Source organism: Microtus oregoni, unplaced genomic scaffold (genome assembly GCF_018167655.1).
Source record: "Microtus oregoni isolate MIOR12 unplaced genomic scaffold, Mior012 000043F_ref0000047, whole genome shotgun sequence".
Taxonomy (NCBI): Eukaryota; Metazoa; Chordata; class Mammalia; order Rodentia; family Cricetidae; genus Microtus; species Microtus oregoni.
In genome coordinates this window covers 16,717,126-16,861,304 of record NW_024543210.1, presented here as the reverse complement: position 1 = coordinate 16,861,304, position 144,179 = coordinate 16,717,126, and the positions used below count along the sequence as shown (strand labels likewise).

The window sequence follows — 144,179 nt, the reverse complement described above, 5'->3', positions numbered from 1 at the left end:
AGAAGTCGGGTGTGTTTTTTTGAGGACGCCCACAAATAAAACTACACAGAATCCCAGTTCAATAACTAAGTGCTTAGGTCAACCACAGACAACAGTATTTTGCTGAATGACAGTTTATTAAGTAAGTATGTCAAATGTATTAATTGTAAATGGTTCTGTCTGTGTTTAAGAAAAACAGGGAAGCTCAGAAGTACAAACCATATTTTAAACTAAACTTAAAACATCAACCCCAGTGACCTTGTGATCTGTCACTTTGTCCTGAATTTTCAGATGCATTATGTTAAATATCCACCGCAGTTAGGGAAGAGAGAAAACAACCCTTTGTAAGGGGATGGGGTACATTTTGCTTGGTGATGCCGATTCTGTGGCATCTATTGTGTGAAGGTGACAGAAAAAAATGATGCAAAGACATTAATCACACAAAATCTGTCAAGATGGAGGGATACAGCCAACAATTTTACCATCAAACAGGAATCCACAATCAGGAGAAAAGGGGAGATGCTTTACTCCATGATTCCATCCCTGATAACCAATTTAATTAGATGCAAACTGCTAAATACTGGAGTCAAGGAAGACAAAGGGTCTATTTTCTCTCTTTGTAACAAAGACATTTACAAATGGACTATGTTCATTTTTTCAAATTTTTATTTTGTCAGATTAATATTTGAAATGAATGATTTAAAAGTATGGTTATTAAAATACCTAAAAGTTTAAAAATTAAAATGGAAAGAAAAATGAATATTATCAATAATATTTATGCCATTTTTCTTAGAAACAGCATGGTATGCCCCTTAGGAGTTTTAGAACATGTATTGTTACTGTGTATTAAAATTTAAATAAATATCAAACTAACAGGGACAAGTTTTATGTAAATGTCAAAATGGCATAGGTTTTTTGTGTACACATGTTTTAAATTTCCTGTTGAGAGTTTTGAAAGGAAGTATGGAAAAGAATGGAATGAAAAAGCTGTCCTTGGCTTTCAGATTTTAAATCTATCCAAAGATAGGTCTTAGGGCAGTGGGTAGTGTTTATAGGAATTGTTTTCCTTTTCCTTTTCTTTTCTTCCTATTCCAGTTATTAACCAAATTAGAGTTATTACCCAAGAATAGAGGTCCTAGAATCAGGCCCTGGGGGAAGTTAAGGGCAAAGGCTTTTGTGTATGAATTTGTGCTGTTCTGTTCAAACAAAGCCATTCACACTTTCAAAAACTTCCTTTGTCCCCATCAGTGTTTTAGGAGAACAAAAGGGGGGTTAATATAGTACATACATGAAGGTAGATTAGAGATGGAGTGTGAGTGGTTCAAAAGGGGGGGCAGCTGGGGGACTTTCTGCTCACGCTTTTCAAGTGTTCAACCTAGTGACAATTGTTAGCAGGCATTAGAATCAGTGTAAGTTATCACTTTCTTACAAGCTCCCTGACTCCCACTAAGAAGCAAGACCTGTGTGTTTTCTGGATCTCAGGACAAAGTAAGTCCTTTCAATTAAAATATTAGTCATTTCTCACTGGGCAAAAATCATTTCATTCTTCTGTGGCATAAGCGACTGTGTTTTTATTGTATACTCATCCTGGGAGCTTAATCAGTGTGGAGCCTTCTGGTGGATCCAATATTGTTAAGACTCACTTCCTGCCTGCAGGACCTTGTCTTCAGTAAACAACAGGTATAATACACAAGAAATAAACTTGAGGGAGAAAGGGTGAGAACTGGACACATTGTGATGTTTACATAAAAGGTAAAATTCCTTCTGCTAATCTCTCAATTCAGGGACTCGTTTATGACTAAATGTGGGGCATGATAAAAGTGAAAGAGAAGTGAATTCTATCGACCATTTCGATACTCATAGAAAATCGAAGGATGTTTAGAATCTTTAAATTTGAAAAAGAGAGGTTTTATTTTATACTTAGTTGATGTTGGTGGTAGCTAGTTTTCCTTTGGTAACTAGCTCCAACACTGCCTGGTATTTAATGGCATGGTTATGTTAAAGGTAAATAGACTACATCATAGAATCCTTTACTAACATTTATCAGGTCATAAGTTGCCCCAGCTGCAAAAATTACAAGTGAAGTCTTTTCTTTGTTTTAGAGCGTTCCATTAGCGCTTCTTCACAGTGTGATGCACGATGATGTATTCCAAGAGCTTTCATAAGATGACCTCGGTCACATAACCTTTACTTGTCAGAAAAGAACAACTTTATCTTTATGGTGTTTTATCCAAACTTGGGTCTTTAAACATCATTTCTTTTATAAAATGTATAAAGGCTACAGTGGGCATACCATGTCTGATTTCTTGGGAATATTATGGAATTTATGTCATTGATCTTAATAGGTTCTTTAAAATATCATATAATAACACCTTCTCAAGATTTTTCCCATCCATGTGTTTGCTTTCATAGAACATTATAAGGAGAGTTCTTTCCAGAGAGCAGATCTAAATTTACCATGCTATGACACCAAACTGTTTTCTGAACTTCAACAAATCACATAAAATCTGAAGTTTTCTTTAATCATGGCGATAATAGAAAATATAGCATAAATTGAGACCTAGAACTAGATCAGTTGCTCAGAAAATATGCTATGAAATTCTGCATGTCCAGAAACAAATGCACAGACCTAGAGGAGGCAACGCATTGGGGGAAATGAGAAGTGGGAAAATATGGATATTACCATCCCACTTATGCAGATTTAACACTTGCATGCACACTTGCATGCACACATGCATACATATATACATATACAACACAGCAGTACCACTTTCACTCTTCTTCACCTGAAAACATGTATGCTCAAATACATACATGTGTGTGGTGATAAATGACCAGAGCATGGAAATAACGACAATGCAGTTCTGACGAAGAGAAAACCTGAGTTTATTTTAAAGTAGCTCACAATACTAATTTTACAGAAATAGTAAACACTTTTTATCAATTCCCTGCACCTGATAATCATAAAGAGAAAAAAAATGTGTAGCTGAATTTAAGTGGTGATGTCTTGCTTTGTGTTCTAAAAGAAGACCCCTAAATGCGGCTTTGGGAACTCATGGTCATCTCAGAAAGGGGCTGGAAAATGACAGGGGCAGTTGTTTATTTAATGTGGCTGTAGTCTGCACTGTTCTCTCCTTTTGATGAGGTACTAGGTTGAGCAGAAACCACTTTCTTATTTAGCACTATAGAAACTGAATGAAGAGAATCCTGAAAACATTGTGAAAATGTGTCAAGGACAGCTTCTTTGGCTCAGAGAAAAACTGTGCTCAGTTTTTATGGGCTCCGGGACTTTCAGGAGGCTATTTATTTCTGTTTTATAAGTCTTGGTTTCCTTATCTGTTAGTGGAGATAACAGTGCTTTGTAGGATAGTTACAATGAGATACTTTATTCATTCAATACAATAAATATTTATTGGGTTTCATATCTTCCCATTCCTTAGGGTTGAGATATGGCAGTGAAGAAATTGAATTAAAACATATTTTTTTTACTAAAGTGTCTAGTTTTTATGGCTAAAGGAAATGTATGGAATCTTAGGTGATGAGAATTTGATATAGACAAAAGGAATCTGGGAAACATAGAAAGAAAGTCCCCAGGTGCCGGAGAATTTCACTTTAAGTAGAGTTGTTTAGAAAAAGCCTTGCTAGGAGTTTTAAACAAAGACTTAGAAACAGTAAATGGTAATCAGGACAGATAAAGTTATACAGATAATTAGAAGTAAAGCTTGGAACCTTGGCAGCCAGAGGTAGAAGCTTGTGTGCCATGTGGAAGAAGAACAAGGGAGCAGTGGATTGCAGAGCCATGAGAAAGGGGAATCACTCATGGTTCGCATCACAAGGACTGAGTGGGGCATTGCAATGACTTTGACCTCCACTCTAAGCAAGAAGCTACCAAAAGGATTTGAGCAAAGGAGGGTTAGGACTGCACTTACTTAAAACACCTTTCTGTACTGATATAGACCAAACTATAACAAGCAGAGAAAGAAGAAAGGACTAAGAAGCCGTGACCCTGGCAAAAGGCAGTGGTGGCTTAACCATGCTTGTACAGCAGAAACTTTTTTGGGTGACAGATTTTGAAGATATTGCTAGACTAAACTGCATAGCATAACCACTTGGGGAAACACTTAGAATCTCAGAATCACTTTAAAGGCAGTTTCCTCAAATGTGACATTACACCAGAGCCCCCTAAAAGGCACCCACTAAGTACATAGCACTGGCATCTATGTGAATATAACTTCATTCACTAACTATGAAATGGGCACTTAAAGGAACTGGTTTCTCTTGATAGGTTGCTTGATAATTCTGGTTGTCCTGTGCAACTGTTTCTACCAAAAACAGTAATAGAAGTTCTATGTGCTCACTTTCAAAAATCTGGGCACTTGGGGGGAAGAAATACAATTAAACTATGGAAAGCGGGTTTATGACAATCTCTAGATGAAGAATTCATTTCAATATTAAGGCAGGAAATTGACATCTGATACTATGATGTTTAAAGGTGACAGATGTGGAGCTACAGGGGGAATGAACTTAGGCAAGTATTCTTTCAGTGAAAGTAAACCCAGGCATGACTGAGTATTTGATTGTTTGATTACATGGAATTAATATAAAACATAATAATTGTAAAAAGAAGCAAAAATTAAGTTGTGGAGGATACCAGATCTATGCCAATTTATTTTTCACTATTTTGTGCTTAGGTTAACACACACACACACAAAATATTTCTAAAAATAAGATAAAAAGTGTTTGCCACTGATTGTCTCTCAACTTGATTTAAAAGCTCAGTCTGACCTTGAAGAGTCAAACAAGGAGAAAAGATATTACTGACACTTTTTCTTTGTATGTTGACTATGTACTTTCTTTTCAAGTAGCAAATTTGAGCAGGATTTCAAAAGTTGTTGATTGAATGGACCCTAGATTGAGTTCAAGATATGTTTTACTAAATAATGATAATTAAGAACATTCCTATTGTAATTTTAATTAATTATTAGTGGCTAACATGTACTCAGATCCTACATTAGAAATTCCTCCAAAATTAACTACTTTTCATAAAATCAAGGAGCTGGAGGGAGAAAGGTATTTCTCAGTGTTTGGGACATGAAATTTAAAACACTGGATGTTCAGATAAGGTTTGGGTGAAAATCCCAACATTTTGTTTCTTTTAAATTCATCCTGTTGCTCTAAAGTGGGAGATAGATACTGTGAATCAACCATAGTGATCATTGTTATAGACAAAGTTCTTGGGTATATATGAAGACTAATAGAAAATTAAATATTTCATTAATTTTTAAAGAAAAAGATATAAAATAATGTTCATTTCATACTATAAAATATTGCATTGCAGAAACAAATGCATAGACCTAAAGGATGCAATGCATTGGGAGAAATGAGAAGTGGGAAAATATGGATATTACCATCCCGTGTATGCAAATTTAATACTTGAATACTTGCATGCACACATGTATACATACATCAGCTATTTAATTATTAACTACCCTGTTATGTATCCAGAAAAATTAAAGAGTGCCAAATGTGCCCCTAGTCTGTAAGAAATCCTTAGATAGGCAAGAAATAAATAAATTCAATTCAGATACTTAGAGTTGTCAGAAAGTTTGATGAGGATAAAGAAATGTAATTATAATTTTGTTGAGACTTCATCCACAAAACATCATTTTTAAAGAAAAATATGAGTTTCTCTTCTTTCTGAATATATGAAAAGAAAACGTCTCTGGAGACAAATTGCTAAGTATCATTAATGAAAGAGAAACAAAGCAAAAAGACAAACCACTGCAGTTAGCAAGTCTTAATGGCTCAATTGTGTGTTCAGTTCAGCAAACCCTGAGCATCTGAGAAAGCCAAAAGGAGAAGATGACTTTTGAATGCATAATCCAATAGTAAAAGCCTTGGAAGCTCTGCCCAGTGTTTGCATGGGGAGGATTTGTCCTGGATTTTCTCAAACTTGGCTTTGATACATCTGAAAGCAGAAAATGGAGCTCACAACGTGTGCCAGATTAAAGTAATTTAAAGTATGTCATTTTTTCTCTCTCCCTCTCTCTCTTATCTTGTCAACTGCAATCAAACATTTAAGAGGGTAAATAAGAACAATTCACAGATGTGCAATTCAGAGAATATTTAGTAGCCATAATATATAGACCAAGAAGAAGAACCTCCTCCATCACCACAAAAAAAAAAAAAGGCTCAAAGCCAACAAGTCCGTAGGACTATCTAGAGACTTTTCAGAATTATTGTCACAACTGGTAGAAGTATAAACGATATCTTTTGAGTAGAAACTAGATGTACTTCTAGTCTCTAAGAAATCCTTAGATAGGTAAGAAATAGACAAATTCAATTCAAATACTTAGAGTTGTCAGAAAGCTCTATGAGGATAAAAGAAATGTAATTATGTTTTTATTGAGACATCATCCACAGACATCACTTTTAAAGAAAAAATATAAGCTTCTCTTTTTTTCTGAATAGATGAGTCTACAACGTTCTGGGGCAGTTTCTCTATTGTAGTCATCTCATTTCAAATTTCAGAGGAAATGAGGCTGACAAAACTCCAAAAAAAAAAAAGCTATTCAGCTATGAAAAAGTAGTGTTCAAGTAGAGAGGTCTAGTCAAAGGATAGTGGGAGTGTATCTGAAGGGATTTGTGCCTTTAAGGATTTGGAGGCACTAATAGACATGTTTTTGAAACTATAATCATCTTTGAGTTCACTTAGATGAATTTTTTGGTTCATATAAGTAGAGCTAGCAATTCAAAATATTAAGACATACATGTGAATAGGGAGCTCAAGAGATGGACCAGTGAATAGGAACACTTGCTGTAATGGTAGAGGATCTAGATTTGGTTCTCAGTACCAGTGTGGCAGCCTTGACCACCTATAACTCTACTTCCCAGGAATACATTGCTCTCTTTGGGCCTCCTCAGTCTCTTGCACATAAACTCCACAAGCTTATAAATATACACATACTTTTAAAATTAATCAATTAAATTGGACTTGGTAATGCACACCTTTAATCCCAGCACTTAGAAGCCAGAGGCAGGCAGAACTTAGTGAGTACAAAAACAGTATGATCTCTAAAGAGAGTTCCAAGAAAGCCAGAGGAGCTACACAGAGAATCTTCATTTTGAAAAACCAAAAATTTAATAATCAATCAATAAATAAACATTTAAACATAAAGTTAAGCGAAAGTGAAAAAAATTTAGAAAAGTAACTGGAGCATTTTCAAAACAACTTTGAGATACCATCTTACACTTGTCAGAATGGCTAAAATCGAAAACACCAATGATAGCCTTTGCTGGAGAGGATGTGGAGTAAGGGGAACACTCATCCATTGCTGGTGGAAATGCAAACTTGTGCAACCACTTTGGAAATCAGTGTGTTGGTTTCTCAGGAAATTCGGGATCAACCTACCCCAAGATCCTGCAATACCACTCTTGGGAATATACCCAAGAGATGCCTTATCATACTACAAAAGCATTTGCTCAACTATGTTCATAGCAGCATTATTTATAATAGCCTGAACCTGGAAACAACCTAGATGCCCCTCAATGGAAGAATGGATAAAGAAAGTGTGGAATATATACGCATTGGAGTACTACTCAGCGCTAAAAAACAATGACATCTTGAATTTTGCATGCAAATGGATGGAAATAGAAAACACTATCCTGAGTGAGGTAACCCAGACCCCAAAAGATGAATATGGTATGTACTCACTCATTTGTGGACTCTAGCCATAAACCAAGATCATTAAGCCTATAGTTCACAAGCCCAGAGAAGCCAAATAACAAGGTGAACCCAAAGAAAAATATTTATAGATCCTCCTGGAAATTGGAAGCAAACAAGATTGCAGGGCAAAAGTTGTGATCATGGGGGGGGGCAAGGGTGGGGGTGAGGTTGGGGGAAAAGGGGGAGGGGGAGTGGGAAGGGAGAAGGGAGAAGGGAAGGACTGGCAACAGCTTGGGGGAGTGGGAGGGTGGAGATGGAGGAAGGGCAGATATAGGAGCAGAGAAGATGATACCTAAATTAAGGGATCCATTTTAGGGTTGGCTAGAGACTTGGCTCTAGAGGGGATACTAGGTGTCCACGGGGATGTCCCCAGCTAGGTCCTTGGACAGCAGAGGAGAGGGTACCTGAATGGTCCTTGCCCCACTATCACACTGATGATTATCTTGAATATCACCATAGAATCTTCGTCCTGCAACCGCGACAGATGGAGATAGAAACAGAGACAGAGACCCTCATCAGAGCAATGGACTGAGCTCCTGAGGTCCAGTTGAAGGGCAGAAGGAGGGAGAAGATGAGCAAAGAAGTCAGGACAGTGAGGGTTTGGTCCACCAACTGAGGCAGTGTACCTGTTCTAATGGGAGCTCACCAAATACAGCTGGACCAGGTCTGAATGAGCATGTGATCAAACCGGACTCTCTGTGACTGACGATGGGGGCTGACTGAGAAGCCATTGATAAAGGCACTGGGACTTGTTTTTATGGCATGTTCTGGCTTTTGGGGACCCTAGTCTGTATGGATGCCCAGCTCCCTAGGCCTGGATATAGGGGGGAGGGCCTCGGATTTCCCACAGGACAGGGTTCCCTGCCCTCTCTCAAGCAGGGAGGGAGAGAGAGGAGGATGAGTGGGGGAGCAGGAGGAGATTGGGAGGAGGAAAGGAAGTGTAAACAATTGAATGGAAAAATAAAATAAACAAACAAACAAACAAAACACAAAAGCAAACAAATAAAAAACACAAATACACACACACACACAAACTGAGAAACCAAAATATACAAACAAAAGACCAATGAAACAGGAAAGTCCCCACATAAAGCTTTATGGGACAGAATGTGTCTAGAATCTTAGCATTGAGGTTTTTGTTTTGTTTTGCTTTGCTCTGTTTTTGTTGTTGTTGTTGTTGGTGGTGGTGGTGGTGGTGGTGGTGGTGGTGGTGATGGGTTTTATGTGTGTGTTGGCCATCTACTCTTGAACATGAGACCAATCCTGAATTTTGATGAGTAAAGGCGTAAATCACAAACAATCCCACACCAGTTTGGAATTATGATTAATAGAATGGTTATTTATTTAAAGGGGAAAAAACTTACAGATCACCGTCCCAGACAACAGTCCTCTGCGCAATCAGGAAGGGAGTCTAGTCGCCAGAAGTGGAGCAGAAGCAAGAGAGAGAGAGAGGAGAGGGAAGTAGCCACTTTTTTAAAGGAGAGAGACCACACCCCAATGGGCTGGTATCTCAGAGGCTATTGGCTGAAGGAGCGGAAGGAGCTCCTGCAACAGATGGGCATATCCAGTGAGGCTCCACTGGGGAAGAGTATTTTTCCTTTGCAGGTAAGTACCTACTGCACATAGCTTCTTGGTTAGGGATGGGAACCCATGTCCGTCTCTCGTTTTCAGTACTGGAAGCCTTTCTGGCTTGAATTGGGGAAGGATCTGTGTGTACTGCCACAGTCTCTGTCAGTTTATATGTATACAGTCCTGTTGTGTCTAGAGGACACAATTGAAGTCATCCATTACCTCTGACTTTTACAATCTGATTTCTTCTATGGGCTGCAAGACATAGCATTTTCCAAATATATTCTCCTAAGGAAAAATTTCAAAACTTATTCAACAGGGATAAAAAATATATTTGAAAAAAAATGATGACAGCAGATTAATCTAAGTTCTTTTATTAAAATTAATTGCTTGCTTATTCTGTCCCTCTCTCCCATCGACCATATCCATTCTACTTCGACTTGCACCTGATAAGCTGAGCATAGGCTTGTGACTAAGGAATCCAACAGGCACAGAGATGTTTCTGTGCCCAGCTAAGGATGTTGTACACATACTTCCAAGAAGAAATAGTAAAAAAAAAAAAAAAAAAAAAAAAAAAAAACCTCTAAGAAAATACCAGAAGTAGGATAATAAAACTTGTATCCCAATATTCCTTGGGATTGAACTTGTATAAAAGCATTTTTTTCTTATGGATTATGGTAATATATTGAGGAACAGTAAGTAATTACTTGAATCTAGGAATAGCTTTCATGGAAGCAAGGAAAACATTAAGTAGTGTCCATGTCATGTATTTGTCCCACACATACTAGAAGGACATAGATCAAGAGAGCTTATTTAGTGGCTTCAAATTTTCTTTCTTCAAAGGATATATTATAACCTATTAATATGTAAGCATGCACAGCAAATAGAAGGAAAAAAAAACTCTAAAAATCAACTAACCCAGAATCCAAACCCATATTACTATTCTGCCATATCTCCTTTCCCACTGACATTACTTCTTATGATAGGGTCTGGAGTTAATTAGCTAATTGAAAAAGATAAAACTCAAGGATGCAAAACAGAATCTAGATTTGATGAATACCAACATTTCTACTTTGTCGAATAAAATGCATTTCTCTTTTGTTATCTACATTTGGTTCTCATTTATTCTTTATTAGTAGTCAGTAAATATTTGGGGAATTTCCAGCCAAAATGAGTTTTATCAGTAGGCTATCAAGTTGGTAAATTTTGATTCATATAAATGCATTGATATAAAATATTAATGTTTGGCTCGAGTGATGGCGTAGTGGTTAAGATCACTGGTTGCTCTTTCAGCAAAGCCTGGTTCAATTCCTGGTACCCACATGATAATTCTAACTACCTGTATGTATCTCTAATTCTAACTACCTGTATCTCCTGCCAGGGCATTCCAAGTCCTTTACTAACCTCTGTGTACACAGGGAGTGCATGTGGAACACAGAGATATAAAACAAATAACCATATTCATAAAGTAAAAATAAATCAAAAATTTAAAAAGTGTTGTTTAAAATGTGGTTTACCCCTTTAGGCAGTCACTGAATGCTTGAAGATAGGCAGGCTGAAGTCAGTGGAAGTGAAAAAAAACATATATATATATATATATATATATATATATATATATGATAAAAATCACTCGTATTTTCTCTTATTGGCTATTGACCTTTTTGAGTCTTGCTTCTATAATTTATTAAATTACTCAGTCAAGAATTCTTCACATCTTCAGTGGTTAGCTAAACAAAGTAACAATATTCTTTAAATTTTCAGTACCCATTAGAAAGTTCTACAAGAATTATTTGTCATTCTGCCAAACTTCAGGTTGCTAATAAAATTTGGAAGTCCTTTTCTAGACATGTTCTAGAACAAAAGAAAACTGGCTATTTATAGTTCATAATAATTGATGACCTTATCAAATATATGTAGGTAATGATAGCCAACTTAAGCAACTTAATATTCTATCTGCTTGTTTCAAAAGAAGAAATGCTAATGGAGCATGGCTAAACGTGCTTCCTAGTCAAATTTCTGCTCTTACTAACTGGCCTGGTTGTTCAGAATTTGTATAGAAATTTCTCAATATCTGTAGAAGTCACTATTTCCCAAGTTGGCCAAGTGCAACAGCAACAGTTATTGCTTCTGAGAAACTTGGAAAGAAAGGAGGTTGGAAAATGACATTCTTTTGGGGGATAGCTCCTATAGCACTTTAGCAAGATAAAATTGAAGGTTGGGTAGAGCATAAACAAAATATATGTTCTGACAGGTTTTTGACTTGGTTTTGCTTTTGATTTCAGTTTGTTGTTTTTTCTTTAGTTTTTTTTTCTTTTTAATGTTTTAAATTTATTTTTTATATATAAGAATAAATTTTAAAACATATGTAATTTATTTTGATATTTGCCCCATTACCTTCTCTTTTTCTTTTTCACATTCTGTTTGTTTATATTGTTTTGGTTTTGTATGTATGCATGTGTGTGTATGTGTGTGTAAAAGGGTTGGCTGGCATAAAAATCACAATGTACACAAAGTTGTTCTTGAATCTTTATTCTCCTTTCTTTACCTGGAATTACATGTGTGCTAACACCATGTCCTTTGTAAGAGGGCTCTAACTGTAATGTTAGAGTCACTAGAAACACATGGCTATCCATTGGTTGATGTAATTTGTAAAACTGATATGGATAAGATGATTTGGTCTGTATCAAAGCATCACCTTGGAATAATACGGACTAAATAAGCATATCCTAAAAAGTGGATCTCTGAGTGTTCTCCAGATGACTCGAGTAATTATTGGACAGGGTAAGACTTTGTAAAGCAATGCCTGATTTTGTGTTTTATATTGTCTGAAATGCATTTGATGTTCTGCAGTTATAAAATTTTAAATTACAATCTTATTTACTCTGGATCTGTTTCAGACAAAACAATGATATTTTACAACTATTTGTAAATATTGCCTTTCAGTAGTTTTAATGAAGCTAACAAAAGATTTGGAAAATTATCCACTTTGTGTAGCAACGGGGTGAATTAAGTTAGAGACAATAATATATCATAAATATGAATGTTTAAAATATTATAAATGAATGCTCAGTATTGTTTGCATTTATATTTGACTGATGACATTTCTTACATTACAAATGTGTGTTGTGTGAGTATGTATGTGTATGGTATATATGCACATGTGTGTGGAAGCTATGGGACAGTATCAAGTTAACTATGTCTTCAAAATACTTAATAAATAGTTGCTATGTCTGTGTGTTTGCTATCATTTGATAGACAGTAAAGCTGGAAGAGCTTTTGAAGTTCATGTAAAATAGTAATAATAACAATAACATGATCTGGGATCTATGGTTAGAAATGAAAAATAACTGAATTTTACTTTTCTATTCTACCCTTTTTCTTTGAAAGTATAGATAATAGACATACATATACATACACACATGTACACAGATGCATAGTCTCTGAATACATAATCATCCTCTGTGTGCCTGCACATTCATTTTGGCAAACTCCATGAAACCTTGCCCACATACATCTGGACGTACTCAGGGCTCGTCATGTTGGAGCTGAGAGCTGCGGGGGGAATCTGCTCTGCTGTCACTGGCTTTTGACATTTGTATCTGTGCCATTGCTTTAGAATGTGAGCATTTGAAAACAGTTTGTGGAGTGGTGCTTGAGATCTAACGCACACTGACACAGCTCGGTGTACATGAAAAGGAAATGTTTCATTGTTTGCTGATGGTTTACATGCCAAAAGTTTCAGACTTTAAAGGTAATGATGCCAAGTGTTCAGAGAACAAAGATTGCTGGAGTCAGAGCAAACTTGGGTATGAGAGGGTATTTGGACTTCAGCTGCTAAAAACAATGAAAGCTCGAAGTTCGAAGTTATATTCTTTGAGAATTATAAAACAACATCTCTCATTGATTGTCTGTGATGACCCAAGAACGAAGCTTGCCAGAAAGGAGATGTACAGAGATCTCAGTTACTCATAGTGGAGAAGAGCATCTGCCAGTTTCTTGAAGAAACAGTAATTAGGAGTTGCCACACGTTTTAACATTAATTGCAACAATACCACCCTGTCTCTACATTTGTCTGTAAAGAATAAATGAAGGGAGCCAAAAGTGGAGGGGGAGAGAGATGGAGGGAGAGAGAGAGAGAGAAAGAGAGGAAGAGAGAGAGAGAGAAAGAGAGAGAGAGAGAGAGAGAGAGAGAGAGAGAGAGAGAGAATAGCCTGAGAAAACTCTGTTCCTGAGGTGATAGCAGCGATGTTATCTTCAAAGAAAGAAAAAAAAAAAAACGATGGATTTGAAATCTTGAAAAAAGACAGATTACCGGCAGAGGCATTCCTTAAAGAAAAGAACTAGAAATCACGTAACATTTTTAGGATACATGCTGCTCCTTCCCTCATCTTATCTCTTCAGATGAGATAGTACACCATCTGCTCTCCAAGCCGCTATTTCCTATCAAGTTGGATTTCTGCGTGGCCTCCTCCCTCCGTTTCTCTCAGTTTTCACATTGACTCTCTTCCGGTGAGTCACATCCTTTCTTTAAATGCTTCCATATTTCCCTTTCTGTACAGCTTATGTGCGACTCTTTGTTGAGCAGAGCATTTCAAAATATTACACATAACGTAATAGTTTCCCTGTACCTAACACCCTTTTGTATTTGGGGGATTTAGTATGTTCAAACAAGTACCATCTTCCTCAGTACAACATTAAAAATGTTTATTTGTTTAGCAGGTTGGAGAGTTGCCTCATAATGTACACAAGTGGTAGAATGGATGCTTCGGGCTTTGATGCTACAATTCTACAATTCTACTCCGGGTTTTGGCAGTATTATTTCAAGGTATCCTTCAATTGATAATTACATATTATTAATATATCTTATTTTTCAAAACACTCTGTATATTATTATGTGAACTTTAAGATTACTCATTGGTATTTATCATTGCATGCTGATTAGGTCAGATTCTGTACAAATCTCCCTCTTCCTTTCTTTTACCCATCTTTTCCCTTGCAATTTTATATTATAAGTAGTTTGCTAATTCTTGCAAACGTTGACCTGAGAATCAAATTCTGATAATTGCTTTTTGACAATGATGTTTTATTGGACTAGAGTCGTGCTCATCTACTTTCATACTGGCTATGGTAGAATGTGTAGCAACAGCACAAAATGGAACTCATTGTTAACCTTTTTGAAATACCCAGGGACTCCCTACGTAGCCTCAATTTGTATGGCTTGTTGTTACTTCTGTGCTATTTTTTTTTCTTCCCACACAATTGAGATTCTAGGCATCAACAACTTTGAATATGTTTCCATAGTATCCCTCAGCATATTAGAAAAGGCTGCTAATTCTGATAGAGTGTGTAAGGGGCCTCCCACTGTTATGCCATAAAACATTAAATTTCTAACACTTTCTGGAGTTTCTCTACTGCTTCAATCATTGTCCAAATTACTTCCCCATTCACGAGCAACAAATACCCTTCCAGGTATATAGGAAGATTTAAGAAATAAACATTATTGCAAATAATAATGTGCAATAGAATCTATATACTGTTCACATGCTCAAAAAGGAAAGGACAGGGGCTACAGAGGTAGTTCAGCAGTTGAGAGCACTTGCTACTCTTACAGATGTTCTAAGTTTGGCTCTCAGTACTCATATCTGGTGACTCACAATGACTTCCTCTTCTGGTTTCTATTGGTGTACTGCACTCATGGCCACACATATCTATACAATACACACACACACACACGAGAGAGAGAGAGAGAGAGAGAGAGAGAGAGAGAGAGAGAGAGAGAGAGAGCGCTTTATTATTTTAAAGAAAAACGAAAAATTCATTTTTATATGAAGATTTTTCTGAAACAATACAGGTGGAAAAAAGCTGAATGGAATCAGAAAACACCCCAGAGATGTTGAAAGGATACATAAGTTTATTGGACATGTGTTAAGTTTTAGAAAGAAATGTCATAAAGCTGTAAGAGATAACAGTGTAGTGAAAATACACATGTGTTGGTTCATCACATGGAGAACTTAGGGAACAAGTCCCTAGCTGTACCTTTTATGCTGATTATTAATATACCTAGTATATAGCTGTATATATATTAGCCTTTTCTATTTGTGTCATATTTATGATAATGATTGTGAATTACCCATTCTTATTGTTTAGATATATATTTTTATTAGTATTACTTTTATGACTGCTAACCTAGGCCCTGATTTGTAATAAATAAAAAGTATTAATTAGTATAAAAGTTACATAACTGAAGCATTTTTTTATTAGACCAATCTTTAAACTACTGTAGCTATAAGATCACCTAAAAAACAGCCAAGTAAGATGATCAATGAGATGAAATACTACCAGAACATCAGTGTTTAATCTTATTCAATATTACTTAATGATTGAAACTTCAAAAGCAATGTTGATATTGAAACTACTGGCATCATTAAATTATTAATACTGTAATAAATACTTATATATTCTACTCAAATTCTGTTCAAAGAATCATTTTAGTATTTTTGTTAGCATTAATTTTATTGAGATACTTTTTGCTACAGCTTTTTGAAAAATCGCTCGTTGCAGCTAGACATGTTTTCAGACATTTCCAAGAAGAAAAGTATTAGCAAGTATAAGAAAAAAATAAAACATTGGCAAAAGAGAGGGTTCTGAAGTACTGGATGAAGAGTCATACTGAATTTCAAATGTCATTTGACCAACAAGGGCGACCTGAACTCTTGGTTGTGTAACTAACCCGGCTCCTCCAGAAGCGGCTTTTACCAATGACTTCAGCAGTCAGGTAGAAATAATGCTTTCCTTTTACTCTGCCCCTGAATATTCACAGGAAGGGCTGCCAGCGCTCTTTTCCTAACTATAGCTTTAGATTATTAAGTATCTAAAAGCAAATAAATGTGGGATATTCTGTGATTCCCATAAACAACTTGACTGATCCTGAGAAAGGAAAGGCCTCCTACGGTTCTCAATGGTTATGTGGCAGGACAAACCTTGTTTGAACTGTTTGAATGCATATCCCCTTACTTCTGCCTGGTGGGATTCAGAGTCACCCACCAGGCAGGGTTAACTAATGATTGAAATGAAATCCAGTCATTTAAGGAAATCTCAAAGGCTTCCTGGGGTTAGGCTGGAAAGATGTTACTAAGAGTTGGGTGTACTTCATGCTTCTGCCGTGTTTACAGAACCTTTAACACAATGGAGCATGATTAATGAGGCTCTTCCAGCTCTAACCCCGGCATAAGACCGCACTTGTCATGAGTACAGATCAACCTTTATCACCCCAATAATGACAGAAATGTAACCAGAAGGGTAAGCCTGGCTTCCATCCTCCAGTAAGCAACAGGGTTAAAAAGGAAGCAGTCTCATTCTCTAAATGAGGTAGACACCTTTGCGTTGTAAGAGACTTTACCCTCAAACATCTATACATGCAGAGTGGTGTAAAGGGAGATTGCCAGAAATCACTGTCCTCTCATGACGGTTGAGGTATCTGAGGCACAGGTCATTAAGTGCCTATCCTGAATTATAACAGATTGGAACTTGTCTGATGCTAGAATTCAGTTTAGCTCAATTTCATTTTGCTTTTAGTTATTAGCAAAATCATAGGTTTTCTCATGGCAGTCCTGCCTCTATACTCTTGTATTTGTTCCCACTCACCCCTGGTGTGTCTTAAGTTTTTCCTTTCATTTCCACTCTTGTTTATTCCCTTCCTAATTCATAATAAGCATAAACATACATGCATAAATATTATTAAAATATGCTTACATATTCTTTCACCTAAGTACATCCTATAAGACACTGGCCAAAGAACCTGGCTAATAGTAAGTTTTCCTAACATCTTCAAACTGAGTTTCTACCTTCTTACCCATAGTAATATGAAACATAAAAGCAATATGATTTATATTTGAAAGAAAACATTTTACTGTTTAAATAAAAATAGGTATTCTCTAAATGTTCCTAATTGTGTTTCTGTCCAGCAAGGGATCACACCTCTGAAAATGTGCTGCCCTTCTCTCAGTGAGGCTGCTTCCTGCAGAACAACTGATAGGTGACTCACAGACCCAATAGATCTAGTCCTGACATCTTTCATCCTAGTAAGTTTTTTCAGGCTTGAAAATCAAAGTCTTCTTAGCTGTAAAAAGCCATTAAAGGGCATGCCAACTTGATTTTGCTGCATATTTGGTTGGAGAAAAATAGACAGACAAAAGCGACCAGGAGCTGTCCTCACTGATTGGCTCTGAGTCTGGTGTCTTGCTACTCCTGGTGTGACGAACCTGATCTGTGTTGTGAATCATTTTATATCATTGAAGGTAGATGGGGATTATTTTTCCTGCAGATTTTCTTCAACAGTGCCCCCCAAAGCATGATGACAGCTACCCAAATGTAACAGATATGACATACCCTTGTTGGATTTTCTTTCCTTTTTTTTTTTTTTTTGTAGTTAAGTTTGTCAGGTCATTTTCCTAGTAAAATAACAGATCTAACTTTTTTACTGAAAAACATGAAGAAGCAGTACCTTTGGTGGCTTTGGTTATTTATTTTATGGCTGCTCATAGCTCTGTAGCTGTCACCATTTGAGTAAAGAAAGGCCCTTGATCTGAGTTCCTTGATGGACAAGATGTTGTCCTTATTTTTCCCCCTTGGCAAAAGATACTATGTCTGATTTTCTTCTTAAACCATCTGTCTTTTGTTTCTTATTTTGCCAGAAGAGAAAAAGAAAATTTTGACATTCCCAGAAATTGAGAGTTACGTTTTCTGTAACTGGACAGGGGCAAAACTGATGCTCAGTGCTTGAATATATAGAAGAATTAAACTTCTTTGTGTGCAAGTAATTCATAATTAAATGATCAAAGATAGAATTTTCATAAGAAAAAACCATCCATTGCACTTTAAGCCTAGTAAACAGACATCCCTACAGTTGTCCTAGCAGAAGAAATCTTGCCATTGTATCTGGATGTTGCTGGCAACACAAAAACAGGAAATTTCCTTTGCATGTGGGTTCAGATGCCTTTTAAAAGATATTGTAGCTTTTAAAGAAAATACAGTGGGAAGGATAAGTCACTTTGAACTGTGCTCATGTTTCTTCTGATATTCACAAATCACATGGAAGGACTTAATAAAATTTCTGATTACCTGCTGCTCGAAAGAACTTGAGAATTAGCAGGGCAGCAATGGCACATGCCTTTAATAAGAGCACTTGGGAGGCAGAGGCAGGTGGATCTCTCTGAGTTCGAGACCAGCCTGGACTACAAGAGCTAGTTCCAGGACAGGCTCCAAAGCTACAGACAAAACCTGTCTCAAAAAACCAAAATCACCCCCCCCCAAAAAAAACAGACCTTGAGAATCACAGGCTGTATTACTTTTCTCATTAGTTTGCTATTTGTAGTATACACCCAAAATCTCATTTACTGCTCTTAAGATTCAATCTTATACATTGGTAGTGAAAGACAATTTAACAATCTTCCAAGATTAAATCATCATAGATACTTTCATTTTTTTGTTAGTGGTTTAGAAAATTATTACATTTAAGCATGTTTTGTATCATACAACTCACTGTTATTGAGTGTACAGCTCAATGATTTTCTAACAAGCTTAACAATTGATATATCTGTCTCCTTGAATCTTTTCAGAACATCATCACCATAATATTGTGACTCTACATATACTTTTCATACCACCTTCATTTATTCCTTGAGGAATAAAGGAATCATAGATGTGTACCATGTTTTTTGATCTTATCAACCCTCACTCTAGCCTACAGCTTAAAAAACTGCACGCTCAAACCTTTATCCATCCAATTTCTTGTCCTCTTATTTTTTGGTTGACTTAATACGGTTTGGTGTTCCAATGAGTTCAATTAGTGCTGTCCATATGTCTATGGGCATGGGGCCATCCAGTGGAACACACCCCCAAGGAAAAATGACTCTCTCTAAGGCAGTCATTACCTGTCATTAGCTTCTCATCTAAAGAAAGACCTACTGAGCTCTCCCCCATCCATTTATTAAGTTCTATTGTTTGGGTCTTATGCAGATTATGTGAAGATAGCCACGGTTATACAGTTTATGAGTGTAGCAGTCACATGATGTACACAAGAGAGCATTTAACAACAAATTCTTCCCATTCTTAGTTTCTTGTTCTCTTCTGCTCCTTCTCTTATGCTGTTTCATGACTCATGTTTGGCAGAGGAAGGCAATGGATGAAAATTAATGCAGGTGACCCATTTTGGTGTGAGCACTCAACAGTCATTTATTCTGAGCCCTTAGAACAGTTCTAAGTCTTGGCACTGACGGCTGCCTACTGTGAAATGAAGCTGCTCTGAAGAATTGAGAAAAGTCAGGCTCTATGTGTATAAGCATAAATATTAGAAGGTAATAGGAAAATCTGACCATTTGGCAAAGTAATAACAGGAAGTTCCTGATAAGTTCTATGATGTGCCCAGCCATGGGTTTTGAAGAGGTTTATAGTTTCAGTTATGAATTCCCACATAATTCTGAAGTTGTAGGCATAAGAAATGCAGAAATAAGTAGATTATGGAGGCTTGCTACAAGGTTTTCAGAAAGCCACTGAGGTCAGCCAATGTGTTGCAGTATTGGATTTTCTCTAAGGAAGTCTTGAAGGGCAAGGCCATGAAACTAGAGACAATGAATATCTCAGGATGATATATATGTTCTAACTGTGACATATTCACCATATACAATTTCAAGCATGGATTGGAGCCTTCCCAAGAAAGAGTATGTGTGTGCTGCATTCATTGGAGTTGGAGTACCAGGGCTGCTCAGAGATGCAATCCAAAGTTCCATATGCTATATATGAAGGTGCAAATTTTGGCATTTGATCCTTTTCTGTCTTTGGTTTAGTATTTCTTTGTTATTTGAGGAATGTTTATTCCATTATATATATGATGAATACAACTTAGTTCTTAGTGCCTTATAGTCTTGAGTCTCAAAAGACTTTGAGAATATTGAGCAATGTTGGAAACAGCAATGGATAAGGGACATTCAGAGACAATCTAAAAATACTTTACATTATCATATGAAAATGAAGCATCAGGAACCAGAGGCGGAATGCTTTATTATAAAATTGATGTGTTTGGGTGTCAGGTTGACAAGGTACGGAGGTGTGATGATTGCTCCTTGTCAACTTGGCAAGATTTAGAATCACCATGGAAATAGACTTCTAGGGCTCAGAATTTGTTTCCAGAAGGTTTAACTGAGGGTGGAAGACTTACACAGATTGTGACTTTAATGAAGCCGCGGGCTGGGGTTCTAGGCTGAAGTAGACATAGAGAATGAGTTGAGTGTTCTTTCTCTTTTTCCTGACTTTGGGTTATTGTGGCCAACTATTTCCTGCTCCTGAACTCCATGTCTTCTCTACCACGAAGAACTTTCCTTTCAGATTTTGAGCCCAAATAATGTGTGCATTTCTCTGGTATTTTGTTTCAGCAAAAAAATCAAGTGACAAAACTATTTCATAGTAAAATATTTTTGTCAACCTGAAAAAATAAGCTAGAAATTCAGAGTATGTCTCTCTCTCTCTCCCTCTCTCTCTCTCTCTCTCTCTCTCTCTGTTTTTTTTTTTGTTTTTTTTTTTTGTTTTGTTTTTTTTTTTTTTTTTGCTTTTTGAGACAGGGTTTCTCTGTAGCTTTTTTGGAACCTGTCCTGGAACTAGCTCTTGTAGACCAGGCTGGCCTCAATCTCACAGAGATCCACCTGCCTCTGCCTCCTGAGAGCTGGGATTAAAGGCATGTGCCACCACTGCCTGGCTCCAGAGTGGTTTTTTTAAGGCATAATGGGAAATTTCAAAATAAAGTTATGAAGATTGAGAAACACTATCTATGAGAAACTATTTAAGCTTTTTAGTACCAAGTTCTGGTGATAACTTTCATTTTCAAAATGTGTTTTAAGTAGAAAAAGGAGGAAACACAGAACCCACGTAGTTCCAGTTTGGTTAAGTAAAGAGAAAACTACATCTTGGGAACTCAGTCACTAAAATAATATAAGAACCTGAAAAAGATGACAAGTGGAAGATCTGTTTTAAAACCTTTACAATTACTTCTACCAGTAAGAGGAGGAATCATGAAATAACATTTCTTCAGCAAATAATATGAAGTTTTAGAATAACATGGTGACAGATTAATGTCTCTGAGGTCAGGTTCTTTATTTCAGGAGTGAGCTTTAATACCAAATGTAATACCTGAAGGCATTGTGGAAAGTAACTTTGCAAGAATGCCATGGTTGTATGCATGGAAAGTTTTATAGAGGTTGTGTGGAACTAAGTGGCCAGCAAAGAGAGAAACAACACACAAGTAAAATCCAGTGAAGAAACTTTGGATTATCTGTACTGAAATATATCAGATGTTGAGTCATGCTTTGAAGAATACATAATTACAATTTCTTCCTATGTTGAGGTTTGCGTTGCCTCGCTGGAGCTGATTTTTACACATGCATTCTGGATGGCAGACTGGCTTTAACTTTTCTTACTCGATAGGAAGTAGCTTGGGGCTGTAAGCCATTTAAAGATTCCCTGATAAATTGATGGAGACTTGAAAAAAGATCTTCTAAGTCCAAGTTTGGAATATCTGTAATCGAACAAGCCAGAGTGAAGATGTGTTAGTTTTCCTAATAAAATCAGCCTTGAATGCTGTCTCTGCCTTCCTAAGAAATTAAGTTTATTATTCTAGGATGTCAATACACAGAAACTGAGAAAATATATATCACTTTTAATTCAGAATCTTAGACAGACACATTCAATTAAATGTGCTTTCTTAGATTGTAAGTCGTTGCTTCTGCTCATAAGAATTACAGTTAGACATATGGAGCTTGGTTACATTTACTATAATGGCAACATCTAAGATTAAATAAGTCCCTTGGTAGATTTGCATTTCTTTTTATACCCCCTTTAAAAGAGGTGTGTCTCTCAGTTATTCCCACTAGAGCAGTTGGGGAATATACATCAAGTTTTTGCTAGCCTTCCTTTGGAACAGAGCAACTGCAGAACAAATGGCAGGTTTATGTAAGAGGAAATCTCCATGGTTTAATGTGCTTTTGTTTCCTGTCAGTGTGTACCTTCTGTTTTTGTTCACCCATAATCATCTTGTAGCTTACACAGAAATGAAAAAAAAAATCAGAGCTAGGAAAGGATGTTCAAGCAATTACTTATAGGTTGGCTTTCCAATTTTGGTCAACGGGGCTTTTCATGGGACCAGAGACTCCAGTAGCCAGGGTTGCAATGTGCAAAAGGGTAGATATAAAATAATGCCACAGAGGCTCCTATAAAATCAGTACACTGTCAAGAGAACTTCATCATCATTTCAATAAGGCCTTCTCTCTAGAGAAATGTCTTGCAAATCACTAAAGCACTTTGCACATACTAAAGTTGTTTTATTTCTATAATGAGCATACAATTATGTGTCTCTGGGTCTCCACTAGACTGAGAATTTGACAGGGTAGACACAAAATCTATTCATCAAAGGTCTGCTACATGTCGTATATTTTCTATAGATATTTGTGGGTATACTCTATATTTTATAGTGTGGCATTAATCAGAAAAGAATGTATCCTGTAGCTGAAGAGGGCAGGACAACAACCTCACTCACACAATAATTTCATAAATTAGTAGTATTTTCTGCTCCTGAAAGAGAAGAAAGGCAGTCTAATCACTGAGTTCTAGGCATCAATTTCCTTATAATGATACCTACCTTAGAAGAAGGGATGCATTTCTATGCATGTTAAAGAAGGCTTATTTGTGCAGGCAAACCATCTTTGAGCATCTGCCAGGGGAAGTGTGATGGTCTGGGTAATGACAGAAATAGAAAAGTGTAACCAATGTAGCTCTTCGAGATGCTAAGATCTAGTTGACAGACAGACATGAAGATAAACTCATTTTATGGAATCAGCATGGTGTTGGGAAAACATGAGAGGGAAAGATAGAGAACAGTGGGCATAAAGACTATCATCTCTGCATAAAGAATTTGAAATTTTGAAAAAATGAGGGATGTGATGTAGGAATACAGAAGAATATGCAGAATACTTAGAAAAGCACTAGCAAGATTGAAGAAACACTTTTTTTTTGGCACAGATTAGTTGAAAATTGCTTCAATGTGAGTACACAAAGGGGAGGTAGAATATTCTTCCAGATAAATACTGGACTCTCTCTTAGTATCAGAAGGTGCTATGCAATACCCACTATCAAGGGAGAGGATTGGTGTGGGAGAATTGTCTGTATTCTGTCAATCATGTTTTAAATAAACACTGATTGGCCAGGCAGAAAGTATAGGCGGGAAAACCAGACAGGAAGTAGAAATGATGCAATAAGAACAGGCAAATTCTGGGAAGGATGAAGCTGATTCCTCCCACTCCTGCCCAGACCACCAAAGCAGCAGGATGTGATCTGCCCCATTGAAAAAAGGTACTGAGCCACATGGCTAACATAGATCAGAAAAATGGGTTAATCAAGATGTGAGAGTTAGCCAGTGAGAGGCTAAAGCTAATGGGCCAATCGGCTTATAATTTATGGAGAACTATGTGTGATTTTCTTTGGGGCTAAACAGTTGTGGGGTGAAGGGCGGGACAGAAACCCCAACAACAAGCAGGCCCCCAATCATGTTACAGAGGATGACCAGATAGTCTTATCCATATATAATTCACATCAACCACAACAATGTCTGTACTTGTAAGATATCCCCAATTAATATGAGACTCTTCTCTGTATGCTATTAATATGTCTTATTGGGTTTCTCTGTAACTTTGGGGCCTGTCCTAAAATCTGCTGTACAGCCCAAACTGGCTTCAAACTTATTATTCTCCTGCCCCAACCTCCTTCAGCAAATTCTACTAGAATGCACCACCACAACCAGGTATGGGACGGCTAAGAAGGCCTGGTTAGTTCATTCAGTACAACATGAAACTCTTAATCTCAGGGTTGTGGTCTTGAGCCCCACATTAGTCACCATTTGTAGACTGAGACTGCACTTTTGTTTTCTAGCTGCCCATATCCAAATAATCACATAATATATTTATATAGAAACTATATTAATTACACCACTCATTTGCTGATAGCTCAGGGATATTTCTAGCTAGCTCTTACATCTTAAATTAACCCATTTCTATTAATCTGTATATTGCTTACCAGTAAGATTCTGGTGTCTTTCTCCTTTGGCAGCTACATGATGTTCCCCTGACTCCACCTTTATTCTCCCTGCATTAAGTTTACTTTTCTGGCCTACCTATATTCTGCCCTGCCACAGGCCAAAATAGCTTCTTTATTAACCAATGGAAATAAAACATATTCATCACATAAGAGGGCGACCCCACATCACCCAATGGTGCAATTGGACTAAAGGCATGCTCAACAGTAAGCAATTAATGCCTAGTACTATAAACCTAGATAACTATCTATGCCTGGAGATGACATAGACCATGAAAGAGAGCCTAGTACTGTCATTTTTCTAAACTAATATAAATCCTATCCATATTATAAATAGTTGTCTTTAAATCCACAGAGGAATGTAACTGTAACCCTTCATCCAAGAAGCTTCTTTTGCAGCAGATGAAGACTCTTATAAAGATCTACAAGTTGTCAAAATATAGAGAATATGGTCTTCTGGTTGTTAATTCCAACTGTAACATTGGTAAGGGCAACCATACACATGAAAAGCTCAAAGGACTTTATCAAAAAGGGGTCTGAAAAGGTGTAAGATCCAGAATCCCAGGATGCCTGATGCTATCCCAAACATAACATGGAAAATGTACACCTGAAATTTCACAATGTGGTTTAATGACATTGTAAGTTTACATGGGATTGTGGACAGCAGAAATACCACATCAACCCACACCTAGAAGAAGTGCTACAAGTGGTTTCTCAATGAGTTGCAAGCAATGTTAAATGGTTTCTCTCCCCCGCGCCGTGTGTGTGTGTGTGTGTGTGTGTGTGTGTGTGTTTGTGTGTGTATAGTGTGTAATAATGTTTAATGAGTCTACTGATTGAGGGGCCTATGGAATTAACTCAAGGAAAAGGGCTGGATGGGGATGATATAGATAGTAGTTCTTAAAAATAAAAAAATAAAATGCCCCAAAGTGTTAAAAAAAGTAAAGGAAAAAAATATAAGATTTTTATAGGTATCTCATAGGCGGTCTTCTTTCTGAGAAAGCCTATGAGAATTTGTATTTGGGGTTCTTGTCCATCATGTTGGGTACTTTTTTTTTGCTGTTTTGACTATCTTTAATTTATTAGTGAGGGCTGGATTTAGCAATTTATTTCCCAAGAAGAGAATACCAGAAGTAAAACTGGCATTTTACTTCTCATGGCAGAAAAACTAGTGAAGAGTATTAGAATTTTGATGTAATAAGTGTTACCTGACCCCATGAGATTGATTAATGATTATTCACAAGGCCTACAATGAAAGCCAGAGCATGAAAAATATTAAAAACCCAAACTGGTAAATTCCACAAAATCCCTAATCCCCACTTTAAAAACTGCCAGGATCAGGGGCTAGAAAGGTAGCTTCTTGCTAATGTGCTTCTCTTGCAATCATATGAATGTGAGTTTGCATCCTAATGTACTGTATAACAAGCCAGGAGCATGTGTGCCTGCAATCCTAGTGCTGGCAAGGAGACAGGAGTATTCCCAATGCTTGCAGGCTAGCCAGTCTAGCCAAGTTGGTGAGCTGTAAGTTCAACTGAGAAAGAGTATCTTGAAAAAAATAAGGAGGAGAGTAATTGGGGAAGAATCCAAAGTAGACCTTTGGCCTCCCCATGGATGTGCGCTCTCTCTCTCTCTCTCTCTCATAAAAAAAAGGAGAAACTGATAAACTGTCAACCTTAAGGAGTTGACCTTAAGGGCTCCTGAGACAGGAAAAGACTGTAAGGGGAAAATGGGAAACTGTTGAAATCTGAACTCAGTTTATTACAGTATGTAGGCATATTGATTTCTCAGTTTTGATAAACATTTGGAAGCAAGGTGAGAACATTAATAGCTGCTGCCTACACTAAAATTGAAGAACTTTGCCTTTGCAGTCAGTGTTTGGGCTATGTGATGTAAGGATAACCCCATCAACAATAATAAGCAAATTCATATCTAATACACCTTGCTTATGCTGATTTTCCGGTGGTGCAGTAATATTACATGTCCATTTTCTAAATCAAGTAATACCGGCTCAGTGTAGACTTGAATTTACACAGCATTGAAATTTTCTTTTTTTATGTTTTTTTCTTTCTTTTTATTATTATTTATATATTTATTAAAGATTTCTGTCTCCTCCCCGCCACTACCTCCCATTTCCCTCCCCCTCCCCCCATCAACTCCCCCTCTCTCCTCAGCCCAAAGAGCAGTCAGGGTTCACTGCCCTGTGGGGAGTCCAAGGACCTCCTACTTCCTTCCAGGTCTAGTAAGGTGAACATCCAAACAGCCTAGGCTCCCACAAAGCCAGTACATGCAGTAGGATCAAAACCCAGTGCCATTGTTCTTGATTTCTCAGCAGTCCTCATTGTCTGCTATGTTCAGCGAGTCCGGTTTTATCCCATGCTTTTTCAGACCCAGTCCAGCTGGCCTTGGTGAGTTCCCCATAGAACATTCCCATTGTCTCAGTGTGTGGGTGCACCCCTCGCGATCCTGAGTTCCTTGCTTGTGCTCTCTCTCCTTCTGTTCCTGATTTGGACCTTGGGGTTTCAACACTTGAGGGGTAAACTGTGGTCTGTGGTCCAGGCATTGTGTTATTTTCACTGTTACCTAGAATTAGAAAGGTAACCCCCCCCCGCCCCCATTGCTCCTGAATGCATGTGCACATGCTACTTATTAATGGAGAATTATCTGAGATATTAGGAAAGAGGTGAATAACTTGCAATGTCAAAAAAGTTTAGTTGCAATAAAAACTCCATTAAGGGCTAACACCTTAAAGATTACGACTGAGCTAGTTTTCTGTTTCGTTTCATTTCTCTTCTTCCCACTTCAGACAACTGTTAACACTCTGATTTATTAATGATTGGTTCTCAATAGAAGTAAAATAGTGTAACTATCATAGATTGTGAATTTATAAAACCATTGTACTTAAGAGTCCTTGGATCATATCCATTTCTTTTGCTCTGTCTGGTCCCACTTTCATACACTTCTAAAGTTCATGTTTAAGTCATCTGGACAAGAAACTTACTACACTGCTTCTCTTTTTACGTTTGTTGCACTGTAATTTTTATTTATATTTAAAAAATCATAACCTTAATAACTGTATCAGTGGCCTTTTAAAAAGAAGAGCATTCTCATCTCGCTGTTTTATTTTAATTAAGAATCACCAATACTTGAAGATGAAATTTTAAATATTGATAACCACTCTCTCTTTCTTTACACTGTTCATCTCTTCCCAACAGCATAAATCTGAAAGTAAAGCCTGTTTAGGCTTCCATCTTGCCAGTTAACCTAAATATATACTTAAGGGTGAAACTCAATAAAGAGCTAAGAGCTCTTCCGCGGACACATAGACACATTTCCATAGGAGAATGGCTATTTAAAGGCAGTTGGAAGCTCATTTGTCCTAAAAGTGTGGTCTTCTTCGCGAATGGACTGAAGAGCCTGAGGAGCTATCCCTGTGTTCTACTGCCACCTTGGCAAATCAGAAGGATTTACAACGGAATTCTTCACGCGGAGGTCTGGAAGCTGCTTGCTTGGCCTCTCAGGACTGCTGGGCTCAGACAGGCATTTGGAGTGACTGCTGTTCACATTGGCTTGGATGTGTTGCCGGGCGGGGGAAGGGGGGAGGACGTTGGCATCTATTCTGTGGAAAAGCATGTTTTGCTTTCCTTTTAGAAACAATACGGCTTCAGCAAGATCTACTTGTAACTCTCAGAGCTCTCTCTAACAGCTTCCTGCTTCTTTAGTGCAGAACAGAGCCTGAAAAAGCAATGCTGTCCTTGCGCTGATCTGGGTTTGCGCTCAGATCAGTCTTGGCTCATTTTAGTGGGAAGGCTGCAGTAGAGGCGCCTCAGAACGATTTTCTCGGGACTATGTTTCTTTTCAGGGTCAGCAAGATGGTTCTCTGCTATTTCAGTTAACTTCCTGGAAGTTCTGAATGCAGTGCATCTGCAAGGCTGTTTACTAAATCCAAGCAGGAGTTCATTATCTGTTTAACCTGTTCCAGGAGTCAAATCGCCCTTAAAACTGACCTGCTGTTTTAAGTCCCCCTCCCCCGCTTTTTATTTCCCTTTTCTTGCCTATTTTATGTTTTGCAATCACATATTAATCTCATTTTTTCTTCTCCACTGGGTCTTCAGGTGTCTTAATCTTTCTTACTTAAGTGATGCCATTGAGTTTACACTGGCCTCAGATGGATAGGTGGGAGGCGGCTGTCCTTGTGGTTTCTTTAAAATTTGCCTGGAGTGGGTGTGTGCCCTCCTCCATTCCTTTCGCGCACTGCACTTGGAATTCTGTTAAGAGTTAGAACTAGATCAGAGATTTCCACGTCTTCAAAGTGCAGCTGGGAAAGGAAATGATACCAGGGGCCGGGGGGGGGGGGGGGAGGGCAGAAGTAAAGGAATAAAAACCAACTTTTCTGGCAACTTCAATAAATCCGGTAACTGAAGGTAAAAAATAGATTGTGAGGGCTGGGTCTGGTCCGGATGAAACGCTAGGCTCCTTCCCAATTCCTGAGTCTGGCTCGGAAAGAGCGCCACTGGCATCTTGCCACGCGAGTGCCCCTAGACAGCCACACGCCCACTGGAACTGCACGTGAACAAAGCTTTTGCCCGGAGAGCCACCGCCTGCGGTTTCTCAATGTAATCTAGCTTCTATCCGGAGTGTAGGGTGAATACAGGGTTAAGCTAGTTCCCTCCTCGGCAGGAGGGAAAGGAGGGGGAGGGGAAACGAAGCGTTTTGCCTCGCAGGGTACCGTGCAGTTAGCTGTACAGTTGAAAGCGGTAGCCAGCACTTGTGAGTTTGGCGTCATCCATTGTCACAACCTAGGAATGTGCGCTGGGAGATAACACCAAGTGCAGGGCCTCTCCAACACGCAGAGCTCGCTCTGCTTCCAGGTGCGCTCCTTTCTGGTCCTCCGTCTCGAGTTTCCAGCAGCTGGAGACAGTACGTCTGAAACCGTCACGGCGTCCACGGAGCCTCAGGACCAGGGTGGAAGTTCTCAACAATGGGCAGGAGGGACCTCGGCGGCGACCCCTAAAACAATACCATGCCCGGGGAGTCCCTCTGCTGCCGCTGTGCCAGTTTCTTCCCTTTCCACCTCCCCGACCCAGTCGAATTCGGATGAGCTAAGGAGACAAGGCCACCAGGTAAAGGGGCTGCAAAGCCAGGGGAAGTTTCTAGTGGTTGCCCTAGCTTTTCTTAGGTGGGCACCAAGCCATCTGGGAAAACTGATTGCTTTCCCTTTTTTGAACAAGTGGTGGATGGTCATCGGGTGGGAGTTCTCAGTATTGTCTCTTTACATTACCAAAGAATATAGGCTTTTTTCCCTCTCTCTCTTTCTTTCCCGACTTGGGGATGCTCTCAAGTCGAATCCACGTCCTCTACGGAGTTTTGTGACTGAGTTGTGGGGGAAAAAAAAAAAAAAACTCCCTTGCTGCCTGCCAGAAACATCAATCCTAAAGGGAGTTTTCTAAATCCCCCATGCTTTTCGAACTCCAGACTCCCATTTCCACTAGAATGATTCTCTTAAGTCCGGTAAGTAGCAACCTCCCCTACCGTCCGTGTTGAATCCCAGAAGTGTTATTTGTATCTGAAGCCTCTACCCGCCCTGTGCCCCAAATCCGGGATTAATTAGCTACTAAACTGAGGATGCTAGTTTGTTTTCTTTCCGATCGAGTGCGATTTTTCCAAACCAAGGACCCTTCCTGCTCTGCTCCTGCACTGGGGACTGGCAGTTCCAGGGTTGGTGTAATTGCGCTTTCCTGACTCACCGGCGGGGGATGGAGAAGTCCCCCGGAACTCTATAATCACTTTCCCTGCGCCGCGTGCCTGGGACGCAGATCTGGGTCCTTCTATCCGCCCCCCCCCCCCCCCCCCCCCCCGGCGCTGAACGCAAGGCCGAACAGACGCCCAGGGCAGTAAGGGCAAGGACCCATGAAGCTTCCCTGGAGTCCCCACCAGACTAGGGACCTCCTGGAAAGATTCCTCTGCTAAGCTACCAGTCCAGGGTTCTTCCTGGAGCTTTCAGCGCCGCCGCGAATCACTTCTGTTTTGCAAACCCTCCACGATGAAGGGTCCGAGCTAGCTAAGGTCTCTGCACTAATTAGGGAAGGGAACATTTTAGAAAAGAGCCTGTCTGTCTTGAAAGGACGCATTCTAAACTTGCTGTTTGGATAAATCATCTTGCCTGCTGGGGGGCTTGGGCAGGGGCAGTTGCTGCTGAAGGCTACCGCAATCGCGACTGTCGTCTTGGCGCTTCTCTTCAGAAGCTTCCAAGATGACTCTCACTATTTCTTCTCCTCGGATTAGAGTCTCCATTCGTGCCCCCATTCTGTCCTGGATATTTGTCAGCTACACTTCGAGTTTGGAAAAAAAAAAAGACAGGCTATGTATATGTGTTTTCTAGTCGCCTTGGTGTCTATCAAGGGCAAGAGTGGCAAGCTCTCTTCTCTTGTACCTCAGCGGTGTGTGTCAATGTGTGTGAATGCATGTGGCGCGGTGCGTTTGGGTGGATCCATGTGTGGCCTGGGAGACAAATCGGGCGTATCTCCAAGTCGTCTCACCAGGATTTAAGCGCTCAAATCCATGAAGGTAGCAGACACAACAGCGATGCAAGGAAATAAAAACAATTGGGGAAGTGGTGCCAAGTGACTCAGACTTTGAACTGAGGACAAGGAGTGCGGTCCCGCCTGGGGTTCGTCCGGAAATCATCTCCAGCGTGTTACAGGCAACGCCCTTGCCAAAGCCGTCAGCCCAGAACGCTGAGAAGATCCCGAGGGAGTTGGTCCAGGGCGAGCTTTCAACTTGCAAATTGCCTTTCCTGGGGCCCTACCCACAGCGCGCCTCACTGCAGCCTAATGCTCGGTGCGTGCTTGTTCTCCCTTTTCTGTTAGTTTTCTCCGGGTCTACAGACTAGTTAAAACAGGATCCCAACTGGCTGGAGACTTATGGGCAACAGTGAATGGAAGAGCAAACCAGGCAACCATTCCTTTGCCAAAAAGAGACGGGGAAAAAAATGAAAGAGATATGTCTCAGCTTTCTTAGATTACTTTTTAACCTTTGCAAAGAGAATCCAAAGTGGGAAAGGTGTGCCAATTGGACATTTTAACCACGTAGCCTGTTTTCAGTCTTTGAAGCGGACCTTGTCGGTGGCCCATTGTAATTTCTAGAGACAGCTCATCTACTGATCATCACTCTTTCCAGGAGTAGCCAGGGTGACAGAGGAAAATGGATACGTTTGTTTATATACGATGCCAAACTCTAATTCCTCCAATTAAACTTTATGGAAGAAAGCTTGATGAGTAGACCTTTGATGGGCTGGGGATGCAACACATCCCCAATGTTCCCTGCCAGTAAAATAACGCCATTTTGGTTGAGAGACTTGCTGTATTTTTACCCTCTAATGTTACATTTCGATCATTTCTGAGTCTAAGTAATAGCTCCTCTTGCGTGGACGTACATCGGGCGAACTACCGGGTGGTTTCTTCACCGTTCTGAGAAACTGAGGGTAGGGAGGATGCCTGAGGCAGCGAGAGAGAGAGAGAGAGAGAGAGAGAGAGAGAGAGAGAGAGAGAGAGAGAGAGAGAGAGAGAGAGAGAGAGGTGCTGTGCTAGGTCAAGTTGGCATTCCTGGGTTAGCCGGGTGCACGTAATTCTCTCCAGGGAGGACAGGGTTAAAAGCTCCATCTGACTTTGCCTCTTGGAAAGCTTAGGGTTGCTGCGGCTCCTCCCAAGCATTCTTTAAACCAGAGAAGTGGGAGGGACTCGGCTTGGGAGGGAGGAGAAGAGGGAGGCCAAGAAAGAGGGCTCGTAGAGGGAGCGCGCCAGAGCACGAGGGACCGAGGGAGAGGAGGGGCGTGCAAGCTGCAAAGCCGACCCCGCGAATTCATTACAGTAAACATCTCCCGGGGGTGTCAGGAGGGGTGGGGGTGGGGACCTCAGCATCTACATTAGCGGAACCGGTCCGATCAAGGCAGCAGTGTGGCTGGAGCAGCCTCCAGACTCGCGCCCCGCAGACGCTGCACTCGGAGTCAGCCCCGCGCCCGCCCCCGCTCAGCCCGAACTGCACGCCTTGCTGCGCGTGGTCCGCACATTCGCTGCGACCGAACGCCCGCCCAGTTCTCCGGCCGACTCCCGTGGTCCTCGGTCTCGGAGAAGTCCCGAACTCGACAGGGACGCTCTCCACCGCCCTTCTAGTCCGCCCTACTTTATTCGGGGTACGAGGCGGAGAGCGGGGGGGAGACGGAAGAAGAGAGGAGAGGAAACCCGGAGCTGTGGCAGCCGGAGCCTAGATAAAGTGGCATGCTGGACCCTTGGAGGCGGAGGTGGCGGAGGACGGGGGAAGAGGATGCCGCGGCTCCGTAGGGGACGTAGGCGACTACAGGCAAGGCGAGCAGGGCGCTTGGGCGCCGGTAAGCTGCCGGGAGGCGCGCACGGCTCTGAGGCTCTGGCCTCAGCTTCCCGGAGCTCCGACACAGCCAGAGACGTAGCTGGATTGCAGCAGTCACCGCCGCCACCTGGAGGACCCAGCAAAAGTTTGGATCTGGGGGAGGGCGTTGCGCTGAGCGGGATTACCCCCGGGGCTGGAGAGAGACCTGGAAAACCTTAGCAGGTAAATGCGCACCCTTAACCGTGTCCCCTCCCCCCGGGCTTTGGATATTTTAGGTTTGACTCAAAGTAAGACTGGGGGCCAAGTTCAAGGTCCCAGAAATGGGTTTTCAGTGCTGGCGGTTCGACAGTCATGTTAGCTGGGGGTGGGAATGGGAGCCTGTGGCGGCGGGGGTGGGAGGTGTCTTGGTGTTTCTTCCTGCCAGATAGGCAGCTGTGTAAATCGACCCCCCACTCTCAGTGGAGGAGAACCCTGGGCCCCAGCTGGTGTCTGATTCTGTATAGTTTGGAAATTTAGAAAGTGTATTCAAGGACTTTTAAGTGTGCCTGAATCCACAGAAATGATTGATGGATTTCATTCACCCCATTCTCTCATTCTCTCAGTTCTGTTTCATATAAAAAGAAAGGAAGCTTACTTTTGCTTGCCTGCTTCTCACAGCCTTCTCTGAATCTTAGATTTAAAGAGGGATATGAATATTAAAAGCAAAGTGGAAAAAACATCTCTCCCCTGCCCGACCCTTTGGACCCTTTGACATCCTTGGAGTCTTCCCTAATTTCATTCATCTTCTGCTCTCATAAAATATGAACTATAAAAGTCACATTTTCATTGAAGGACAATATAAAAATTGGCTAATACGTTAGCCTTTGGAGGTCTAAATTTGATCAGTGTGTGTATAGTAGGGAAAAGAGAGGAGGGATGGATATGGATGTGCGTGATATGTTCCACTGCCTGGGGTTAGTGATGTTGCAGAGAGCCCCCCCCCCTTCTTTGGTTTGATGCTCAGTGATGTGGGTGAACTGAGAATGGCTTCATGTGGGCGAGGAGGCTAGAGTACCAGAGGGAAGACACTCACAGTTCTGAACAGCAGCTCCCCGCACTTCAGCTAATAAAACAGCTTCTGCTTGCTCCCAGGGCAGAAAAGATTCAGCAGCACCACCCCTTAAGACACTATAGAGTTTTGAAGCAGCTCCTGGGGGCCCCGGTATCATTTTTATTATGATGATCACTATTAATTCTGCTGGAACCTCCTAGGACATTCTCTGAATGAAAATCATCTCTCTGAGAGCTTGTGATTAGTTCTAATAGAGGGACTCTCCCGTTAAGCTAACAGTAAACTAATCAAGTAAATGCAAGGCGAAAATCCCTGTAAATGCAGGCAAATGCTTCTCCAGGGGTGCAAGGTGCCTATCAGATTTCTTTGCATGCTGTGTCTGCTGTGCATTGCCTCTTGTAAATGGGAGCCTTTGCTCCCTATTCAGCTGGGAGGCTACTTAAATCACACAGGGCTCCAGTGAGCTTCAGAGCGTGTCCACTCGTTTACAGGATTATTGCTAAATTTATTATGCCTAACTTCCCCCCCAGTCCAAGGCTAATATATGAAGGATGGCTTCCGTATCAGAGTGAGATCCTCTCTAGTCCTACCTGGTATGACCTTATTAAATAAGCCAAGAAGCATCTCCCCCAAAATTGGGAGATAAATAGGATGCCAGGTTGGCATTTATCCAGTGCTTTATTTGATTGTTGCCGTATGGATATGCATTTTCAGGTCAGAATCTGAAATGCTGGAACTGAATTATGTCTTTTAAATCATCAAGGATATTTACCAGATACATGTGGTTTGGCTGACCACCATATTAGAGAGGAATCAATCTTTGGGGAATATGTGCACCAAGGAATGCTGCCCGTTTGCCTGTTTTACCTGTTTTTTTTTTTTGTTTTTTTTTTTTTTTTTTTTTGCCCCTGAATGTGTACAACTTTTCTTCCCTTGTCTCCTCATTTTTTTTTTCAGAAGCCTGAGGAAATAATAACAGGCTAGGGTAAAATCCTTAAGGATCTTTACTAATGACTGCTGATGGTACAGTACCACATTGTCATGTCAAGTTGCAAATATCTTTGACTGGAGAAAGTTGGGAACTGTGGTTCCAAACATTATTCCATGTGTTGGATAGTTGAAACACAGAATTGTAAAGAAAGAGTTGGACCAACAATGCTATTATAGACCTATTATAGACTTAGCACAGAATGAATGCTAGACTTTTTGTGTTCTTTCTTTCCATTCCTTTTTGTTTGTTTGTTTGTTTGTTTTTGGTACTTACTTAGGTAGTTTCACTATAGTTTTACATTCTAGGGGATGCTATAAAGGAAATAAATTATGCCATGCTGGCCTACTCTGGGGTTCCCAGAGCAGCCGTGTTCTTTTCTTGTATGCAAGGTTTGAGATGATGTGATCATATCTGAGTTTGAATGGCTGGTTCTCATTTGAACCTTCTCTGATGCACTTTACGTTTATTCTGGCCTGCTGGATAGCTTGACTTAGGATTTAGACCAATTTTCCTAAAGCAGCGGTTAAGTTTCCCTGTTTGAAGCTGTGGTTTCAAGTACATCCACAACCAAAGTATTCTGTAGAGGCTCAGCTGGAGCATCTAATCTGGTTTGACTCTTCAGCTCTACACTTTTGCAAGGAAGAATGGCTTCTCCTGTGATCAGCAGGACCTTAGGTTCAAAAGAAATAAATAAATAGAAAGCGTGAGGGCGCTCAGAGATTTTGTTTTCTGTTTAGAATATTCCAGTAAGGTGAAGGTGATGAACATTGATTCTGTTTGATTCATGCTTTTCTGGAAAATCATCTTTTGGTATATTTAATTTTAATTCAAGTTCCCCTTCTCCCCCGTACACACTGGATTGCTTTAATAACTTTGTGGTTTCTGCTACACTGATTCAAATTCAGTCCATTAGTGACCTCTATCTGTGAGAAGTGAATACTCATTGTTTTTCTTTCTTCTCATCAGCATCTGCAGACAGATGATGTATGTCTGGGGACCTACCAACTCCATAGATCTTTCTGAATATTTCATTTTTTTTTCTGATTTGATTTTTCTAATACAGAGTTCAATGCAGATAATGATATTTAGTAACAGTAATAAAATGTTATCAGGGAACAGTACTACAAAATGGTTTTTCCATAAAGCATCGACAATATTATCAACATAAATTAAATCCCAACAATGTATACTGTCTGAAAGAATTGCATACTCAAGGCGGCTGTTATGTTGAGGCTCACAATGCTGCTGAATGTCTGTGAAATTTTATTGCCCCTAAGTGCTTACATAACAAGGGAAACTTGAGACAGGCCCAAAACATATATGTGGTAACTGGACTTCTTACTTGCAGTATGCATGCATCTTTAAATTCAGCTTGGCTTCTGCTGTGAACTTAGGTGCAGATGAGGGACTGACTAGGTGGAGAACAAAAAGGATATCTATAAACAAATGTTCTTTTAAAGAGACTCGAAAAGCCTGACTCTTAATCCAGCTGTATCTCTGGGGCTTTTCGAATAGAAGTCCAAATTTTAGTTGATTATTCAAAATATTAATTGAAGTCAAAGTTTGCTGCACTTCTTAACTTGGGTGGATATCGTTATTTGGCATTTTCCACATGTTCTTCATGTAGTGGTGTTTGGGATTTGGAGCTTTTAGGATTTTTTATTTCTTTTCCCTTGGACAGGTTTTATACAAGAGACATTTTTAAAGACCAATTATTGTTATTATTGAAGTTTAACAACCATTATAGTATCCGCATGGGCTTCCTTTCTTATTGTTCCTGCCCTCCTTTATTTGCTTTTGTGAAATCGTATTTTTCCTCTACAACTCCATGTTGAGGTTAGGAGCAGTATTATCAGTATGATGTGACCTTCTTTAATAAAAATTAATCTTCATGTTTATAATAAAGTACACACACATACCTCAATAGCTATTTTTAGACATTATTTTCAAGGGTCTAAGTATGTTTCTTTTTTAAGGGCTATGACACTAATATTGTAATAGGAATACCCTGTGTTCTGATGAATACAGAGGCTTATTTCTGTCTCTTGAAACAGTAAAACACTATGTTAGCAAAATAATCAGTGGTATTTTGAGTACATGGTCAAAATCTGTTAGAACCTTCATGTTTCTTTCACTTTTCTTTTTTTTTTTCCTTCTCCCCCCCCCCCCCCCCCCCCCATCCTTTGGTGAATTTCACATCTACTGGTCTTTCTGGTTTTCTTTGTTTCTTTCTACTGTGGCTCTTTGAAGTCCTTCAAAATTAAACAGTAGCTACTTTTTGGGGAAATTCATCATGGTATGTTCTGGATTCCAGGAGAGTTAATGACGCAGAAAAAGTCCTGTAAAACATCTTTGTAAAAGAAGTCCTTCTCTTGAAGGCTTCCTACTTACTGGCCTCCTGTACCATTTGCAGTGAATTGGAACTCAGTTATTTATTTTCCAAATACCACCTCTAACTTAATTTAATGTGGGATGTGTTTCTGCAGAAGTGTGCATTGCCCTGTGTGTCCCGAGTCCCTTCAACAAAGCGGTATCATTGTTACCAAACTGCAATAAGGGAAGGTCACAGAAAATCCTCTGGTATAATTGAGGAAGTCAGAAGGCCTCATTCACAATTCTCAAATGCTGGTCAGTTACTCTGCTGATATTTAATAAGGACATACATTTTTTTTCCCCCAGCAGCTTAGTGGTTAAAGACTTCAATTATTTTTGGAAGTGTTCACAAAATAAGACTTTGGAGCTGCAAACATTTCCTTGATGCTTCTCATTTTCTTCTCATGTTGATTTTAGAAGAATGTGCAAGAAATTTGAAAGCGGCCTTCTGTTGACCTAAGTTTATGTAAGTTTATAGGTCCTATTGCTCATTTCAATCTTATTGCTATATTTCAGTTCTTTTAATCCAGGCTTTCATAAAGATAGAAGAACTCCCCATGTGAACTGTTGAAGAACCTGCAAGGTTTTGGAGTTAAGCCTACTGAAAAATAGGAAGTCTCAAAGTCGTAGATGCCAGTGGTCACTGAGACCACCTTTTCCGGGAGTGAAAGACCAGTGGCTCCTGTGTAGACTCACGAATACACTGCTCACCAGAGTCCACACAGGTCACATGGCCAAGTGGAAACCATTAGATACATATTAGTCCTGAAATAGGTTCACATGTTGGTGTCACTCTTATCCCCAGCAGGTTGTGGGTGTCACTTTCATGAGACTCTAGTGTCAAGACAACCTTTGTAAGAGATTCCTGTCCTACTTTGCTCCCCAGCTTGGACGCAGATGCTTGGGTAAAGGAATTGTGAAGGAGTTCTAGTACTCAGTGATGTGTAGGACAAAGGGGAGCGAGGGAAGAATGCTTGGATGAACATTGCCCTCTATGACTGTATTCGAAATTTCAGTTTTTTTCTTCTTCCCTCGTGGTCCAACTTCTATGTAAGTGACATTCTGAAGCTAAGGGATACTGGGCTCTGTACAGATTCATTTAATTCATTTTAAATCTTAAGTAAGCAGATGCAGAAATCTCCAAATATAGATCAAAAATTTCATTCTCTATAGAACCACCAAAATTGATCAGAATTTGTTTTTTTTAATACAAAAATCTTCGTGGCAGTCTTTGATATATTTGTATTTTAAACATTTGCATTTTGCTTCCCCTTTTCTACTATTGTACAAGATTACAAGTTTTTCTCCGCTGAATATTTTTGTGGTGTAGGCATTTGGCTTTTCAACCACGACAGGGCATGAGAAATGACATTTATCTATTTATTTTTTTAAGGAAAGAAAAACACAATATGCATTCTTTTGTCAGTATATTCCTTCCTATATTTGACCTTGTAGGATTTGCTTAATCTCCTGGAGACTTAATTTCCTCTTTGCAGAGTTCAACAGAGTTGTTGAGAGGTCAAATAAGATTAATGTGTGTGGAATGCCTTGATAACAATACAGTGTTATATTCTCATAAAGAGGCATTATTCACGTCGACATTAATCACTGCGTGTCTGTCTTATGTTGGGATAGGCTAGGTTCTGTCTAATTAACAGGTTAACCAAGAGGTTCCCCTTCCCTTTAATGAGCCTTAGGTCTTCTGTGTGTGGTTTCACCTAACTTATGAATTTTTTTTTTACCCATGTATCTCTTTTTTTCTTCTTCAATTCGTTTGGTGATTCCTTTGGTGAGCTTCACTGTTTTGATGACGTTCCTTTCAAGCCGTAGGAAGGGTGCGGTGAGATGAGTTCAAGGACTAGCCTTTCCTTCCCTTGAGCTACTGAAGAACTGACTGAGGCTAAATTCATCATGGATGGATTCTATTACAAATCTTTATTGGAAGAAGCTGCACATTCCCTTGAAATTAAATTGCTTCTGTTTCTGACCAAGTTTAAAGTGTATGTGTAAGAGTTACTTCACACGAAAACAACAGCAGTAACAAAAAAAAAATATGACACATTGTTAATAAAACATTTATCTTGTAAAAGAAGACTGTCATTTTAGTTCTTTGGTTGAAAAACAATTCCTTCACTATTAGTGAACTGATTTGCTATGAAGGAAGCAAATATTACAAAACTTTATGGTGTTAGTGTCACTGACTTTTAGTGACCCAGTTTTTTACGGCTTATGTCTGTGCAGTTGTCCTATGTTAAACAGTTGTTTCCACCTTTATTGCTCTTTGCCAATTTGTTCACATGCAGGCTTTTGTGAAGGTTAATTCTGAGTGTTTGATGACCCATGATCCAAAGTTTTACAGGCATAATACATTTATGAAATATACAAAACTCTCTTGAGATGGGGATTCTTGGTCAGAGCAAATATTTTAACCAGTGATTCTAAATTCTTTCTGATTTCTAATTTGTTAGCTTTCCAAGTTCTAAAACTTTGTCTTTTTGTTTTATTTATTTCTCTGTTTAAACTTTTTATATATTTTTTTGAGATTACTGAAGTAGGGGTTCTCACTGTTTAACCGTGGCTGTCTGAGAACTCACTCTGTAGACCAAGGTGGTCTTGAACTCACATAGATCTGCCTGTCTTTGCTTCCAAGTGCTGCTAAGTCTTCCTTAATTTTTGTATTTTATAGTACCTCATAAAGATCATGATCATAGCTTGTTTGACATAATGGATCAAAGTATTTTTGGTTATGGACTTGCTAAATACTTTAATAATAAGATTTTAAGAAAGAAAAGCAGCTTTCTACTGCTTAAAGTTTAAATAATCAAATGAAAAGACCTTATATGTATCAGTGTGGGGAGTTAGTATGTTAGTGTGTAACCTTGCTGTGTATAAATATAATCTTAAATCTTGGGAGACTGGAAAGGAAGTACTAAGCTGTTGTTAATTTAGCTATTGTTTTCTTGAGATGATAAAATAAAAATAAGATAAAAAACTCACTAAAAGTTTTATCTTTCCCCATATTTTCTTTCTTTCTTTTCTTAATTACACTTCCTCCCTTCCCTTTCTGCATTCTGAACCCTCTCATACACCCCACCTTGCAGTCTTTCAAATTCAGGCTTTTCTTATATTACTGCTGCATATATGTATTGTTTATGTATATACCCATATATTCTCAAACATAACATGCTCAGTATGAACAATGAACAATTTGCATACTCTCAAATATGTTCTCAGGACTGAATATTTATATCCGACAGCCAACTGGTGTGATCATCTCTGGAGAAGACTCTTTGTCCCACTCAGCATTCCTTGGGTGCCTGTAGTTCTTTAATTGGAGATTTTTCTTTTCCATGTAGGTTGAAGGAAACAGTTTGTGAAGAAAAATACCAACTGCCACGAGAATAACTGTCTCTTGTGAAGGAGACTATGATTCTTTAGAAGCAGAAGGTATACTACAGATTGTGAAGAGATCTTATTTATTCATTCAGAAGAGAATCTTTAGCGCTTGCCATGGGCCAGGCCCACAAGGCAGGCATAAACAACCTGTATGACTGGAGAGTCAAGATTTAAGTAGTCAATGAGTCCTATGCTGAGACTCCAAGCTGGTGGCAGGAGAGGGTGGTGCAAAAGCCTGGTTGCATCAGTGGTTTATGCATGGCTGAAGACATTGCTGTCAGCCTGAGTAAGTGAGCCAGGAATATGCAATGAAAGGAACTCTGCTTTCAGACAGGGATACCTTTAGGTCCTAATGTTGGCTCTTCTCCATGTTAATTTGGTGAAATGTGTCAATTTTAAAAATGTTTCTCAGTCTTTGGTTAAGTAGAAAATGGAAAGGCTGGGCATGTATCTTTGTGAGAAACTACTTAGTATTTAAAAGGTTTTGCTGTCTGTTTCCAGCTGAAGAAGGACTGGGAAAAAAGGAGCCAGATGCATGCAGTGAAACAAGAAAGGAAATAAAATTTTATACAGTAACAAAAGTTCAGCTAGTACAAAGTGGAATAAGAAGATGGTTTCAGATGGGGCTGGGAAAGAAAGAGAAACAGAATGAAGAATTTCTCTCAAGTTGGGAAATCAGACAGTTACACCAATGAGTTCATTGAAAGCACCAATTTTTGATTAACAGTTTTGTGTAATGTGTTCTCACACCTAGAAGTATATCCTTAAACCCTTTGCCAGTGTTTGAAAGAAACCCAGGTTCTAGACTGGGACACAGAGCACAGTGAGCTGTGGTGATGATGTCTTTGCCAAGGTACAGTGACTTTTATAAAATGAATTTTAAGCATTTGCCTTGACCAATTCACTTTACCCATTACCCTTGACAGGGGCATGGAACACTCCACTTTACTGTAGAAAATTAACACTATAATAATTGTTGTAATTTCTTAATATTTTTTCTCTCTATGTGCAATGATTATATCATAATTGTCATGGTTCATTTTTATTTTTAGCTCAGTGCAACCTAGAGTTAGCTGCGAAGAGGGAACATCAACCAAAGAATCACCTCATTCAGACGAGTCTGTGGCCATCACTGTGAGAGACTGTCTTGATTGATAATTTATGTGCGAGGGGCTATCCCACTGTCTACTGTAACATCATTAGCCAAGCAAATTAAGCTGTGTGAGAATTTCCCTGAGTGCGTCAGCTCCTTCCTTGACTTCCCTCAGTGTTGAAATGTGATCTGGAAGTGCAAGCAAGTGAAATGAAGCCTTTTTTTCCCCCTAAGTTGCTTTTGGTCAACAGAAAACAAACTAGAACCCTTATGTAATGATGGCCATTGGATGTGGGATGGTGCTGTTGGGCTATCGTTTCAGGGAGAAACCATTTCTCTAAAAAGCAGTTTCAATTAATTTAAAAGTAGGGCTTTGCACAGCTTCCATAACAGGCTTCTCAACAAATATAGTCCTCAGATATACTGTTCAAAATTAATTTTAATTATCATTATAGTCACATATATATGCAGAAAATATTATATATTGTTATGTATATATAGTAACAGACCAAAATGCAGAAATTAGTATAAATTCATATGCTGTATACAGTATATATGAAACTTGCTTATTTTTAACGTTATGAGTGTATAAATGTATTGATTTATAAAAGTGATCTTTAACAGAACATTAGGTAGGCCCACGCCATCAAGTAGGGAAACAGTAACTTTTCGTTTTAAGATCATATAATATATAATGTAGCACAAATGTAATTAATGAAATTGGTGCAGTGGGCAGCAGGCAGCAGAGTAGTCTTTGTAAGCTGCTGATTTATTTTTAAGTAGCTTCTAAGCTACAATTCAACCCAACATAAAACAATAAAAGCCTGTTTTGCTACTTTAGAACATGTAAGGGAGATTAAAATTCTTTGGAAAGTGATTTTTTTTAAAAAAATATTTTTCTTTTTACCCAAATAGGTAAGAAACAAGTTCAGTAGTGCTGACAGCAATGGAATTTAAAACTTCAGTCTAATAATCTCAGGCTCCAAGGAATGCCAGGCAGACTTCCGCTGGAGTCAGGAGCTTATAAATGAGGACTGGACAAAGACTGAATCTTATCCACGTGCTATGCACCATGCTAGGTTTTGTTCAGGGCATTTGGGATAAAAGTTCATGCAGGATGTTGTCCTTGCTCACACAGTGGAAATAGATTAACCCACAGCTGAATTAAGTGAAGACACTGGATAAAAATGCATTGAATATTGTGTTTTAGTAGAACCTGGGATTATGGGCTCTTAAGAACTCCTTAATTGTAACTGTGAGATTTCATTCTTTCTAACCTCAGTATTCTGTAGATATATGATAGTCTAGTTGAGAACCACAGGAATTTCTCTCTCTCTGTGTGTGTGTGTGTGTGCATTTCCCACTTAAGAATACTGTTCTATAGTCTTTTATTTTTCAGATATCCGGGTTGACTTCACTCTTGGAAGCAACAGTGTCCTGTGTTGTTTTTTTTTTTTTTTTTTCTTTCTATCAGTACCTGCTCTCCCAGCTCCCTGGAATTCTCATCCTGTTTTTTTTTTTTATTATTCTCAGAATTAATTTACTAAAATATCAAATGAGCCAAAAGATATAGTTGCATCGTATTCTTCATCACCTCCTGAGTTTCCTGGGTTCTCTGTACTTCTAGACAAAGCCTGTCCAAATGTGTTGGTCTGTCTTGCAAGATCCCTGATTATCCAGATCTAAAACCAAGCTCTCATTTGTTCTCAAACACCCATCCCGTGTACTTAAGTTAAGAAAATCAACCTTTCCCATGGGGTTTATCTTTCATGCAGAACATTAACCAATTGTTCTTCTTTTAGTCAACTTTTCCTGTAAATGTCACTGGGATGTAAGCTTGTTTTTTCCAAGTATCATTTAAAACTTCGGCGCCTGCTGGTTCATCTTCTATTTTAATGTGTTTTCACTCATGCCTGTGTCCAGATCTTTGACTCAGTCATTCTTCCTTCCTAGTGATAATGAAAATGCCTGGTGTAGCAAATTCTGCATCCATGTAATTAAACGAGTTCGTTTGTAACCTCCTGGGCTGATCATGAATGACAAGCTCTTCATATGGTAGCAGAGAAGGGCTGTTTGTCAGAAGTACATTTTACTCCCTACACGGGTTGCCTAATGGAAAGAAATATAGCCCCCGCCTTTTGGACTTGCTCTAAGCAGGTTTTACAAGCAAACGCCTGCTGGGTAACCAAACCCTGATCAGCATCAGGCTTTCCAACCCACACGTGAAGTAATTCAGATACCACATAGCTAGCACGTATCTGTTTAAAGAGATAACTTTGTCTCATGATATGTCTTTCCTGATGCTAAATGAAACTGTTGAATGGGTGCTCATATTAGATGTGTATTTTCACATGGGATAAAGTTAATAGTTCACTGAAATTACCTTTATGGACCTGTCTTGGCAGCATTAAAGAGACTAAAACAAAGCGCATTTGAAGGTTTGTACATTTTCTCTCCTTTTATAATTTTTGTTTTTTGATTTTATTTTATGTATTCTTTCTTAGGCATAGTCTTTTTTGACAGCATTCTCTGAGAGGTAAGGGCTTTCCAGAGAGGGCAAAAGAAGACTAGAAATGACAACTTCTTTATCACTCTTTCTCCACATAACAGGGTCTGCTTAGTGTATTGGATTTTCATGTTGAGTGCAGCAAAGGACATGCCAAGGTTATCATGAGTGCCAAACATGTGTAGCATAAGTTGATTGACTAGTTAACCATGACAACGACAGTGGGTAAATCTTAGATCTTTTTGTTGTTGCTGTTGTTGGCCAAAAGACAGTTCTAACTGTACTCTTCTGATTTCACAGTGGGTGATGAATAGGTGGTTAGAGACGGCTTGCTTGGAAGTGCTGTGTCTATGGTTGCACCTCTTTTTCAGAAAAAACAAGCAAAGCAGAGGCAGAAAAGTATGGAAAAATGAGGCATATATTTTGATATTCACCTTTTAAGGTTTCCTTAGCATTGCATATATATTGTCCTTTCTTTCACACCCTAAGATTGTTTTCCACAAGGTCAAGGCATTTCACACAGCAGACTAATGGCATCTCACATCTTTAGTTCTAATCTTTGGGATTCTATGAAGCAGTAACGTCTCCCTATTGTTGAGTTGCAAAGGGTGTTAGAGAGGCCACAGTCTCATCCAGAGGATCAATAATCACAACACCACCATTAAAGGTTAGTGATAATGCTATCCATCATAGTTACTCTTTTAGAAGGCTGCTTATTCAATTCATACATGATACCACATTAAATTCGTTACTAAGCATCTGTGAAGTACCTTGTTCTGATTGATACTGGAAAGGCTCTGCTTTGCACATAGAACAAATGGTATGGTTGTGTAGTTTCCTTACCTTACCTTATAATTATTAATATTTTTGTTTATACAGTGGAACCACCTAAGACATTGTGATAGAATCCTTGCCATTGTTTTCAGTGAAGAAAATGATTCTTGAATCATTTAATATAATTCAGTGAAATGGGAATAGTGGAAGTGTCATTTATTTGTAATTGCCAGGCGGTGGTGGCGCACGCCTTTAATCCCAGCACTCGGGAGGCAAAGGCAGGCGGATCTCTGTGAGTTCGAGACCAGCCTGGTCTACAAGAGCTAGTTCCAGGACAGGCTCCAAAACCACAGAGAAACCCTGTCTTGAAAAACCAAAAAAAAAAAAAAAAAAAAAAAAAATTAAAGCTTAACAACGTTTAGCAGCATTTTTGACAGGAGTGCGAGTCTGCAGATAAAAACTAGAGGTGGAGGGCTAGGTTTAAACGTAGAGGAGTCTCTCATTTCTTTTTCCCTTGCCTGCTTATCAGCATTGCTAATAAATAGTTAAATGAATTGATTTGAGATTCACCTCTTTTCCCTGTGGAGGTGATAATGGGCAATGAAGTGACCAGAGGGCAGAACACAACATAAAGTGTATAGCTGGAGAGAGCCTGGAATAATGGAGAATTGACTGGGTTATAAATAGGTCAGGTCTGTTCCTTTTCTCAATCTATGTAATTGCTCGGGTGGTAGACTTTTATTGAGTGAAAAAATGACCCAGAGATGGGCTAGGAAATACTTATTCTCTGTTGATGACTTGAGAATAAGCAATGTCTAAGCTTTCAAATCTCATGTCTGTTAAATTCTTTTGGCCATCCTCCCCTCTTCTTGACTTTCTGCCAGTGGTGTTTATTTCTGCATAAGTAAAATTTGTAATTTTTCTTTTAAATTTCAGAGTTAGAATTGAGATCCCCCAGTTACGTGTTCATTATGTTTGCACGTAAGCACTTTTAAGGTTGTTGAAACCAAGGGTTCTGTTTATCATTCCTTTCCCTTCCCTTACAGCAGTAGGCTGCAGCTTCTGTTATTCCTGCACACATTTGTCACCCTACCCCATTAGCTGCAGTGAGTCATGAGGCCACTGCAGATTATTTCTGACCTGGGTCAGTCTAGATGAGCTCACTTCTGGGCTTGTCTGACAGAATTCGATACCCAGGTGTGGAAAAAGTTTGGAGAGCATCCTTACAGCTACCCAACTCTGTGACTCCTTGGAAACAATAGCTCATTTTAGAACTCTGTAAATGTTTTAGTGTTCCTTATCTCGGACGCTGCACTGAAGGGGATATAAACTTTGGTTACCCTGGTTTTATAATTAGAAAGGATAAAGTCCATTTCAACACGACCCATCACTGCCTACTGTCAATTCTTTTGAGAATGGCTGGCCAGCTTTTTTTTCTGCACCACAAGTGTCCATAGGTTGGCCTAGGGTATGGGGACTCTCTTCCCCTCTTATTGCTGAACTTATCTGAACTTTTCAGATTTCAGTGTCAGGATGTTTTAGGTTAGCTAATCATTATTGGCATAGTTCCACTCATGCTCGATTCACAGATATTTTTTTCTTTCTTTTCTTTCTTTTTTTCTTTTTCTTTTTTTGATTGTTTGTTTGTTTATCGTGGCAGGTTTCTCTGTAGTTTTGGAGCCTGACCTGGAACTAGCTCTTGTATGCCACGCTGGCCTTGAACACACAGTGAAACGCCTGTCTCTGCCTCCTGAGTGCTGGGATTAAAGGCATGCCCCACCTCTCATAGATTCGCAGATATCTTATGAACAATTGATGCTGCTTATAGAGGACCACGGCTTTGAGTCATCTGTTCTTGTTGTTTTTTGAGACCAGTTTCCGTCTGCAGCTCAGGTATGCCTCAAACACTTGAGTCTGTGTGTTAGCTTCCCAGTAAGTACAAGGGTTCACTCCAGTGGCTGGCTGACACTGAATAACTGTTACAGTTCTTCCTCATTTGTCTCTACTCCTCCCATCTTTAGTTTCTTGCATTATGAAGGAATTCTTTCCTTAGTACCCTTAGCAGAGACTTAAAATTGCGACCAGGGTAGTGAATTCCACCTAGTCCCTCCTTTCATGAATTCTTCACTATCCTCAAGGGCAGTTACGTGACATCTACTCTTCCTGATAATTACACTTCACATTGTGGAGTTCAGGCTGATTTCCAGGGTGTGAAACTAAATTTTTTTATTCCCAAAGTCTTCTCTGGTCTTTCAAGGACACTTATTCTTCTCCCTTTCTTAACTAAATTAAGGATAGGCTTATACTTATTTTTCTGCTAGTCTCAGTGTGGGTATAAAGTGCTCCCAAATGCTCTGTTTCTACTCTCTGACTGTGAACTCACTCAGAGCAAATGTTACTTGCAAAAATGAGGAGCTGAACACTCAGGTGTCTATGTCTCTACCTCTGAAACTTAAGTGTTGCTACAGGCTGAACCCATCTTTAGCAATACTTGCTCCAATGAGGTTTTCATTGCTGAACATACTAGTATTTACGGAGCTTGTACAAACAACGCTGATGTACAAAGGTTTTAAATGATCTAATAGAAGAAACTTCCTTTGTTCTCTCTGTGGAGTACTTTTCAAAGCAGTGTGGCCTCTTGCTGTGAAAACAGGAAGGCAGAACATTCCAACAGCATCATGAGTCCTCTGTTTATATCTGTCGAACCTGTACTCTTTCCAGGCCTCCAGGCAAAGGCAAATGGGAGTAATCAGAGACATTAGAACTTGATTATGTTGAATTGGATTCTTAAAACTGGAGCTTGATAGCCAAAATTAGTGGTGTGGTAGTTTATTGTGAAAGAAATACTTGTGATATTGCAAAACCATAGACTCCAGCTTGCCAGAATCCTTGCCGGAATTCAAAATGGTATTTTGCAAAATACAATAATAGTATGTTTTTTAATCATATTTTGATTATCTCCATAGTATACAGGGAACACGTCTTAGGGTGGAGAAGGAGGAAGACTAGAGTGCTTGCATTTACATAGAATGGATTTGAACCCTGGTTCGGCCTCAGCCTGTTAGCATGCTTCTTTCCCTTTATATCTGTTTTCACACTTTTTAATTAGAGGACCATTTTGATTGACAGCTACGAGGTACTGGCATCTATCATAACTACCAGGAACAAAGTCCTTTCTTGTCTACCAACCAACTTGACACAAGATATTTGACTTTTAAGTCACTGTTTTCTCCTGCATAGATAAGAACATTCTGCAAGGTGGTTACTGGTGCCCCCAAGGAACCTTCTGTCTGGCCACCATGCACTTCTCTATAACAATATTTATTTCTGAGGTCCAGAGGAAGGTAAGATACTCTGGAAATAGTTACTGCTCTCTCAATGAGGATCCTTTTGCTCGTAAAATCAATTCTCTTTCTGAGAACAAAATGAAAAAATAAAAGAAAGAAGAAAGGAAAGAGAAAGAAAATGGAAAGAAAGATAAAAGAAAGAGAAATCTTTCCAGCAGTCTCATCATTTCACAGACAGTGGATAATGGGGTTTGATAGAAAGGAATTACCCAAACAAAGCGTTCTTCAAAGTAACTGGCTGTAGAGGAAGGCTGCTGATAACAGGAGAAAAGGGAGTTTTTCTGCTAAATTTCATCTTGTCACTATAAATGAGCCAGGACAGGATTCCTGACTCATGGGGGCAATGCTGTGAATGTTTCTACTACGTGCAGTTCTTTCGTAAGAGTGTCTGAGGTGAACATGTATTTTAGAGAACCCCAGGGAAGGAGTGACTGTTAGGAGACAGACAGAAGAACAAACGAGAGAGAGAGAGTGGTTGCAAAGAGAAAGGCAGAAATAAGCAATAAATTATAAATAGGTAAATCATTTGAATAAATTCTCTATCACATTATAACATGGAATATGTTTCATTTTGCCCAATATGTAAGATAAATATGATTATAGTTTGCCTTTGAGGGCTTTTGCTTTTCTGCATGATATTAATATCATCTGAAACTGTACGAAATTTTTGTTTCCAAATTCCTTAGTAATGCAAAATTATGTTAGGTTTTTGTCTTTTTCACTGGTTGGGAAAAAATGTGGTCTGTATTCCTTTCATCTTGAAAATGATTTATTGCTTTTTAATGTACGTGTGGGTTTACCTGCATGTATGTATGCGGGATTACCTGCATGTATGTATGTATGGACATCGCATGTTTGCATTTCCCATAGAGGCCAAAAGAGAACCTGGGATTTCCTGAAAGTGAAGTTATGCATAGGAACAAGTTCTTGTGTAGATGTTGGACCATAACCAGGGTCTTTTGTAATATCAGCAAGTGCTCTTAGCCACTGAGCTGTCACTCTAGCCCAATGTTTTTTTCTTTTTTCTTTTTTTACGAAAACGTAAAGGTTTACCCATAATCTGTAAACTCAATGTCAGACATAAATACAGTGATTTATAGAACATGTTTGTGACCCAAGGGAAAAGAATGCTGGATATTTCTTGTGTGGGAGGATTTATCTCCCATAACACACTTTGGAGATCTGGAAGTGGTATCCTGAGAAACATCAAGCATTCCCCATATCAGAGATTTTAAGAACATGAGGTGTCATTTAAATAATTAAGTATCAATTCAGTCTCCTTTTGACAAGTGTGCAAACAAGTTGACCATTATTGTCCTATCTAGCTCTGTGCTTTGAGATTGCTAAATCATTAATGGAATTTCTCTGAATATAGCATATAAATTCCTGAAATAAATTGTTATTCAAATAATTCTTCCTTGTGCCCAGGAGAGACTTCTAAATAATTAACTATAGTGATGTCTTTAGATTCTTTTGACTGGTTGATTGGATACATGATGGAGGAGGGTCATCTTTCTATCTGTTGTTTCATTGGTTAAGTAATAAAGAAACTGCTTGGCCTCTGATAGGACAGAAAATTAGGTAGGCGGAGTAGACTGGACAGAATGCTGGGAGAAAGAAGCTGAGTCAGGTCAGTCGCCATGATTCTCCCACTCCAGACAGATGCAGGTTAAGATCTTCCCTGGTAAGCCACCTCATGGGCTATACAGATTCTTAGAAATGGGTTAGATCAATATGTAAGAGCTAGTCAATAAGAGGCTAGAACTAATGGGCCAAGCAGTGTTTAAATGAATACAGTTTCCATGTAATTATTTCGGGTATAAAGCTAGCCATGCGGGCAGCTGGGTGCCAGGAACGTAGCCCGCCGCTCATATTACAACAGATACAGGCCTGACTACAATTTTATATCAGAACTCCTAATGGGAAGATGAAGGGAATCTAGTCTTCAAATTTCATTTCTTTTTTTCTCTTTGAAATTAAGAACACTGCACTATATTGGAAGGAAAGTGATGAATGGGAGCACTTTATGATAGTTGAAGTAATAGGAGGAATAAGATTGAGCACAGAGATTTGAAAATGAGTGGTGGAGGAATAGGAGAATACTCAAGAAAGGTCCAGGTATGTTAGAGATACAAGAAAAATTCCTTCATTTTTGAAGAGTGGTCCTTATACTTCTTCAAGAGGCATTAACTGTTAATTTGTTGAAAAATTTCAAAAAAGGTGAAACTCCTGCTTTCATGTCGTTATCTCTTGGAAGCTCTTGTGATAGCAATAGAGACTCCAGGTCATCCTTGTGTGTCTTGTTCAGTAGGAAAGGGCAGAAGAGGCAGTGGCTGTTTTCCTATGACAAATGCAAGCATGACTCTATGCGCATGGAATTACAGGTGTCACGTCATTTTAGAATTAAGTAGACCTGAAAACATGAGAATATTGTTAGTTTTATCTCAGCCATTCCTATAATGTGAGAATATTTTATTGGAGTTCATAGAAAAATGAAGTGAAATAGGTGGAGCACAGCGCTCTGTATAGGGATATAGCATATTGTTGTTGGTATTGTGTATACTTCACTGTTGAGTACTATATCCTAATTGTTTTATAAATTTACTGAAAAAGACCTGCATGCAGAGACTGAATGGATTTCAGTGAGATTTTTGGTCCTCAAAGTCTATAAAGGTTTATTTTGTTTAAGATTACAAGGGATTCTAAGGGATAACTGAAGATTCAATTCAATTATTACAAAAAAGAAAGTATATCCATATAACCATGCAATGAGAAACTAGGAGGAGAGACTAATCTTTTTTTTCCCCTGTAATTTGTGTTTCTTTGACTGAAGTGTCCATTGGGCTTATAACATTTTACTTTCTCCTGCATGTGGATCCCCTGTTGGGGAATGCTGAAGGTGATTGTCTGTCTGTCTATCTATCTATCTATCTATCTATCTATCTATCTATCTACCTATCTTTCTATTTATATCTGTTTCAATAGGTATTTTGTAAACAACTGATACTGTGAATGGAGCCCTTCAAGTTATGTGGGATTCTCAACAGACCAATAATATTTATTATAGATAACAGTGCCTTCTAATTTTTATGCTGCTTCTAAAAAAATTCTTCGTGTTACGTGAAATGACTTAATCTCGGACTTCAGTTTATATGTTAGAACTAATCTCTGATTTTCAGTCTAGGTTGCCAACATTGGCAGATGAAGACTTGGCCCCTCACTTAGTCATCCTGGATTTATAATTGCCTTCATTGTTTCACAGTTTTGTCATTGACAGGATGCTTAACCTATGTGTGACCCTCATTTTTCATATGTGGGCAGTGTGGGAAGCATTGATTACAAACGTCTTAATGAGTTGCCTGAGGATTAAATGGCAATTGAGTAGGAAACCTTTGCCAGAGTACCTGGTACAGGTGAGAAGTGAATAAAAACCACCAAGCTTTTCCTGAAAATATATTTAGACAAATATCTCTGATAGTTTCAGAAAGCTTTGGTAGTGATATATTCTTGTGTTATTTACCCAGGAGCCTAAACCATGCTCAATGAAGCACCCCAAGGACTGGGCCATCATGACTAATCCTAACATGTCTCACAGGCCTCCTCAAAGGGAAAGTAAGTCTTTCTAGGCACTGAGGACTTGAAAGTGATAGTGTTGATGCTTTTGTGAAGCATGAGGCTTCCAGGTGAAGACAGGTACATTGTGGAGACCTGTGGGATTATGGCAGGCTGTGAGGGACACCTATGTATTTTGGAAGGAGCTTAGCTATTTCTGAAATCCTAAGACACCTAAACTGCTGTCCTAATGATACTTGACACTCATCCATCTGATTGTCTGCCATTGTGTTAAGTCTCTGAAAATTTGCAGTCTAATTACTAGGATAGAGTTCTGAAGACTATAGGAGCAATGATCTTTTTTTTTTTCATGCAATGTTTGGCATGTGAATCCTTTACTGAATTTCAATGATGGGAATTTTTTTTATTAAAGATATTCATTCAAAACAGATAAGGTGGATCAGATAGAACTGTCAAGAACAGCTGCTTTTTTTGCATACTGGCTCTTATCTTTTTGATTCAGGTAAGAGAGTGTGAGTATCAGTGTGCTATGCAATGTGCTCCCGACTATCCTTTGCAATATTCAGGAAGGCCAAAGGATTCAACGAATATTAGAGCTACAAAATTTGATGGGCCAAGAAATGTGAGTGAAGACAAGATATGGTGATGAATACAGGATATTTACTAGTGGACAATCAAACTGTTTACAGAGAACCTGCCTCAAAAATACAACAGAACAATAAAGGAATCAATACAAAGGGTCAGATGTGGTTGTACCTACTTATTATCCCTTTAATTTGGATGGGCCAAAAGGTCAAGAGTTCAAGGTCGTCCTCACTTACTTAGACCAGACAATGCTACAGGAGACCCTATCTCAATCAATGACAAAATAACTGTATGAGAAAACAAAATTAAATGGCTTTTAGTGATACAGTGTTTAGAGCAATTAAAATACTTTCTTATGATTCAATTTTGTACACTGCTGAAAAGAAATGAGGTGGCTTTCGTATATATGTGGATACGAATGGTTGCCAGGAAATGCTACTAGGAGACACTATGATGTAAATTAGAGTGATCTCATTCTTTATACTTAATTTTAAAGAGAGTATAAATTCTTATATATTTGTTTATGATTAGGAGATCTCTGACAGGATATATAGGTTGTACCTAACCATTGCTTATAGATAGGGCAGTTGATTACATATTTGGAAAGAATGAAATGGAAGCTTGCTTTTTTTTTAACTGTATTCCCCTTGTGACCCATGAGTTCTCTCTGTCTCTTGAAACTGATGCTGTGATATCACTGGTAACATTGAAGACCATCAGTTCTTGAAACACCTGGGGACTATAGATGTGAAATCCATGATTTTATCCTCAGATCCTGACAGTAATTGGAGATTCAGCAAATATTTGTGGAAGGCAGGAATTGGGGGATGTAAAGGAGAAGGGAAAGATTTTAGGGATAAGTGTAAGGAGAAAAAAATTGAAGCTTTCCTCCAGCAAGTCATTGTAAATTGTTTTTATTTTTATTCTCCACTTTAATGTTTGAGAATGGTAGAGACTTTGTGAGGGCTGTGAAAGAAAGAGAATTAAGTGGGAATTTTCAAGGCGTATTAAAAATGCAATTCTGCCCAAAGAAGCACAATAGATTCTATGTTCGTTGACTTACAGGGTTGGGTAGATAGTTGTCAAGTGTGCTTTTGAGGGTTTAAATTGGAAAGAAAATCTTATCAGAAACACAAAGCAAAGCCTTCCTTTTCATTCATGGAGAGAAGAAAGGGAAAACTTCTTATTTTATTCTCTTTTAAGAGCTTTACTTAGTAGAAGGTTTTATGACACTCTGCAGGACACCATATATGTTTAAGCAAAAATAAAAAAAAAAAACCTTTTCTTGCCAGAGACAGTCATCATCAAGTATTTATTGAAGTTCCAAATGCCAGAAAGTTCTAAAGCTACTTCAGTGGTCTTCCTGAGTGATTCACCACACTGTCTGCCATCTAGTTATAAAAAAAAATAAAACTATTAAAGATGAACATTAATCAAACCATTGTCACGGCTGTGATGGCCTTTTTAACAATTACCAGTATATGCTTCATTTGCATCATAGTAGTATATCTATGAATTATGGCCCAGAATGCCCACGGTTTCCATTTGTTTTTGAAAAATACCAGTGGATGACAGATGACTTTCAGGTCTTAGGTGGTTGTGCACTCATTTTACTTTTTATTTTTGTCATTTTATTGAAAAGAGATTTTTTTCCTCACATATACATTCTGACGACTATGATTCCATTTCCCTCTGATCCACCAAGTTCCTTCCCACCGTACCTCTCAGCCAGATCCACCCACTTTCTGCCTTTCATTAGAAAACAAACTTCTATGGGATGATAATAAAAATATGATAGAACAAAACTAACATCACATTTGGACAAAATAAAAAAAGGAAGAGAGTCCAAGAGACGGCACAAGAAACAGGGAATCATTCATCACAAACTCAGAAATCCCATAAAACACTAATCCGAAAGCCATAATATATATGCAAATGATCTGTAGGGTAAAAAGAGAGTGTGTGTATATATATATATATATATATATATATATATATATATACATATATATGTTCAATTTGAGTGCTGCATGAAAGCATGACTATGAATCCAACTTATCAAATAAAAAAGAGGCTGCTTCTTCTTTAAGCTATGTGATTTCCATTTGAATCATTTGTATAGTTCAATTCATTGACCTGAACAATTAGCATTATGAATATTAGTGTAACTTATAACCTAGTCCAAACAATGTTTATCCCTCTAGTAATTCCTTTCTGAATGTAAGGTCAAAATGAAGAGCTTTTTCTTTGAATTTTAATGAATTTAGCCTGGTGGAGCAACATTACAGCATGAAGGCCACCCTCTGACTATATGGTTTCTTGTCTCTGTGGCTGAAAGTGGTAGTTTGTTGTCCTATAGGGTTAGGAGTAGCCTTTACTTTGTGCTTGGACCACATACCCTCACCCCTTGAATATAGGTCACGCTCTGCAAAATGCTGTGATGCAGATGAAAATCAAAACAAGAGAAACAGAAAATTAAAAAAAAAACAATGTATCCTCTAATAGTGTCTATTGACTGAGAACAGACAGCATTTTGGAAGTGCAGTTTTGTTCCTTAGAGGTTTAGTAGACAATAAGAAATTGTATTTTGCTCTATGTGTAAAAGTTCTTCTAATAGAGAGGAAGGAAGGAAGGAATACCTGACTTAGGAACAGAATAAAGGATGTTCTGTATGCTATTGATTGTGTTGCTTAGAATTGAACCTTGGGCCTTGTAGTCCAGCGTGTTGCCAGTGAAATGACAAAATTGATTAGGTGAGGAAATGGGAAAAATGAAGACAGGCAACTAAAAATCTTGAAACATTTTTAAAAATGAGAAGAAGATTCGGGCAGTGGTGGCGCACACCTTTAATCCCAGCACTTGGAAGGCAGAGGCAGGTGCATCTCTGTGAGTCTACAAGAGCTAGTTCCAGGAGAGTCTTCAAAAGCTACAGAGAAACCCTGTCTTGAAAAACAAACAAACAAGAAAAAAATAAGAAGAAATAAAAGTAACACAAAAAGAAAAAAAAACACAATAACAACAATAGTATACATGATACGAGGAGACAATTCTGTGGGGCAAACACTGACCACACAAACATGACTGCAGTCTGGATCCCTTGAATCTGTGTAAGAAGTCAGACTCAGTAGCACATACTGCTTTTTCCTCCAGGGAAATATCTGGAAGCTCACAGTCAAGATAATTTGGCATACACAGTGGTGAACAGCAAACCACAGTAATTAGAATAAAGTGGAAGGTGAAGACGGGTGTTTGAAGTTGTTCTCTGACCTCAACCTATGTATGCTGTGGCATTCATGACTATGAATATGCACAGACAAAAGGATATCTAGTTTTCTGATTTCTAGCCAAAAGATGTTGGTTCCCTGTGAGTAGAATTAGGGGATCCCATCAAACTAGCAGATCATCTTATCTTGCAAAGCTCAAATTATTTTGGAATTTAAAAATATTTGTTTACTGTACTGTGTGTGTGTGTGTGTGTGTGTGTGTGTACACATGCTTGGCATGTGGCATGGTGCATATGTAGACATCAGAAGAGATCTTAGAGAAATTGATTTTTCTCTTTCCGTTATGGGGAATTGTGAGATCAAACTGAAGTTTTCAGGTTTGGTGTGAAATGCCATTACACCCTAAGCCAGTGCACAGAACCTACCATTTGTTTGAAGTATCTGTTATATGCTGAAGAGTGCCCTGGTGTGGATTGACACCGTGCCATCATCTAAGAGCATCTGTTTAATGGAAGCATGCATTACTTTGGCTGTGGAGTTACCTATTTGCATAGAACTAAATGGAATATTTAGATGACTCTTTTAAAATGAAAATCAAAGCATCAGAAGTAATTCCTTCTGTCTGGACATTTAAAATGACAAGACATCATGCCCTAGGGACAATCAGTGGATTCTGTCTATAGTAACCACAATGCAGAAAGAATGCCACCGGGGTCTTGGGGAAGCAGCTTGTATAGGATTGTCTGTTACACAACGATTTTAGCAACGAACACTTAAAAAAAAAAAAAAAAAAAAAAAAAAAACTTTCCTTTCAAAGTTCTCCCTTATTCCCCAAAATATCCTTGTTTTATTCCCCTGAATTTCATATTCAAATAATGCTGTTGATTAAAAGGGAAACATCCATAAAATTATATTTGTAAAATATGTTCATTTGAAATGGAATCTAGGTTAGGTTTGGAGCATATTTTTGGGAGAAAGGCACATACATCCTCAATATTAAATATCCTCTGGGAGATCACTTTAGCTGAAGAAAATGTCAAGCAGGCTGGGGAATCAGACTCCCGAGTTTCAGTTCACATCTCTTGGAACCACGGTGTCACTTTGGACAAGCCTCTTGTCTCTGAATCTCTTAAAGTTCCTTTTAGAACATGTGGGTGTTAATGGGATGCCTGTCTTATGTGGTAGTGGAGAAGATTACATCAGTTAGCGTTCAGATGACTTCAGAACATGGTTTCTGCGTGGTAAGTATTTGCTTTTACTTGTAGTTATAAATGATGCTTTCTTGGCATAACTTCTATACCACTCGTAGTTTGCCTACTAAATGCTGTTACAAACACCAGTATAAAACATATTCCTGCTGATATGGAAGCTTAAAAAAATCATGGATTTCCAGTGTTCTTTCTTAAACCATTTTTAATGAGATAGCTGAAATGCTAGTTTTAAAATATTGCAAAATCAAGGGTGATGCTTTATGCATCTCGTGATACCTCTGCAGTACCTATCTGAGCATTAAAATGATGACCAAATCTTCGTTAATGTCCTTTTCCCTAACTTTATATTATGAATATGAGTAATGTTAATGACGATATCATGCATAGGCCTAGATAACATATGATACCAAACCCCAAAATGATTCTTCTCAGGACTGATTTTATTGTTTTCTTTCTTTCTTTCTTTCTTTCTTTCTTTCTTTCCTTCCTTCCTTTCTTTCTTTCTTTCTTTCTTTCTTTCTTTCTTTTCATACAAAAAGGAAAGGAGTAGTAACCATTGAACTGGTCTGCCTAGGAGCATTTTCAGGAAAATAAAGAACAGAATGGGTTGCCACAGGAAGCATCTCTTTCACAGTATCTAGGGACAGATTATTATGATAATGAAGCCTCCAGGTGTTCCATGTTGTCCTTGGAGTATATGTGTTCGTGTGTGTGTGTGCCCAAATGTATTTGTGCCCCTGCTTTCTCGAGGTTGAGCGAACATTTTTATTTTGTAAGCAGAATGAGAGTTAAAGTGTTTATTGCACCCACAAATCATACTGAAGTTTTTCAGAGATTTTTTTTTCACTCTACCTTGCAAGATTTAAGCTTGTTTCTAAACTTAGTTTGGAAAAATAAGTAAATATGAAGAAATGAAAAAGATAAACTAGACAGGTGGCAGTGAGAAGACTCAGAATTTGGGGAATGGGCACGTGCTCAGTTGATTTGAAAGAAGTATATCAGGAACCAATATTCCTGGATAAATGTCGATATGCATTATTAAATGAAACAGAGATAAAATATGGAGTGTCAGAGCTATTTTTTTTTCTTTCAGAGACATGAGAAAAATTGAAATGTGGTTTCAAAGGAGAAGTTTCTCACAGTGCTCTTTCAGTCTCTGGGAAGCTCTAATTACAGCACTTCTTGCTGCCTAATACTTAAGGTTTCATTCCCCTTGCAGAAAGAGTGTGATTGCCTGTCTGCAGAGCACCATCTCAGCGTGGATGTGTTCATTCATCTGGGAGTTCCTGCTACATGATTCCTCTCTAGATCAACATTGTGTTTTGGGGGATGCTTTTGTGTCATGCGTACCTGACACAATGTTGCTTTGCAGTGATTGCTGTGACACTGCCATTCCCTGCACAGGTTGCAGGAATCCTTTGTGAAATAGTGTATCCCGAACTAAAAGAGCTCATTATTCGCATAGCATTATTTAGATAGGATAATTTAGTGCAAGGTGGCTAGTGGCTTCCTGGGGCTTTAGCATCTTAATCAGGAGACTTTGAGTTTAAAATGTGTTTACAGAGCTAGAGATACACATGGAGGCATGCATATGTACATGTGAACACACACAGATTACATGTGGGCTTAGTGTGAGGAACTCTGTGTCTAGAGGACACAGTTTCTGCTTGCTTACTTCTGCAGTGAACAATGATGGAAGTACAGATCATTATTTGATGATTGAGGATATAAACACATAGGCGGGAACAGAGTAAAGTGAGGCTTTTTTCCCTGGGGAACCTTGACAGTTTCTAGGAAGGAGTGGTCTCTGAGCTGATTCTTGATAGAGGTAATCACGTTGGGATTGAATTTACTCATGAGCAAATAGTTTTTCATTTTCAAGTAAATCTGTTGTTATTTTGGTCTGTTGGGTTTGTGTCTTGAGGAAACTGAGTCAGGGAACTGACTTATGCCATGGTGCCTTGACTGAAGGCTAAGTTTAATGTGTAGTATGTAAAAACCATTTACACACACCCGTGTCCATATTTTTTTAAATGTGTAGCATGTATGCATATGTGTGTGCATGTATTGCTTATAAAACTTTTATACATTTTACTTTTCTTCCCCATTTTCTTTTTTTTTTTTTTATCTCACTACCAATGAATCATATTAATGGCCCAATTATCTTCCAGAGCGGGACAAGGAAGAATGAAGACAGTATTCCTTTTGCAATTTCATAGGTATTATTTCTTGTCATGAAGTTTGGGGGTTCATCTTCCTTGCCATGACCCTCAGGTTGAACTATAGATTGCAGAAGGCAGTCAGTTCTGACCTTGGTCCTCTGGACATTATGAGCATCTTGCTAGTGACTTTCCTAGGATTGCCATTTGGACTATTTCAGACATCTTATGAAATCTAAAGTGCTGACTCTCTGTCAGCTCTGCCAAATCACCAGGAATTTAAATAAATCTCTTATTTACCATTTCCTCATTTCCACACCTCAAAAATTTCCCACCAGACATACTTTGCCGGAACCACCTTTGAATCTTTATGAAAATTCTATTCTTTTCTACGTGGGCATGCATAATGTAAGAAAACTGCTTCACCTTGCCTCATTCTGTAGATAAGAGGGTGTAGTCACTCAGTTAACTGGAATGATTATATTCAGAATCAGATCAAACAGAATTAGACATGGTATCACTCAAGTGAAGACTGATTCTTCACACACCCAACACATGTGGACCCATTCTAGTGGACTAAGAATGTGTAACTGCTTAAAAAAAAAGCAACAACAACAACAAGATTTCCACAGGGAACAAACAGAAGGAGTCTGTATATGCCCATAAGGCTAGTCATGCATCCTGGATCTCTTGGGCCAGTTATAGGAAAATTTAGAAGATTATACAAATATCTGTTTCTCTTATTTTCTCCTAAGATGAGATCTTTTTGACGGAGTAAAACTTCAGACAGAAGAGCAACTACCCACATATAGTAATTACTCTCTTAATTATAATGATAGCCTTGTCCTAATCTCATAATTCTCCAAAATGAAAACACAAGCTCCAAATCACACCAATATTGGTTGTATTACTGTGTAAATGGCTCACTGTCAAGCCTTAGGATGCTAAAATTTTTCTCCATTACATTTCTCTTACACAGCACATATTTCTTTGCCTCAGAAAATGGTAATATATGCAGTATGATGTGTTTGTGTTCCACTACCTCATGATCTGAATATAGCTTTTTGAGCATCTCCACAGTGGCTGAAGCTGTCTCCCGAGCACTATGTAATTCTCTCTGGCTTTTTGATGGTAATGGGAATGGTACGTGTAACTGAGGGAAGTAAAACACAGCCTGGGGTGAGAAAGGTGCTGTTTATCAAGGTATCTTACAAGCTTATGTTGTTATAAAACATTACTGTGCATGCTCTGGGAGATTAAATCCCTAGAAATTTGTCAACCATTGTCAACATAGTATAAGGAAAAAGAATATGTATTATTCTAGTCAACTATATTTCATTCATTTCTTTGACCTCATTTTCAATGAGACTGACTATCAGGGACACTCTTTAATGATGCCATCTTTTAGATAATAAATTGTACGGAATGAGCCGAGGAAATACACTAGAACACTCCCTGAACCTTGGCAGGTGGATGACAAGGCGCCCTGATGCATGGCTCCTGCCCGTGTGGAAACTCTCCTTCCATTGTTACAGCTCATGATACCATTGACAACAAATATAGTTACAGAACGGCGCCCCCAAGACAATGATAATTGGAAATGCCATAAAATATAATCACTTTCTTTATGCTATCAGAAATTGCCCTAATTTTTAGATGTATTATAATGGAGCCTTTAAAATCATTAGTCCCAATGCTGGATGGATGGCTTACTGATTAAGAACACTTACTGTTCTTGCAGAGGACATAGGTTCAATTTGCAGCACCTACAAGGTAGCTCACAACTGCCTGCAAGTCCAGTTCCATGGGATCTGTTACCAGCTTCTGGTCTCTACAGGCATCACATGCATGTAGTACATAGACATGTATGTAGTCAAAACACTCTTACAGGCAAAATAATAAAAACAATAAAATTATCAGTTCTTCAGGCATCTGAGTCTAGGACATATTATTAATTATTCTGTTATTGTATTTGCCTTTTATTCTTATTGCTTAGCTGTGCTATTCCTAAACTTCCAGAGAGCCTCCTCCTTGCACCTTTGAGGCACTTGGATTATATATATAGTGTTACATATGTCCTAATGTTTTCTGATGACAGAGCCAGTCTCATTGAGGGGGAGACTCGTTCTCATGATAGTGACTTTGACCCAAAACCCATGTTATAAGGGAGCTTCCCCAAAGTATTTAACCTTCAAATCAGGAGGCTTGTACTGCATTTTATAGCTATAATATCTTCTGAAAGACTTTGTTAGAATACTGAATTGGGTAAAAATATTCATGGACACAAAACTACCTTTGGCTTCTGAAAGATTTCCTTACATTCCTGGTTAGTGTCCAGGGTATTATCTACTACATTTTGAGTCTGGGGTCTACTGGAAGTTATTAAATTTTCCAAAAGTTGAGTCTCCATTGTACATTTGTTTTAATGATATGGACACATAGATGAATTGCAAGGATCTGATGAGCTACTGTCTGTATATCGTCATAGAAAATAGATCGCTAGAAACTGTCTGATATGTGGTGTTTGTTACCAAAGATTCTGTTGGGTCTTTGTCACATTCCTTTAAGTTCCATAATTTGTTTCTATTTTTTTTTTCCAAAGAGTGATGTTTACTAGCACAGAGACTCTTTGGGACATTCATCAGGTTGTAACAGCTCACTTGCAGGAAACAATACAATCACATGATTGCTCCACTAGGTCTCAAGAACAAAATCTATTGATGGCTCAACAGTGTAAACAGCGAAGAACATAATTGGTCAGAAGGACCCAGGGGAAATAGCCCAATGAAATTAGGCAAAGGAAATTTTATACTGTGAGTGAAAATCAATAGATGGTAACAGAACCCTCTATGAAGAGATGCTCTCTTCATAGAGATAGATTCATCTCTATGAAGAGATGCTTTCTAGATGTCACATAGAAAGAGAGAGGGGCTGTGAAGCATCATAAGACATGCCCTGGTCCTAGTCTCTACATTTCTATGACTTTCTATAATGTTAAATAATTAGTAGAAAAATGTGTCTTTATGTCTTTTATTCAAATTCATGAATACATGCTGCAATGTACCTACTACTGAAAGAACTGTATTTTAGGAAATTAAGGTTGCATGGACAATTCTTCCTTCTCAGGTTAGTCATTATAGGAAGAAATGTAGTATGAATTGTCACAGGTATTTTCCTGGGTAATATCCTAACAATTACTCACTTGTCAGGGCTGCATAGTCAAGAAGAAGGAATATTAGAATAAGAACAATTCAACTGATTGAATAAATTATGCTATGTAACAGACATCAAGGCCTTATTGAATCCTGGCTCTGGCTTTTAACTCAGATCTTATGTTAATATCAAACCCTGATCATTTATGTGATACTGACAAATAGGCACAAATCAGCTAAACAAAAAAAGTAACATGGAACTCCTCCCCAAATATGTGAAGCCGTGCAAACATTGCCTCATAGGCAGAAATCGTGGGAATGTCTCTTACATTTTTATAACTCCGTGGCGGATGATTGACTGTCAATCCCAATGATCATACTGGAGGTAAGGGAAGATGATGATGGATTCTTCTTAAGGGTTAACATGGAAAGATCCTCAAAAGGGTAGTTATGAATATGATCCTTGGTTGGGGAGTCAGGGTAATGGCCCTTGTCGTATGTAGGGTGACTTGCATTTGAGAATGGCTGCTCACAGTAGTGTCCTTTCTCATAGGTTTTGTTAGCTAGTCATATGGCAAAAATACATTTCACTGGCTACCCCCTCCTTCGTGACTAATATAAGAATATTATTACAACCAAAATCTTTTCTTCATTCCTCATGAATTGATTTGGCCAGCATCTATTAATGGATTGAATACTCATTGGATGGATCGATTTGAATAGCCTGCTAGTTTAAAAGCACGATCACTCTTTAAACCCTGTGGTGTCAAATAGGAATTTAGAAACAGGAAAATAGGCACTGGTTTATCTCATTTTGGTAAAAAGTATTTGTTATAGAAACGTAGAATTTAATTTAAAAAAAAACAGACAAAAATAACCACTAGAGACCTGAGAGTGTTATTTATGTGATTAAAAACTAAGTCACTGTATCATTATTGGACCAACCAGTACCATTTAACATGTTTTTAGAGAGGTCTATTTGAAGATATTTCGATGTCATCAAGAAAGACTTGTTTTCACATATAGATAATGCTCTCAAATAACATTAAAAGAAAGCACTTGAAAGCAAGATTCTATTAGACCATTTTCTAGGTCTCTTCTACATCTTGGTAACCTTATTATCCGTATACTACCATTCCTATTCTTACTGAAATAAACACTATGTAATTGAATACTGTAGTTCTTGAACTGAAGCTTTGTATCCTTTGGGGACCAGCTGTTTCATCCACTCCACCAGGCCAGTAACAGTGTCCAACTCAAGGGATTTTCTTGTGAAACTGTGTAGAAGTGACTTTGAAGTAAAAAAGTCCTGTTCACATGTGAACCCCATGTCTGATAATTATTGTGAGTCTTTAAAGTGATTCAAACTCTGGGTCTCTCGTGATGTTTTGATTCTTACTTTCAAATAGTAATAACAATTTGATTTCTTTTTGTTTCACTGATGTCTCTTCCAGTTACCCTATAGCTTGTATAGCTATATATCAGTTCTTAAGAAGATTCCTGGCTTCCTTGAGAAGAAAATAAATGTAGGACTTAGACTGGTCCTTGGGATTTTTTTCTAATTTTATTTCTTCAACATTAAAAGAGAATTCTACCTAGTGATTTGATGGAGTCGCCTCACTTCTATGATATTATAAAGAGAGCTATTGAATGCATACTGGTGATTTCTTCTTGCAGAGGAGAGAAGTCATTACCACATGATTAATAATTTCATCCTGTCTTCTCTTACTGTCTGTGACAGCAAGAAATAAGCAGTGAGTCTTTGAATTGCAACTGTCTCACGTACAGAGTCTAAGGTGATATGGTGATATGAAGTAGAGTCAAACACAAAGCCCTTGAAATCCCAGCGTTCTAGTTCAAGCTACACTTTCAGTTTCATTGCCGCTGCTTTTCCTTTCTAGAGTATCAGGAACAGGAATGAAATAACTTAATTTAAAAAAAAAATAAAACAACAAAGCAAAAAGTCCTGGCTACTGGTTTGTTTTTGCTTTTTGTTTTTTGGGGGCTTGTTTCTTCTTCTTTTCCTGATTGAGTGAATGGGGATAATGAAAGTCTCTCTGACTCAAGTGATGCAGTCAGGAGTTTTGTGTGTGTGTGTGTGTGTGTGTGTGTGTGTGTGTGTGTGTGTTGTGTGTCTTTTTGCATAGATTGATGATAAACTCATCAGACTATATAGGATAATGAAAATAACTTTTGTCATAACATCACTAGTGTGCTATTACTTTTCTCATAAGAAAACTGTCACATTCATTTTAAGCTAAAGTATGTCTGTGAGACAAGCAGAACCTGCAGGTTTTGAAAATAGTCTGTCTGTGGGTAGAAAAGTATCTTACAGTAATTGTTCACAGTATTATATACTATCTGAAATCCTCACACTTTCTTAATCTTACTAATAAGAATATCATCCTCTCTATTGCATGCTTGGCAATTTATTTCTTTATTTACTAATTTACCTCTTAACCTTCCACATGATATCAGGAGCCAAGTACAAAGACATGGATTGGCTTGTGTGGGCGGGTGTGTGGGGGAGTCCTAGAAATCTGGTTACAGGTTTTAAAATATAGGTTGTTATGTCTTAAAATAAATGGTGCTATTTTGGGATGTCTGACTTGAAAGACATTTTGAAATAGCATAAAAGGATTCCCAGATTGAAAGCTGCTACATAGCACGAAGAAAAATGTGCTTGGTGTGACAGTAATGTATTCACACAGGTTGAATCCATAGGGCCATGGAATCTGTGATGGGATTCATTACAAAATACCACCAAGCTTTATGTTAAGGGAGAAAAGATGTTTCTACTAGCCTCCTATACTGAAAACGCTCTATTTAAGGAAAGAGTGCCATTGAACCTGAATAAATGCACATACTTAGTTTTATAAGATCCTCCTGCAAACCTTTAGAATACGAAAGAAACATATTTATCTTCTGCTAAATATATACCATGATAACCGATGAAAACGTTTAGAAAAATGAACAAGTTGGGGAAATTTATATTTTCTTCGGTCAGTAGTAGTTTTCTCCTGTTGTAATCTGAAGATACACACACTGGGGATGACTAGGAGACAGAGGAATTAGACCTTGATTAAGGTTGCTGCTTGTAATGCTACTTGCCTATTTATTTGGTACTGGGGCCTTAAAAAAATGCTCGAACCAAACAGACAGTGAGATCTAGATATAGTAGATGGGGAAAAGCCCAAAGAACCTGATGGGCTTCATGTACCTGGCCTGAGACAGTGACATTCACTAGAATCCAGTGACTAGATAGTAAATGAGTCCGACTCGAGAAATACGCAATGGAAGGTTTCATTGAGAAAAATACAAAAATAACAAAGCTTTTTTTTTGGCATTTTTGAAAAATCAGAGATTTTGCTCTAAGGATGAAACCTTTTTTTAAAAAGTGAAGTATCCATCCTCATTTTTCAGAGCATAATAAAACACTGACAGAATTCTGAAACCTAATCCTAGACAAGCGAGTTTTAAACAGTTTTATAGTCCTGTGTGTGTATGTGTGTATATGTCTCTATCTTGCTTACGTTCTATGTGTGCCTACCTCTGCTTCTTTGCCTCTCTGTCTATCTCTCTTCTCTACCCTGTGTGTGTGCGTATGTGTGTGGTGTGCCCACGTGTGTGGGCAGGCACACAAGTGCTTGAACAAGAAGGACATGTCTCCTACTTTGGAGAAAGACTTTTAGAAAATGCAATATTTGGCATTGTAAGTTATTTTCTACAATTGTGCATGGTACTGTTTACAGGGTTTATAATTCCTAGCCTACTTTGCAGGAAAAGGAAGTGCCATCCACTGGCTGAAAAATATTGTCAGTGTTCATTCCTATTAAATCTTTGGCATGAAAAAGGAACTTACCCTGTCCATGTATCAGCTTCCAAGAAATGAAGAAAGCATAAATACTTCATGGTGTAGTAATTTGTGAATTAGTCACAATTAAAGAGCATTCCATTTCTGCCAGATAAAGGATAATATACGATGACATTTCAGACACTAATAATATTTGTATTAGGATTAAAGGATGACGAAGCTTAGTTTAGTTATACAAAATTTCTCATCCTACAACATCACTGAAATTTGAGGGAGGGAAATATCTTTTAAAACTTGTTTAAAAATATATTATGCTAAGATTTGTTTTGAATTCTTATTTATTTGAAAGACTAGAGCTGGGGAAATATATATATATATATATATATACATATATATCATATATGTATGCACATATCCACAAACTAGGAGGAGAATTACAGATTTAAAATTTAAAATTTGGAACCATCCAAACGTAGGTGCTCTACTTAACATGTCTGCCCTGAACCCTGAAGCATAGTCTTGATCTCTGTGTTTTCAATCCTGGATGTGCAAGATGATTCTAGTGGGTGTAAAGCCTACATTTCCTTCTGCATCTAAGGCACATATGAGACTGAGACGGGGGGGGGGGGGGGGGAAGACTGCGTTTTATGAGTCCAATGGGTGTTTGTTTATTGTTTTGGTTAAAGTTGTCCAGTTGCTTTCCTTGAAAGTTCAGGTGTTTGCCTACCATCTCATCTTTTTCTCCTTGCAAAATGGGTGAAGATCTCCCTAACTTTATGTGCAGTAATGCCTGAATTCATAAGTATCTTTAAATGGTGTAGAGTCGGGTATATACAGTAGCGGAGGGTTTATCTTGGTTGACTGACCTGTAAAACCTCATGGTTTGCTCTCCTCGCAGCACAGATGTTCTGCTCTGCCTATATGATGCCATGAGCATGGAGTTTGACAGCTGATAGGCTAATTAACCATCTTTGTTCTTGACTTGGGTTCCTTGAGGATATTTCAGCTATCCTGTTTCATAACGGGACAAATAAAGACTAATTAAAGCTGTTCTTATAAAAACCCCGTTGATTTCTGTATAGGCCGGAAATAGCTCAGTACAGAGTGGGGGCTTTGAAGCACAGAACACTTGAGTTTTAGGCAGAGTATTTCTTTACTACTTGTATATTAGAGACATATTGTGCTAAGCTGTAATGAAATAACGAAATACTTGGACTTCTTAGAGCTTACATGCTAAGTATTAATACCAACACCACCGTCATAACTAGATAATTTGGTCTTCATTTTAAGTGAATCTTCCTTATGTTGCTCAAGATCTATGGGGATCACAATGTCAAATATTACATGCACGTGGCCTCGACTAGCTCTTGACTAATCATAATTTACCTACAGAGAGGTTTTTTTTGCCATTTTATGCTTTATTTTTATGAACTTTCTTAGGGTAGAAGTTCAGATCCTGTCCCCTTTCCCATCCAGTTAGTTACAGTGGGACCCAGCCTCAGTTTGGTTGCCCTCTCCTACCTCTCCAGTGTTTTCTTCTGGCTCTGTATTATAAGCCAAAAAAGGAATTGCTGATCAATATATGTTTGGTACACTATCATTAAGAGAATGCCTTACATTTACTCTTACTCTCCTTTAACCTAATCACTGCTTAAATTTAGGAATCAGAGTAAGTGCTGAATATTATATATAGTAATGCTTGATGCGTGAGTGCACACATGCACACACACACACACACATACACGCAAGATAGACTTTCACTTCACTGCTGAGCCACACCACAAGCCCTTAGTTACTTACCAGTTTGAGTTCCAGTTCCACAGTTAGTGAAGTGAAATAGACATGACTGGCTTTGGAAGGTAATGAATGTGAGGTGCAGGCATGACAATTTTGTGTGTTCAACATTCATGTATTTAGCTGATTCTGGATTAAAAGAAATGTATCTCAATGTGCTGAACCTGGAAAGTTTACTTGTCATTCCCCAAAATATAATCAATAACTATTCATATAGCATTTATGTTGTATTCAGTATTACAAGGCATTAAGAGATGATTTAAATATGAAGATGGATGGGCATAAATTTTATTTAAGCATTATCAACTTTAAAGAGGGATTGAAGAGTTGGAGTCTTTGGAGCTGGAATGATGTCTTTTTCTCTCACTTTTGCTTTTGATCTTATGTTTTTTTTTTAAAGAAAACAAGCTATCCTTTTTCATTTTAAATACCAATCCCAGTTTCCACTCCCTCCCCTCCTCCAGTTCCCTCCACTTATTCCGCCACCACATCCCCCATCCACTCTCCAGAGAGGAAAAGGCACATTTCTCCAATGCCCTCCCAAATATATCTAGGCTGAGTAAGGTATCCATTCAGAGAATAGGTTTCCAAAAAGCCAGTACAAGCCAAGGACAAATCCTCGTACCCCTTCCAGTGGCCCCTCAGTCTCCTCCAGGCATGCAGCTGTCACCCACATTAAGAGAGTCTACTTAAGCCTATGCTGGTTCCTTCCTTGTCCGGCTGGAGTTGGTGAGCTCCCATTAGCTTAGGTCAGCTGTCTAAGTGGGTGTCCCCATCATGTTCTTGACCTCTTTGCTCAGATTCTCAATCCTCCCACACTTCAACTGGACTCTGCGAGCCCAGCCCAGTGCTCCACTGCAGGTCTCTGCCCCTGTCTCTATCAGTTGCTGGATGAAGGTTCTATAGTGACTTTTAAGATAGTCGTCCTTCTGACTACAGGGCAAGGCCAGTTTGTGCACCCTCTCCACTTTCGCTTAGGGTCTTAGCTGGGGTCATCCTTGTGGATTCCTGGGAATTTCTTTAGTGTCAGGTTTCTTGCTACCCCTATAGTGGCTCCCTCAATCAAAATATCTCTTTCCTTGTTCTCATCTCTGTCCTTGCTCTATCTCGACTATCCTGTCCCTTCAAATTTTCCACTCCATTTCCCTTCTCCCCTCCTCCTTCCATTTCCACCCTGCCTTCTTTCCTGCCTCCTCCCCATACTCCGAATTTTGTCAGGAGATATTGTGTATTTCCCCTTCCCAGCAGAGAATGATGTCTTGACTCCGGTAACCCTCAGATGTTGAAAGCCAAATGTGTTTTAAAGTGTTCAGCATAATGTCTGCCTCAATTTTTTTTTTTTTTACTTCTTATCCCAGACTTTTATTAACCACATTTTCGCTTGGTTTTGATACTATGTTCTCTTAAATGATATGCAGGCCAATGGATTTGTCATTTTAGAAATAGTATAAGTTTGATCAGTAATTTGTTTTGTGATATGATAGTTTAATTGCAATTTTCTAGCAACTGCAGCCTTTTGCTATCAGGAGGTCCACACAGTGGTATAGATTTCAACTGGTGTGTTGCATAGGCAGGCATGTGGCACAGCCATGAGGGACCCATGGGAAGGAAATAAGGGCACTGCAACAGTCACAGGTGCCCACCATTTTGTCTTTGAGTGCCACTCTTGGGTTTCTGCTAGAAAGAAAGAAGGAAATGTGTCTGCCCAGAGCAGCTCTGCCATTTCCCCCACATCCTTGGCAGCTGAAGAGCTACTGTCAAGGCTACCACTGTCAATGCAGGTTTTCTTTTTCCAGCCTGACCTGGAGTGAAGGGGAAATTTGATCTCCTCTGGTTCCCTTGGCTGACCAGGAAATGGCATTATAAATAAGGAGGAGGGCAGAATCAGAAATGGAATCTTCTATCCTGGGACTGTGGGGCCAGAGCAGGGCAAGGACAACAGGGACAAGATGTCATTTCATGTTGCATGAACCCTCACTGGTTGCATTCATTTCAGCTGTGCAGGCAAAAGTTTACAACAAGGGACCATTCAGGGCCAGGATATTGTAAGTGTACTGGAGAGTCCTAATATAAGACTTTAGACAGTCATGGTAAGGAATGATTTTGAGACTTCCAGGTGAGGTTTATTTTGTCCCTGTTTCTCTGTAACTATGGCTTGTTAGGATTTCATTACATATAATATATATATATATATATATATATATATATATATATATATATATATGCACTGCAACAGCCACAGGTGCCCACCATTTTGTCTTTGAGTGCCACTCTTGGGTTTCTGCTAGATATATATATCTTGGTAAAGGGTGATGAGACAATGACAGAATGCCAATCCTGGGATAATGTTATTAAGGATAACATTATTCTTTTTTCCTGTGCTTTTAGAGAGTATTTGCATTAACACCGAAAAGCATCACCAGAGCTGTGGTGACCGGGCTGTTTTCTTTTAAATATTTTTGGAAGATTGACCTTTGGTATCAGGTTAATTAAATGTGACAGTGAGTCTCAGTGGTATTTATAAGTTGTTGCTATGCTCATTTTGTTTACTTCCACATTCTTTAAACAGTCTTCCTCCACATGGGCATATCATCTTTCAACCTTAGAGAAAATCAAGAGCTCAAAGTGACAAGCTTTCACACCAAGTAAGATAGGCATTTCTACCATTCTTTCTGGCTTCTGGTATTGACAGCCATCACCCAGGAGTACAGAGTCGTCATTTCAACACAAGAGTAATATCGCTGCCCTTTCAAAGATGTTTTCTGACTTCTGGGTCAAGTTTCCATTGAGCACTAAAGATGAAAGACCTTGGTTCTTATAGGTTTTGAAACCCAACTTCAGATTCGAGTCTGTGTGAGGATATTGTAAATAATTCAAAATGCATACGGGAACTGAAAGAGTGGTAATTCAGCTTTTTGTTTGTTTGTTTTAGACATTAGAATCCTTGGCTGTGCTTTCTCGTCTCAATATGAGCATGGTATTGTAAGCAGCTAAATGACTTCACATTTAGGGATTCATTGCTTATTTAAAACTTTGGATTGGTATGCTTTAATTTATACAATTGAATGAGGAAGCAAAGAATGAAGTTTATGCTTTTCTATTCTTTTTCTTATTGGTTTGTTATGTTATGTCTTATTTGAGGCAAGGTCTCATGTATCCTAGGCAAGATTCTAACTTCCTATGTATTCAGGGTAGGCCTCGAACTCTTGATCCCACTTCCTCTACCTACCAAATGCCACAATAGACATGCAACACCAGGTTGCCAGTGTTAAGGGTTTTGAAGCATATTTTAAATATTCCCTTCATTATTTCTTGAAAACAGGAATACTCTATAGAATAGACTCATAAGATTTTTCTCTCAAGTCTGTGCTACAGCAGAAGTCCAGACATAGAATGTGTTGCTGCTATTAGCAACTGCCAAGAACTCTCTTTACACAATGCTTGTTTAAGTTTCTCAGTCTTTGTGGAGTAATGCAAATTGATAACAGTGCATCTTTGGTCTTGGACACATGCTAAAGATTTGGAACCATGCTTTGCTTCATGTATTTTTAGCAGGGTTGAAATGGTTTAAAAAGCAAAGCTTTACTTCTACACAGAAGACTGATGTATCTCTGTAGGTACACATGTCACTTTAAGAGTACCATGATGTTAACTTGGGGTTAGCTATCTTGTTTTTAGAATATAATTCCTCTAGCATTTTTTCAAAATTAAAATGAGTACATTTTTATACACACACACACACACACACTTCAAAAATTCTCAAAATCTATTAACCAAAAGTTGTAGAGGGTAGGGGGAATAGTGAATTATCAGATGTCTGAATACTGTATGTTACGATACCCCCATTCCCTATAAAAGTTGATAATATATAAATGTAATCTAGTCATGTTGATAGAGCTTGGTAAAGGAATAGGAAAAAATTGCTCATCTCATTTCTGAGATCTCTCCTTTCACTGATTGACATCTCTCAAGGCTATATCAATAATTAGTTTCTTAAAATAGGTAGGATAACCAATATTCATCTGGTATTATTTCCATGATGTTGTCACAGTGGTTCTGAGGCAGGAATTCTAGCAAATGGAATTACTTAGGATGATGGGGGAAGAGCTGTAGAAAGTTGTGTTTGTCTGACTTCTTGTGCGAGTGATGCCTGAAGAGCAACATCAGCACCTTCTTTCTTTATCGAGTGTTTTATGATATGCCTTGTCAAAGCATCCAGTGGCTCCTGTTTCCCAGGGTGGTGATGTAAGCCATGTGTCCAGAAACTCTTGTACTTTGCATTCCAGAGAACAAGAGCATGAGTGAACGCTTAAATTGTTGAGAGGATATAATTCTAATTCATTGGCTTTTTCATTTAGTTTGAAAATGGACAATACGGAGACTATTATATAATAGCAATATATTGGGGAGATACCAAACTCTTGGAAGCCCATAAACATCAGTGGCTCAGCACTGGCATTTGCTTTTGAAGATAAGAACAACATCAATCATGGGTTGCAATGTCTCCCAGTCGTCCTTTGACTCTGTATTTTCTCATTTCTGTGGTTTCACTTGTGCCATAAGGAAAGGATTTCCTCTTCTCTGCTTATCTGAACTCTACTTCTTTTTCAAAGCCTACCTTCAGTGGCTTATCTTCCATGAAGAATTCCCAGACTTCTCTCAGTGAAGGTAGTTCCTTTCTCCTCTGAGCTCATAACTTTTTGTTTGAACTAATTTTACTAATTTTGACTAATGCTCAGTGGCTACTCTTTTTTTTTCTCTTATGCAGTCGTTTTGTAGTTGTTATTTTAATCATTCCCATTAACTTTTCAAGCCAATCATACATTATTTTCTCATGCATGATATAGAGGTTCAGCAAAACAGTCTTAAGATGTGTGTACTTTGTGAATACTCCTACGCCAAGATCATGGCATGGGTTTGTATTAAGCATGCATTGATTTCCTGAGTTATATGACAATGATGGGCAAAAGAAGTGATAGATTTTGATCTTATCCTGTTGCTCCTTTTTCCTGTTAATAGCTAGGAACAATCTTACATTCATAGCTAGGCACTAAGTAAATTTGTGTCTGAGAATTGGTAAATGTATAGTATTTGGAAAATCCTTTGGATGCACAGAAATGTACTTTGTTGCTTCCCATTCTTGTCATTTACTGATCATTTTTTAACACATGTTATTCTGTGCAGTGGGTACTTAGCATATATCAATTTATTTACTCTTCATAGATGGCTAAGATGCTTAGAGCGTTTGGGTTTGGATATTCTGTTTACTAGCCAGGAAAGGGGGAACTTAAATTGTAGAATGGGTCTGGATAACTATCAAGAGGAAACTTCAGTGACTCACTGCTTTTTTGTATGCAGTTTTGAGTTCATGGCATCTACACTTCAGCTTTAGCTTTCCAGCTCTTGGCCACTCTTTGCCTTGCTTTGCAAGGAGTTTCCTTTACATAGCTTTCACTGTAAAAGTTTGGGGTTCCCAGCACAACAGAATTGTCATCCATACCCTTACACAGGGAAGTTCCCATCTATTAAAAAAGGACCATGTATATAATGGGCTGTGCTAAAAGCCTAGTATGTTAATCACAAAGATGCTAACTGTAGCTTTCACTCCTCTTCAAAATAGCTTATTTTTGTAGCAGAGGCAGATAGTTGCAGGAAGCCACAGCTGATACAAATGCAGAGATAAGCAGTGGGCAGTGTGGTGCTCAGATCCAGTTAATACATTTCATTTATATTGGAATCCTTTACCCATGGCTTGGAGACCATATCAAAAGGGTGACTCTGAAATTGTGTCTCCTAGATATGACAGGGAAGCTACACCCATGTAATTTCAACAGTATGGCTGCCTAAACAAGACCTGCTCGATGACACCAGCTGACATGCCAACACAGATGAGAGAAATCTCATGGGACTCCACCCGTAGATGAAGAGTTACAGGCAGCTAATGAGTTCTGAGAGGGAGAGAATCAATGTTCCCCAGAGATGAGCAATTTAAATGGCTATCAAATACTAGGTGATCATCCTGGAAAACATACACATATGAGCAACAATAAATGGATTCAGCAAGTTGTATTTATATATTTACTCGTCAATATGGGCACACATATGTAACAATAATTATTAATGGCAAAGAGACCATGAATTTGAGGCAGGGCCTGGAAAGTATTGGAGAAAGGATAGGAGATGGGAGAATGATGTAATTATACTTAATTTAAAAATAAAATAAATGTAAAAAGTTAATGATGTTAGTCGCCAAATGATATTATGCAGACAAACAAAGAAGGCTATTCCCTTCTCTACCCTGCTACACCACAACGCATCACTTTCCACACATGGACAAATGCAATACATATCCATAGCAGAAAAGAATTTGTTTTCTTTTCATTGAACTGCAGTTATATTTTTCTGTCCTCACTTTTAGTGCTGCATGCCCCTTTGCTGGTAAAATGAAGAAACAGTTTACATCTGTTGAGATAATTCCTAATTCCAATGTGGATTTTGTTATGCTGTATTATGACTGGACAGTCACTGTGCGATGAAGGAGTTAGCACATTATCTCAGCAGAGAAAAATGTCTCCACTCCTTCTCCTGGGCGTGCCAGTTCTTTCAGCTGTTGCAGAAACAGGACACGAGAGGGGCTTGTTCAGCAGGGACAGCATGTGGAAGCTCCAACGTCAGGTCCCACGGCTTCTATTCTGGTGCTTCTGGCTTCCTACTTTAGGTGAGGCTGACATTGTCTGTAGTGTCCTCATCTGGGTGCTAAAGAAATAGACTGTTATTTGCATTGGCTCGTTCTCTTTAATCGTTCCCAGGGTGATGCTGTCGGAAGGTTTGGGACTTCTAAAGTAATTCTATAGTCCTGGTGAAGCAATCCGATCCACTGGAAAACCTTAGTGTATTTTTTCTTCTTCATTTTTTTCCTTTTTATTGGTCTGGATTATAACATTCATTTCTGGATGAATGTGCAGAGGGACTATAAACATCATATAAACATAATGGTGCTTGATTCACAAGAATCCCGGTCCCACCAGCGGGTGTTTTCAAAATATGTCCCAGGAAACTGGGAAATGCTCTCCTAGATAAGGACCTCTGGCTTCTATCCCTAACCTAGAACACACCCTTCAGTATTTGACTCATGACTGCAGGTTTTCCTGGTAATACAATATTGGTGTTAATAAGTAAATTTCGGTACACTAGATTACAATGGAATTCCTGTCAAACAGTGAGTATGTTTTGCACCCATATGTCTCATGTAAGAACTATAGTTTGTTTATTATGTTTGTTCTATGTGAGATAAAGAGTCAAGAACATTTCCTTTTTTTCCCCCTCAAATGGTAATGCAGAAAGATTGCAGAGGATGGGGCAAGGGCATTGTAGAGGCATTGGTCCTGTAATGAACCCTTGTCAAGATACCTTTTATAGAATCATTTTATTAGAAATTTGGAGATATCCAATTTATATTTCATTCCTTTTCCTCTGATTTTACCACTCAGTGGCAATTCAACATATACTTTTATTCCTTAAATAAGCTGAAGGTTGTTTTACTGAGTGTACAGGTGCCTAGCCCCATGGCTCTTACTACGTCCTCACCGCGCATGGTAGTTTGCTGCAGGTTTTCTCATTTGGGTGCAATCCATTCTAAACTGCAGGACTTTATTTTGGTTAGAGGTTTATGAGGAGTTCACAATGCCCCTACAGACTGCTTTGTCTTCTCAAATCATTATTTCAAATGGAATATTTTTCACAGTAATTGATTTACACCTTTTCAGTCTCCTTTTGAGAAAAAAAAAGTATCCAGATGATTTTAGGCAATGCACAAAACAAAGACATTGGCCACCTTTCAAGAGTAAACTAGGTCAATAGCCACAATACCAGGATTCATTTCCACTCAGAACTCTGGGTACCACCCACATATGTTACAGGTTCACCCAGCAGAAAAGTCCTGTGACCTGGATAAGCAAATGCGTTCTCTATGGCTTTTAATAAGTGATCACATGTGGTTTTCTGTACTCTTCCATGAGTATACCTGCCTTGTGGTTGTATCAGATTCTAATACAGAACTTGCAATGGCTAGTTAGGATGGCAAAGGAAACAGTTGTTCTAGCCAGACTCAAACTTATCATCGTCTTTGTTTATCTCCAATGCTTGTCCTCAGGCATTTACAATCTGAGACGGAGAAACTCAGAACCAGATGAACCTGCACACCAATATTATGTCTAAAGCAAGAATTGTGTTAAATTGCAGAAAAACATTAAGTGCATGTATCTGTTACATTTGGAATCTTGAGGATGTAGTATATATGCAGAGACAAGTAGGAACAAACTCTATGTCCTCTTTCAAAGATTGATAGTTTGATCATTTTTATTGAAATGTTTCTTTCAACTCCAATGCAGCTACATATATATATATATATATATATATATATATATATATATATCACCTTAAAAGTAGTTTTCTTAAAAGAAATAATCAAGGAACTTGGGATCTCCAAGTATTAACTGAATTTACCATTTTGGGAATGATGTTAGGTTGGAAGTAGGGAAAGAAAATATGTTTTTGCTTTTGGTGTGCCATTTCAACCCATGCTTAACAAAGCTTCATGGAGTAGTGGGAGAAAACAGTTAGAATCTCCAGATGGTTTCAGCTCAGAATTCTACAAGAGTTTCAAAGAAGAACTAATAACCAATACTCCTCAAATTGTTCTACACAATGGAAACAGAAGGAATATTGACAAACTCTTTATGAGGATACAGTTATTCTGATGCCCAAACCACATAAAGACTTTACTAAGAAAGAAAATTACAGACCAATCTCACTCAGGAACACTGATGCAAAATATTAAATAAAATACTGGAAAACAAATCTAAGAACATATCAGAACCAATATCCACCACGATCATGTTGGCTTCATCCCAGAAATGGTTCAACATACGAGAATCTGTCAATGTAATCCACCATATGAACAAACTGAAAAGTAGAATCTCTGAGGCCCCACACTAGCATATTTAATAGTCTGTGTAGAAAATTCTTCCTTCTGTGCTCCTTCCCATGGGTACAGTGGATTAGTAGATGAAGTACTTTCTTCACAGTTCCAAGGGTCAATGTAGGAACTACACACTGAAGATGCTTCGGAGGGAAGGTAAAGAGCCTTTTATTTACCTTCTTATTAGTGGAGCGCAGCCATAGAGAGCCTTCACTTCTGAGTGTTTAGTGTTCATACAAGAGAAACGGTGTCTTCTCTTACTAAGCTGAGCCATGGGAAGCATTAAAGGAAATAGTATCAGTTCAGAGCATAACACATTACCAGACAGGGCTATAGCCCTTAAGGATTCAGGAAATCTTAATGCTTTCTTGCTACTTGAAAGAGCACATTCTAGACTTGGAGTGGGAGCTTGGTGCGTGAACCCAATGGGACTATTTATTTGTGTGCTGTATTTCCTCCAATTAATGGTCTATTGTGGAACTCACAGTGACCATCCCGAGGAAAACAATGACAATCTATGCTATACTTGAAAATCTGACGGACAGAAGGAGACCCAGAAATTTATGACCAATACTTGTTATTCAGTTTTGTTTTTATTCAGTGTTCTTTTTATTAGGTATGTCTTCTTTAGGATGAATATTATATAATTTTATCATGACAGTTATCTTTGAATACCTCAAAGTGTCTGACTGTTTCCTCCCATTTGAGCATAGAAGTAAAGGCATACTCATTTGTTTGAAAGTATGTGCAGTCTCCAAACAGTAGACAGAGGGGCTTACATTTATAATGTGATAAAACATTATCGTTCTTTGCTGTTTGTGGCTGGCAAACTTGAGATTTTTTCATGTTATTAAACGCTTTCAACACCCTTTCTTCTTTGAAGAATAATCAGCATATTGCTTGCCTCCAGCTTTCTTTCAAGGAAAGCCAAAAACAGTGTTTTTCATTTTGCTGAAAAAAAAAAATTAACTTTACATGCAAAGGCAGTACACCCTGTTTATGTTGTTTAGGGCTAGGTTAACAAGCTATTTGTCCTTTTTATTTTTGTTTTCAAACTCACTGTCAGCTTTGCAGCTCTCCCTGGATAAAACTAATTGCCTGTTTAATGGTGGAAATTTTTTGGTCCATAGGGGAAAAGACATCATAGAGGAACTCTGAAAGCATCCCCAACACACCTACAAGGTCATGGGTCAGAGTCGAACTGACAATTCTGCTGGAAGGCGTGAACCATAGACATGAATGTTTTGCTGGGTGCCTTTGCTTTCTCTGTCTGTGGAGAAAAGATGGGAAGCCAGCTCTGTCAGTGTGTGCTCTCCGATCTTAAACATTATTATTTCTCTAAATATAGTGCAGGACATTTGTCAGCGAACTGTAAAGCTCTTGTTAAAAATAAAATGGAAATTCAAATCTCAAAATAAATCAAGAGCAATCTGCATTGCTTAAGCACCGGCTCTTTTCTTTGTGAGCTGGTTGTTTGAGGCCCATGGAATTCCATGGCGGGTCACTCCACTTAAGTGTTTCTTCACGGGTTGTCAAGTCTTTTAATTCTCAGGGTTACTTTCGATGTTTCAGGAGGATACTACAAAACAAAATTGATTTTTTAAAAGGATGTATTTTTATATTTTGTCAATATGTATAAAAATGCAGCCGAGGAAGCACAATGAATCATTGTGAATGACGTATGAATCCATTTCTCCTTGCAGTGCTGTTACAAGCCTCCTGTTGACATTGGAAGGGAGTGCACTTATAGATAGGGTTCTAGTCATAAGCTCACTGATGCTGCAATTAAAAGGAGAGGCATGGGTTTTTTACTAATTCCCTGCAGCCACACACTATCCATGTTTTCTTTCTAGGCAGTGTACTGTCTTTTAGTGTGTTTCTTAGTCTCTGAGGAGCATACCTTCCCTCCAGAATGTGTTTTACTTCCTTGACTCTCAGTAGAACATGTATGAGAAGGTGAAGAACAGACTTGGGCCTTCATTCAGCAGATGGCATCAACATCCTCTGAAAGTTTCTCAAAAAGTGAGTTGAGAGCAAATGGACCAGTGGTTTTTAGTGTTGGGATCTGTATTCCTTTTTCTTGATATCACTACATGAAAGGTCACTCATTCTATTATTTTCAAAGAGGCCGTGGACTTGTTTTCTTTGTCCCCCTCAACTCTACGTGTAACCGTGCAGAAAGCTGCCAAACAGGAAACCCTTTGGTGGCAGAGCAGAAATTAATGGTATGCCGTATTAACTAAGCACGGACGAAGCTTATTGCAAACATTATTATCAGAAAGCTCATCGTTTTAAGTCTGTAATGATTTTGAATAATGATGCAGAAGTAACAATGATGTTAAAATAAGAATAAAAGCCTAAATGGCTGTCTCAAAGAAGTTAGCTTGTAAATCAGTGGCAGAGTGGAGGGAGGGAGGCATTGATGTGACTTCCAGGCAAACTCCAATCCCTGATACAGCAGAAGAAACAGAAACCCAAGCGATGTAGGGAGGCTGGAGCTGGGAATCACCGGAAACCTCTTGTAAGTAGTGTTCTAGTTACGTCACAAGTTTCTTTTAAGTACTAGCTCAATCTAGTGTCATTTTTTTTCCTCTTTGAAAAAAATAGGATTACTTGAAATTACACAAATGTGCAAATAGAGACAGGTCAGCTCTGTGGGAAGCACAGTAAGGCTATCTTGTCATGGTAGGGGTAAATTAAGTCCAGTTGACCTATGGATGCCTTTCCCTCTTCGTCAAATTCAGACTGGCCCACAGAAACCTGGAACGGTCTTAGAAACCTGGGAAATATCTGCACAGCAGAAGCACATCCCTCCCAGATGGAAACTCTTACTTTGTGAGCCAACCCAGATCCCTGATAGAAATCAGCACTGGGAGGATTCTTTGAAGGCACGATTTGAGGTGACTGGCATCTGCAATGAATCTCTGTTTCTCCCTGCCTCCCTTACAGATCAGCGCCTCCTCCCACTGACCCTGCTAGACCTCACTGCTCTTTTTCTTTTTCCCCAGGAGCTGGTTTGGAAGGCAGTGGGAGTTGTTTAGTGGGCTGGGGGAAATGAAACACTGAAGAGTTAAATAGGAGCCAGCAGAAGTCCATATTGCTCCATGGAACTGCAGCTTCCTCCTCTTCCCCCTTTTCAGTTGTTTATTTTTGATGTGACATGTTTAATTTCTCTTTGCTAAAATAAAAGAAAAAGGCATCAGGATTTCAGTAACCCTTGGTAATTAGTTTGATTGTGAAGAGTTGGGTGTGATGAGCACCTGTATCCAAAGCCACTGGTGCCAGAATTTGGAACTTGAACATAGGTTATTGACATAGATGATTGAGAATGGGAGAAAGAGATAGGAAAGTGTCACAAAAATGCACAAAAGGCCCTATTACCCTCTCCTTGCTGTTTCCTCATTAATTTACTATATGGATCAAATTACCCCCCCTACTCAGTTTCTTCATCTGTAAAATGGGAAAAACCAACCAAACAAACAAAAACCCTATTGCGCCTTCTGTAGTTTTGATGACTAAAAGTTGTGATATGCTAAGGCACTTTATATAATTTCTCATTTATTCTAACTGCTCAATGACTTTAATCATTTGCCGTAAGCGGGGCTGTGTTTATGGCAAGGCAGGTGCTACTGGATATGCACAGAGGCTGAAATAGCCAGATTTGAAAGGGTTTAAGGCAATGCCACTGGGATCAATGAGAATGCTTTCTAGTGAATATGTAAACAATACTGCAGATGGGACGACCGATGGTGGCCATCCCATATGTACAGTGCTGGGGTTTGCTGACTGTGTGGTTGCCAGAAGTGGATGTCTGCATCTTTGCATCTTTGCCCTTGAACATGCACTAGTCTGTTTTGACTTGCTTCAGTTCTATTACTCAGATTTGCATATTCTCTTCTCTTTCTTTCTTTTTTTCTTTCTTTCGCTCTTTCTTTCTTTCTTTTCTTCTTTCTGATTTTAGTTGCTTGGATTTCCTCCAAAGTATTTGTGGCCGAGATTCCTTTTTGAGCTACCCCACCACCACTTTTTTTTTTTTTTTTTTACATAAGCTTTGGACGGGAATCAATAGGATGTCAAGATGGCAGGCACATTCTGCCTAATAGCAGGTGTGTGTCTGACTGGACAGTGTGACTGCTTTTCTGACAATAACAAATGTGGGTCAGAATTAATGATCCAGGGGAGATGCTGTTGGTATTGCTGGACTTTATAGACTTTCAGGGGAAATGTGGTTTTGCCCCTGATGAGTATGTTTACACGGAGAATATCTATTCATGTATGCATATGCTACTATTAGTGTACATTTACTATGGCTTTGACCCGCTTATTACACACAACCTTACTAGGATTTAATTTAAAGTTAATGTTCAAGGGAGCACATCACTGGAAAACTGAGTGAATGGCTGAAGTTCTTAGTTGCATATAACAACACAATTCCTATCACGGGAAAGGATTCTTAAAAAAAAAAATGACTTATCAGAAACCGAGACTGCTAGTTAAGAAAATGGGTCTAAATTTGATCATTACTGCGTTTGTATCTTGCTTCTTCTCTTACAGTATTTTGGATATTCTCATAATTCTAGACCCTTTTGCATATTAAGTGCATAAATGGAAATGAAGTACCTGGGATACCTCATAGACACTCTATAAATGCTGGATAATCAGAGATAGGACAGCATAGAGTGATTCCAGTTTCTTCCAGTTTGACACGTTTCACTGTCACTCGGGTCTTTTTATTCCTTTTTTTTTTGCAATAGGCTTCCTTTCCCTCCACTATTAGCCTCCAGTACTTCTTGAACCTTTTCCTTTTAGTTACTCACCCCGTATACCCTTGAATGTGACCTCTACATTGGGGTGTTTCTAACCATCCTGATCTAGACGTGGACAAAAAGCAGAATAAAGTGGAAATGAACCCTATGCAAATTGGTTTCTTATTTGATCAGTGATGGTTTGGAGGCAGCAGCAAGGGCAGCCAGTATTCCGAATTCCAGAAGAGAACAAACCGTGCGTTGAATGGAATGCCTGTGGTCTCGGGGGCTCATTGAAGAAAGCCGCTCCTCTCAGAAAAGGCCTGCGTTAGTGGTCAAGAAAGAAAACAGTAACTGGGTAGTGCCACGGAGTTCTGGTTGCAACCGTCAGGAAACTCTACCACTTCTCAACTTCTTGGAAGCCTGTGGTGGTGGTGGTGGTGGAGCTTGTTTCCTTCCTCAGAGTTCAAAATCCCAGTCTTCCTAGGCGTGCATGCTTATCATTGCAGTAACCTTAGCATTAAAGGATTATTCCAGGATGCAGGTGTTCATTTTCTGCTGGAAGGAAAAGAGAAATGAGAGGATAAATTCTCTCTAGAAAATGGTGATGTGACATTGCAAAAATTCCTAAAGGTTTGCTTTTTAGACACTTTTATGTTTTAATTTATAGCAATGAATTTTAAATGATTAAATTATTATTGCTCGGTTTTAAGAAAACAGTGCGTATGTTTACAGAACTTATGAGAATGCTAAGCCAATATTTATTTTCCATATTTCATTTAAAGAAAAATGTGATAAAAATTTTAAAACCTATTTTTACATTATTTTTTCCTTCCTTCTGTCTCACTTCTTTCCTTCCTTCCTTCCTTCCTTCATTTTATTCTGCTCACATCTTGGAAGTGTCATACACAAAATTGTGTGTCATTTATATTCTACCAAGATTAAGGCCTTTGGAAGGATGCAATCTTGGCTATGATAGGCACATGTACAGGCAAATGCAAATGTTAAGCAATATAAACATGCTATTAGAGACATGTAAGGTACCTCTGGTATTGAGAAATCTTTCCTTAACGATGACTACTAATCTATAGCCTTTCTGATATACAGATTAAAATGCATGTGCAGGTCCTGCTATTAGATACTACAGCTTGTAGTAAGGTAAAACAAGGTGGAATTTGGCTATAATTCTGTACAGTAATGATATGAGCATTATTTTTGTTACAAGAAATACTCTAGCATTCATTGATTTGCACGGGTGTTTTTTTCTGAGTAAAACGTAGCTATGGTTTATTATGATTTAAGAATAATGGAAATAGCCAGAAAGTTCAAAATAGAAGCCTGGGCAATTGTTTACTCAATACATTTAGACATCCTTTTGAATTCTACTCACTAAGTTTCATTTGTACCTACCATTTCTTTGAGGTAGCATTACACAGAGGTTATGAAGTCTAAAATCCAGGCACTGTGAGTTAAAATCCTGGCACTTATTTCCAGAGGCACAGAATCATTTATGTTCTGTGATGTCACTTTCGGATTTATACATTGGAAACGACTGAAAAACCAACTTCAGTACTGTGGCTTGAGCTAAATGAAGGCACATTCATTTAGATCCAGCTAAGTTCCCTCAGATCTTACTAATGTAGTAGCTACTGTGAGCGTATAAAAGCAATGGTAATCAGGCTGATCTCAAGTGGCCATTCAGGGGGCGGCCTGAGATATTCATGTAGAGACTCTTTCAACTTCAAGAAGTGTCCAGTAAATCCGGGCTTTTTATTATCAATTCGGTAGGAAACCCCCTCATTTTGATAGCTTGTTAAGTAGAGGCACACATGTACAATAAAATAATTATAAGATTTAAAATTGGAAAAAAAAACCTAGAAAAAATTCCCTTTTGAGGAATGGAATATTGAGTTGACGGCAAGGATTCTAAGAACTGTGTGGAGAAATGGCAATGGAAGATAATCTCTGTGTGTAATGAACATAGCAGGCAAGGTTCACCTTTAAGGATCAGACTGTTTCTCCTAGTACTTCTTCTACCAACAATATTTAGAGAGATATATCCATTTATGGTGTCTATCTTACTTTTGTAAAGTATATCATAACATTTTCAGAAATGTGGAAATTAAAAACTATCAATGAGAGTCTTTCATTTTTGTGCATATTCTTAAACCCTCCCAGTTTCTTGTTGCTGGGAGATAGGAACATCACATTTACCGGAGTAGCAGTTATTAGTTATTAAGGAGTTAATCCATTGAGCAATGGATGGGCACTTCTTCCTGAGCAGAATTCAAATGTGGGTTAGTACAATGAATTTTAGGAGTTTAGTTCTATTTTGGCAGCAGGTGCTTAAAGCTGCAAGTACTTCCAGAATCAGCCCCTGATGCCTCTGAGAGTTACTTGGAGCCTATTCCTGAACTGCTAGATAGTAAAGGCAGAACCGCACCCCCTGGCACCATTTAGGAAGGTTGCCTCAAGGCATTGTTAAAAGAAGGAAATATGGTTCGGTTTATTGTCAATGAGTGCAGAAAGTTGTCTGCCGTAGAGCAAGAGCCTCTGAGGGATCAGTTAGGAGAACAGGGACCTTTCTTAAGCTAATCAGAATCTGACCATGAGTGTATGAATGGCATAAGAACAGCTCGTGATTGGCATTAGTTTCTTGTTACCGACTGAGCTCTAACGTATGAACTGTCTTTAGCATTGCAGTCAGATTTATTTGTTTTTCAGGGAATGTGGACAGCCGCGTTCCTTTGGTAGTCAGCTCGAAGGCTCTGGAAGGCCCTTCAATTAAATTGCTCTGTTGTCTTAACCTTTCTAAGCACTGCTGAACTAGGGCTTCTGAGCTACTTACCTCATAACATGAATGAGTGAGTTGATTAATGTTTGCATAAGACTTGAGATGTCTTTTCTGAGTGGGATGTGAGCTTCCCGGGTTGTAGAATATTGATTCAGGACATACTTATTTCCTTGTTTAAATAATTAGGAAAGATATTTCGTGACCAAACCGCTGAAAGATATAAATGAGAAAAAATGGAGGGGCCGATGCAAGCTGCAGGAAGGTTTCTTACTCCACATCTTCATTCTGTGTATCTGTAAAGCATCAGATAGTGAGTGCCTAGGCTGGAAGCCACAGTGGAGCTGAGGTTCATCCATGGACAGCTTTTGGCGGGCTTTCCCCTTCTTGTCTTTCAGGATGTTACAATACACCCTCCAAAGCCCCAGAGAATGGACGTTCTTCTCTGCCTCCCAGGCCCTTTGCTCTGCCTGGCTTTGGCAGAGAATCACTCACTGTGCAGTGGCTGGCTGCTGTTGCAGATGCACACTCACACGGGGTGCCAAGTGCTGCTGAGAGCTGCTTTCTGAGCCATGCAGAGTTGGTGTGCATGTCTGCAGCTGCACATCTATGAAGACGCTCGTGGGTTCAGGCGTCACTGGCCCTACCTCAGGCAGGCCTTCTGTGTGGGAGCTAGAGGAGGGTTTGGTATAGTTGCTTACATTTCATTGAAAAAGGGTTAACATCCAGAAAGTGTAGAGAGAATGAGCAGGGAGGATGGCAAAAGAATAAGTACAGATATAAATGGACCAGAAAAAGACAAGAAACAGCCTAGGTCTCTGTGACATAGTAAATGGCTGTTTGACTTACTTCCAAGGAATATGGAGGTATTTAAAAGTCTTCTTCTGACCTATTGTGTGTCTTTGACCTCTGATTGCTTTCCTCATGTGATACCTCTAGTGATACCTACAACAAGGGCTGCGATTAAGGTAGCTAATGCCAAGCCGGGCGGTGGTGGCGCACGCCTTTAATCCCAGCACTCGGGAGGCAGAGGCAGGCGGATCTCTGTGAGTTCGAGACCAGCCTGGTCTACAGAGCTAGTTCCAGGACAGGCTCCAAAGCCACAGAGAAACCCTGTCTCGAAAAACCAAAAAAAAAAAAAAAAAAAAGTTTGATAAGTGGGTAGGTAACATGTTAGATGTGATTGCTATAGTACAGTAAAATTTCTAAAATGAGGAGTGGTGTTAAAAATGATGTTTAAATATTTTCTGTATGTACCAATATTTATGTAATAATTTTCGTTGTGCAATTTTTTTTAAAAAAATATGGTATTTAGTGGAGCTGGAGAGATTGCTCAGTGATTAAGAGCACTTCTTGGTCTTGCAGAGAACTCTGGCCTGATTCCCAGCACCAACATGGTTGCTCATAAACATTTGTAACCTATACACATAAAAGAAAACTACCATACATATAAATTTAAAAGTAAAATAAATCTTTAAATATAGCATATATAAGGATATGTAATACATACAACACATGGAAATACGTGAATAACTTTTATGTATAAAAGGCACATTTTCTTGGTAATGGTCAATATAGAAATATTCAATTTGGATATGAACTTAGCATTTTGTCCAATGTGACCTCAAAGTAATAAGAAAGAAATTCACGACGAAATGTTCGACACACACAGAAGGGTTGTTAAGGAGTTTTGGTGGGACAAGGAAGTTTTCTGGGAGCTTGAAAATGCTTGCTATGTTTATGTATTTATTTTCATTCATTTTCCTTTCCAGATCAATAGTCTCCCCTTTAACTTCAGCAAAACCTGAGCTGTTTTTTATAACCAGACTCTCACATGGCATTTGCAACTTTACAGTATTGTGGACAAATGTGCTATGATTGTCTCTTACCATTGACTGAGGAAGCTCAGTTTAACCTTGTTTCCAAAAGCGATGCTTATGCACATGAATGCTGGCTTGCACACAGACTTTCTCCTTTTCAGGAAGTGGGCACAAGTGCATTTTTGCACTGCAACTGCTTTGTCATCTAGTTTGTACTGGCTGAGGAATGAAAGAAAATTTAATAGCAGAGATCATCTTGGACCCTCTAATTGGCATTGACAGCAAACACCAATGTGCTAATAGTTGCAGTGAATTTCTGCTGATGAGTCCCTTCTGCTGTCCAGAGCCACTTGACTTGTTTTGTTTGTTAGTTGACTGTATAATCTTGTGGTTTATGGCTCTCTACACCTCTTAAAGTGGAAAAACATATTGGGTTTTCAGGTCATTTTAATAGGAACTTGCTTTTCAAGTGCCAAACTGTTTCAACAAATTAAATAACTTGACCAGGGAGGACCCCCCCCCCCATCCCCCCTGATGCCCAAGTGAAGACATCCCTGTTATTCGAAACTCACCACAATATCAACAGACAAATGAAAACTGCCTCTTCAGATGTGGTCACAGTTGACAGTTCAAACAAACCATATTGGATCCCTGAAGACTAAATAAAAATTTTAGCCTTGGCAGAGGAACTCGTGTTTCAAAGATGATACAAATATAATTACAATTTTAGCATCCTTTTTTGGTGTGAATGTTGCCAGCTTAAATTCTGCCCATAATTTTTAATTACCATTTACATTCAGCAAAATACTCAGACTTGTGGCATGAAAAATTATTGAGGGACTATTCCAGGGTTGTTTGTTTTAGCATCCTTTCTTATTAGTGGTGACTGAATTAGACAAAGGTCTTTTTTTGTGGGGGGGGGGGTGGGGGTTCGAGACAGGGTTTCTCTGTAGCTTTTTTTGGTTCCTGCCCTGAACTAGCTCTTATAAACCAGGCTGGCCTTGAACTCACCGAGATCCGCCTGCCTCTGCCTACAGAGTGCTGGGATTAAAGGCGTGCGCCACCACTGCCCTGTGACAAAGGTCTTTTAAAACACATCAAGTAAATACTTTTTCAATACTGGACATTTTTTTTCTCAGTGTTATTATAAATTTAAGACTAGTGTTTATTTTTTGTGGAGTTAGAGTTTCTTCTTTTTAAAGTTACGTGTTTTAATGTTTTCAGGTAGCATTAATGTTAAATTTTCAGGTAACTTTGAGTAATTGAATGAAGTATTTGAACTGGATTTTTTTCTTGACTCACCAACAGGTAGCTTTCATGGTCAAATCTGCTGTTGTATTAGTAATATTATGTAGATAGAAATACAAAGGTTCCAGAAAATAAGTAACCTAGTCCAATTCCTGACCTCAGTTCAGTACTCTTTCAAGGTGACACTCCCAAACATTGATGGCTTTGTTTCAAAATGTCATGCTGTATTGAGCTTTGTAGCAGTTAGCCCGCTCTGTTTTCTCTGCCCACCCAATGCTAATCACCCCCCAGGCTGTGACTGTCAAAAGTTCCTCCCCTGGGCCCAGGTTCAAAGAGAGGAGGCTGAGAGGTAAAACTGTTTTAACAGAGAGCTATTATGATAGTTATGTTATGTGGCAGAGCCTGGGGAACATTGTAGACTAATTTATTTTTTTCTTAATTCATGAGTAAAATTGCTTCTCTCTTTAATTCATGGGTAAGAATAGTACCAGCTTGTATCTTCTCTCCCCTCGCTTTTTGCCTTTTCTAAATTTGGATTTTATCCTCTAAAAACCAAATCACTAGTATCAACTTGTTCTTCAAGGTGATAGGTTCAGCACATGAATAAACTCACTTCCCCTCTTGTCTTTGCCAATATATTCAGTTAAAAATAGTATAGGGTTTGGGTACCTGAAGGTCATGGCATCTACAGGTACTATCATATGAAGAGGCATGTGTGAAGTGCCATTTGATTATTCACACCTAGTGTGCTCTTGGCATTTGTGGCCGTCATAAGCTCGCTGAGTCAGACGTTTAATCACTGTTTCTTCTCAACGCAGAGTGGCCTTGAGTAGGTCACTGAATTGCTTGTTTCCTTCTTTTTATGTAGATAAAGTGGGTTTTTTTTTTTATATATTTCTTTTACCTTTGTCTTTGGGTAAGTTGCAAAGGGCTAACAGCAAGGTAGTTTGAAAGAAATTCCAAGTCGGTTAATATCATGCTTGGGAAAGAAAGCATCAAGTGTTTTGATTTTAACTCTTGGTGTGAAATAGTCATCTTTTTTTAAAAAAGGGAGGTTTCAAAGACTTGCATGCAAGCTACCATTTGGTTTCTGTTTTCTCAGTGTTGACACTTTCTTGGGAGTTGGAATCCTTGAAGACTGGCCCCTAGACCTAACCCAGGTGACACTTTCTCTGTGCCTGTTCAGTCTAGTGTGTGCTGTGGACCATAGAACTCTTATTCTGTTTCCACCCTCCATGATTAGCATCCTTGTGACATGCCAATCTGCAGAGCCTTCCTGACTCTAGTCTGTTGTGATTCTAACAAAACCATTTCATTTCTCTAGGCTTAGCCTGGGTCTTACATTTGGACTGTCCCAGCCTGTTGACTGCTTAGAAATTTGCCTGTGTGCGCCATCCTCAAGTCTCATGCCTAGCCTCTATACTACATTTACACTGTCCTAACCAGCAAGTACCTAAGGGCCAGTGCCACACCCATACTCCTCCCACTCCAAGCATAGCCCAGCAGCTCCTCTGACACACCAGTCCAAGCTTATCCTGCTATTTCTCTCATTCCCATGCAATTTTTACTAATGACCATTTGGAATTATCTCCATTCCTTGAATCCACATTCACCACGGCATATTTGAAAGTCAATTATTCAAATTTCTCATAAGTAAACTGAAATCAACCAGCCAATCTTGAACAATAAGAATACAACCATTAGGAAAACTGCTAGAAGGTGGTGACTTGGTGTTAGAACCAGCTGACGGTCAGGGAAGTTAACAAGACTCCGTGCATTATAGGTATGTTGGAAGTAAAGTCTTCTCCTGATTAGAAAGTCTGCAGTGTGTAGGAATTTGGAAACTGAAGATAAATAGGCTGAGCATACAGTACAGCATTCGCTGTCCCTTGTTTGGCACCTGTCAGGACAGTTTCTTGTTATGCACTTGAAATTTAGGGGACCACTTGGGAGGTGGAGAGACCCATTACTTAAAGCCTATAAAATAACTATCAAATTGCTTTGGCCAATTCATACAATATGCTATCAGAGAATAAGACAAATCATTATATATCTAGGGTTATAGGCAACTACATATTTCTCCTCAATTATCTTTGATTGAGTGACAAGAGAGTATGTCTCCTTATTTATAATTCAGACATTGCTTTGACTGGTGAATGTATTGTACTCTCATTGTTTAATAAATATTTTGCCAGGTAAACCTTGTCTCTTACAGACATGTAGGCTAGAAGGACCTTATCCTCACACAGACTGTTATATAAATTTAGGGCACATTCATCTTATTGTTTAAATCATTCATAACAGTCAAGAAATGAATAATTTATTACACTAATTGAAAAATCGCAGAGTAAATTACCAAGTGATTTACGAATTGTCAAATGAACAATTTCTTTACATCATAGTAATAGATTTGGCAGTACTTGAAATTGGTCATTACAATAAATGTGACAAGATGAAACATGTTTTGAAGTGAGTAATAAGTTTAATTTAACATAATATATCCAAAACATCAGCACTTTAAGTCAACAATATTATTGATATTTCTATTGTTTTGAAATATTTCTTTAATTTTAAAAAATTTTAATTGTATCCTTATAATTCAATTTGTGACCTTTAAATTTTTCCATATATCCCTCCTTGCTCTCTTTCAAATTCATGTCCTTTTTTACCCATTAAATGTTATAATATACATATTTTTCACAAAGACGTAAGTAAAACCTGCTCTGTCTGCATAATGATACATTATATGTATGTTTCTAGTTATGAGAGACCATTGCAAAAGAGGAGAAGGGAGTATTTTATGAGCCGGTAGAACAGGGATTTGCTCTAAGATTATGTCTTCTAAGAATATCAGAAGTTACACCCATAAAGTCTCACCAACATGACTCCTAATCTTGGGCCAAACAAGGACAACAAAGATAGTCATGCTGATGTAGATGAGGGAAAACACAGGAATACTCCCCCCGCCACCAAAAAAAAACCTACAGGCAACTAAGGAATACTGAAAGTGGGAGAAATAGTCTTTACCAGGAAAGAACACACCAACTGATTATCCAATAGAAACATTTTTTCAGACTATTTTGTGTGGGGTGGGGACAGGATAAAGATGACTTTCTAATATCTTAACACTCATCAGTATATATTGTAAGAATAAGTAAAACAGCAAGGTATAAAAGTGAGTACAGAGACAAACAAACACTCCCCTTTAGTGCCCCACCGTTTGTTTAACACATCCAGGGGTTTTTCCTCCAAGTCAAGTAGTGATCTATCTGCAAATATTGAAGCAGCCCATAAATGACGGGATCTGCCTTTCTTCCTATCATATAGTAAATTATAGAACTTTTTGTAAGAATAAATATACTCAGAATGTGGAAATATCTGCTCCATCAAAAACTATGTCTGTGAATTTTGCCTTGGTTCATGTGGGATATTATATGCTGTTCTAGGGAATTTACGTGTAAAAAGTAAGCTACCATGTTAGTCTCATGAACAATGGAGTTTTTAGATTAAGTATTATAATGTATACCCTAATTACCTAAATATTTTATTCATAATGTTCAGATCAGTGGATGGATGGGAATACAGAAAATATTCTTCCCCAACTATCTGCTGTTTCGTTTCTAATCTGGATATAGGTAATATTTTCTTCTTTTCTCAGATAGATGATTGACAGTGTGTTATATTATGTTTCTTTGAGAATGTTGTGGTTAAGTGCATAAGAAAAGCTGTAAGTGGTATTTTAGAAGGTGTCTACATAGTGTTGCTTATACAATATTTAATCATTTTGTTTTGTTTTTGTTTCCTTTTGCACAAATGACTTTTGGTGATTAATCAGTTTGTTTTTCACCCTCAAATTTTTAAATTTTGGTTTGCGTTGCATGTATTCCTAGTTAATATGCACTCATGTTACTTTGGAAAGTCCGTAACTAGCCACTTATCGCCTCTTTCATCTTATGTCCAACCTCTTTTCCATTCCACATCTTTTGACCATTAGGCAATACAGTTAGTCTAAGTCTTGGCATATTTTTCATAAGTTCCCTCTTTTAAACAAAAGTTGGGTGCCTTTATAAGATGGAAAATGTGGAGCAGAAATTAGGCCATGCAAGTAGGATATTACTTGTGTCGTGTGTGCTTTCTAAGGGTCAGTACCATGAAGTATCATCTAGTATTTTTGTATTTCTAAAAGCTAATGAATAACATTTTGTAGCCTGTCAACAATTCTACAACATTATCAACTCTCCACTATTTCTTTTGGTTGTTTAGCAATGTTTAGATGATTCTTAATTGCCTACGTATTTCTCCCTTTTCTTGAAATAATTTCGCATCTGGCTCCAAATACTAAAGATAGTTACCACCTGTTTCTTATAAAGTTCTCCCCCAACTTAATGTGTCTGACTTTGTTGACTTCCCTTGGGAGTCTTTACCGATTGAGAGAAGTGGACAGGGGATGAGATGTGAGGAGGGTTGGGGCAGAGCAGTTGAAAGGGTGGAGGGGAGAACTGTGGATGAAATATAAAATAAAATTAAAAAATAAGTTAAATTTAAAATAAAAAAATGAAAAAATGAAATATTCTTGGCAAAAAATGTTTGTGGGAAAGTTCTATGAGAATAATAAATATTATTTTTATTAGTACCCAAAAAGTTACATATGTAAGTCACTAATCAGCTTAGACTATGATCTCATTCATCAACTTTCTGTTTTTCTAAGAATGTTCAGGTATTTATTGATAAATTATATTAAAATTACTACTGAACACATGCATGGAGTACATAAGGATTGAAATAGGATTATTTAAACAATCTCAAAGAAATCAACTAGTGAGATTTTAATAGTAAGTAATTAGTTTTTACTTAAGCTAAAATTTATATATATATGTATGTATAGGTGAGTTTCTTTATTATTTTTTTTATTGAGCTCTACATTTTTCTCTGCTCCCCTCCCTACCTCTCTCCTCCCCTTCAACCCTCTCCCAAGATCCCCATGCTCCCAATTTACTCAGGATATCTTATCTTTTTCTACTTCCCAGGTAGATTAGATCTATGTATATCTCTCTTAGGGTCCTCATTGTTGTCTAGTTTTTTTAAGTCTGTTCATATTATAGTTTTACCAGGAGCTGATTTCAGCTTCAGAATCAAGTTTTCTGCAAGAAATTCAAATAAGCATTGAGTTGGTAGACACATGCAGTTCACCTACAATGAGAATGAAGACTGGCCTTGTCTTAACAGGACCAAAATATGTACCTTTCTCTGATTGAGGACATGATATAGCCTGTGTGGGAGGAGGATTCTGACACCATGCTGCACTCAGAGGTACATGAGTTTCGTTGGCTGCTCCAAACCTTTGCCCAGTTGTGTCTTACTCAACAACAAGATCAGCTTCCTTGGAAATGCTCTGGGGCTTTCTTGCACCCAAAAATAGACTAAAAGTAAGTCATGAAGACTGTAGGCAGACTTTGGGATGTTGTGCCTGGTGTGGTGGTTAATATTGATTTTCAATATGACAGTCTGGAAAATCACCTAGGATATATATCTGGGCGTGCCTGTGAGGAGTTATCTAGATTAAATTGACTTATGCCTCGAATATTGGTGGTACCAATCAATGAGCCTAGGTCCTGGACTTAATAAAATAGATAGTGAAGTGAGAGAGATAGCACTCTTACTCTTATCTCTCTGGGTCCTGACTACACATGCAATTAGACCAGCTTTGACAAGCTCCTGCTGCCATCGCTTCTCTGCCACAACAGATTGTACTTTGATTGGGAAGTGAACAATTCCTTCCTTAAGTTGCACACACACACACACACACACACACACACACACACACACACACACACGTGCATGTTTTATCACCGTAACAGGTCAAGTAATGAGTGTTATTAATGTAGGACAAGTATATGACTGTGAAAGACGTCTGAGGAAAGAAAAGTGAGACGCAACCAGGCAGCTGAGTCAAGATGGGTCCACAAAGCAGTAACAGAAGAAATTTTACAGACATGGTTCATGTTAATTCCTGGCTTAAAACTTTTCAAAAGAAGCAGAAAGTTGGAAATTATAGAATACGGTGACTAGCAGAGCACAAGGATTTTGCTCGGGTTCTGATTGCTTTCCAAGTTTGCTCTTGGTGAAGAGAGACAAGGAGAAATTTGGGTCATGATCCTGAGAGCTAAGAAACACGGCATGTGTATAGTATAGAATGAATATGCATGTGTGTCTTTGCCTGTAGGTGTGTATAAACTGGCAGATACCCACAGACATCTTTGACCCAGGTCCCTTATGTTAAACATCCCTGGTGTGGTTTAAGTTGACCAAAAGTGTGTAAAATTATTCCCACACACCCTTTTACTACACATCTTAAACTCCTTTAACCTATGTTTATTTGTAGACAACACATGGGAAATATCTTCCTAAACTCTGCAAGAAGCAGAGCCTTTAGGATTGTCTCTGTCTTGCTCATTTGAAGTTGATTCACATACATAATTATGTTTTAAAACCTTTGAATCTCAGACATCACATTGATTTTTTCCTACAATCCTGTTAAGAGCTAAAGTTTTCTTAGCAGTTCTATGAATGTTCCTAGTAATTAGCTCACATAAAATGAGTATTATAAATTGTTATTATGAACCTGGGTTTGGGAGTCTCATATGCATAGGACCAAGTGCTAATTTTCAAATAAATTCTATCATGTTGAATGACTTTTAATTTTTTTTATCTTAAAAGCCCCATAAATTCATGAGTAATCAGGGCTTCTAGGGATATTTCTGAAGATTGTTAAGAAAATATAATAATAAAAAATGCTCAACAAGATGCCTGATGTGGGGAATGTTCTCAGAAGTTGATGTGCACACATTTCAAGGATTGTCTTAATATTTATTTATTTATGTGTATGTATTTGGACATGACTCTAAGAAATTATGGATTTCTTTCAATGGTAAAAAATAAAGAGCCTTTTGAAGTCTATGAAAAGAGCTCAAGAATTAATACTCTGCTTTTATCCAAGTTTTAAATGCTGGCCATGTTCAAAGGGTATCTACCAATAGGATTAATATTAAAATTTTCTTTGAAGTCCTAATACAAAAGAGCCTAGAAATAAAATCTATAGTTATTCCTATGAGGGAATATATAAAGAATAACATACAGTAGAAAATCTCAGCTATTTTTAGTCAATTATGTTTTCTTGACTTTACCTATGAATTTACATGTTTTCCTGGTTTCATGAAAATTTGACATCGTCAATTGATTGGCATGTGATGATTTTGTTCTTTGGTATGACTTTAGGGTGTCTGTAAGAATCCCTGGGATGGGGAGGTCAGTATCTCTGAGGATTCTGCAGTTGGCATTAGACTTATGTTCAGTCATATTAGGAAAGACCTGTGACTACATGTCTCAGGAAATTAACATTTTTTTCATAGTCAGGAAGAGTCTTTTAAAATGTTGCTGCCCCTAAGACAAACAGCATCTCCCTGTACAAGGCAGGGAGGCTGCCTCTCACCCAGGGTGCAGGAAGCAGGCACATCTGAACTGCTGTCTCTGTTTGTTTTCACTGGTTATCACTTCTTGCAGATCTGGAGCCAGATGTAGAATTTGTACTTGCAGGTTTGGGTGGAGTCAGAACAATAACTGACTACTCTTATCTTCACACACACACATACACAAAAATTAAAATGAATCATATAAATCTCTAACAGAGCTGAACACACACATTCTATGTGTGTTTGTCCTTTTGTTTCTTTTTTTAAAATTTTTGTAGCTGAAGCATATTTTTCAATGATTTGTCATCTTTGCTTTTCAGAATTGTCTATGAAGCCAGAATTAGACAGTAGCATAAGATAAACTGATTTTGAAGTAGTGTGTTTGTGTGTGTCAAAGGCATGCATGTACACATTATATATGTGGGTTTGTATGATTATATGTGTCTAGACTTGACTGATACTAGGGGTCTTCCTCAACCCGTCTCCACGTTGGTTTTTGAGATAAGTTCTCCCACTGAACTAGCTAATGGATCAAGACTGACTGGGCCGTGAGAGAACTCTGGGTTCTACCTATCTCTCTTTCCCAGTACTTGGCATTACGGGCACTGCTGCAGTGTCCAGCTTTTTACATGGGTCCTGGAAATCAGAACTCAGGTACTTTTGCTTGGTACAGCATGTACTATTTCTACTACCTGATTTCTTCAGCCTGTGAAGTAATTTTCATTGTGAAAATATTAGGGGAAAGAATATTTTCTATTCTTTATTAATATTTATTAATATTTTGTTCAATGTGCAAGCAGATAAAAGGACTTCAAGTTTAGAAATTTTAGTCCAACGACCCATCATCTTTCCTGAGAATTGATTATGTTTCGGAACTTTTTTCCTGTTTTAGTTCTGTCATCATGATCCCTGGGAGAATTTGGGTGTTTGCTCGAAATTGCATAGATCCAAACATGCTAGTTGTACCTTATTATGTGCCGTGTTGACTTTCAGTTGATTTCAAGCACACTTTAAATGGTAATGGGAATGTTGAGTAGGGATACAGCATATGGCTTTAAAAATCTGTTGCTCAGAATGCAAGCAAACATTTAAAAATGATAGTGTTTCCTGAGAGCGAAAAATCAAGGTGAAGTCAGGATGCTTTAATGGCAGAAGTGATTTTCTCCTTCCTTATTTTTAGATATGGCTCATTCTGCTGTTATGAAAATATAATTAGGAAAACCAGAACTAGCTATCCAAGCTGACGTCAAATCATATGACATAAAAGGCCACTATAATAACATGACTACCTCAGGGTTCTTGAAATCAGAAGTCATTAAATAAAATTTAATATGCAAATATAAATTAAAATGTAAGAAGGAAAATTATTATGAGTATTTATTATAAGGATATTATCCATATTATTCAATACATTCTTCTACCAATCTAGAGAAATTTGTGGTTGTGTTAAAATGATTGTAAGGATGCAATTTGTCAGAACGAGAGACATCTTGGTCATAACTACTATCTTGCTTGACAAATGATCTTAGTATACATCACAAGCCCTATAGGACAAGCAAAGTCACTAAATCAGATACCCAAGAATTATGTGCCATCATCTGATGGCCTGACTATTTTTCATGACATTAGACCATGTTAATAGTATGAAAGAAAGCTCAGGAACAGTATAGCTAGCCATAATCAATTATATATTATAATATATTATGAGTTCCTTCAGCTTGCTTGTGGCAGCTAAATTCTACCTTTCTTGATGCCAGGTTCTATGAAGATAAAGTTTAGTTTGGAAATGTGCTATAAATTTTGGAATTCTAGCACAATTTACCTCTTTCTTAAGTCTCAAGTCTCCTTACCTTTTCATGGCTGGGTCTCACACACCAGAACTGAATTTCTCCAAAATGCTGTCATGTTGAATTATTTGATTGAATTTTGAAGAGAGATATTATGCATAAATGTCACTAGAAGTTTAATTTCTTTATTTGTTTTCTAAATTCTGTTGGTGGTAATCTCAGTAAGATAGCAAAAGTCTCTAAGTTAATTTTAAAAACAATTCTCTTTTCTCATTTGAAAGGTTAATTCAAGAAATATCAGCATGCAGCTGTCTTTATGATATTTAATGGGTTAGAACAAACCAGAGATTCTCAGTCTGCTCATAGAGCTGTTATGCATCTCTTGTCAGTGATTTTCACTTTTGTAAATAAATATAAAAATACTGAGTTTTATTTAGTGATATTTGGCTTAAAATTATACAATATAAGATTTTATAGCTGAATGGAACTAGAGAGACGGTAGATACTGTTCATATTGCTTTTTATACCAGCAAAATTTCTATACTTATAGTTACAATACATCTGTGTATTTTTGGAAACTAAGCTGAGTTGTTTGTCCCATTGTCAACCTGTCTCTGATGGCTTGCTGCGTACATTTAGCATTATTTTAATTAAGGTGCTACGCTCAAAAGTGTTAAGATGGTCTTTTCATAGAGACATAACCTATGTATAATGATGAAAATAATGGTTATCTTTTATTGAACACTTACTCCATTTAAGCTATTTACTAAGAAAAAACTTTGTTCATTTAATTTCTAAGACTTTGCTGCAAGGAAATGTTGCATTAGAGAAGTTAAATGACTTGTTAAATATTTGCTCGCAGCTCATTAATGGCAGAGCAGTGTTTGGATCTACAATCTGACTGACCATGTTCAATCATCCTGGTATTAAGCAGGCTTCTTAGCTGAGTAAACAGATTATTCTGGAATCTTAAACTCTTTCAGATTTTCAAGTTAAGTCTTGGGCACAATTCATAAGGAATCCCAGAAACTCAAAAGATATGCAAGGAATTTTCTTTTCTATCATCTTCATAAATGCTTTATGATCAGTGAATTCACCATAATCTCTGGCTTCTGCTGGTGACATTCAGATGTTCTGAGACATTCTGTAGGTCCTAGGGCTTCTTCTCAGTCAGACATGATGGTATACTGAGCTGTCCATCCATCAATGAACTCTGGAACTCAGATTGCATGAGACCTTACTTATTATGAAAACTCCTTCCTGATGCAGTTTCAAAATACTCAACTCCAAACCACCAAGATGTTTAGTTAATGACAGAATCAAGATAAAGTTTTAAAGCCTAGAACCCAGGGTCTCCTCTTTCTATTATACATTCTGTATAATTGACTTAACCATGTACAATCTGTTCGGTGCATCTATGCCTTGGGATGGAATAGGAGGAATGCAGTTATTCTGTATATTAAGGTGGCAATTAGAATTCAGGTGACCTTTTTGAATTAAGAGGCTAAATGTTTTGCTCAGATTCAGAAACAGTCTTTTTTGTTGCTATCCATGAATATATTCCTTAGACATGTTTCAAGTAAAGTTTTATTAGGGTTGGGGAAATGGCTTTGAGACTAAAAGTACTTTCTTACCAATCATGAGGAATGGAGCTGAAAAGCCCCAGCAGTTTGTTCAAAAGCTGGACATGACCATGTGCATAACCTTAGTACTGAATGAAGCAGAGACAAAATGATCTCTGGAGGCTTCTTGAACACCAGCCTCTAAAGTTCCAGATACAATGAGACTTGTCTCAAAAGAATGTAAAAATTTTTATAATACCCAATGTTCTCTGAGCTCTATACAAATGCACTTACACACACACACACACACACACACACACACACACACTCACAGTTCTTAGTAAGGATAGTGGAGTGGTGGTGACCAAAAGCAAAACATATTGGTATTCTTAGTTCTCAAAGTAATTCCAGGAGTTGGGTATTGTTATTACCTTATTTTGAGAGAGATTAAAAAATGGCATTGTAAACTTCAGTTTCTTCTCAGTAGCACACACCTATTAAAAATGTTTAGGAATAGAACACTACTTCCTTTATCTTTGAACACATGTTTGCTTGCTCTTGTAACATTATTAGACTGGCTGAATAGATATTAAGTTGATCTCATAATTCTCTCTCTGTGTTTGTGTATGTTTGTGTGCGTGTGTGTTCTTTCCTTCGTGTGTGTGTGTGTGTGTGTGTGTGTGTGTGTCTTCTTTTCCTTTGCTGGTAGTGCATTCAGTGGTTGGGAAGTAGACAGATGCAAGAAAAACAAAGAAGAAGCTTATAGGTAGGTGAGGACAGGGAAAGGAGAGATGATGATGAGTATGAGGCCACGAAAACACAGACTTAATTAGACTTTGAGACTTTGCATACTTCCATAGCTAATTCAGTTGGTCTGAGCTAAAATATGTGGAACTAGAAAATAAGAAGTAAAGGCATTACAATTTACATGAAAGCAAAGGCAAGATCAAGTGGGAAGTTGGTAAGTTTCTAGTGCTAGAAACTTGGAACAGTGAAAACCTGACCATCTTTATCCTTGAGATTGACTTAGCCTGAGGCCCCATCGTTGGCTTACTCTTCATGTTGCAGTGTCTTGTCTTAGTGGATGTGTTTTAGATGACAAATTCAGCCTTTTGTCAAGATAGAATGTTTCATATTCTTCACATTTTATATTCTGAAGGTGTTGTTGGGTTTTGAATACAAAGACACAAATAGCAGCAGGATCCTCGTATAGACAGGGAGGTGAGAAAGGATGATGCATGAGAGACACAGTTAAGTTCATAAAGATAGGAACTAAGCACAATACATTTGGTTTTATATGGGATATACGACAGTGCTGAAGGAGTTACAGAGTGCACAATGTGAAAGTAACATTCAGGGGAAGCACTTTGTGAATAAAACCTGTAGCAGAATCTGTCATCTGATGGGCAGTGAAGAGCTTTCCATACCATCAGGACCAAATGAACTTGCGGTAGCTCAATTCAGGAGAAAGATATTCCACTGTTATCAGAGTCACTTTTATGTCACATTCAATTTTAAATGAGGCCAGAACTTCATAAAAGGGTTCTGAAATATAGTCATACTTGTATGCGTAAAATTATGCCCATTATCACTCATCGGCTGTGAAGCCTGGCGTTCTCTCATTAATAGGATACATCATGGTTCAGTGTGGTTAATGGCAAGGTACCATAGATGAATGGACTAGAGAATAAACCTTGAAGATCTTGCCAAGCCAAAAGAAAGAACGGAATACTATGGCTTGACTCCAAGCTCTGGTGCTTGTTGCCTAGAACAGACTAAGCAAATCCTTGGCTGGGCTCTGTTTTGTCATTTATAAAGGAAGATCTGTGATGATACTGCTTTCAAGATACTGTGATATATTCGATGAGGTATATCAGAATATTGTTTAATGGATGAGTTGAATATAAATATTAGATCTTTACTAATTGTCATCATTATTGTTAAACTTCTGAGGTTGGTATGACCATGGGTAGTACTGTCCTGTACCACAAGAAAATACTCATGAATGAGAAAGTTTTTCTTTAATACCACAGAAGACACTTAACTCTAAGCAAGTGATCCTCAAACATTGGTCCAGGTTCTCAGAGTCACAGTGCTGCTAATATAACCTTGGGACAATCCTTTTGCTGTAATTAGATTTCTCTTTGTGGAGGGGATTCTGCTGTATCACTGGCTCCTCCTCCTGCCCTAATTTTTCTTTTTGTCATTTGAAATGGAAGATGGCACTTCTGATTTCACAGAAGCACCCCGTAGCTTAAAGAACAAATCGGAGAAATCAGGACTGATTACATTTTCTGTTCCTTTTGTCTGCATCAGGGTTCGTCCAAGACTTTGATGTCTTCAAAGTGAGAGTCATTGAATGATGTCCTACACTCGGGGCAGAGAAGTATAATTTGACCAACATTCTGATTGTTTTCGAGGACTGAACTCAAAAGAGAGCAATTATACTTCAGCAAGTACACTCTCACATTAGTGGCTTGTGTCATGTCAACGGTATGGCAACTTCCTGGGAAAAAGTTGCTTACAATGGCCCAGATAAATGATGATTCTTTTCAGGCATGGGATTCTGTGTGGGGATCTTTTATTGCTGTGGAGAATGAGACTAATAATCACTTGGAAGATACATGGCAGAGCAATCTGCCCTAACTCTGGATCCATGGTGTTCTTGGGTTGTGTTTTGGGGGAGGGGATATCTGAAGATAGTTTTCTTACAGCTCACTGGAATATAGAAAGAGGAAAACACAAATTATCTTTCATGTAGCTTTCTCTCCAATTTTTCAGGTCTCCCAAATCAAATAGCCTCTCTTTCTTGTGAGTGGGGTACAACGTTGTTGATGCCTCTCATTTTGATGTTCTGCCACCAATCATCCATTAGTTCATCCATGTTTTTCTCTCTGGTACATAATGCAAGTGGGACATTGAAGTGTTTTGTTTTCGGAGTTCCCGGAAAAGCTGGTTAGAGTACACTGTCCACTTACAAGCTCTCTTATGAACTAATATAGATATTCTTCTGGAATCAATGGAAGAGGAGAGGAGAGGGAGGTCCCTTTGTGATGTAAGGAAAAGGCAAGTTGAAGTCCTGGGCATTGTTTTGTACAAAGGGCAGGGTAGACTGTGTGTGTGTGCTGTCTAGAACACTAGGATTTGCCAGATAACTGATAATCACACCAGAAGGCTGCTAAATTATTGTCCACTGCCAATAGAAGCTTTCTTATGGGGATGTGAAAAGAACAGATAAGATACTTGTGAATTTTGTAGAAATAGTACAGATTTCTAAGTAACAAAATACCTTTTCTTGTGTTGTAATTTGGGGATATTTTGATTGTATTAAGCTTTCGGTGTTTTCTTTCAGTGTTCATTTCTATTGCTTTTTATAGTATTTTGATGAGCTAAATAATCTCAAGAAGCCATTTTACTTGTGTAATAGGTTTAAAACATGTTGTTGTGGAATGTTGTGTAGTTTGTTATATGTAGGCGCTGGAAGACTGTCACCCATTTTAAAGATGGCAAACAGATGGCTTCACTTCTGTGAGGGTGCCCTGAGTAGTGGCAATGAAAGCCGAGTGACACATCTACATTCCTATAATAGTCAGAACTTAAAAAGTCTAAGTTCTGACTTTTCTCCAGAGCTTGAATTACTTTTATTTTTTCCTGTGTTTTCTAAATGTTTGAATCTTCTCTGTTGTGCTAATTCTGTTTACCAAGTGAGACTACATTTTCCAAGGACATTAAAAATATTTCAAAAATATTATCTTTGATGTCTTTTGACTTCTAACTATACCTAGCCCACATCTTGGACGTTATCATTCTTGGTAGGTCACACTTTAAGGACAGATGATTACTATCTATCCCATGTCTTTAACATTACAGTTTTTGGTAGGTCATACTAAGGATGAATTATTACTGTGGGTTGCATTTATTTTGACAATTGATACGAATGGAGAAATTGAGAGATAATTTGAAAATTCCCACATGAAAGTTATAAAAGGAAGCTTCTGGATTTTTTTCAACAATATTATTATTTTAATTAGACTAATTATAGAGTCAATAAATAGGTACAGATAAATGGAATTTCTCTAAATAGCTGCAATTTGGAGCTATTTTCAAAAAGGACTTACAACAGAGTGAGGGTGGGGACTGGCTTTCCCTTCCTGGGTGTGTGAGCTAAGATCTGAGATGCAGACATTAGGAAACAAAAGGGGAAACTGGGGTGTAATTTCCAGAGGTGCTTGATCCTCAGTCCTGTCACCAAGACAGGACACTTCTGTGCAAAGTACAGGGTTCTCCCAGGTTGCACAGTAAGTACCCCTAGCTAATCATAGCCCTTTTGGGGAATAACTGCAGTGAATCTGGTAAATAATGAAGATGGGCCTGGAAGTCAGCAGTTCTCTCTTCTCCCTTAATGGAATCTCACATCTTTTATTTGACTCAATTAAAACTCCTATCCTTCCAACACTTGCTTTGGTCTAAAGGCACCAGGAGTTTAGGTTCTGCTCAGATTTACTTTTCTTACAGTAACTCACAGATGGACATTTTGAGGTTAATTTCTTTTTGTAATTCTCTCTCTCTCTCTCTCTCTCTCTCTCTCTCTCTCTCTCTCTGTGTGTGTGTGTGTGTGTGTGTGTGTTATATGCTTGTGGTTTTGCCTCAGTAAGCTGATATTTAAGGCTCATTGTAGCCTCATGTGCATTTGGACATTGCCACTGTAATTAAGTTACCCAATATTAGACAAAATTGGTAGCTACTTTATTAAAATGAAACAAACATTAAATGCCTGCTTATAGGTAAACTGTACGTAGTTTGACATGAACTCACCAGGTGGTGGAGCCCAGGTTTCAGTCTTTTCACAGTGTTACTGACTGAGGCAGCTTTGCTTTCTCCACTCAGGGGGTCATCTCTCCTTTCTCATTTTCTCTCTTCTACTGAAATGAGATCTTAAGATTCTGTCTCCCTTCAACCTCAATTCATCAGTACTTTTAACTGTGTATCATCAATGGTTTTTAAAATATTGCTGTTTTTTTATTATTATGTTTCTTCCTATTATTTAGTTTTTAAGTTTCATGCAAATTCTATTGTATGTTCATCACATTTCTCCCCGTTCTCCCAACCCTCCCTTTTGCCCCCCCCCCCTTCATCCTTCAACCCAACAAGAGAACATTGGGACAAGAAAATGTGGGAAGTTTTCTTTTGGTATTGTTTTTTGTTTTGTTTATTTATTTACTTTTTAGCTAAGAGCTACATTATAACTCATGAGTACATCTTTTGTGTATCCATATATTATTTCATTACAAAAATTTCATTCAATTATATAATTACAGTGAACAATAAAAGAAGTATTGATGATGTTCCATAGTCTTAGACTCTTATGCTCAGTTGTTGAGAGTAACCATAGGTGGCCTGGATACTTGCCATCCTAGCACAAAGGAGGCTGAAGCAGGATAATGAGTTTTGCTAGTTCAAAACCAAGATATAAACAGAGTACAGTGCAGTATTGGCAGGGAAATTTCTAAAACATGGGTCCTAACAGGGAGCTCTTAGTTATATAACCTTAGAAAAGTGACTTTAGTGTTTCACTAGGCTGTCTCTACATCACAGAAATGATAACATAGTAATGCTATTTCACAGCCTGGTCAGGAAGCTGAAATCAGTTGACAGATCTCACAGTCATGTGTTAGGCTACCCTTCACTTGATGCTGGGTTCTCTGTAATGTTAATTACTTCCGTGATTAGTTGTCTACGACCTTGTCACTCATATTTTTTCATTACTGTTATCTAGAAAGGTGACTCACATTCTTTTTTTCTGTTTACTTCATGTGGTTGGAAGGATACAAACACTACAACTTGGCTAGGTGATTTTTCTTTTTTTTCTTCTTTTTTTTTTTTTTTTTTTTTTTTTTTAGTTTTTCGAGACAGGGTTTCTCTGTAGCTTTGGAGCCTGTCCTGGCACTAGCTCTTGTAGACCAGGCTGGCCTCGAACTCACAGAGATCCACCTGCCTCTGCCTCCCGAGTGCTGGGATTAAAGGTGTGCGCCACCACCGCCCGGCGATTTTTCTTCTTTTAACGATAACCAGTTTTTATCCTCTGGTGTTTACTGGACTCATTAAAGATGTAAGGGTCTGTTTCCAGTATTGTGCTTTCTATAGCTCAAGTATTAGGGGGCCAAGTTAGCATGGGAATGATGTGAATTGGGGGCTGATCAAATGTAAGCTTGAAAGTCCCACTCCCCTGTTTCTGGCATATTTCCCTCCTGAGATAGGCATTTAGTTTTGGAAGCTACTGGTGCAGAGGGTGAGTAAAATATCCAAGTACATCAGTGATTTCCATAGTCTGAGAATGCAATTAGAGTTAGGTGATATCACTTATCTTAATGAACACTTAGCAGCAGTTTTCATTTTTGCTAATGGATCATCATTGAAGATATGAAGTTATAACTCATTGTGCTGGACAGGAGGAGCTGGGTGGATTCTTAGAACTGCTTAAGACCACAGCACCTTGGAAATGACAGTTTTCAGCTCCTAGAATAGGAAGTACTCTGGGGGATGCCTGGAAGCCAAAATTAGTTTCAAAATGGGCATCTTATAGAAGAAGCTGCCCTCTAGTTGAACATATGTATCAGACCTACTGTGGGAGTTAGATCAAGTGGGTTGTTTCTGTTTATGGCAGGGCAGGGGGTTGAAGAATGGGATGGCCTTTTACATGTTAGAACTCTGCCGTAGAGCTACATCCCTGGCTCAAGCTGGCTGTGTCTTCAGCATCCCCTCTGATGGTGAGTTGTACGATCTGAGATGTCACATTTATGTACATGTGGCTGTATTGTGAAGGTAAGTGTGTCTCTCTGCATTAGCTGTCCTGCCCTGATAGAGCACCACCCATTATGTACCTAGGGCACTGAGAGCTTATTTTCTCTCATTCTGGTGACTAAAATTTCAGAGTAAAACTACGGACAGAGTTGGATTCTTATGAGGCTTCGTTTCTTTGATTTTTTGAGACAACATTTTTTTCCTGTGTTCCTTGACATGGTCTATCCTCAGTATGACTATATATTATAGTCTCCTGTTTTTTTAATAAGACACAGAGATGTTAAACTCCATTTCTAAATATAGCCTCTTTCTAAAATATAGGAGATTAAGACTTCAACAAATGAATTTATGCATGAGTGGATAATGGGTTTTTATTTAATTTTAGCATGCATTAGGAGTTAGAAATTCTAACAGTTAACTAATATGCCACTTTCTAAAGTTTTTTGCTTTGCTCACCCTGCCAATATGCTTCAGAAATAAATTTCTCAGTGATGTTTCTATTTATTCAGTAACTGAGCACAATTTCTCCTCATTTAAGAAGGTAAAGAGCCATCGCATCTTGTAAGGAGATGCTGCTACCATCAGAAAGCCTTTCTGAGACATTTGCAAAGCTCTCATGAATATGGCATAGAGAAGTATGCCATAGGTGTAATTCTTAAAAAGTTATGAATCTTGGTAGCCACTTTATTTTGATGTGTGTGTGGTTTATGTACTGTGGCTGGCCTGTATCTTAGAATGTCCTGGAAGGGCAAACAATTTATACTTTAGCATTCTCAAAATCCCACAAATTCTGCTTGGAAAGCTGGGAATTCTAGTAGGATTGGACTTTTATTCTTCCACATGGCTTTGCATGCACTCCAAGGCCAGCTGAGAAGGCTCCTCCTTCCTCCTACAATGTATATGAACAAGCCTAGGGACATAACCTGAGTAACCCAGGCCCAGAAAGGATTAGCACAGGATGTTATGGAATCTGTGTATCTAGGATGTTATCTTGGTAGGGCATTGACTTTATCAAGCTATGTCATTGTGACTTTATGCATCCCAGGCTCTGAAAATCAGGGCACCACTTGCCCTAGGGGTGGTGATCTGCGAAGTTGGAACTTCTTCTGGAGCTGTTACTAGTTTTAACATTACTTCTATACTTTGATTTTTTTTGAAAAAAAATGGTCAAGAAGGTACAGAGGGAAAAAGAAAACTGAACAATCAACATGAATAAGTAAGAAACATCAGCTTTAAGCAAAGGCCTAGACCTAGGAACTTGACTCAGCAAGTATAAGCACTGGCTTCACAAATATGGAGTTTGGATCATTAGAATCTATATAAATAACTGGGTATAGTGTCATATGCCTATAAGCTCAGTGACAGCAAGATGGGAAGTAGAGACAGAATAATGTTCCATATTCACTGGCCAGCCGTCCTAGCCTACTTGGCAAAATTCCAGCTTAGTGAGACATCCTGTCTCAAACAAAAATGTGGAAGGCACCTGAGATGATACCCAAGGTTGTCTTCTAACTTGCACATGTATGTGCCATTCACATACAACTCTACCCACAGCCATAATCAAAGGACACCCATGTCTATAGATACACATGTAAACACACACTCTCAAATATCTGAAATACCCCACTTGATTCTTGATTGAAACTGCCTGCTGTTAATGTACACTTGTAGAGAAAGTAGCATTCTAGTCCAAATTAATTGTTTTATATTAACACATTTTTGAATGTTGAGGACCTGGAGCAGAAGAATATTGAAGGGAGCATTGTAGTCTAACTTGATTGGATAGCAATGAGTCAGTGTGAATACCAGGGAGTTGACATGAACAGTGCTTAAGAAAGTGAAAAAAGTCCATTGGGAAATGACAGTACTAGGTCATCTGCTCATAAGTCCTTCTGATATGTGTCTCTTTCTCCTTGACTTGTGCTCTGTCATCATTTTTGAGTAAAGACTTGCTTGTGGATGTCATTCTCATCAAGTTCCCAGTCGAGTTCCATTCTGTAAAATGCCATTTGTGGTGGCTACATCTCAACTCATTTTTCCAAAGCTCTCTATCAAACAGCTCCCGGAGGTGGAAGAAAGGAAGTGAAATTGAATGTATCAGCAGAAGCAGTTCTATCACATGAGGGGCTTAGTGCTGGGGCTTGAGTTGCTTTTGCTGTTTAAAGCTAAGAAGGTCCAGCAGGCTGAAAATTTGATTTCTGATGTTTAGGCGATTGGAAAAGATTGATATTTCCTGTGCTTTACATGAGCAACAAGAGGTGCAGAATGGTGAAGTCATGTTCCCAAGTTAACTTACTAAACTGTTGTGGAATTATTCCAATACCCCTCAGAACCAGGTCCTGTGTTTCAGCCAAGCTAAAGAAGGCTTGGGTAGTCCAGTCTCGTGTATGCATTGAATGATGTCCTCATAACCATCTCTGTTTCAAATCTACTTTATTACTCTCACTTCCCACTGCTCTCTGACATTTTGTTTTACTTATATTTAGCAGTGTAGACTGCTGGTATTCTGCCCAAGAATTAACTGGTTAAAACAAAGGTTGAAAAATGAATCTTAACTATCTTTTCTAGAATTAAGTGTGTGCCTGTGTGCATGCGCGCGCGCGCGCGCGTGTGTGTGTGTGTGTGTGTGTGTGTGTGTGTAATTTGGGTACCTTTCACCGATTTTACCTCTGTGATGGTAATTTTGTTCACATAGGCCTGAGGACATGTACTGAATCAAAATGCAGTCTGAGTTTTAGACAGAAAAATAAGGATATACCTTCTTTATTTTGTGGGAGGGTATGGTCTCTTCTCTTTTACTTCGGTGGGAAGAGATATAGAGTTTCTTATCTCTTACTTCCCTCCTCTCCTCTCTCCTCCTTCCCCCTTCCCTAAAATTAAATAGCTTAAGGCAATTGACAGTATATATGAGTGCAGAGTGAACAATCGTTTTATATTTGGGATAAAGTACAAGAGCGGTGTTCTGACTGTGTTTAACCTGGACAAGGACCTGCTCGTATGTCTACATAGCTATGTGATTTCTTAAACAATCACCAATATCTGTCTGTTCCACGTTCATCCTCATCCACATACATGGAGGCTTCTATAATCTGCCATCTGTTTTCAAAATGTATTTTCCTTTTAATAACTTATTCTGTGTGTTGCACAACCACCCTGGATATGATACTGATTATGCTTCTCTACAGTTTTATTTTAAGCATGAGAATGGCTTGATCCTAACCTGTATCCCATCATGTTCGAGGGGTAGCATGTCCTTGAGAGATTCAGAAAGTGTCGAGGATTTTTCCCCTTCTCATTTCACAAATCCAGAAAGATTCTCCAGAATGTAGCCTTGACACCTCAGTATAACCAATTTCTTGGGGGATGAGAATGTGCATTGTAAAACCTACTTATTCAGAGCAGAAGCTTACACCATTGCCATTCAGAAGCATGCCTAGGATTCCAAAATGAACTTGTGTGATGAATTTTTCATTTCTTTAAACTCAAAACCAGATAACTCACCTGGAAAAACAGTATGTAATTCACTTCATTTGCATAATCAGTATTGTATAACCCGCTGAAATCTGCATTCTCCTTGTGAAGGGGACATAAGATTTTCTCTTCTGATATGTATGTTATGTGTGGTAAAATATTTTGGTGAAGAAGTAGGCCATGTTTATATTTTTGGTTCAGTTTATTTTTTCCCATTGGCTTTTTTTCTAGCTCTTGAGGATACTGGCCTATTTTTTTTATTGATACTGACTGTGTAGCATGATAAAATGCTATGTGATTAAAGGTCACTTGAACAGTCCCAATGAATTTCTGTAAATATTTAGAAGGTATTTATATTATGTGATCAGAAAGATGTGTTTTATTGTACACCATAAAAAGTTTCCCGATTCTAGCTCCTGGTTCACCTCATAGAACTGAAGCATTAGGTACTGACATGCTTCTTACAGAACCTACTTTTCAATAATATTTCACTCTGATCCTATGTATGGGTTAATAAGACCATAGAATTTAGGGTCATTTTGTAAAGCAAGTACCGTACTACTGGAATTTGCAATTATTTTCCAGTTGCATGCACTATACCTGTCTCTCAGGTCACCTAGTTTCTTAGTGTTCAGGATTATTCATCCATCTCTCTGTCACTCAGTAGTTCTGCATAGGTTGGGGTAGCTAAAATTATAAAAGCCATTTTGAAATATTATCTTTGTGATTTTTTTTTTAATGGAACCTCAGATGGAAGACCCGAAAGAGGTTTACGGATTGCCTCTTCAAACAGAGCAATATCCGAAGGTCTTTCTTTGATTCATTCATTTGTTTTATAAAGAATTCATAAATGCTTGCCATATGCAAGTGTGTATTCCGTGGCAATAGTCCAGATCAAAAGCTGAGACTCTTCTGCCTACAAGGAGACGACATGGAGGAACAAGGCCCTGCAGCTCATGTCTGGACTCAGGTTCCAACCATGTCTCCTATTCACCGATCAGCCATTGCATGTGTCCATACATTTACAGTACTGGTGGCTGGGAAGAGGCATGTGCCTAACACCAATGGGAAAATCTGTAATCAGTGACTAGAAGAAGGCAAGTGAAGTTGTCTGGGTTTGAGAAAAGTACCTCTATCAAATGAGAAACAGATGTTCCCGGATTTAGAAAGTATTGCCGTCTTAAACTATCGGTAGGGAAGATCAGCAGAGTGCACATCGTTTTCTGTATGCTCATGTTAAGAGATGGTGGTACTCTTTCCTCCCACTTTACCTGGATTATCTAGGTGGTTTGAGATGAATCCAGTTGCTCAAGTTAACCCAGAGAATAAGTAGATGCTGTTTGAGGTTATATGTCCTCAGAGCCCATCCCTTGCTCAGCACACTCCCATGCTCTTTCGCTCTTGAACCAATGTACTTTGCTTAATTGCTGCTGGTCCCTGGTTATCCTTTTGATATCTAATTCTCTCAATGTTCTCTAAACACAGCTGATCAGAGTGGAACTGGGAGCTATCACCCTGCACTTATTTAGTGAGTGGATGACCTGAAAACAAAGCCAATTTGAATTGACCCCAAACCCACTGATCTTTTAGAATGGCAAACCAACCGCTATGTGGCTGTTGTGGGAGAGAGAAGGACATATTGTTCAGATGCCATGAAAGCAGTTCTTAATGAGAATAACCCGATAGACCATCAGTCAGTTACCCAGGAAACATCACTTCAGTATGCATGCCTAGCCACCTTAAGAAATGGACTAAAATGTTTCTAGGTAAAAGCTCTAGGAGGATCATTCTTGATGCACCATGCCCCTTTTTGTTGTTGTTGTTGTTATTCCTTCATTCTCTCCTTCTGCAATTGAGTTTGCATGGCTACTAATCCAAACCTCTGACGGTGGTCATCAGGAATTGTTTCAGGGGCATCTGTCAACACAGCCAGTCACACAAGTGCTGGCTCAAACTAACGTCTAGGGAGTTTAATGTGGAAAGGTGGTCAGTGTCTGGCAGCCCCTAAACTGCAGGAATCACTTAGCAATCACCCCTTGAACTCCCAGTAAAATGAGCCAGACAGGTGGCAGTAGTGAATATGTATTCAGATTTGTTTGTTCGTTTGTCTGTTTGTTGATTGTGATGGGATGCCCCTAAGAAAGTAGGCCTGGGGATGCAGCTCAGCTGTGAGTGCTTACACACATGCACAAAGGCCTGGGTTCCATACTCATCACCATGTAACTGACATGCTGGTGTTCAGCTATGATTCTAGTAACCAGATCAAAACTTCAAGGTCTTTCTTGGATACACAGTTTAAAGCCTTTTTAAACCCCTAGAGTCTATGCTTCACTAGAGTAGGTCTTATTTTTACTTTTCATGTTTTCAGATCTAGACTTATTGGAGCCAGGAACCGGCCCACTGCTTAGACTATCTTCTTTTTTTCCCTTCATCTTTCTCTGCTCCTGGGCATCCCTTCATGTACCTTTCTGCTTCTGAGTGATTTTCAGGATGGGGGAGAGGCTATTCTGGTCTTTTAAATTCCTTCTCTAATCCCACATCTTGGCCATCTAACAAAGCATGTTCATTGTTATATCACAGTACTTATAACTTGTGCTTAGGAATAAGAGCTGTGCACAAGATCTTTAATATCTTTGGTGATTCTATATTGCAAGGAAGTCATTTTCAGGCTAGCTGTAAGGGTCCAATTTTAAACTCAGATTGCTACACTCCAAAATTGGTCTGAGTGGAGCACAATCCTGGAAAACTTTTCTTTATTCAGATCTCTCTCTTCCTCTCTCCCCCTCTTTCCCTCCCTTCCTCCCTCCCTCCCTCCCTCCCTCCCTCCCTCCCTCCCTCCCTCCCTCCCCTGTTCCCTCCCTCCCTCCTTCCTCCCTCTCACAATTGTTTCTTGTATTGTAGGTTGACTTTGAATTCACTGTGTATCCACAGAAGACCCTGCATTTCTTATCTGGTTACTAGAATCATAGGTGAACACAGCATGCCAGTTTACATGGTCATGAGTACGGAACCCAGGTGTTTGTGCATGTGTGTAAGCCCTCCCAGCTGAGCTGCATCCCCAGGCCTACTTTCTTATGGGCATCCATCATGCTCAGTGTTGTTCTGCCACAATTCAGATCCTGTCACTAGCTCTGGAACCAAGAAGAATTTATTAGGTTTATCCTGGTATCATTATGTGATGCAGTTGGCAGTGCTTATTGACAAATGTTATTTTCTGTTCTGTGATTTTTATAGTCTGAGTTTATTAAGCACTCCTGGAATTCAGCCTTCTGCGATTAATTAGAAAGGCACACTTCTTAGGCGTAAGAATGTGCAGAAAACTTTCACATCATCTACATGCTTTGAGTCTTAGTTCCTGTGGCAAGGGTTAAATTAGCTCCCAGTAGCCTAGCATAACTGCTTTTGTCACTGCCATCTTTAGGAGATTGGATGGACTGGGTTCTCACTGTCTCCACACAGCATTTGTACATCCTGGGTTTTGGTGCTGTGTTTTCCACTCTCAGTGCAGCTCTCCGTTTTTATCCAGAAAGTTCTCTATATAGCTGTTCTTTGTAATCTGGGTTGGGCGAGGGCCATATTCCACATAGTATCCATATGAGTACAGAAAAAAATGAAAAAAAAGTTTGTTCTCCTTATATTGAATTCATCTTATAAAGCTTTTTTTATTACCAACTTTTAAACAATTGTAAATGGACTATAGAGTGATTTTAAAGTGTTTATTGCATTTTAAAAGGACAATAAAGGGTTGCAGAAAGTGTTCTGCAGTAGAAATTTTAGTCCTCTAAGTTGATCTGGGTTGTATGTCTTGATTCAGATTGTAGGCGGACTGTATTCATAACAAATGTTCCAGATGGGCTTTGAGCCTTCTTTGTTTCCATTCCCTCCAATCTCTAGCGTTTTTTTGTTTGTTCTTTTTTTTTTTTTTCTGATATGTCACGGGTTAGATTTCAAAGACCATTACATAGTGCCAGATCTCTGGGTGTTATACTCTCAGAGCTCTTGAAATAGTTTGCTAATTCCCTGCTTACATATTCTTTCCCCTCACTAAACTTCTAAGCCCCACTAGGCCATAAATCCCATGGTCCCTTCTGTGTGAATTAGGGACATTAGTTACTAACTGAGAGTTGCTATTAATGCATAGGTGTTACATTAAGGAAGGAGATGTAAGTACTTCCCTTTGGAGTTATTTAACCAGATTTAATTTTTTTTTACTTCGTGCTCCCTTCCTTTGTCCTCTCTCTGTCTATCTATTTGTCTGTCTGTCTATCTATCTATCTGTTATATGAATCTAAATCTGTGCATGCCTGAAAACTGTCTAGTGAATCTATCCCTGTATCTCTATCTGTCCTTTTGTGTCTGTCTGCTGCCTGACTATGTGGCTATGTGTGTCTGTTCCAAATAAAGGGCTTTGCTCTGTCTTTATTGAACATCATTGAAAGCATTGTGTGTGGAAGGAATGGGATACTTTACAAAATACCTTTAACGGACTTTTATAAGAGATTGACTCACTAGATGCAACTGATCTCAAGTGACCCAGACAACAAACGGCAGTATAAATATCATTATTTATCAACCATTACCCATAAATGTTATATTCAATATTTGTGACAGTTATTCATTTTAGAAGATTGCTTTCAACCTCTGTATTTGTTGCTTTTAGCAAATGATATATATGCATTTTTTTTCTGGGCAGAGACATCGAGGAATACATGACTTCAGATAAAAGCTATGCATTAACTTAGTTTCTAAAAGCTTATTATATGGAGAATTCAAGACAAGTAAGGCTGGTTGTTACATTTTTTTCTTCAGGCTGTTGCTCACATGCCCATCTGCATCCCTGCATCCTTAGTTACCGTGTTTGTACCAACAGCTTACGTCAGACTCATGCTGCAGAGATAGCCACCACACTTGAGTAGCAAGGTATTAGAAAACATTAGGACCATTGGCAAGTTAAGCTAAGTACAGCACCAAGATATATATATATATATATAAATATATATATATATATATATATATTATTCCAAAGCTTTATTGATCTTTTTTATCCTTCAAATTACAGAATAAATGTATACTGTTTTTGACACTTAGATAACATTCGCAGTACTCCTTTTTCAATTTCAAACTGTAAGTCTAAAGATAGCTAAGGAAATAATTTCAAGCGTAGTCTATCTGCTTTGGGTACAAGTTGTTCCAGTCTCCCTATTGGTGAGAATTGAGGAGCTTGCAGTCAGCCATGCCCTGTCATGTTAGCTTATTTTGTAAGGAAATAAAATCTGGCACCTTTCAATTAACTTCTTTCGCTCTCCGTCTCAAAGCAGATGGAACACATTGCGGAGCAAGACGGCAGGAGTGCTATCCTTGGATTTCCTTGACTGCCTTTAATTGTGGCTTCTGTCTTTCCAAACCTTGCTAAAAGTCATCCTGTAAAGGCAAGAGAGTTCCCTCACACTGAAAGGGGATCTTGTTGAAACAAAATGTATTCTCAATTTGAAGTTGACAACACTTAGGGCGATCACAACGGACTATTTCAGTTATACCAAGAGGCCTCAATGGAGGGCTTAAGTGTAAATAACCATGCATTGTTGTTTGGTCAATGTCCTTGGTAGTGAGTTTAAGCTATTCTACAGTAAGGAAAGGAGAGAGAGAGGTGGAAAAGAGAAATCTTTGACTTCATACTTGAATTATGTTGAATCATGGTATCAGAGGAAAAAGATGTCTGGTATTTTTAATGATACTGGTTCTAATCATGATGTACTGTTAACTAGCACAATGGTAAATAATTATCCCACTTTTGGTGTGTGTGTGTGTGTTCACAGCAAAAAGAGGTAGTATGTAAATACTTGTCTCAGGATTCCCTTCTTCTCTCATTACCCTTTGCCCCTGTCCTTTATAGTGCATTCTCTAGGGTTCTCCTATAAGCACAAACAAGATTTTGTATTGGAATTTAAAAATTTATTTTGCAGGTGATGGGAGCATAGAGATTTGCAGTTTTCTTACTATATTAAAGATATTACATGGCATCTATGTTTAGAAGTGCAGCACATTGGGGGAGAAGTTCTTAAGCAAGATGGATGCATTTTCAATTGGCATAGTTTCCATGTTGCATTCTTACAGTTGCTAGATCTGTAGGACTTCATGTCAAATCTCTTAGCATTTCCCCATCTCCATCTTAAAATCACAGAGCTTTCAACTAATCTTCATTAACAGACACCAGAAATCCAACAGGGTTTCAGCTGCACTTGCCTATCAGGATATGCAAACAGATGTTTAAGAAAAGGTACTGGTTGAGGTATAATAGTTACCTAGGAATTTTAATAATAAACTGTAATAGTCCCATCTCCTTTTGAAGATTTCATACTTCAGTCATGTATTTCATTTAACCATCATTTGAACTGAAGTATTATCATTTAAGATGCCACCAGCCTGAGTCCCAACACACAGCCCAGGTCAGAACTGTGTACCAGGAGTGAGTTGTCGCACTACTTATTCCACTATTATACTTAACTGACTCTCGTGTCTTCTTTTCTACAACAGGTTGCAGACTCTGTTTAACCAAGAAATTCCTAGGCTGCTCTGCACTGGCCTGACTTCCTATAGAAGAAGCAAGATTTGTCTGACTGGCTGGACTTCTGTTGACAGTACTTACCACTTGGCATCACTCTTCTCTTCTGTGGAAAATCCTTCCTGTTGAGTTGTTTTGCCCACGGAGGACGGCCGCAGGAGGGCGACATAGGCAGATGAGACTAAACACATCAGGAGGATAGTTTTACCATCTGCCTTCAGGCCATTTCCTCAAACAGAAACTCTAGACTTTGACAGAATCTGCTTCAGTAATTTTGATTTTGCTTCCTGTTTTGTTTTTTTTCCCTTTTTACTATTATTTGCCATTGCCTTTGTTTTTAGTATCCCACCCCCTCCATCCCTTTGTATTTTATTTCTGTCCTTCAGCAATGGGCCTGCAGACTACCAAGTGGCCCAGCCATAGGGCTTTTTTTCTAAAACTTTGGCTCATCATTTCCCTGGGGCTCTCCTCACAAGTGTCAAAACTCCTGGCCTGCCCTAGTGTATGCCGCTGTGACAGGAACTTTGTCTACTGTAATGAGCGAAGCTTGACCTCAGTGCCTCTTGGGATCCCGGAGGGCGTAACCGTACTCTACCTCCACAATAACCAAATTAATAATGCTGGATTTCCTGCAGAGCTGCACAATGTGCAATCAGTGCACACGGTCTACCTGTATGGCAACCAACTGGATGAATTCCCCATGAACCTTCCCAAGAACGTCAGAGTCCTCCACCTGCAGGAAAACAACATCCAGACCATCTCGCGTGCTGCGCTCGCTCAGCTCCTGAAGCTGGAGGAACTACACCTAGATGACAACTCCATATCTACAGTGGGGGTGGAGGACGGAGCTTTCCGAGAGGCCATTAGCCTCAAACTGTTGTTCTTATCGAAGAATCACCTGAGCAGCGTGCCTGTTGGGCTTCCTGTAGACTTGCAAGAGCTGAGAGTGGATGAAAACCGAATCGCAGTGATATCAGACATGGCCTTTCAGAACCTCACAAGCTTGGAGCGTCTGATTGTGGATGGGAATCTTCTGACCAACAAGGGCATTGCTGAGGGCACCTTCAGCCATCTCACCAAGCTCAAGGAATTTTCCATAGTCCGTAACTCGCTCTCCCACCCACCTCCTGACCTCCCAGGTACGCACCTGATCAGGCTCTACCTGCAGGATAACCAGATAACCCACATCCCATTGTCAGCCTTCTCAAACCTCCGTAAGCTGGAACGGCTAGATATATCCAACAATCAGCTACGAATGTTAACTCAAGGCGTCTTCGATCATCTCTCCAACCTGAAACAACTCACTGCTCGGAATAACCCTTGGTTTTGTGACTGCAGTATTAAATGGGTCACCGAATGGCTCAAATATATCCCTTCTTCTCTTAACGTGCGTGGTTTCATGTGCCAAGGTCCTGAGCAAGTGCGAGGAATGGCTGTCAGGGAGCTGAATATGAATCTTTTATCTTGTCCCACCACCACCCCTGGACTGCCTGTCTTCACCCCAGCTCCAACTACAGTCTCTCCCACAACTCAGTCTCCTACTCCCTCTGTTCCAAGCCCCAGCAAAGGCTCTGTGCCTCTAGCTCCCACCCCCTCGAAACTCCCCACCATCCCTGACTGGGATGGCAGAGAAAGAGTGACCCCACCTGTTTCTGAAAGGATCCAGCTTTCCATCCACTTTGTTAACGATACTTCGATTCAAGTCAGCTGGCTGTCTCTCTTTACTGTGATGGCATACAAACTGACATGGGTAAAATTGGGCCACAGTCTTGTAGGGGGAATTGTTCAGGAACGGATTGTCAGTGGTGAGAAGCAACACCTGAATCTGGTTAACTTAGAGCCCAGATCCACCTATCGGATTTGTTTAGTGCCATTGGATGCGTTCAACTACCGCACGGTGGAGGATACCATCTGTTCCGAGGCCACTACCCATGCCTCGTATTTGAACAATGGCAGTAACACTGCTTCTAGCCACGAGCAGACAACTTCCCACAGCATGGGCTCCCCTTTTCTGCTGGCGGGCTTAATCGGGGGTGCAGTGATTTTTGTGCTCGTGGTTTTGCTCAGCGTGTTTTGCTGGCATATGCACAAAAAGGGACGCTACACCTCCCAGAAGTGGAAATACAACAGGGGCCGACGGAAAGATGACTATTGTGAGGCAGGCACCAAAAAGGACAACTCCATCCTGGAGATGACAGAAACCAGTTTTCAGATTGTCTCCTTAAATAACGATCAGCTCCTTAAAGGAGATTTCAGACTGCAGCCCATCTATACCCCAAATGGGGGCATTAATTACACAGACTGCCATATCCCCAACAACATGAGATACTGCAACAGCAGTGTGCCGGATCTGGAGCATTGCCATACGTAACAGCCAGAGGTCCAGCGTCAGAAAAGTGGACAACCAAACTCTCAAGAACACACATGAGTGTGCACATAAAGACACTCAAATTACATTTGATAAATGTTACCCAGATGCGTTTGTGCATTTGAATACTCTGTAATTTATACGGTGTACTATATAATGGGATTTAAAAAAAAGTGCTATCTTTTCTATTTCAAGTTAATTACAAACAGTTTTGTAACTCTTTGCTTTTTAAAATTAAAAAAAAATGTTGCTGAAGTACTGTACTGGGTTGTACAATGAGGACCCAATGCCAAGGCAGAAGAATGAGTGATTCATACTTAAGATGCATATTAACCACTTTGCTGTTGAAGCTGTCAGAATAAATTCCTTCTCTATAGCTGATAGTCATAGGAAAGGATAGATTCAGATGGGCTCATCAGGGTAAGAGGGATAGTTTGAGTAAAGAAAGAATGACCTAGTTATTTCTGTTTTCTATACCTCTTGGCCTGGAAGAAACGCTGTTTGAAAAATCCATAATATAATAATAGAGGTAGTTATTCCAATTTGACCCAGTACAAGAAATAGAACATCATGAGGAATCCAGTTCCCATGAGATAAGTTAGGTCTACTTGACCAAATCAAAGAAACTGAGAGGTTTGAAATGTCCTTAAAACTCCAGGGTTGGCTTTCTGACTGTGAACTTCATGCTTCCCTGGCCTTAAGTGATAACAGAATTGGAAACCTGAGTCTGATTCTAGTCATCTTCAGGGACCAATATGATCAGTTCTAGCAAGAAAATTCCCCTCAAAACTGTCACTATTCAAATAAGATGTCAGGTGGAAGTATATCCAATAGAGTTATATTCTAGAATAATTTTTTAGAAGAGGCTAATAAAAATAATGGGAAGAATTATATTGAATGGAATTATTTTTGATAATGAAAATTATTTGGGTAGATTCACTGAGGCTATATCAACATGGTGTTTAGACCAACAAAGAACAGTGTTTGGACTATATTAACAGTGATGTGTTTACTTAAAAAGTACTAATACCACTTAGGAAAAAACATCAGTGATACTCTTACACTGTATCAGCTGACTTTGTTAGTATCATGTTGAAATAGCTTGAGTTAATACCTATATCCCCTCTCAAATTCTTGTCTTCCAATCATCTTGCGTATATTTTTTGTAATTAAGTTGTATATCCCCCCTTTGTTTCCCATCCACCACCTCTGCTTAGTATTTCAAAGAAATTGTGGACGCGAATCTTGGTCGCACAAATGATCCCTGTGTATTTCTATGTATTAAAATCCATATTAATATCAATTGCCAATGATTCTGTGGAGACACCAAACTGGCCAAAATAATGCGTATTGTTAAAAAGCAATACTATGTTTCCATTAGGAATTAGCTTTGATCCTTTTCCACATTCAAAATTCCCACTTGTTCCTTTTCAGTTGTGGATGTCCCTCTAATTTGTTCATCTGAGGGTGATAATTAACTTTATGCTAAAAGACCACCAATGAAAATGAGTAAGTCAGAGAATGCAATATTTCTCTCATCCTGGCAGAGGGTATAGGAAAGCAAGGGATGCCCACTATTGATGCTAGATATTTTTGAAGCAAGTCCATTTTCAGAAAGCATGAATAATTTACCCTAATTATTGTCATCCCTTAGGTGTAGAAGGGCTATAGACCACATACATTGCTTAAAGAAATTTACCCTTGGGAAATTTTTTTTTCGAAACCACCTTTAGGCATTTCATTCTGTATTCCTTTACAACCATCCATCACTTTAGGGACTCATGAAGTAAATGTCACCCTCTTCTTGCTTTCTCTTTCTCTCTAAGCAAAATAAAACTGTGATGTGTCTTCTTGTAAAATTTTAAGTATAAAATGCTATGCAAGCTTTTCTTTATAGCAAGAGCTTTATTTTCTTTAATAATATACCCTGACTTATATGTTTTAATCTCCCTCATTCCTCAGAATAAGCAGAAAATATAACTGCAGCGATAATGTTATAGACACAAGCATTGAGATGTGCAGTCAGTAGAGCTGAACATAGTTATGAATTAATTTAATTAATTCTAAAGTGACTCGGGTTTCCTCTTTCGTCTATTAGCTAGCGGGTTTGGGCTGTTGGTTCCTTAAAAGTAGGTTCACACAGTGAAGAAATAAGACCATCTGGAATGGTGATCAGTGGAGCGTTACATCATCAAAAATCAGGACAGTGATATGGGGCTCCGTGTATTAGCTAAGTGTTTTCCTTTCACTGTCCTCTTGCATCTCACTGTAGGTAAAACTGTGTGCTGAAAATTATAATGGTACTTTGGTTTTTGAAGATTTCTATTTTGTTATAAACAAGATAATCAGTATTGTCGGTTCGTACTGTATGTTTAACTTCCAGTGGGATTCAGGACTATGGAAATGTCTTTTCTTTGACCCAGCAGAAAGATGGCATGGTTCCCACAATGTTGAATGGCATCCACAACACTATAGAAAGTTGAAGTGGTACTGAAGAGACCCAGTCATGTACAATGGTTAAGTTGCTTGCAAAATTGCTCTGGTAGAGGTGTTTAAAAAAAAAAAAAAAAGATCTTCATTTTGATTTATGAGCAGCATAGCAAAGACATCTGCCATGAAAATCAGACTACTATCTGTAGAAGTGTGCTTTAGGGACTCCTACACCAGAGTCAAAATCACATCGTGTAATCTGTACTAGCTTATGATACATTTACAAAAGTAGATGAGCACCAGTCCTTACTGGATGATATTTTGACTGGCACCTTTAGTCAGGAGACTGTCCTGCAGTTGTATCTCCTATGTGTTTGGTCCTCTCTTAGCCTCATCATTATTTCTTTTGAGGTGATTAATTAAGAGTTAAAGTTGAGTTTTCTCAGATAGTTTCACCCTCCCTGTCAGTACAATAACTGTAACTACTAGAGGACATTGCAAAAGAAAAAAGTAAATCAAGGTCACACAGATGTTATCAGTGATTAAACAGAAGGTAATCACCAGTACCTCCTTGCTTACAGAGATGCATATGACCCTGGAGCAACCCTGGGTTTCACTTAAACACAGTCACTTCCTTGGCTAGGAAGTACAACACTTGTGACAATCACAGACATGAGAAGGGTGTTACCTATTTATTTATAATATAAGCGGAATAATCCTCCCTTGAGAGAAATAATGCTATTTCTAATTTTCCAGATGTTTGTTGATACAATATTAGACATTTTCACCCAAGGGTAAAATAGAAAAAAAGAAACTATAATGTGATCTTTTTGGAAAAAAAGTGTATTAACGGTGTAACTAATATTACACCTCTGTTTTTTTAAATAGTGGAGGTCATAATGGTCTTAGTCATGCCGCACAGCCAGAACTTCCTTCTTCCCTGGAGAAAGCATAACTCTTCATGTGAGGAGAGCATCCATTTCAAATACAAGGCACCATTGTTTTCTTCAGAGGCAGGTGCTACACTGGATCAGCAAATTTCAGCTGCAGCATCCCTGCAGCTTTTGACAGTGAGGTGATTAATTTTCATCAATGTCTTTTTCTAGGGTTTATCTCTGACCTATCAAAAGGGGATATTAGATGTTGCTTTAGAACTTGAGAATAACACATAAACTCAAAACTTGCTTCTCCAACTAAATGGGAAAGCAAAAAGGAAGAGTGAACAACAGGGAAACAATACACACACACACACAAAAACAAAAACAACAAGTCTCAATTATTAATCTTGTCAAACTTAGCTTCTTCTTTTTTTAGTTAAGATAAATAATGGTAGGAAGCTGTATCTACACCCTTCTCCAGTTTCTTCAGCAGGATTGAAGCAATTGTTGGCAACTGCAATGCTTTTCACTGATTGTGGAGAATACATTTTGTACACAGTATGAAGCTGTTTTAGCAAACCAGGTTGTTTTGTTATAGTATTTCATTTTATAGCTGCACATCCACCAGAAGAGCACAAACCAAGGCCATTGCGACAAGCATTTTAAAATTAACATAAAACATGCAATTCCATGCATACATAATACATGGACTGTTTGTAAAGGTGTCTGTGGAATGTGAGATTTGTAGCCAGCTCCAACAAAATGAGGCATCACTATTGTATGCCCTCATAGGATAATATTTACTGAATGTTAAGTTTGATGATCTGTTACTATTTGAAGCATATGTTGATTTGATTTCAGTTTGTGTTTAGTGTGTTTCTCTGACAAGGGACTTCAAGGGGCTGGAAGATTCCATGTCATGCATCCTCTGAGACCTACCATGTTGCACACTTTGTTAACTACCAACTTCACTCTACACTATACAGTACCTTGTTGATATATTCAGTAAAGGCTTATTTTAAAAGAAAACCCATTGTGTTTATCTGAGTAAATTCACCGGAATGTAACCAGTACTTCTGCTGTAATGTAAATGAGAAACATGAGAAATTCTTCATAGACAACAAAGAAGGCAGAAATGAAGCAGACTGTAAAGTGTTCGTACCCTGCTACTGTAAAAGCAACATCTATTTTTAAAGACAGTGATCTCTCTGTGTAAAAGGATAATGTGATGGTTCCTCCCTTTTTCCCCACTGAAATAATCTCAGAAGATAGATTTATGTACACACCACAGCAGAAAGCACAGCCTTCTCTGTTTGAGAAATACAAACAGATACGTATAATATGTACACAATTACACAAGTCTTTTTTTCACAATATACACTATTGATTTTGATTGTTAACTTTGAGAATTCTTGGCCCCCTTCTTTTTTGTAAAGAATTGCTCACTGTTCATCTGTACTTTCCGATGGATACTCCAGGTAGTACATCTACCCATATAACTCAGATCTGATTCTAGATTAGTCCCAAATGATTTTACAGAACCCCCTTCTCTAACATTTGACCATTTCACCACTGATGAATTTGGCATGTGTAGTGTGGAGCTGCAGGCTGCGTTCCTGCCACCCTGCTCCTGGCCGCCTGGCTAGCTTATGCCCCGAAATAATTACATGAAAACTGTATTCTTTTAAACATTATTTGGCCCATTAATTCTAGCCTCTTAATGGATAATTCTCACATCTTGCCTAACCCATATTTAGTAATCTGTGTAGCACCAGTCTTACGGGGAAAGGTTCAGCATGTCTGACCTGGTGGCTTGCTTGCCCTGGAGAGGCGCGGCATGGCGTCTGCCTAACTTCCCTTCTTCCCAGCATTCTGTTCTGTTTACTCCACCGACCTATGTTCTAACCTATCAGGCCAAGCAGTTTCTTTATTAATTAACCACTGAAACCAACAGATTGATAAATGACACTCCCACATCAGGCATGGGCTTAATGAATCAGAAATAAAGTGAAGACTTTTCAGTTAACTAGCATTACTAGTTGTAGGATTTCAACTGGGTGATGAACTATGAAAGCTGGAGTTAGCTGGTGATTCATATCACATTGAGAAGCCTTTACATACGATACTAATTGCTACTTGTTTATTTTTGTAAGTTATAGAGGTTACTCTAACTATGCTCTCAGCCAACAAGAACCATTCATTTAGTAGAATTTATTAAGATCTTCACTGTCTGGCCTCTAGAGTGACATCAGAGATTTTAGAGGAGGACAATGAAATCTTAGAAAAACCACCTATATTTTCTAATCTACTGGAAATCTGTGTACCAAAAATATTTATTCCTAAGCTACTTTTTATGTGGCTATGCTACATTCTCCTCTGTTACTTTCAGACAAAAATGAACTTGCTATTTAGAATCTCAAAGATCACTTCCCAATACTTTTTAAAAGACAGTCTGATGTTCTCTACATCATTTCCTGATAGTAACAGTATACCCCCAGTAATAAAATAGGTACATCTACCAGCGAGGAAGTGAGATGATGCATTTTTCATTAAGTATCATAAACTGTCACAAAGTGACAGTATATTGACAAGTAGGGGCTTGGTTGGAGTTAGGGTTTCAAATTCACAGCAAGAAATTGAAGTTGTATTTGCAAATTACACATGCAACCTATGAAAGTTCTATTAAGAACCAGGCAAATTTAAAACTCTGAAGTAGTTTCTGGGAATAAAGGCCTATAAAGGAATATCTTTTAAAATTATCTTGCAATTCAATGACACAGACATGAAAAGTCCACAAAGCACCTGTCTACATTAAATCAAACATTCTGACAGTTTTGGGTGTTTAAATCAGTTTTCCACATTTGAAAATCATAGGTAGATGTTACTTTCATATTTAGCAGTAAAATCATAGCAGGCCATTGTTTGTTAGTCATTGTCACAGCCCAGATAAAAACACAGAAACATCACTAATAGAGTTACATTGTATTGTCTCATTTCCATCTATGGGGAATATATAATCCTTCCTAGAAGTAATTTCTCCCTGTGAAAAGATACAGTCAGTGATAATTAAAAGGTCAGACTTGAAATCAGTCTGATTAATTTGAGAAAGTTGACCATACTACTAGCTAGCCAACTCACCTAACCAATAACTTGCATTTGAAGTTATTTCTTTCCATTTGTGTACGTGTGGATAATGATATTTTATACAAGTGTCAACATACAAAGCATCTGGCGTAGTATTTGCTTCTGAGGAAACACCAAATGAATGACATTTAGCCCTATGTTTTGTGGGTTTTTTTTTGTTTGTTTTTCAATACAAGATGACCTATAGCCATTTTTCTATGATGAAAAATAAATGTTAGAATAATTAAAAGAATTCTTCATAGATCTAATCTCCTTTAAAGTAGCTGCTTTCCAAATGAAATGTAGTTGTGTACAACTATCAGCATCACAATTAGACAGTTTTCCATTGTTCTATTATCTTTTATCATTGTACTTGTTTTGAAAGAACTGACTGGACTCATAATAGCACACAGAAATAACAGGCCCTTTCTTTCTTTGTGAGGAAGACCACTGACCAACTGTTGAGTGAAGTGAGAACACACTGCTTTGTAAATATAGCCCATTCCGTCCATCATGCAGAATGTGAATAAGTATGGTCATTTGGGAAAGTCAGTTCAGCATATGTAGACAACATGCATCCCTGAATGGGGGCACTCAGAAGGCGCTAGAAAAACATAAATAAGAAATATGACATGATTTAAAATGCATGTCTTAAAATCTGTAAGTTGGGTTTTTGTTTTTTCATTTGCCATGCTTAGGATGAAACCTAAGGCCTTCGATTAAGCTGTACTCTGATATGACCTGATGGTAATTTATGCTACCATGCTGGCACCATAACATGTAAATCTACCCTTGTATTGCAATGACCAGCAAGGCAGCAACCCAAAGAGAGTATTTTTATGGTTGTGCAAGTGCTATTTTTATCACTTGCCAGTTACTCTTTGCAATCACTGAGATTTTTAGTTTTCCATTCTGGTAGAAATTCACAGCTATACAATACCTTCTGCTTTAATATAGCTTTTAAAATATTTTGGTCTTTTATTTGTATGTTGTTTTTGTCTTGGATGTATATCTGTGCACCATGTACATGCCTTGTGCCCATTGACCAGAAGAGGCGTTTGGATTTCCTGAGATAGTAGGTACAGACAGTTGTGAGCTACCATGTGGGGCATAGGAATCTAATGTTTATCCTTTATAACCACTGAGCCATCTCTACATCCCTTGTCATGTTGTTTTTGCATATATATATATATATATATATATATATGTATATGAATGTAAATTTCTCATTGCTTTTTTCAGCAACACCCCTTTCCACAATATTTTCTCTTTCTTTCTTCAAAAAAAATTTAGAAAGCCAGACATTTCATTCTTACACTGAATATGTATTTTTCTTCTTACCCTTAATTTTGTTGTACAACTGATTACAATAAAATCATTTGCCACCTATCCAAGGAAATAGCATTATATACTGCAATAGAACCAATCTCTACCCTCTTTGGACAACTGTTGATTTGCTGTCCCTCAGTTCTTTGTATTTTGTTGCCTACTGGCCCTCACTAGTAGGTTGACTGTCAATTTCCCTGGTCTTTCTGAGGCAAGGAGAAGCTGAAGTGAATTGCTTTGTGATGGAGTTCACTCCCACGAGAATGAAAGCACCAATCTAAAGACACAGACTACCGCATAGAAAGCTGACCTATTCAAACATGACAGATCTCTTTAATTTCTGGGTGAAGGCTCTCTAGAACTAGATTCAGTTCTCTGCCACAGCTTGTAGTAATGTGGACCAAGAGCACATTTATGCATTGCTTTTCTCAACTGGATTGGGGAATTAAATTGCCCTCCTCAACAATAACAGCACAAGCCCAATGCCTGAGTATACTGAAAACATAATCATGCCAGTCACTGTAAAATATGTGGAATTGGTTTTTTAGAATTTATTCAACATAAGCCAACTATTTACTCGACCATGGGTATGGTCACTTATTTGTCTTGTTGGCTGCCTGCTCTCAAAAACCAGAAGAGTTTGTTGTGGTCTCAGAAGTCCTGTGCTCATGCCTTTCTATAAAGATCATCAGCAATCACTAATGCTCCATAAAGGATATATACAGAAAATATCTATGCAGTCAGTTCCATTGATTTTCTTATAATGTCTGACATGTTATGCATAAGCCAGTGATTCTAGAGCAGTGCCAAAGCAATTGATTACTTACTGCTCTTAAAGAGAACCCAGATACATTTCTCAGTACTCACATCAGGAGGTTCATAACCATCTGGAACTGTGCTTCCCAGGGAATTGGTTTCCCTCTTCTGGCCTCCAGGGGCCCCCACACACAAGTTGTAAATGTATATACACATAAAACAAAAATTAAATAAAAATAAAAACTAACGCTAAAATAGGCAGGCTAGTGGAGTGACATACACATTCACAATCAATAGGAGTGATGCAGTCTCAAATAACTGTGACTTTGAATCCATGTAAGATTCTTCAGGACCCTAAATACTTGATTTCCACATATGTGAGATAGGATACTAATACTTCAGAAAGTTTAATAGAGTCAGTGATGTGAAAAGGTCAATGCCAGGCATTGCAGCCAAAAAACTGCTGCAATAGGGAGAAAAAGCAATCGAAAACATTGTTTGAAGTTCCAACTAAAAATTATATAACTAAGGAGACTTATTTATAAAGTACATTGAATAAAAACCTCATTTGAGTTCCTTGAAATGGCAAATTTGTCTTCTATTTCTGAAAGTCTTTGATGTCTGAGTCTGGAAATTGCTTCATATTTAGAGACATAAAATTATGAGAATAACACAAAAGATAATATTCAATCAAAATCATGTAGTTTAAAATAAACAGAACAGATTTTATCATCAATTCTCCCACTCCATCCTCCAAATCTGGAAATAATACATTTTTTTTAAATAAAAATCATAGAACAAGTTCTCAGAATAATTAGGTAATTCTTTCCCAACATCTTCAGTATATTGATAAAAACTTCTGCTGAACACATAACAATGAGACACTAATTTTAAAGAGTTTAGACTTTATAATAGTTGTCTACAAACAGACATTTTTGGATCACATCACACACCTGGAGCAGTAATTAAACATTGTTTTAAAGGATATTTAGTGTGTAGACTTTCCAATAATTTATAATTATCTAATGACAAAAAATTTTAAGTATCATTACCTATTTTTATAAGCTATTATTCATATTTCTAATAAGCCAGCTCGTTGTTATGAAATTTTAAAACTTTCATTACTTTTGTAAGGAAATTTGATAAAAGATAACCAAATTATTAAAATAACATTTTTCAAAGTGCTTAAATATTATGCTTCCTTTAAGCAGGATCAAATTATATTCTTAAAGTAATTTAATAAATGAGATTTAATAAAAGTATTTATTAATACTTTTATTGCAAAGGCTACAATTTTGCCTGGAAGTTTAGAAACATTAATACTGTTACCTAACAACAGAAAATCAGAGGTGAAATCACAAGGGTATAAAGATTCCCCATTCTTATTAAGCTCACCTAATATTTTTAGAGTGACAGACAATTACATTTTGAAGAAATGCACTTTTGGAACAATTTATTTTGTTAAGTATAGTTGTTATCAATGAACTCATTACTATAAAGTCTGTTTCCAGATGCCAGTTTTCTTCCAAAATTATGCATTAAATTAATATAAAGAAGCAGTCTATTTAAAAATAAAGTAGCCATATGAAATTGGTCACATTCTCACAAGATGCAGTAAACAGGAATACAGGTAAATCAATTGTGGCACTACATAAATAAAAAATCAATATGCCTTGAGGATGAATCAACATTTATTAACCAGAAAGCATTTGTGATTTTGGTATACATATAAATCAGTCTAATTAAAAACAATGGAAAATTATATTTAGACAAAGAAGTTACTAAAAAGACCAACAAGCTGTTATAAATACTTAGCTTCCCAAACTAAAAAAACTGACTACTATTATTGATATTCCACCATCCCCTGTCCTCCCATATGAGCAGCAGTGCTATAGACCTAAATACGGCCTGTCATTTGACTTGAAATAATATTTAAATGATGATTGATTCTTTTTGCACATGTATATGTACACCTGTAGAAAGGCTTCTCCAGACTTTTCACATTTTAATCTCATACCGGAATTACAGAAGATCTAATTATATGTACCTATATCATGTCAGTAAAAGAGCTTGAATTTCCATTCTTGTTCTTTGCTCTGGAATCCTCCATTTGATTTAACAACCTGTCATAATCTTTATACTGTTGAGTTCAATCACCATCAGTCAGACGCTTAAACATAGTCTAGTCTCTTTCCCAGCTTAATTTAGTAATTTAGTTTCTGGATTTGAAAATGTCAGGGAATGAGTAGAATGTCTTGGGTAAGGACAGATTTTGAGAGCCACATCAGCCCATCCATACCCAGATTTTACAAGGCACCAGGATAAAATCAGCACTCACTGCTCAGGACCACTGAGACTAAGAGACAAAAACTATGTCAGCTAAATGCCCTGACACAAGAATCCTGTGCCATGGGATATTTCTGGAACTCATACTCCTTACCTATTCAGGTAATACATGGACTCAGAACATGAAGAGAAGGAATATGTCTTAGAAGGAACTCTGGCAGAAGTCAGTGACTGGATGAGAAGCTAAAGCAGGTCTGGACCTTTCATAACCTCCCTCTTAATTGATGAGTTTCCATAAAGTGACCCAGAGAAACACCATCTGGCTTTATATTATCACAGCACAACCTCTGTGAGGAGAAAAATAAAGTGTTTTTTTTTTGTTTTTTGGTGTGTGTGTGTGTGTGTGTGTGTGTGTGTGTGTGTGTGTGTGTGTATATGTGTGTGGTGTGTGGATACTTTGGCAATTTTGGCGACAGAGGCACTGGCCATCTTGAACCATCTGGCCAGAACCTACTACAGAGCAGACATCAAGAAACTGAATCCAGAACTTGCAGACATTTCTCAGAATTATGAATTCAGATATCCTTGCAAAGTAGCCATCATTGGTAGGAAAAAAGATCACACATATGCATCTGTGGATTAGTTGCTTAATGTTCTTCAGAAGGATTGAACCAAGCTCTTCAGAAGGATTGTTTCTCAACCTCTAAGTCTTTCTAGCTTACTTTGGGTGACTGAAGAAGCTCTCTGCCTGTAAGACCGGCCAAATCCTCCCGACACATGCATATACAAGGATGGCCAAATGGGACAATGAATAACTCCTTGCAAAGGAATGGGATGGTGGTAGATATAAGCCAATGTTGCATTGCTTGAGTCTTTGAAGAATGACTGACGTTGTACCCTTGATGCCATCTTCTCTTTTCACTTCTTTTCTAGCCTACTCTAATGTATCATTGAACCTCGATTCTCTCATCTAATCATCCAGGCCCTAGCAAACTTCATTCTTCATGACTACATTTTGCACTAACACCCACCTGACAGTCTTGCTGGTCAGTTGGTGTCATACTTTGAATAGCCATTTGGGGACCCTCACCAAGAGTGCATCCTCTCACTGCAATCTGAGATGCTGTGGTGTGACCCTGTTTCCCAGTGTTGTCCCTGTTCTACTCCTTCTGACCTCCATAAAGGTTGAGCCAAAGTTGCCCTGGCTACTGCACAGCAGACTTCAATGTGACTTCCAAGGACTTGCTGGGAATCCTGATTCACAGTTATTCTGTAGGGAAAGGCTGGAGTATGAGGTTCCCTAATCTCAATGATTTGTAAGGATGAGAAGAAGAATTTCGGAGCCAGGAAATTTTTTAATTATAATACTTCTGAAGCCTCTGCTACCTCAATGATGAAAAACCAGGCTAATTGCCCTCCCCAGCAATGAACCAGGATCCTCACTGTTTCTCGGCATTATAAGTCTCTAGGATCACATGCGCTACATCTCTATTCCTTCGGTGTTTCTGTCCTGGCTTCCTGCTGCTCACCTGAGACCATCCTTTTTCCATTAATTTCTATTCTTCACAAGTCCCTGTGAAGAAAAGTCCTTCATCATTCTATTTAAAAACCACCACCAACCACAAAACTTAACAACAGTTAACTAAAACCGGGTGAGATAAAGACAACTGAGGTTGTACGAAGGCAAATGGAAGAAATTTGAACACAGCCCATTTGAATAGACAGACACCAGGAAAGACTTCAATTTAGGAGCAGTGAGGAAAGCAAGCTGTCTTTTTCCTGTGTGCATGGTTTCCCTATACTTTTTACTGAGTTATTGGTTTAAAACCTCCTTTTGTCAGCTCCCATTGATCTCTTCCAAGCTGAAGAGAGATTTCACAGAGGTTAGATCCTCTTACAGAAAGAAAGTAGAGAAGGGGCACCTGGGCATCTTCCTCTAAATAGAATAACTCTAACGTGCCCTGCATTTCATGATGGGAGGCAGGCTTATCTCAGACTTCCATTTAAATGTCATCATGATACTACTTTTTCCTTCACCCAGTCCTGTCTCTTTATCATGCCTTTGACTGGTGTCTGTCTCAAAAGATCAGCCTAGTATGACCATGGCTGCTTATTTCTGCTTCAGTCAGCTTCCCAGACAATGCAAAGTGCCATGCCAATTAAGATTTTGCAAAAACTGTCCTTCACCTAATCAGAGATAGAGCCGCCAGCTATATAAAGTTGAATGGCTGAGCTCAAAGGACTGCCTATTTTATTGCAAAAAGTGAAATAAAATTGTACTTCATTTTGTAACCTCTCTTGGTTGTTCTTGTTCTGTGAATTTCAATGATAACTGATAACTGAATGATAGCACAAGAGGCCTACATTTTGCAGCAAAGCTGGATATAGTAAACCTTTGTTGGTTGGGGAGTATTGCACCTTTCTCTGATGACTGTAATTTCAAGAATGCAATCCCATATTGCTATAAACAAACAGGTGAGCAAAAGCAAGCAAAATTTACCTAACACTCACTCCTTTGAATGAAGCAAAATGAAATTGTTTATCACTTTATATAAAACCTGTTAGCAAGTAGCCGTCAACTCCACTGGTGTGTAGGGCAACTGTCTGTTGTGGGTAGATAAAAGAAAATAAACTCAATTCAATGGGATCGTAGGAGCTGGCAGCCTGTACTCTGCAGCCACTTTTGTGCAATTATTTTTATGATACCTGCGGGATGGTGCGGATTGTCTCAGTTGCTGACTGGAAGATGAGAAGGTAGAGACTCCCACTCACAGTAGCCTGTTTTCCTTCTAGTGGCAGTACTCATTCCAAATTCAGTTACTTGGATGGCATGCTGTTTATGAACAGGTCTTCATGTTCAGCTGACATATCCGAGACAGGAGTAAAAGAGAATTGCATTCTCCTTCTGAAGTGGTTTACGGTTTTAAAATAAGCAGCTTTTCTTGAAAGTGGCTTATCTGTATGAGAAAAATGAGACGGACATTACAGTCCATCAAACATTTAAGGTCCAAATGTATTCTCTTTCTTGCAAGCAAAACAAGTGACAACAAAAGGTGCCCTGCTAGGAATCTTGTGCCTTCTGTTTCTACCATCTGATGCTTACTTTTCAAGAATCCAAATGATTGACAGCTGCTGAGTTTTCTTTTATGCATACACATTTTTGCCTCCATTAAACACAGCATCCATTTTAAAGGTAGAAATAGTTCACCTGGAGGGTGCCTCCATCTTTAAAGTGCTTGCAAATCCAAGGATGTAAGTTAGATTCACAGAAATTATGAAAGAAAAATGGGAAACTAACCACTCACACTTGTCTCCTCCACCTCCAACACACAAGTGCGTGCGCGCGCGCGCACACACACACACACACACACACACACACCTCTTATAATCTCAGTATTTGTGGGCAGAGTGAGGCAAATATGCTTCTACAACTGAATTTAAGCCTCTTGACTAAAACATAGGGAATTATACATTCTGACAAACACACCTTTAAAAGAGACCTGCTAGCCCATGTGACTTATGCCTTATTCCACTTGGCTTAAACAAATATCTGGAATCTGAAGTTCCCCTGCAAGTTTTTACTCAGTATGGCTGTGTCGCCTGTGTGGGCATCTTGACTTTCCTTTCTACTGTCTAGACAGCTTTGGAGCCAGTTCTTAGACTTTGGAAACAATTTAAATATACATAATGCTAGTATCACATCTTGTGCATGTCTTCATAATGTAGGTGGCAATTATTCTAATACTACTACCCACAACGTATTTAGCCTATGACTTACTTAGGTTTGATAAAACCCACTGAAAATGTTATCCATTAACAAAGAAAAATTTTACATATATAACAACCTCAAGAAAACACAGATATTGAAGGATCAGAAGGCAAGCTGTGAAAATTTACTTTCTATTTGTCTATTTTTTATTTTTATTGAGCTCTATATTTTTCTCTGCTCCCCTCCCTGCCTCCCCCCTCCCCACTTTAACCTTCCTCCAAGGTCCCCATGCTCCCAACTTACTCAGGAGATCTTGTCTTTTTCTATATCTCATGTAGAGATAAGATGTCTCTCTTAGTGTCCTCATTGATGTCTAAGTTCTCTTGTAGACTGGTTTTCTTTGCTTTATGTTTAAAATCCACCTATAAGTGAGTATATGTGATAATTGTCTTTTTGTGTCTGGGTTACTTTACTCAAAATAATGTTTTCTAGCTCCATTCATTTGCCTGCAAAATTCAAATTGTTGCTATTTTTTCTGCTGTGTAGTACTCCATTGTTTCCTTATCCATTCTTCAGTCGAATGGCATTAAGGTTGTTTCCAGATTCTGGATATGACAAACAATGCTGCTATGAACATAGCTGAGCACAGGTCCTTGTGGCACGATTGAGCATCCATTGGATATATACACAAAAGTGGTATTACTGGGTCTTGAGGTAGGTTGTTTCCTAATTTTCTGAGAAATTGCCAGACTGACATCCAAAGGGGCTGTTCAACATGCTTAGTCATCAGAGAAATGCAAGTCAAAACAACTCTGAGATTCCATCTTACACCTGTAAGAATGGCCAAGATGAAAAACACTGATGACAGCTTATGCTGGAGAGGTTGTGTGGAAAAGGGAACACTGCTGCATTGTTGGTGGGAATGCAAGCTGGTACAGTCAGTGCGATGTCAGTGTGATGATTTCTCAGAAGATTTACTCTTTTGGCAAAGCCCTGTTTAGGATTGGTGTTCATTATTCCTAAATCTTTCTATTCACTTGAATTTCTGGGAAAAAGAAAAAAAAAAGCAACTATTTGATTGAATCTTTTCTTTTTTTATTTTTTATTTTTCCATTCAAAAATTTCCACTTCCTCCCCTCCTCCCATTCCCTTCCTGCTCCCCCACTCACCTTCCTGCTTCCCCCCAAGTCTTAAGAGAGGGAAGGATACCCTGCTCTGTGGGAAGTTCAAGGCCATCCCCCCTCCATCCAAGACTAGGAAGGTGTGTATCCAAAGAAACTAGGGTCCCAAAAAGCCAGTACATGCAGTAGAAATAAGTCCCAATGCCATTATCAATGGCTTCTCTGTCAGCCCCCATTGTCAGCCATATTCAGAGGGTCCGGTTTGATCACATGCTTATTTAGTCCCAGTCCAGCTGGATTTGATGAGCTCCCATTAGATCAGGCACACTGTCTCAGTGGGTGGACCAACCCTTCACGGTCCTGACTTCCTTGCTCATTTTCTCCCTCTTTCTTCTCTTCAATTGGACCTTGGGAGCTCATTCCAGTGTTCCAATGTGGGTCTCTGTCTCTATTTCTATCCATTTATATTCTATAAGTGAACTATGCTTTGCCAAACATATGTGCGTGTATCAGATTTTAAGGCAGAGGTAGAGAGAAGTTATCCTCACAATAAGATTTGTACTTAGGCACAAGGGCGATTAATCAAGTAGACAAGGCATAATCAAGGCTTCTATGCCAAAAGACTAGTAGAAGCAGGAGATTTCTGATTTCTTGAAAGGGATATTTTAGTATGTTTTTGCATATAACCCTTCAAGAGAGTTACTACAATCTTTCTCCACAGATGTAAGGCTTGTAGTATTTTCTTGTGGGAATCATGTGGAATACTTTCTATTTCTTGAATTTTGTTATACTAATACAGTAGCAGATTTATTTACTCAAGGATGTAATTGAACATTGCTTCCCCAAATGGTTACATTTGAAAGAAGAGAGGTTTTTTTCAGTGAATAGGGAATCTGTAGCAGAAGTGCCTTGCAATGAAAAAGGGAAGCAAAATAGAAGTATTGTGTAACTAAATTATCACCCGAGGTCACATGAAATACAGAGCCTATTAAAACACAAGCTTTTCATGGACTCTGTGATTGCTTCAATAGAGTTTCATGATGAGATATAAATTCAGCAATAATGGGATAGGCTGTCTTTTCAACTGGACTAAACAGTATAGCAAATAGTTCTAAATACTGGCTCAAGATAAGTCTGTAAGCCAAGCAACATCCATAACGACTATCCCACAGTCTTATAATTGAGGACTGTTGCTGACAAAAATACAGTTTCAATCTTATTTTATTTAGAGTTTAATTAAAAGGGTGTTGATTCTCGGCATATTTAGGTTCCTGTGGAATTTGAGACACTGTTTGAAAAGGATCAGATATCTGGAAAGTCCAGACTTATGAACTAACAAATTTCATGTGTTTTATTGACAGTACAGGTGCCTCATCCATTTTTATGTACACTAGTTATCCCAATTTTGAAGAACTAAATCACTGATGCAACAAATAAAACATTGCTGCTCATGGTCTTGACATTTCCAGCACCCTGGAGTCTATAATGCAACTTAGATTTCAGCTCCAGAGTAATGTAATGGGCTATAAGTACTTCCTTGATGGAATTTTGAACCTGCCTTGTGTAGTCTAGCTTCAGTAGCAATCTGGAACCATGGAACAAGGCTCTGTAACTGTGTAAATATTTTATCTTTTCTCGGTGCAATACCGATGCCATGTGAGTGGTGCTGTGAAGCTCAGGTGCCTTTTCCTTATGGCACCTAGTCCCCCTTGGACCACAGTTGCTTCAGCATCTGTGTACTTTTCACAGTGATCCTGGAGAAACTCGTACAAAGGTGGCTGCCTACTTTTTTATTATTTTAATATTTATTGTAAATAGATATTTTTCATATAATATATTCTGATTAAGGTTTTCCCTCTCTCAAGTCCTTTCAGGTTCTCCCCACCTTCCCAGTGACCCAAATGTCATCCTTTCTCTCCTTCTCTGATTATGAAGCAAACAGGTAACTAAGAACAACTAAACAGGTAACTAAGGTCAGCCTATTCTGCAAAGCAAGGTCTAGAAAAACCACTAACATACAGAAGGGAAACACACATTTGCACACACAGAAATCCCCTTAAAACACAAAATTGGAAAACATTTAAAAAATACAAAAGACTTATAAGATAACAATATGCCTAAACAAAGTATTATGAAACAAAACCTTCCAAAAATACCATTGAGTTGGTTTTGTTTTGGCCATCTACTGATGACCATGGGGCCTGTCTTTAAATGTGATTTGTATACCCGGTGAGATTACATTGAAGGAAACTAATCTTTGCTTTGGAGCAGTTTTTGATTGAAGATAGCTTTCAGGTTAGGTATGGGTGCTTGTGTCCAATTCCCCTGTCAGCACTGGGTCCCCATCTTCTTTAGACCTGTTCAGGCCCTGCGCATGCTGCCTCAGTTTCGGAAAGTCCCTATGTGTATCAGTCCTACTGTATCTAGAAGGCTCTGTTTCCCTGGTGCCTTCCATCCCTACTAGCTCCTGCAACGTTTTCTCTTCCTGTACTGGAAAGTTTCCTGTTTGAAGGAAAGAGTGGTAAGTTGCATTCCCAGCTCAGGCTTTGTCATTTCAAATAAATTTCTATTTCTACAATTGGATCCTTTGATACATGGTGTCTTGACCCAAGGCATCTTCTTTTCCTGTCACATAACATATAGCAAGAAGTTTCATCAGTTATGGCGCCTTTGCAGCACATTCCTTGAGCACAACTTAAAATTGCTCCTACTCTATTCATTGCACAGCTTATTTTATTTCATTTCATTATTTTATTTTGGTGTCCTTCTGAAAAGGATTTTGCTGTTTCTCATTGCAGACCTGACTTTTGTGGAACACTAAATAAACAGTAGTCATACAACAGTCTGAAAGCTCCACTTTATTGAAATCTATGTATTATTTTATTATCTTTAAATATGGTCTCATCAAGTTTTAAGAACACAGGTAGAATATAGTTGTAGTGCTAATTATTAAAAGCAATTACAATTTGTGCTACATATAGCTGCATATTTTTCCAGAATAGTTTACATAAATGGCTTATAACCCAGCTTCTAGTACAGTTCATATTACTCTCTGAAACCTCTTGTTGTGGACTACCACTGTTTCCAGTTTTCTTAGCATGCTTGCCTACCAAGCTTTCACCAGGAAGGATCATCTGTGTTCAAAGTATTTAATGGATTTTCAAGTCCAAAGTTCTAACCACTTTCAATGACTTCCTCCAGACCAGTTCCAAAAGTATATGAATCATGTTTTGAGAGGTTTATCTCAAAAATGGCCCCACTTCTGGTGCCTGTTTTCTGTATCATTTACTTGTGTTATTGATATGGTCTGAAAATAAACAAAAAGCAAAAACCCAAAACTGATAAAAGGAAAGCATGATCTATCTTTTTTTCATACAGCTCTAGAATACAGTCCATCATGGTACAATCGAAGCAGGAAGTTGAAGCAGATAGCCACAGTGTGGCAACAATCAGTAAACAAAGGAAATGAGCGCCCAGTCTCAGGTCACTTTTTCCTTTTAATTCAGTCCAGGCAGCAGCTACAATTAAAGTGAATCTTCCCAACACAACTTACTATGGAGAGTCCTGATGAGGCATATCCTGCTGTCAGACACTTATCTACCATAAAATTTAGATCTCATCAAGATATCAATCAATATTAACCATACCATGGGTTTTTCTCTCTTGGACATAGGTAAAGGTATGAAAATCACTCTTGAAATGAACTCTAGGTTCAAGTGGTGATGATGTAATTCTGGTGTGACTAAGAACAAATAGCAATACAAGGCACAATGTAAAGATGCTGCCTTTATTAAGTAATAACGATATCACAGAAAGAAACTCATTCAACTCATTTCTTTAAGAGTAGTGAATTATCAGTATAGCATCATGAATACAGTAATGAATTTAATTTGTACCTGAGTTATGAAAAATCATACAATTGAAGAAAAGGCCAGGGTTAGCAAATAGAAACCTGATGAATCATTACAATATATAATAATAGTCATTCACTCAATTTTCTGGACTGAAGTTACACTCCTTGAGGTATATCTATATCTCCATAAGACCTTCTTCCTTTGCCCATGAAGAAGTTGACTGTGTCTTGAAAATTGGCAAGTCTGTAGGAGCTTACTCTAGTGTTAACTCCAGCCACTAATTTCATGTAGGAGCAGAGTCAACTGAACTGTGACATATCAGATGTAGCTACTTATTAATCTAAAATGTTATCAATTTCCATTGTAAAAACCAATGACCAACGAAAATCCATGAATTGTTTTTAACTTCATCAGTATTACTAATTGTTGACAGATATTCCTGTCCCACCAGGTCCCACTGCCATTTAGTCTCAAAAAATACACTGAGGTCTGTTATCAGTGAGCCAGTCTCATCTTGCTTCTTCTGCGACTGGGTGATGCCTGTGGACTGAGTCTTTCCTTTTCTCAGAATTCTTCTGTTCTCATCACCCTGTCTCTACTTCCTGCCTGGTTACTGGCCAATCAGCGTTTTATTAAACAAGCACAGGAAACAAATCTTTACAGGGTAAAACTATTGACCCACAGCAACTAATAATGCCTTAGTATTTTTTTCTATTGCTATAATAAAAACATTCAAGACTGGATAATTTATAAAGAATAGATATTTGGTTGGTTTGGTACTGAAAACTGGAAACTGCAAGTGTACGAGACAGGCATCTGCTTAGCAAGTGGTAAGGCCCTATTTATCTCTTCTTAACATGGTGAAGACAGAGTAAGTATAGCAGCTTAGGTCTTCATCGTCTTTTAAAATCTGTAGCTGCATGAGAGAGATCCTAAATTGAAGGCTTTACTTAAAATTAGTTACGATATTGATGTCTTTCTCCAATGATTATTGACAGGAGTTTGAGACTGAGTTTCTAATACATTAATTTTGTGGGAACAGAGTCATATTATAGCATATGAGATATGACAATTACTCCAAAGTTATATGATATTCTTATATTAAAGGTTGTCTCTTATCTCATTCATCCCATGACTGAAGATGGAGAGCTGAGAATGAAAGTCATTATAAGTAATTTGGAAATCAAAATGCATTCAAGAAGGTAGAAGAAATGATCATGAAAATCCCACACCTGTCACATCTTTGTAAATTTCTGTGTTCAATGGGATATATTGGAATAATTTGTCTAAAGAAATATATTTAGTTCTTGTTGCATTTTCTAATATTTTAAAGAACTTACTCCACTTGTAATCTGCTGTTTAGATGCTTGCATCCAATCTCTAGGACTATACATTTTTAGCTCAATCCAAAAGAAGGCATTTTCTAGCTTGCACATGCTGGGGTACAAGTTTTCTCTTTTTTTTGCCATCTTTGCCATCAGTTACTGTGATTCAAAAATTCACATATAGTGTTAGGAGAATATGGTCATACAGTTTGAAAAATATTTCAAACCTTAAAGATATTAATAGTTTAGAATATTGGGGCTTTAAAATAAAGTCATGCCTTCTTTAAATATTAATATTATCTTCATTCCAGTCTCGGAATTTTGAATAGGTTTTGGGAGAAGCCAAAATCTTGGCTATTGGACCCTGGGGACTGAGTCAATAGCTATCATTACTGTTATGTGCCACCAGCTGCATGAAACAGCTAGCTATTTAAAACATGATAATGGACTACTGAAGACTCCGTTATAGCACCATTTCAATGAAAGTACCATCGGATATTGAGAGTGCTGCCATTAAGAACAAGATATGTGGTCTAGGGTAATGACTATTGAATGGGGCTCCACCCCCCTCTTACATTAGTGTCATGTGGAAACATTAAGGGGAAAGAGACAAAGTATATTACACATTTCTCAGAAGAAATTTAAAGTGATCTCAGTAGAGAGAGTATTATACCTGAATCTGGAGCTGAAAAATTTATCAGAGTCTAGTCCTTGGCTGTGTCTGTTATCCCTGCTGATGGCATGGTCATGAGCAGAGGAAATGAAGTACCCTAAGAGATAGAAGTTGTTACAATGCACATACTCCATTGAGAAAGCACATCTGGGTAAACTTTAAATTTTCAAGGGCTAGACAATAATATAGGCTATACTATAGAGTTTACACACCTCTCTTAGTTGCTAGAGTACATCTTTAATATATGTGCCATTGATGGATAGCTGATTTATATATAGTTTAGAAAAAACTATATATATATATATATATAATCATGACACATTCTTAGAAAGATATTTTGACTTGTTAAACTTTGAATATTTTGATGTATTTACATGCAATTTTATTTTTATTGTTTTCTCTTCTTTATACCATCTCTTGATGTGTTCAAAGTAATTATTTGGTAATTCATGATAGTTATATCATTTCTCTGTTTCCTTTACTCCCACCAAACTTTTCTCTGTACTCTTCATGTTTTCTTTCAAATGTATATCACCTTGAAATTTGCTGTTACATTTGTGTATGTGTGTTGTGTATTCCTAAATATATAAGTGCAACATAATCAATCTGTATACAGTTACATGTATGTATGTGTTTTCAGTGTTGATCATTTGGTACTGAACAATTGGATGGGAACTATAGCTATCACTTTACCAAACCAGCATTAATCTCTAAATGTTTTCTTAATTGTTTTTTATGTGTGTTTAAATTGTGTCTTTTCCAAGGTTTTTAATGCTTTTGAAGACACATTCTGCTTCTTACATTGTTAATGGTTTACGCAGACTCTCAACATGCCTTTTGACTAAAAGTTTGCATTAATCAACACTTTCTAATTTTTTGAACAATGAAAAAACTTCAGACATAGTATTAATGGTCACCTCCTGCCTACCTACATATGCTTTCTCACCAGGACTTTGAGCAAATGCATATGATACTTAAAAATTTGCTATATTAAACATGGCATTACAAATAAAACTAAAACAATAATGCTCATCAGGTAGGTCACATTGGATGAGCTTTGTTTTTAGAAAGTAATGAAGAAGAACACTAATATTTCTTAGACATACGGCAAAACAAAGTATTTTGACAGCATGTTGGATGTTGAACAATGTTATGTAAAGATACAAATTGCATTTGAATTCTAATTTAATGATGTTGATTTGGGTAATGTTTTAAGGAATTGAACTGATATTATGCAAATGTCACTGTAAGGTGGTCTATATATATTTTGAAAGATATGTGCATGTGCATTTGTGTACAAGCCAATATATATGTAAGTGTGCATGTGTGTGAATGCTAGAGGTTAAACTCAAGTGTATTTTTCAAGTACCACCAATCTTATATTTGAGAAAGGGGAATCTCTTTGCCTTGAGCTCATTAAATAGGCTAGGCTACCTGGCCAGACATGGGTATTGACTCGTGTTTTTACCTATCAAATTGTGGGGTTATACATGCATATCACCTTGCTTGGATTATTTAATTGTTGACTATGGGCAAAACACAGGTAATCATGGCTTTGTTAGTGGCAAAATTCAAAGTTCTCTTTTATGAGTTCTTAATATCTCTAATAAAGAATAAGAAGAGGAAGTTCAAGGAACATTTTTTGTATAATTTTGCAAATGAGACAACAAGGTATGGCTATTCAATATCTTGGCAGCTTTTAGGAGTAGGGATATGGAGGAGAAGAAGGAAGAGGAGGAGAGGCCTTTTGAGTCTCCTTACAGGAAAACAGCTTGGTTTTGCAATGGAGCCTGGCAAAGAGCTGCTTGGCTGTAGGGATTAGGGCTTCAGAAAACGACTGAGAAAAATCAGAATACCAATTCCTTCTTACCAATATCCAAAAGAAAAAGATTAAAAGAAGGTAAAAGAATAAATACACTTTTGTGAGTTTGAACTCGTGCAAGCCAGAAGACGCTGGGCTAGGAGTTCTAGATGAGTCTACAAAGAGGAAGGGGCTTATGGGAAAGAAAGAAAAGTACATTATCTACTTAAAGGGATAATTATTCTTTCTTCTTCTTAGTATGTCTTTCTGTGGATTACCTTCCCTGGGGAACAGATGCTTGACAAGGTGATTTACAGGCTTAACTTGATTATCTCTTAAGGAAGAAGACCAAAGTATGTAATATTTTAATCATTGGAGTAAATCAGAATGTCATGTCTCTAACCAAAACCAGTGGTGTTCCTTTCTTTTGACCAGGCAGTTCAAGGAGGAGTACAAATCCAGTCATGAGGGAAGGCTTCATCCTCAATGGCCTCATTGAGTGATAAATCTTTGTTTATATCCATAAAACTTGGATAGTAGCACTTTACGACTAGGCCATTGTCTCTAGTGCAGCAACTATATTGAGAAGCATCTTTTCAAAACAATTGAAGGGAAGTCTTCAACTTTTGACATGTTTTCTTTTTATTGAGTACCCTTCTGGGTAAGTAGTTTTAGAAGCAATTTGATTTTCTCATCTTGAAGAAGTATTTGTTTTATCACTATAATTTTTTAGACTTTCTTAAATTATAGTGCTCTGAATTCAATTAGAGAAACAACATAATGACCACCTTTCTTTATGTTTAGATTAAAACTATCATAATGAAATATTATTAGACCCATGAAATAAGAACTGATTTTTCTTAGCTTATCTGATAATCTATAACTTAACTATAATCTTCATTTATTAAAGGATTTAAACATTTTGATTTTACTGACATTGACTAAGTTTCTTAGAATAAATACAAACCAGGAATTTATTTTTTAGTGGTTTACAAAAATTTACAAATTACCTATTATTCGACATTATATTATTTTGAAAAGGTTTTTCTTTGCAAATTTATTGCCGTTCTTTTCATAAGAGAAAAAAACAGGTTGTCACAGCACTTTGGCCATTAAACAATATAAAAGCACCTTACAATCACTTAACTTTGATTCTATTTATTATATAGTACATTGATTTTTTTTTCTTCATGGGCGAATTCTATAGCTAGGCTATGACTGGATTTTTCCCTCTTTCCCATATCCATCAGCTTACATGCACTGTTTGAAAAGAAGCTCATTTACTAGATATAAGGGGGGTGAGTTCTAGATATTTAGCTGTGCATTTGAATTTAGAACACATATCCTTTCCACTCAGGCTCTATTTGAGGGTCTAGCACAGCACATATAGTCTACTTATTTGAATTCAGTGTTGAGCAGCGTTGCAACCTAGAAAACAAAGTCATTCTGTCATGGAGTAAAGGGAACTTGGAAAGGTGCCTGCGTGGTTATCTTAGATGACAAATCTTCCAGCAGCAGCAATGGAGTACCATTGACCTAATCATGCCTGGGTGAAGAATATGTAGTGAATCACTGAGGGTGCCTCATTAAGTCATTTAAACCAAACTCCCCAGCAAGAGATCTCTGGAAGGACAGTTTAAGTGTGTCGTTTAGAAAGTTAAGGGAAATGGCTACCTGAACTAAAGATTCTTCTGCTATGGTACCTATTAGTATTCTCCCCAGTGCCACTCTGGCTTGCTGTATTTTCCTTAGAAGCACATGAAAGAAACACAGATCCAAGTATACTGTGCTTGCTTCACCAAAGCTGCCTTGGAGAGATTCTGCCCTGAGATGTGGAGATGTGGACTTTATTAAGTGCTCAGCCACAGGGATACTTTGATTGAGTCGCTTAACCTCTGCGCTCTTTGAAACTCCGTTCCTCACCTGTTTTGCAGGGATGTTTTGAGGCTAAGTCTACCTTTATGGATCCTTCTCTGTGTGTTGCTATTAGTCATGGGGACAGGGCTGAGTATCAAGCTTTCTAAGAAATGATGAGGGAGATGCAGCAACAAAATTTTTACTTTGTTTTAAAATTGAATACAAATGACCTGTGTCTTTAATAGTTGGACTAAAATGATGTGCTTTCACAATTCAGTCTCAAGTACTGAATCAAGTAAAGATGACTTTGTATTAATTGACCTCGTGTCATCTATCATATGTCTTTCAATGTTATATGATAAAAAATTAGATTAATTTACTTTAATATGAATAACATTTTCAATATACTGCTGAAAACAAAACCTTTCCACTGATGTGTTTTTCAGATTTGCCCCGGTGAGTTCATGGTAAAATAACTATAGCAAGAAAGCCAACAAGATTGCTTAGTGGGTTAAAACACTTTCTGTTCTTTCCAACAACCAGAATTTTGTTCTCAGTACCCATAATCAGCAACTCCACATCTACAGAAACCAACACCCTCTTCTGACCTTCTGGAAAACAATCTGAATATGTGACTATAAACACCCAGAGTCACATGCACATACACATAAATAATTTTTAGGGGCAATAGAGAATGGTGATGTATTTTATGATCTTTCTATGCATAGTGTGGGTTTATGACCACTATTAAAATATCATCTAGCTACTGGTCATGAAAGCTGGTAGGCTTACAACAGATCTTTACCTCTCTATCTTCTCCTCCAAATCCAATTCCCAGTCTCATCCCCACCTCTGCAGCAGACAAGATGCTATGACTTCCCCTCCCTCTCTGCTCCAATCTCCAAAATGCTGTGGAATAATGCTCTTATACACTGTAAATATTTGTCACTCATATTGACTTAATAAAACACTAATTGGCCAGTAGCCAAGCAGGAAGTATAGGTGGGGCAAACAGACTAAGAGAATTCCGGGAAGAGAAAAGACAGAGACACCATCACCAGCCAGACACAGAGCAATCAAGATGAGAATACCTTACTGAGAAAGTACATATGGCTAAACATAGACAAGAATTATGGGTAAATTTAAGTCATAAGAACTAGTTAGTAATAAACCTGAGCAACAAGCCAAATAATTTATAATTAACATAAGCATCTGTGTGTTTATTGGGACCGAATGGCTGTAGGACTTGGCAGGACAAAAACTTCTGCCTACATAAGAATAACAAAGTGAGCTTCTCCCCCAATCTTTCTCCCCTTTTGTCTTATTTCCTTATTCCCGTATTCATCTCTTTATCTTATTCTCCAACTACTACAGGCATAGTGGGCCAACTACTGGCCAAACCATCCAGAAAAGCAAGTATACAAGAGGAGTATTATAGCACCGTACTCAGCAGTCAATGGAGAATCCTTTTCTGCAGAAGATGGGGACAAAAATGGAGACCCACAGCCAGGCAATATGCAGAAAACAGGAGATCTCAGAACACACAGCTCTAAAGATTATGTCTCCATCAAATATCTACACTCAAGAGATCAAGGAATCCTGCAGAAGAAGAAGCAGAAAGGGGAT

General features: G+C 38.3%; 1 protein-coding gene across 3 annotated transcripts; it reads left to right on the top strand.

The window, feature by feature from the left end:
* Positions 1-29,068: 29,068 nt before the first annotated feature.
* On the top strand, positions 29,069-122,360 carry LOC121434428 (leucine-rich repeat transmembrane protein FLRT2). 3 transcript variants are annotated; one of them, XM_041633365.1, is made up of 3 exons: positions 32,236-32,989; positions 104,877-104,979; positions 115,019-122,360. In XM_041633365.1, exon 3 carries the CDS (start codon positions 115,435-115,437, stop codon positions 117,415-117,417), a length of 1,983 nt encoding a protein of 660 aa, XP_041489299.1. In that variant the 5' UTR covers positions 32,236-32,989; positions 104,877-104,979; positions 115,019-115,434; the 3' UTR covers positions 117,418-122,360. The 3 variants fall into 3 exon arrangements, with proteins under 3 accessions (XP_041489298.1, XP_041489299.1, XP_041489297.1); XM_041633364.1 differs by lacking the exons at positions 32,236-32,989; positions 104,877-104,979 and adding an exon at positions 29,069-29,526; XM_041633363.1 differs by lacking the exon at positions 104,877-104,979.
* The last annotated feature ends 21,819 nt before the right edge of the window (positions 122,361-144,179 follow it).

Bases quoted from the DNA above. Each gene is read 5' to 3' on its own strand.
- LOC121434428 (XM_041633364.1), top strand. From the start codon at position 115,435: ATGGGCCTGCAGACTACCAAGTGGCCCAGCCATAGGGCTTTTTTTCTA.